Source organism: Tachypleus tridentatus, chromosome 13 (genome assembly GCF_004210375.1).
Source record: "Tachypleus tridentatus isolate NWPU-2018 chromosome 13, ASM421037v1, whole genome shotgun sequence".
In the NCBI taxonomy this organism is placed as follows: domain Eukaryota; kingdom Metazoa; phylum Arthropoda; class Merostomata; order Xiphosura; family Limulidae; genus Tachypleus; species Tachypleus tridentatus.
In genome coordinates this window covers 73,164,832-73,309,010 of record NC_134837.1, presented here as the reverse complement: position 1 = coordinate 73,309,010, position 144,179 = coordinate 73,164,832, and the positions used below count along the sequence as shown (strand labels likewise).

At 32.9% G+C, this 144,179-nt stretch overlaps 2 protein-coding genes and 2 long non-coding RNA genes across 12 annotated transcripts in view; 2 read left to right on the top strand and 2 right to left on the bottom strand.

Moving 5' to 3' along the window:
* The window catches only part of LOC143240972 (cytochrome P450 3A9-like), a 17,989-nt gene extending 7,642 nt beyond the window's left edge, over positions 1 to 10,347 (bottom strand). Inside the window, exons 1-6 of the mRNA XM_076484317.1 lie at positions 10,149 to 10,347; positions 5,046 to 5,142; positions 4,472 to 4,524; positions 3,101 to 3,197; positions 944 to 1,060; positions 490 to 578 (exon numbers count right to left, since the gene is read on the bottom strand). Coding sequence (XP_076340432.1) covers positions 490 to 578; positions 944 to 1,060; positions 3,101 to 3,197; positions 4,472 to 4,524; positions 5,046 to 5,142; positions 10,149 to 10,222 — 527 coding nt within the window. The 5' untranslated portion in view covers positions 10,223 to 10,347. The remainder of the gene's footprint in view (positions 1 to 489; positions 579 to 943; positions 1,061 to 3,100; positions 3,198 to 4,471; positions 4,525 to 5,045; positions 5,143 to 10,148) is intronic.
* A 13,173-nt stretch (positions 10,348 to 23,520) lies between these two features.
* LOC143240975 (uncharacterized) lies at positions 23,521 to 26,891 on the bottom strand. 2 transcript variants are annotated; one of them, XR_013022116.1, is made up of 6 exons: positions 26,334 to 26,891; positions 25,510 to 25,608; positions 24,764 to 24,790; positions 24,417 to 24,502; positions 23,869 to 23,920; positions 23,521 to 23,667 (listed from the first exon to the last, which is right to left on the bottom strand). It is a non-coding gene; the product is annotated as an uncharacterized LOC143240975 (long non-coding RNA). The 2 variants fall into 2 exon arrangements; XR_013022117.1 differs by having other exon boundaries at positions 23,525 to 23,920.
* Positions 26,892 to 38,960: 12,069 nt separating this feature from the next.
* On the top strand, positions 38,961 to 121,936 carry LOC143240973 (uncharacterized). Of its 8 annotated transcripts, XM_076484320.1 has the most exons (5): positions 38,961 to 39,419; positions 53,526 to 53,674; positions 68,717 to 68,852; positions 77,831 to 77,992; positions 111,881 to 112,456. In XM_076484320.1, exons 2-5 carry the CDS (start codon positions 53,573 to 53,575, stop codon positions 111,889 to 111,891), a joined length of 411 nt encoding a protein of 136 aa, XP_076340435.1. In that variant the 5' UTR covers positions 38,961 to 39,419; positions 53,526 to 53,572; the 3' UTR covers positions 111,892 to 112,456. The 8 variants fall into 8 exon arrangements, 5 of the variants coding, with proteins under 5 accessions (XP_076340435.1, XP_076340436.1, XP_076340437.1 ...); XM_076484319.1 differs by lacking the exons at positions 38,961 to 39,419; positions 53,526 to 53,674; positions 111,881 to 112,456 and adding exons at positions 67,043 to 67,173; positions 86,778 to 89,792; XM_076484318.1 differs by lacking the exons at positions 38,961 to 39,419; positions 53,526 to 53,674; positions 111,881 to 112,456 and adding exons at positions 67,325 to 67,471; positions 86,778 to 89,792.
* A 14,870-nt stretch (positions 121,937 to 136,806) lies between these two features.
* Positions 136,807 to 144,179, top strand: part of LOC143237915 (uncharacterized) — a 9,598-nt gene continuing 2,225 nt past the window's right edge. The window contains exons 1-4 of the long non-coding RNA XR_013020328.1: positions 136,807 to 137,009; positions 141,140 to 141,236; positions 141,770 to 141,939; positions 143,137 to 143,233. This is a non-coding gene — a long non-coding RNA (uncharacterized LOC143237915). The remainder of the gene's footprint in view (positions 137,010 to 141,139; positions 141,237 to 141,769; positions 141,940 to 143,136; positions 143,234 to 144,179) is intronic.

Here is a 144,179-nt window from a genome sequence, read left to right as displayed (position 1 = left end):
TCACCATGTCCCAATAATTAGATTCCATTTCTAGCACATATTAGATGTAATGACATCAGATTATGTAAACACCCCAGCAATGTGGACCAACCACATATTAACAAATAGAAATGTTTAACTTAAAACGTACTTTATTATTTGTATGTAATTCCTAGATAGAGAGTTCCAAAACCCAAGTTAATTTTACGATTCTACATGCCTATAGTAAGTTGTTTCAAAACGTGTCGTTATAAACATTACACACACACCTACATTGTTCATGTAGTTAAGTGATTTTCCATGACAGAAGTGGTGTTAAGTTTACTCTAGAAACCATCTGTGGCGAATTTTCATACGTGTTCGGTTTAAATATCTTTAGCATAATATGTAATATTTTCAAAGATGTGCTTATATTATTCCAAGTATATTTTTGTAGTTTAGGGACTAGCTGTACAGTACTTAGATGGCTAGATATACGTGTTGTACGGATAGCACAGTGTTCTGACGTACTTTTTGCAGTCAATAGGTTTCTTCTCGTCGGCAGCTTCCTCGAGGTTTCGAATTAAGCTTTTCACAGTGTCTTCAACGAGCCCAGTCATCTAGAAGTCCCAAATAACACCGATTATATCAGATGAAACATTTACAGAATATTAAAACAAATTAACGTAAACAAATCAACACCAGAGAAAAATAAAAGCTGTAATACACAAGGTTTCGCTTGATCACTTCACATCTATATGGTTAATTCGAATTATAGGGAATTGAAGAAAAGCAGTTACCAGAAACTTCGATGTATTCATAATTCTTCAATGTTCTATAATGCTTTTCGCTCACTTCCCATTCTTAATCCCATACAAAGGTTTATTTATTTATTTTCACCGACATATAGCAGGAAAGAAAATTAAAATTACAATATATTGAGTAAATAGACATTTTTACAATAACACATGACCAATAATGATACCTTTTTTATTTTACTGGTGCTGAAAGTTGGAGAAATGACACTTCTGGTTTGTTTCCATTCTTCCCCACGCTGGATTGATAAAAATTTGCTCAGAATTGGGTCATCAGCAGAGAATACCTGAATCAAAGTAAAACATAAGAAATTCTAGAGGTACAATGGCAATAATGCACTAAAAGACAAACATACGAAGGAAAGAAAGAAGTCTTAGTAATAACATCTTATTTGTTCAATTATGATCGACATATTACAGGAAATAAAAAACTTGTCGATCCTTTACAAGAGGAGTACAGCCATGTGCTGTAAAACTGGTAGGTTCCATTAAATACGGTTTATATGGTTTGAAACACAAATCATAATATTAGGTTCAACAGAAATAAACATTGATTTTGAACTGCGAAGATAAAAAGCATAAACCAGTGTTGTAAAACATGTTTACATGTAAACAAAGTAAGCACCATTTGCTTGAACACACTTTTGCCAACATGTAACGATGCTGCTTACGCCCTTGCTATAAAAATCAGTTTCTATGGTCAAAATTCCTTGAAAGTTTCTCTGCAGCTGGCTGGTTTCGAAACGTTTATTGGTTCAAAAATTGTCAAAGTGCTCGAAAAAATGAAAATAGGGAAAAGGTCTGGGTAATAAGATGGATGAGGAAGAACCTTGATTCCCAATTCATTCCGTTTTTGGAGCGTCATCCTTAACAGGTCTCATAACTCAGATTTTGTTGATCTTCAGTCAGCTCATACAGAACCCACTTATTCAACTGTTTCGTCTTTCCAATCACACTCAGGTGGTTGGCAATAGTTGATTTGCTTGTGCTTAGCTTTTCTGCAAGCTCACGTATTGTTGTGCGAGAGTTTATCTCAACTGCTTCCCTTACTGTGTTTTCATCTAAAGGATAGCTTCTTTCCACGACCTTTGTGGTCTTCAAGACTTTCACCTCCATGTCGAAACTTTTGGAACCAACGCTGAACTCTAGTTCAATAACACATATATGGCCAAATGCCCGATTGATGTTTCGTGTAGCTTCAGTAGCTTTTCGTCCAAATTTGAAGTCGAAGAGAAAAATCAGACGAAAATCATCTTTTGTCCATGCTGCCTTGGGGTTGCGAAACTTACTCTGTGTAGAGTTGAAACAGCAGACAATTAAGACACCTTGTAAGCGACAAACGTTGGATTAAACCAACCAACCAACGATAACTTACTCAATATTCAGCTTCTAAATGTCATCGTGAGAATTCCGACATTTATTTCTGGAGAACCTAATATTTCAAATAGAAGGATTTACATAAACCGGTACAGGTAATTTATTAGGTGTAGTGTGAAATCGCTTTGATTACCATTTGTAAAGTGTCAGCATTAGGCATGACTTGGGTGACAATTTTGGGTTGCAAACTGACATCAAACTCACACTTCTAGTATAAAACTAGTTACGCAGATCGTTTTAAAAAATCAGACTTGGAAATGGAGTTCTTATTTAAGTGAATAAATCTGTAAAGGAACCAATTAAACCTATTCCGCATATAAACTGTAAACTTATATTTATAAAAGCATGGATTAAAAACAAACCACTTTAGACATATGACGTACAATAAGTTAAAATTGTACTACGTAAAGGAAAGTGTCACGTAATTTATGAACAGATATGACTAAATTATACGAGTTGATGTTTTAAATAAAATGAGTTACGGATAAGTTTTCAACGAACGGATTAGAGCCGCTTTTATTAAACATTAATATCTGAAGACAAGTTTTAAAGTTCTGCCACTAGAGATGCAACCATTATTTGTTTAGGTTTGTTTGTTTTGGGATTTCGCACAAAGCTACTCGAGGGCTATCTGTGCTAGCCGTCCCTAATTTAGCAGTGTAAGACTAGAGGGAAGGCAGCTAGTCATCACCACCCACCGCCAACTCTTGGGCTTCTCTTTTACCAACGAATAGTGGGATTGACCGTCATATATAACACCCCCACGGCTGAAAGGGCGAGCATGTTTGGCGCGACTGGGATGCGAACCCGCGACCCTCGGATTACGAGTCGCACGCCTTAACACGCTATTTGTTTAGGAGAAAGGTAAGAAAACTGGTTGAGAAATCATATTTTAGATACTACAATAAATGGTTGTTTTTCTAAAGATGGCGAATAAAACATTTACTTACTCGGCGATCGATGAAAGCATGAAAATCCTTGACTGTAAGTAACTTTATAAGGTCTGGATCTCCCACCACTAACACTGGGTTTGTTCCTTCGAATTTCCTTGAACACATATTTTAAGACTGTTGACTATAATCACTTACATAATTAAACTAGTGAAAAAGTAATTCAGTTTTCTTATAAAATCTATTTTTGTTTGTCGAAACGTATGGGAAATTGCTGGCTCACATTTTAAAAGTTAAAATTGTAAACAAATTAATATAACAGTCGATATCTGTCAGTATTTATTAATGACCAAAATGAATGAACGAACTCCATTCAGTTTCTATCTTAACGAGTCTCGAATGAAACTTAAGTCAAATATATCAAATGAAAGATGTCACAACCTTATAAAACGTAAAAATCGTGTATATACAAAACGTAGATTAAGTTAAGGTTACATTGAGACGTCCCGTGACGATAACAAAATATGAAGTTTATTTTACAGGTGGTGCAACTGTCCATCGCTGCACTCTTGATTACCAAGTTACCATCAATTTTATGTTGTGTGTGTGTGTGTGTGTGTGAGATTTGAGGATTACTACAAATGAAGAAACATCAAGCACTTATTGAGAGTATGCGCAATAGATAAAAGCTTCACAAATTAAGCAGGTATACAAGATGGTTATTTTTCATATTTCTTAAAAAAACAGTTTGATACAAAACAGTGACAGAACTGGAATTATCTTTTATTTACTTTTTATGTGTATATATACCATTTTTGAATAAAATTGTGTTCAGTTGGGTTTTGTTGCTCAGCGTTATGTCTGAAGGTTATGATATAAAAACATGGTTTTAGTACCTGTTGCGAGCACAACACATCTAACACATTTTGTAGCTTTATGTTTAAATAAACATACAGTTAGATGGTTTATAATTTCATTATATAAGTTGCTTAAACATCGGAACTTCACATATAAAAATTGTTAAATTCAAATATAATTACTGCGCATGCTCAGTGTCACCATACGATCGGGGTAATAACACTTACTTGAGTAACTGGGCAACGGTATTTTTTTTGGAGAGGGTCTTGGGCGTATTAGAGTCAATAGCAACAAAATTATACAATTACGGAACTTGATTTGGTAATACATAATATTTGAAATATCTGTCGTACCAAACTTTCTATACAAACATATCTGATTACTATTAAAAGGGCTGCATTTGATATATTAACAAGTTTTATTTAGCTAATACGAGCATCTTTATTTAACACTAACCCGATACACTATCTAATGTAAGCATTCTTCTTTAAACACGATATATCGAAATAAAATATTAAAGTTCTGGAAAACACCATGTTTTACTGCTACAAAATGAATTAAACTGAACTATACCCATAAATATTTCCATATTTATTGTATCTTTCTTCCTCAACTTCATGAACAGGCTAGAGGGGAGAGAAATATTGATGCTGTTAAACACTTGAAGTTTGAGTTTTACGAAGAATGAAAACAAAAAATTAGCATGTAAAAATTGTTTAACTAAAATCAAATATACCTTTGTCCGTTAAATAATTCACTTGCCAGTTTGGTTGAATTTTATTTTATTTTTGGTTGTGTTGTTTACTTTTATTAATTTACAGTGTGTTCGGAAAGTCACTGTGCACTAATATATTTGTTAACAAACAAGTTTCAATACAGAATACAGGAGGTAAACATATATGACAATTATAAACAACGTTGAAAGTGATCCCCTTTGACATCAATACAGGCCTGGATCCTTCTTATTTTCTTTCTAATCACCGCTATTAGTTGCTGGCTTGAAGGAGACTGAATAAAATATGAATACAAATCTGCACAGTGACTTTCCGAACACCTTGTAGATAAAAGTTCAAGCATGGCTGAAGAAACGACAATTTTAAAAACTCACATTTTATCTTTGAACCAAATGATAATGTAATATGACTACCTTGCTTAAGTTATACAGAAGACTTTCGTATGGATATCTGTTTCCAATCTCTTTTATTCCCATTCTTTTCCAAAAGCCAGCATTCCTTGTGAAATACCTAGGAAGTTACAGTAGCAACGTTATTAAAGATGTCTCTCGTATCAAACGTATCCATTTACGGCACACAACGCAAGGATTTAAACAGTAACTAATGATACCTTATTCAATGTTATAATTTTGTATAATAAACTATTCATTTAAAAAAATATTAAAAGCTTTCTGTAAATATTGTTCAGTTCTAATAAATTTACGAAACCACACTAGAAACGTGTCACAAGGTTATCAAAAGGTTACAATCAAAATGGCGTTCGTTTCCTCTCGATGACCACAGTTTACACACAATGTGGAGTAAAAACAGAAATACGTTGAAACATCTCTAAACACAACTTTATCACAACAAATAATTAAAACTGAACATTTCGATGAATTTGTTACTTATTTTACGATTCGCACAAAGACATACAAGAGCTATTTTCGATAGTCTTCCATAAATAGAAAGTACACAACCAACAGCACCCAACGCTAACTCGTGGCAACACGTAATGGTTTTTCCATTATTCAAGAGAACCTATCTCTTGACCATAGTAGATAAACTTAACAAAAAGGTATAAAAACAACAAATACAATCATTTCTTTTATTCAAACGCAAATTAAACGGTATTTTGATATTGTAAGTTTTTTTTATTATTATTTAGTGGATGACCAAACAGAACTGATTACACGATAACAAGACTTCAGTACTAGTTGTGACTATTAGATCAGAAACAAGACCGAGCTAGAAATCAGGATGAATCTCAGAATCACAAAAACCACATTCACACTGAAGCTGACCAATCAGCAAATAGACACTGGAATGTGGACATGTTCGTTCTGTATGTTGATTGCAAAAGCTTACAAAAGGTCAAGCAAGGAACGCGAGAGGTTGACCACTCAAATAAACTGGTTCAGTAACCAAGCTCTACAACACCACACCTTGAAGTTTTCACACAAGATCATACGGAATTCAGATGTTTCAAACCAGATCTTGAAAAGATAAAAACTCACTGTCGCAGAACAAGGTATATACACGTAGTATTTACGCGTATTGTACGAGTATCAATTATAAAAACTAACGACAAATGACGTGTCCCACATTGTATCGGTGTTGCGACACAGTATGAAATAGAAACCAGTACGTTCCAGTTCTGAGAAAGAGAGAGAGAATAAAAGAAAAAAAACGACTTTCTGTTTATATATAACTAGTGCAGCTACCCATTCGACTTGTGCAAATACATTACACGTGCTGTTCGACCTACTTGATTAAACTATACTATTGCACCTTACTGTGGTACAAATAAATTAACCGAGTCAGTTACGAGTTGTGCAGGACTCAGGGTTAAGTTTGATTCTTTTAGAACTGTACATAAACAACTGGCTAGATAATCTTTAACGTCATAACTGAACGGAATAAATTAATGTAAACACTCATGAGAAGAGACTGGGACAGGAAAACACGTTTATTGAAAGAAACAATTTTTTCAGAATACCTTTTTATCATTATTAAAATAAAAATAACTCTTAATTATACGATTTGTTCAGCTGGAAGCTTCAGGGTTAATGACGCTAAAATTCTGGGTTCTTTCCTCCCCATTGGACAAGGTGCAGATAGCATATTATGTAGATTTGCTGTAAAACAATACCATTGGATATAAAAAATGACTTTTTTTCTATTCACTTTGTCTGAAAAAACTTACTTTTTTTCAATAAAGGTTTCTTCGAAATAAATGATAACGACATTACATACAAAACAGATGTGAAGGACAGCAATAGATATTAGAAATAAAATGTTCAACCACACGCACATATTGGATTCTTATGGAATAACAGTAGGTGCCATTTTTGTCTCTAATGATGTTTTATTAAAGTCCCACCATTTACTGCGTGTATTATATCCACTAAAAATAATTTGAGAAAGAAAATTTGAACGAACGTAATATAAAAAATAAAGCACGAAAACATTCAATTTTATTTTTCTCTTTCGTAAACGCTCGACAAATCTAATCTCGGCACTTCAGTTTCCAAATACAGGTTTATTTGTGAATATTTAAGATGTAATTACAGGTTATAACTTCTATTCTTTTCCGTGTTCAAACACCAGTTGTCACAAACACGTTAATGTTTTGTCAAAAGAAGATCACAAGTAATTCGTCAGTGTAGACGCACAGTAAATAAATTCCTACAGTTGAGTGCGAGTGGTTAGCCTCGTTGTTATCAGTGTCGGGAGTACTCAAATAAAAAATTAAGTCGGTACAATTACAGTTGTGTTCATAGATTTAATTTTCTTTGTAATGAACATTCTAGAGGAAATTGCTGCTATCAGACAGCGGTAAGTCTAGACTTAAAAGTTAAAATTCAGGGTTCGATCCCCTTCAGTGTACCCAGCAGATAGCTCGATGCGGAGTTGCTCTAAAAACAAAATCAATCAAAGAAATGATTTGCCATGTATTATTAATAATATGAAAGAAAAGCTTGAAGGTTTGGGGCTCAGGTACACTGGCAGCCAGTTACAGGTAACCCTACAAATGTGGTATTAAGTACACTGACAAGCTAGTTAAATATCTACCACTATCCACATTTTAGGAAATAAAGTACAGAGTAAAGTTTGAAATAGGGAGAGAAAACTCATGTAAACAAACATATGACATATTCATTCACCAAACTGCACTCACATATTACAAAATTGGCGAACTTTTCCTTCATTTGATTTTAACTGTGGGTGGAGAAGCTTTACAATAGTTGTTTTGAAACAGAAGAACAAAGGATTACGACATACGCATTTTAAAATCAGCTAGAGGATCTATACGTAAAATACCATAACTCAGAGCTACGTATTTCAACAAGTATTCCGAAACGTGTAGGGAGGAGAGCCCCTATCCAAAACTCGTACCAATTTACACAGCTAACTGTCCACTCTTTGAAATAGGTTTATTCAAACTGAGGTTTGATGTTCATGTTTGCAGAAACAAATGAGATTGTTTCATAAATATTAATAGAAACAAAACTTCTACAACAAGCTACATATCTCAACACATTATACAGGATTCTGAAGTAAGCAGTAATGTAAATAATGTTGGACTTATTTTCCAATCAGTAATAAATTTAATTTTAAATACACACATATTAGATAGATCTTATATTTCACTGACTTTCGAACTTCGGGCCCCCCGCTAGTACAGCGGTATGTCTCCGGATTTACAACGCTAAAATCAGGGGTTCGATTCCCCTCGGTGGGCTGAGCAGATAGCCCTTTGTGGCTTTGCTATACGAAAAAACACACAAACTCGAACTTCGGATTACGTGTTGGTGCTATGTCATATGAGAGGATCAGGCTTCAGGTTTGCAGCCCGTAGGGGCTCAGCGTTAAGTTTGGGGCTTATTATGCTAAGAACCAAGTTACTATACCAGGTTTGAGAAGATTATGGATAGCCTATTGTGTAGTTTTACGCTTAAAAACCTACAAGAAAGAAAAGCTTTGTGACAATACCTAATACTGGCTTCATCTGTATGTGAACAAGCAGACTATTAATTATAACTTATAATATCCTATTCGAGATTTATAAGAAATGTGTTTATAACACGTTTTTACACAGTTAATTACAACAAAGCATGTAGAAACCAATACGCCAAAAAATTATTTTAAATGTAATTGCTTTAAACTGTATCTCTAACAAAAGTAGCGTTTCTGACGGTAGCTCGCGTATACTTGAGGATACGATGTGGTCAACGAAAGGGAACATTAATTCTTTATATAGTGAGATATTTCTCCAAGGCCAACAACAGCCCAAAAGGTAAACAACGGGGAAATAAAAAAAAAATTCATCATCGTAGTTATGTTGTACAACTTTAGAAGTACTTTTACGCACCCGAATTTTGTGAACTATAGCTACTAAAGCGTTAATACTAATAGTTGACAGTTGTAGTAAAATAATAAACAGATACAAAACAAACGATTTTATAACTCACTGTGTGCGATTCTGACTGAAAAACACCGAACTAGACAGATGACAGTAACATGCATAATTGTAAAAGTAAATTAATAAGTTACCGTTATTCAACTTACACTAATATCAGTATCACATTTTACGTTACTCATGACGACCAGAATCCCACTTGAAGTATAGAGAAATTACATAGACGGTTGGTATGGTATTTAAAAATTTTCAATTTTTAATACAGTACAAAAATAACGTTTTAACCTGTAATTTAATTTAAAAAAAATATATAACATCTATATCAGTCGTCTCTGGAATGCATTTTACGTCAGCTTTTCTCAAACTGGTCTTTCGACACAAAAGGGGATCTCAAGGTTACCGAAGAGAGAAGGGACGGAAATAATATAAAATATTATGAAAAATTACGTCATAGAGTATGTACAGTTATCACTTAGTGGGTGTTAGGAAAGGGTCGTCACAACTCAAAATATTTATAGAGGGGGAAATGAAGCAGAAACGTTTGAGAACCCCGTTTTATTTAATAACCAAAGTACAAATTATTTCTTCTAGTACACAAGATAATTCAGTGATTTGATAATGTTGCAAACAGAAAATAGTCAATCCAAAGAATTAAATACGTTTCACCCAAACTTGCCAGAACATTTTATCTTATCTACAGTTAACCCTAACTCACAAAACATAACGTTAAGTATTGCACCAGTATATAGGGTAAGGTTCACCGGCAGAAACAAAGAATGGAATAATTATACGTTTTTATTTATTTATTTACTCTTTACTATGGAAATCAGCTTGGACGTTCTGATGAACTTCAGTCGTGTGGCTGGAGTGTAAGAGTGACCAGATGTACAGTCAATAACAATTTTAGGAGGTTTAAGCTTATTCAATAACACATAACATCCAGCTGTCGAACGTACAAGTTGCAGTTTATCGTTATTTGTTTAATGAGGTAAAGATTGACAGATATCCATAGCAGTAGTGTAACACAAATAATTTAATTCAGAACTTTGAAAGTTTATGTGTATACAAGAATCACATCAAGAAACATACTCAAGGTAACATGACAGTTACTCACAGATGTACAGCTAAGAGAGCTGCAATAATGTACACCAGCCAGTTGGGGACAAACAGAAACCCTAGTATCTCCATGTGTCAAGAATCTCCAATGTGTGGCTCTGTCTAAGCGAACTCGTTCTATACCTGTGAAACTATGCCCACACGTATATATAATACCACATATATCGCTTATACAAAGACTTAAATGATGAAACACCGAAAACACCGTCGTTTTATACACTGCACAGAAAGGAAATGGTACGAGTTCATGATGCGTTGAAGGGGTGTTTATGTATCTGAGGGGAAATAAAACAAATCGTGGTTTTGTACATTATTACAGGAAATAGTACAACAAAGAGAAAAAGTAGTTCACACAGAAATGGAAATAATTTATTTGTTTTGAATTTCTCTCCAAGCTACCTGAGGTCTATATGCGCTAGCCGTCCCTAATTTAGCAGTGTAAGACTAAAGGAAAGCAAATAGTCATCACCACACACCGCCAACTCTTGGGCTACTCTTTTACCAAAGAATAGTGGGATTGACCGTCACATTATAATGCCTCCATGCCTGAAAGGGCGAGCATGTTTGGTGTGACGGGGATTCAAACCCGCGACCTTCGTATTACGAATCAAGCGCTCTAACCATCACGTCATGACAGGCATTTTCAGTGATGAAACATCACAGAGTTATTACAATATATTATGTTTTCCCAGTTTTTTTTCTTTAAAGGACGAACACAAAATTTGAAGAACTGAGAAAAGAACTGTAACTGAATGTTGATCTCTTGATGACGAGAAACCTACTCGAAATAAAAATGTATCTCAGAACGACTGGTATGGGTATTAACACTTTCACTGAAAAGGAGAGGACAACATTTTTTAACCTGAAGGTGAACTAGGAAGGTCGAAACGTTGTTCTCCTTATCAGTAAAAGTGTTAATAACCCATACCAGCAGTACTGAGATACGTGAATGTTGAACTGATGTCGAAAAACCAAATAACGAAAAAAGACTAACAAGAATCCGCCTTCTGAATCCAGGGCTGCGGTTCTCCTTCCCGAGTTTCCCTGTTTTACACAACTACAATTCTTGGTTCGATTCTATTCGGTGGATTCAGCAAATGGTTTACTATGACTTTTCTATAAACCAAACAAATACGCCATCTTTCAAGTTCAGTCAAAACTTGCCAGAACATTTCATCAACAAAGCAGAACTTCAAGTAATGCACAGTATCACCCTACTGCTAGTAGGGTTAGGTCAACTAGCAGAAACAAAGAATACTGTTCTTAAAAATGACGTCATGATGCGCTTAATGTAAAGTGTTCACTCACTGACCCTAAAAACAACATTGTGATGTTATTAATGTAAAGTTTTCATTCACTGATCCTAAAAACAACATTATGATGTTATTAATGTAAAGTGTAATCTTATCCCATCTAAAACGACGTAATAATACCATGAACACAAATATTAACTCACTGAATCTAAAATTATTTCATAATGCAATTAATGTAAAAGTTGACTCGATGTATCTAAAAGCAACACGATAAATAATGTAAAGTGTTTGTTTGTTTTGAATTTCGCGCAAAGCTACGCGATTGCTATATAAGCTAACCGTCCCTGATTTAGCTGTGTAACACTATATCGATGGCAACGTTTCATCACCACCCACTGGGATACTCTTTTACCAAGGAATAGTGGGATTGACCATAACGTTATAACGACCTCACTGCTCTAAGAATGAACATATTACTAAAAATGATGTTATGATGCAATTAATGTTAAGTGATAACTCACTATTACTGAAAATGACATTATGATGCGATTAAAGTACTATAATAATTCAATATTCTTAGAAATGACGTTATAATACTATCAATGCAAAACCTTAATTAACTCTTATTAACAATTCAGTCGATGTTCACTATCTTAATACTGCATCTTAATTTGATAATTATATTTTACAGTATGTATATGCGTGTGTTTAGAAACAAAAACTCTGACTCATAATGAACACGAAGGAAACGGACTGTTTTAAAACAATTTGTAAAGTAATTGTTTCTACATCAAAAGCGGCCCGGCATGGCCAAGTGTGTTTATGCGTGCGACTCGTAATCCGAGGGTCGCGGGTTCGCATCACAGTCGCGCCAAACATGCTCGCCCTTTCAGCCGTGAGGGCGTTATAATATGACGGTCAATCCCACTATTCGTTAGTAAAAGAGTAGCCCGAGAGTTGGCGGTGGGTGGTGATGACTAGCTGCCTTCCCTCTAGTCTTACACTGCTAAATTTGGGACGGCTAGCGCAGATAGCCCTCGAGTAGCTTTATGCAAAATTCCAAAACAAACAATACATCAAAAGTCTTCGTTATTTGGAGGACAACTGCCAGTTTCAAACGTTTATTTATTTAATGTGTTTTGAATTTTTTAACTCTAGTGAGGGAAACAATCTCTTATTTTTAGTTTAAAGTTTCAGTATCCTGTTCAGTCAGAATTAGTACAAAATAACCAGAGTCATAATGAGATTATTGTGATTTAGAACTTTTCGGTAAGACCTGTTCAACAGGTCAAAAATATACGGTTCAGATTTCATCACCTTAAGCAATAAAGCACATGATCACACAGGGAATATTGACGTCGCGTTAATCGCTTACGTTAAATGGAAAACGTGTGCAACATTTTTGTTTTAGCGAAGTAATGTAGGTTTAGGCTACTTGGCTTTTATGCGTTAACTTTGTTATAATTATTAATATCTTGTAATAAAGTTAACAGTTTAAACACTATACATGTCAACACACTTTAGGTTTAGATACTTTTGTTTGATAATTCACATGATTATAGCAGTTTATTCTAAATTCTTCTTTTAATTTGTCAAATCTTATCTAATAATAATAATTTTGTGCTTCGAAAACAGTAAGAATAAACGGTAACTCAAAGTGCGAGAAATTTTATTATAATGTATTTTTGTGTCCTGTGAATGTTAAATGATAGATTAGAAATAAAAGAAAAACGATTACATACCATACACTTACACAAGTAGGTCAGATTTCTAAATTTCGATTACTCATCAGAAACTGACTAAACATCTTGTTACAGATAATTTGGACACCACGGACCGACCGAGTAAGATGCTGTAAATATAAAAATACATTACAAAAAAAATTTGTTTGATTCACTTTTAATGGACTTAAGGAAATGTAAATTAAAACTTTTTTTTCACAATCTGTAAGTCATGCATTTAACATTCTAATAGTTAGAATGTTTCATATTCTATGGTATTTAGTGATATATTATTTTTGTTCTAAAGTAATGTGCTACTTGTTTTATAGCATTGTATTTGTGTCAATTAACAATCAAGTTTTGATGTTGTTTACTTACACGTTGTCTCTGAATCCACATAACCAATCAATAAGTAGGCAAAAATAAATTATATGGTGAAAACTAAACTGAATATTTTACAGGCATTATTAATATCTGGCTGTGTTTATAATCAAATAAAATAATATCCCTCTTGTGTAATTATTTTGAACTACTGCTGTTACTGGTCCTACAACTAAAAGTAAATAACCTTTGTATAATTATTTTAAACTTCTGCTCAAAGTATCCCCAGAAAGGTTGAACTCACTGACCTTTTCTCTAGAAATATATAAAATAAGAAATAATATTTTCTTTACTAAAAGACGTAATTACATGTTAACTCCGTCCTTACTAGAAGTGAACTTTTACATACTTCATTCTAATCCAAAGTTATAATTTGTTTGATTGTACAAATGTTAATTCACTTTATTTACTGTATATTGATTACACTAAGTCATTTTCTGAAAAAACAGTCTAGAAAGTTCGTCTTTGCAATACAAAACCACGGCTTTCACCTAACCATTTTACAATTACCTTCTCACTCTGCTCGTTAAATAAATTAATTATCGGTGACTTTGTTTTATTGCCTTTATAATAAAATTACTGTTTTGAGAGAGTGACAGTTTATTATGTTGAAAATCACGCAGCCAACATTGTTTAAGTATGACTTTGCAACTCTACAGTCAATCTAGAACAAACAAAGAGAACGAACCCAATTCTAATTGACTAGCTGTATTATATTAATATTTTATACTTTAACAAACTGACTAATAAAACTAGTAGGGCAGGTGATTGATAATATTGTGTGTTATTTCATACTTGTAAAATTAGTCATATTTCTAATATAAATAAACCCTTCAGTATACCGCAATATCACCTAGCGGAAGAAACAATAAACAACATTTTGGAGAATCCCTCAACTTGAACCCAAACAAGAAACTAAGTAGTTGTTAGGTTAATAGACTTTTGGCTTATCCTATTGACATTTTATTTCTTTTTTTCACTTAAACCGTTAACTGTATTTTCAAATTAACATGCATAATATCAAAATAAACGTTGTAGTGAAAGTACCCTACTTAAATTTTGACAAATTCTGAAATCAGTATTTAATTTTGTAGATGACAATAGATGACGCCAAATTCTAAACACACTAGATGTGCCAAGTGAACGATCAAATTATTTTTAATCCATTATTTATATCTTATGTTAGACAAAGAAACCTGGTAATCAGTGATTTGGAGAAAACCTGGTGTTCTGATTATTGTGGCAAATAATAAAAAGTTATGTCACTGCTGCTTTGCTGACAAAATATTTTTTTTATGTTTTCGTACATATTTATGTTTCAATAATTTCAAATAAAATACAAAATTATTTCTTAAGTAATAAAAACATGTTTGTGTCATGTTCGGCATAAATATATTCAAATCCGTTGTGAAATAACAGCAACATTTTTCTACTAGTAATAATTCTGGTCTTTTTGCTATAACCTAAATATCGGTCATACAAAGTCAGTTTGGTGGTTTTTATTCTTATAAAGCAATGTTTGTATAGAAATGTTTAACCCTGAAGCTAACTTTACAATTTAAATTTAAATATATGTATATAATTTGAATGCATATAAGCTGTTTTTTGCTTAAAATTGCAATAACGATATAGCAAGTCCCTAGTCAGGTCTGGAAGTAGGGGTTTCTTTTATTGTACATCTGCCGGTGGGATAGCTGTAAGACTTAGGACTTCTAACTTAATTCAGTGGTTTGACTCCTCTAGGTGGACATAGAAGACAGTCAGAAACGGGTTTTCTATAACTAAACACACACATTTTTCTGTCCAAAGTGGAACTCCTTTCATGTGTAACTTAAGTACCCAGTGACGAAAAAAAGATTTTGAAATATGTAATGCTGCTACCACTACAAATAAACATAAAGTATGAAAATGTTATTTCCTAGTGTATTACACACTATTACATAAGTAATATTATAATGAGAGGCTATCATTAAATAATGGATGGAAATAAATGTTAATAGACGAGAGGTACCTTTATAGACCATTGTTCAGTTTGGTGACAGGACTGGAACCTGTGATCCACAGATTAGAGAAGATGAAGTAAATATCTTACCATTTTTGAACAACTGTTACCTTTGTAAGGGATTTACTATTATGCATTTTTTTAATACTGATATTTCTTTCAGTTAAATATATATTTAGAAATGCGTGTTTTCGGCCATTTGAACTCTTAATACGTAACACCTGTACTATGTAACGTAACTATAAACAAGTTATTTAAAATCTTCTTTTTGTAAAACAGTTATATTTACTCCCGCGTGCTGTTTAATTAGAAATTAAAAGTTTGATGGGTTTTGTTTGTGAATTTCTTTACTAAAATTTGTAACATTTTTAATAGGTGGCAGTGTTTTTATTTTAATTACATTCTACTTACTATCTTTGTGGAATGAAAGAAAATGTTATTGTATTTAACGACAGCCAATCAGCTCTGATTAAGTGTTTTATTTACTTTTAACTTGATAATCAGCCTTAGATAGTTTGTCTTTATTACCCAAGTACATTTTCAGGTTTAAAAATGATTCATACAAAAAAGCATAGGATGAAGATGTCCCCTGCTGGTACAGACTTTTAAGTCTAAAGGCAGGGTGTACTGACCAAGTGTAAGGTACCTTGAAACAATGTGTGATAAACATGATATAAGTTTGTTTACCAACTTCACTGGTAATTTACGATTCTCTCGGCAGAAGGATTGCGATATATTATTATCAGAATATATATTTTTCTATCGATATTAAATATCAGAATTGGATCTATACAGTTTAGTAATTAAGCTCACAATACACGGATAGTCTTTTTCGCTGATATATACATTGAATGTTATAGTCTTAGTGACAACAATATAATATTGAACACAAGTTTTGTTTGAGGTGTTGACAATTCACAATATATTTTTAGACGATATTTAAGATTTAAACTCAGGTGGAAACGTGGTAAGATTGGACACTGATCAACTTGGAGTTTGTACATGAAACAGATACAGGTAACTATGTTATAAATATTTTTTAAGAAAAAGAAAAAAGACATTAAAACTTAATAAAATCGAGTATCACTTAATATATTGAAACTTTCATTGCTTGATACAGAGACTAACGATTCCTTATTTTTAACTACGAAATAGTTAAGTGCTCAGCTCACTACACTTTTTCCTGGGTCGCATGGAATGATCCATTGAAATTTATAAATGATAATATGCCAAGTGTATAAATAAATATACCGGACTACAAACAGTCAAGTGTCACTTTAAATAATAAGAATGAGTTTTGTGATGATATTTTTATGTAAAGATCACAATGATTATTAAAATAATATGACTTTAGTCTGGTTTACCACCCATAATGTGATTCTTGCATGTGGTCACAGTATAATTTGTCTCTCAGAGAAAATCAGTTTAAAAACCACAAGAAACAATAAGATAAAATTATTCATTAAAGTTCCTGAATTTCCAAAAAACTTGTCTAAGACACGTGCCCGGCAACGGTCAGTCGCAAACTCTCTCTTTGTAAACCTGAAGATGACCTAGGAAGGTCGAAACGTTGGTCTCTAATTTTCAATAAAAATGTTAATACCCATACTAGTCGTTCTAAAATACATTTTTATTCAGAAGTTGCCAAGAACTGTATAACTTTATTATGATTAACATGCCAGCGTTCCATGTGAACAACTGTTTTTTACTTCTTTTTGAACAACGTTAAAATCACCTTGGACAACAGTAAGAATTTCAAACTGTGTGGTTAAGGTCTCTAACTGATCCAAAGTTTCATCACAAGTCGTAATTTCTTGCAAACTGTACTTTACTTCCAGCAATGTGTGATTTTGTGTTTCATCTAAAGTAACTTTTGTCATCATTTGTATATCATTCTGTAAATCCAGAGATAAGATAAAAGGGCTTATTGCTGTGTATCATTTGAAATTAGTGAAAAATAATGATTAATTATTAATAAATACTTGATATTACAAAATAAAGTATGACAGTCGGTTTAAATATTTTTGTTACATAGTTTGGATATATCCGAATAAACAATTATATCCACTGAGTGTGAAATCGGGATTTACCCTACGGGCACCACAGAAAAGTTCTCTTAAACTCCAACATGCGAGAATATCCTCTTCTCGAAATAATCGCTAATCTTGCGTAACTGCTGCCATCTATGTCCTATACTGTGATACAGGGATGATTTTTAAGCATCAGCTGACTGACCGACCATGTGGAACACGTGCTTTAACTTTCGTGTTTTGTAGCTGATTTTATTGATTTATGGGTGACTTAATTACTTACATGTTACATTTGTAATACTTATCATTGTCTCTCAGCAATTACAGTACATATCCTCTTACATGTGACAGTCTTTGAAATTCACCGATATAAGTCATTTCTACGTGGATAATTGATTATTTCTGGTGAATCAGCCTTGAAATTAATTACGCAGGAACTCTAATTAAAAAATAACATAAATAACAGCTTTAAATTATCTTAGATTAATTATATAAAAGCACGATTGTATTTAACTATCCGTCTGCCTGAAACGTTTCTCGCAAATTTTTAATCATATGTTATAAATCTCATATCGTTAGGAAGGCCTATGTTTGAGAAGTCCGGATTACATATAAGATTTTCCATTCAAAATCACTTTACCTGTTTTTTACTTAGTGAAACTTTTTAATGCAATGAAAGTGCTACACAATAGCGCTATGTTATTGTTATCACGTAATAGCTTGCTTCCATTTAAGCTTTAGTTGTTTTCTTTATTTGAAAAATACTTCACAGGTGCAACAGAAGAAATTCATTCGGATTTTATTCACGTGTTCAGATTATTTATATAATATGCATAACTCAAATCATACATATGTCATTTGCCACAAAATTTTATCAAAATTGTAAGCATGCTCTATGGAAAAAAAAAATGTAAAAAAAACAACTAAATATTGAATTCTTTAAACAGTTGGTAAACATTTTGTCTGAAATATTTTCGTTACAATAGTTCTTGATCAATCCCAAAATATATTTACATTTGTCAATTTTGGTTTGTTTTGAATTTCGCACAAAGCTACACAAGGGCTATTTGCGCTAGCCATTCTTAATTTAGCAGTGCAAGATTAGATGAAAGGCAACTAGTTATCACCACATACCGCCAACGTTTGGGTTACTCTTTATCAACGAATAGTGGAATTGACATTTCCGTTATAACGCTCACACGGATGAAAGGGTGAGCATGTTTGGTGTGACGAAGATTTGCACCCGCGAACTTTGAATTAGAGGTTGAGTGCCTTAACCACCTAGCTATGCCGGGCCATTTGTCAAATTTAAATACAACCATGTATTGAAAGTATAAAGTACTAAATTTATTGTATTTAATAATGTCTTTGTATCGTTGTATTGTTGTTTGAAATTTCGGTGTTTCTGGTATTAATGTTTATGACGTCCTCTGGTGAGACAGCGATACATTTTCAGATTTACATCGCTAAAACTAGAGTTTCGATTCCCCTCCTTAGACGCAGCAGATAGACCGATATTCATTATATTTTCATTACCTGAAAGAGAATACTTTTAATACATAACGAATATGTTTGTAACTACAAATGACCGACAGTCCATTCTATGGGTTGTAGATCAATTGGAAGGTCAGGACTTGACTTCACATTGCACGTGTATAACAGGAACATGATAATATTACTCATGTGCAGCAGTCACATTATACAACATGGAGACAGGAGCAAAGATGGCCAAAGGTAAGTCCTGTACTTTGTTCAACCAACAACAACAAAACCAATTGGCATTATTACATGATGCTGTTCTGAGCATTTCACTGCCAGGGTCACTGTTATTTCACTAATTTGTTCTTACATCCAATATGGCGGGACAAACAAAACTGGTCCAGGGCATGATCGACGTCACGTGCATAACATATGTTATAGTCTCGCAAACGTTACCTTGACACACCTAGTAGTCTTGCACAATCAACTAACACCCATAATAAAAACGGATTTAATACTATTTCCATATCTTTGTTTCAGTTTAACATATGTTTATAAATGATTTAATTGGAAAACTACAAATATTTGACCAGAAACGTTTATAGATTTCGCACATTTCAATCTCCAGTCGATACTATTTCTGCAAGAACATTAGGAGAAACCGTACGTCAACCAAGTATTCGTGTCAAGCAAAGTGTATGTATGTATGTAATATATCAAAATATATTTATGTTAAGAACATATCATAAATTTCACACATATCCAGATTTAGTTAAGTTCTAAATTAGGATTAAACTTTCCGACTATTAGAAATCGTAAAACGTAACATCTACTATCAACAATTTTGTACAATCTTCTTTTCGTAAGACAGTTTTGTTTACACCCGTGTGCTGTTAATTAGAAACAATACGTGTGATAGGTTCTGAGTATGAATTTTTCTAACTTCTGGTAAGTAAATATGTTTAATTTTCATTCTCATAATGTTTATCAGATTCAATTAAAATTGAAATTTGTAACATTTTCTATAGCTAGCAGTGTTTTGATTTTAATTATATTCTGTTTATTATCTTTGTTAAATGAAAGAAAGTCTTATTGTATTTAACGACGGCTAATCAACTCTGATTAAGTGTTTTATTTACTTTTAACATGTTAATCACCGTTACGTTACAGATAGGATGTGTTAATTATTCAAGTGAGTTTTCGGCTTTAAAAATGATTCAATGGATTGTTTCAATGCTTAAGTTAGAATGATTAACTCTTAAACTTCAACAACTATCACAATTTATTTTGACTAAATTTCTAGAGATTTCCTTAGTTCAGACTAATTAGTAATATATTTTTAAAGTCTGGACACATATTCAGGAGAATGCAGTCATGTTTGTAGAAGTTTTCAAGAACATGAGACATTTCTTTGAAGTTACCTTTATTTCTAATATGCAAATTAGCCATACCGCTAACGTTACACAACATGTGTCAGAACATGTATTTGTGTCTATTTCAATTTTTATACAAAAAGTATAGTAAAAATATGTTTGTTTGTTTTTCTGATATAAATGCCAAAGCCTAGCTGACACTATGTAAGGATATGTGCTACCTAATAGTTAGCTTGAAAGTGATGTTGTATTTAGGTATCTTTTGCAAAAGCTGTAAGCTGTCTTGAACAACGTGTGGTAAACAGAAGGATTTGTGAAATGTTAATGTAGAATGTATAATTTTTTATCAGTATTAAATATCAGTATTGGACCGTATAGAATTCAGTAATTAAGCCCACAATACAAAGATAGTTTTCTTCGGTTGTACAAACATGAACTTTTATTGTCACCACAAAAATAACATAATATTGAACAGGACAATATATATGTAAAAACGGCTGGTTTGGGTTGAGAAAAGTTTTATGTACAGGAGCGAACAACCTTTCGACCTTTTTTGGTCATCGTCAGGTTTGCTCCTCTACATAACAATTTTCTCAATCCAAACCAGTCGTTTTTACATATATATTTTTTCCTAGAAGTACGTTTTCTCGTCATCATTGATTAAGCAGAACAGTTTTATTTCTAGTATTGATAGTAATTCACAACAACTTTTAAGACCATATTTAATTTTTAATCTCAGATGGAAATGGTAAAATTAGAAGTATAAGACACTGATTTATGTCATAAATATTTTTAAAGCAGAAAAAAAACACATTAAAACTTAATAAACTCGAATATTACTTTACATTATGCTTTGAAATATTCCCTGTTTAACATAGCGACCGACGAATCGATACTTACAACCAGGAAATAGTTAGGTGCTCAGTGTATGCTTGCTCACTAAACATTTTCGTGCCGTTTAAAATGATCCGTCCAAATTATAGGTCATAATGTGCTCAATGTAGACATAAATATACCGGACTATAAACACCACGTGTCACTTCAAATAATAAGGTTGAGGTTTTGAAAATATTTTATTTATACATCCCAAGGATTATTACAATAATACGACTTTTGTTTCTTGTACATTAAAAGAGGTCCACCTACATGACCGACAACAATTTCCAAGTGTGTAGTTACAAACATTCTCACAGAATTCTTCACTAGAAACGCCATAAAAAGTGTTAATAGACACATATATTATGTGTAAATACTTCTATCAGGAACACGAATTGTAGTGGGCATAGTTACATACGTCTTCACAAAATCGTTTCACAAGGTACACTATGTAAAGATTGTTCGTATTGTCTGTTTTATGGAAAATATTTGTTAAACCTCAATTTGTTCCTAATTATTAACATCATTATATATGAGATACTGTTCGCTTTCATGAATTTGTCAAGTAGTGAGAACCTGAGGATTAAATAAACGTTTCTTTCTAATTGGTTTTACATGTTTTAAAATGTATGTGTAACGCTATACAAAGGGAACTCAGGTGTTCATAGTTTTGAAAGGATAGACAAAAGTGAAAGTAGCTAGACATCAGATGCTCATCTTCTGTTCTTGGGCCACTAATGTGTGACCAAATAGAGGGATTTGACTGTCATTCTTATAGCGCACCCACATTCCCCACAAAAAAGCATTTTTTATATCAACCACAAAAGCTCTAGGCCACATCCGAGCTCTGGTTACTGAAAATCGAGTTAATTTACGACCAAAGTGAACCATAAATTTAATAGTTCGAATTAAACCCTCGAGCGACCCAGCTGATATGCAGACAGACAAATAGAAACGAACATATACATACATAAAGAATTTTATGTATTTTATAAGCTGCACTGCGAGAAACATGGTTTCTATACTCGTGGTGGCCAGAGCTCATATAGCTATTTGTGCTTAATAACAACATAGACCGATTTATCATTCCAGTAATGTGGTAAGTCGCGCAGACGTATTTGTTACTCTATTTTACATGTTAATCAATAAAAACGTTACTCTAGTTTTGAAGCAGAAACATATGCGAGATTCTGAGTAACTAAATACAGATATAACGGATATTTTTTTCAAAACCGAACTTGTCCTGAATTGTTATTTCTTTTCAGTACGTGTTCCATTGTTAAGTACGAACAGCCATAGTGCAAAGAAAAGAAAACAAAGAAGCAATGTTACTTTTTTCTTTCACTTTTCACACCATCACTTGATTTAAACCATTTTGTTCGTAGCACAGATCGGGATAACATGCTCATGAAATGGATAACTGTAATCACGTAGATATTTAATATCTGGATACAACTTTCACCCCTTTAGGGTTTTATAATGGATACAGATTTTATTTTTACAGTTTACATGAGCGAGTTTCCATAATCCGTTTTCTGGAACACTTGACTTGTATCATGGATGCTGCAGATGTATTTAATAGGAATTGAATAACGAACGTACTATAACAACTCTTCAAACTGGATCCTGTTCTTAATATTAACTAAACAAATACGTTTAAAGAGATTTTTTTTTTTTTGAATAAGGAACAACCCAATAATGGTTTGATGTTGCTGATGTACAAACTTCATATTGAAGAACGCCCTCTTCCGGTTACTCAACATTTCAATACTAATATTGTTATAAGTTTTTTTATAATTTATTATTATTATTATTTGTACTATGAAATTTGACTAATAAGTACGAATTTAATTTTAAGTATTTTTAGGAAAGGCAGCGTAAAAATACAAAAATTCAGAGACTGTATCTCTATTCTTCTTTGTGACATAAAACAATGCACCAAATTCCACGAATATCAAGAAGTTCCATGTTTGTACTCTACCAGTTAAACAAGGGTAATTCGTGGGTCGCAGGTTTGAATCCCCATCACACCAAACATGAGTTGTCGGTGGTATGTGATGACTAGTTGCCTTTCCTGTAGTCTTACATTGCTAAGTTAGGGACTACTATCGCAGATAGTCTTCGTTTATCTTCGCGAGAAATTAAAAACAAACCAAACTAGTTAAACAAGGCACAAAGAAACTGAAGATGCTGAAATAATTTATTGGATAATAAAACAGATAAACAAAATGTGAGAAAAAAACAACATCGGATTAATAATATAGAAGAATAATATAAAAAGATTGTTCTTCCTTCTTTTATTTTTACTATAGAATAAAAGAAATTTAATGTTAACAAGAAAATTGGAAGTTTTTGGTTTTTATCCTAAAAGAATGACTGGGTTATTCATTTATTCCGCTAACCTGGAAATAAATATTGTGAAAAAAAGAACCCCAATTAGTCGCCGTCAAATGGTAGTTTAATTTAAATTAAACAAGTAAGTATTTGCACTTTGTTTGTGAAGAACATTTTAGGTTTTACGACAGTAAGCTACAAAACATTTCTTAAACATAGAATTAAGAACAATACGATTATTATATCTGTATTAAACAGTTGTTTCTTACCATCAGTCTTGAAGCTAGAGTAAGCGGTTCATAGATTCTGCTTTAAACAGTTCTTCATTGAAGAAATAGAAAATATAATATTGAGACGTTTGTTAAAACAAAGTTATTTGTAGAAACAAAAACAACAATCAAGAACACTTACATATACATTGTTATATAAAGTGTAGGCATTATCTTAAAACAACAACAAATGTATACATTTTATAAGTCAATTGATAAATTATTATAGAGATAAAATTACAAGACAAAACGAAATACAATTTATGACGTTTACTTTTGTATAAAAATCGTTCAAATAAAGTTGAGAAATTAGATAATTATAACCAGAACAAAAAATATAATGAAATATATTAACCATCGTTATTATATGATTTATTTTGACATGTTTATTACAGTTCAGAGTCAATAGTTAATAATAGCAGCGTTTATTTTTGTTTTTGGTCATAATAAACTAACATTTTGTTTTATTTTCCGTAATTCAAAGTATTAATATTCTCTCTATATAGATATATAATATATAATAAAATAATACAATAAAATAAACTTACCAAGAGGACAGTTATATCAATATTTCTACTTTCCTGTAAGCTCTAAGTCTGTTCAGGAAGGAAAATGGAGATTCTCTTTGCCGAATCTGTTGATTTAATGTTTAGAAATTATATTGATTTATATAATTTACTTGATACGAAAATACGTTTAACATATTACGGAAATAACAACACCTTTAAAACTGAGCACTGATATATAAAACTAAATTGGAAAACTTTTCAAATATAAACAGAATCAAATCATTAAACCATTCTATCATCCCATAGATTATGAAATATTATTATGAACTTTGTGTTAATACGTCTTTAATGCTTTATGCAACATAAAAATGATTTAAAACACTTACCGGTCCATTTCCTACACAAATTTCAAACTGAAATAAAAAAATCAAGAAGAAGGGTCAGTTTTTGTTTAAAATATCTCTCGTTTTCTTTTATTTAATCGGTTACATTAAACATCTTTATCATAAATTTATTTGTGTTAATATATACTTCTAAACGATTTTCAGTGACATTATAATCATTGTACGATCTACTTTCGTGAAACATAATTCTGAATTTACCTGTAACGTTGAATAACCTCCAATTTTCCTTGGGAATAAAAGGTTATGAAAGTGAGTGTGTTCGAATTTAAACTACACCAGCATGTTTTTCAAAATTAGAGATATATACAAACTTTCACTGACCGATACTTGCTATCATTCACCAAGCTTTATTGATCTATGTTACTCGAAACTAAAGTTCTGAGTTGCCTGGGGCATAAGATTGATTTATATAAGATAAAAAAAAAACGTTTATAGAACAATTTGCACCACTAGAAACACTAGCTACTGATACAAACTATAAACTAAATGAAAATATTCATAATAAGTTATTCACACAAAGTTACTACAATTGTTCCTGTTGAAATTTTTATCAACAGTGCTTGAAAATTTCTTGGTAAATAATAAACAAACAGCGTGTTATTAGAACGCTTATTCAGAGAAGAGAAAATTTTGAAATTATTTTGGAAAATACACTTAAAACAAAACTGGAAATGCTTAGATAAACACTGACTTGAAAATAATCTGTTAATTCGTATGTGTAGATTTACCTGGAATCTGGTAGTCACGTTGTTACAGATTATGTTCAGAAATTCTGCATTTGAAAAACTCGGAGCGGTCTGGTTCTGGCATAATTCTATAACGTTTCTCTAACGTATAAACAGAAATAAACAGTGTCATGAACAATAAAGGATGACTTATTTGTTATAGTTATGGCGCTGTAAGAGATTTGCAACAAATACGTAAAAAATATGTATGATATTTGATATTTTGCAAGATAAAATGTCATATAATCTGAGAAATAGACATGGATGTCTTTAATAAAACAATTCTGGAAATATTCTATTTTTCACACTTACATATTCAAATATATGTATATAAATTATGATACAAAATGAATTGTTTTATATTAAGTATAATTACCTGTATAGAATCGTGCTAAATAATGATTTCAGAAGAGAATTCAACAAATTTTATACAATAATACAATACGTGTATTCATTATGTATAATACCGCATTAATACAGTCTTTCTTGATCCGTGACAAAAATATATAAGAAACAAAATATAATACATTTATACAACAAGAGTATTCAATTATTCGTCACTTGGATAACAATACATTTGTATACCCACAATAAAAGCACTGAAGTACTGCTATAGTAACTATAAACATAATATAGTACAAATATCATCACTACATGCATGTTATAGTATAAATATAATCAGGACAGTCGTGTTGCAGTGTTTACTAGCTGCCTTACCTATAATCTGCAACTGCTATATTTAGTACGCACAGCGAAGGTAGCCTTCGTGTAGCTTTGCTCAAAATTCATAATAAACCAAACCCAAGAAATAGTAATATTATACTCACTTCAGTCGAATTGTTCAGAATACATTCGTAAAGCGCCATTCTTGTTTCTTCTGCAACATTCTGATCTGAAACATAGCAAATTTGTAATTGTACTTTTTTTACAAAATATTAGTGTTAAACCTATTATTTTTAAATTATTAAACATTGTATTCTTTATATAGTCCTTTATAAATGTTCGTGTATTAGAAGAATGAACGATGAAATTATTCCAAGCACACTTTCGCTGTATCCATTGCCGTTCACACCATAACAGTTGATGTTGTAAAATATGGTTTATGTAGGTAGAGTTCCATGTTTGAAATTTTCACTGCTTATTTATCATAAACGAGAATAATGGTGTTGGTTTGATGAATGTAGATTCCAAGAAAGCATTTGACAAAGTGTCATATTAAAGGTTTGGGAATAAACTTGACTCAATTATTGTGGGGGATAAACTATGTAATCGTATAGAAAAGTGGCTTAATGGAAGAAAGCAGGGGTTCTTATCAATGGAGTTCAGGTAATATGAGGGTTGGAGGTTCTAAACTCTGTCTCACTGACCATGCTCGCCCTTTTAGCAGTTTGGCATTTTAATGTGGCAACAAACATTACTATATTTGGTAAACGATTAGTACAAGAGTTGGCGGTGAGTACTGACAAACAGCTGCCTTGTTTCTAGTCTTACGCCCCTAAATTAGATAGCTCTTATGTAACTTTACACGAAATTCAAAAGAAATAAACAAACTGATATGAGTATTACTGTTATATGAGTATTTTATCTTGATCTCGCATACATTTGTCTTGTTGTTTTCTGTTGTATTAATTAATAACACATTACCCGAGAACAGTGGAAAAGACAGTTTTGACGATGAATTGATAGGATTAAATATTTAGGTTTAAAACGTTTGTGACAACAGTCTCACGTCAAGTACTCCAGTTCAAGAGCCTAATTCGATGAATTGGGTAAAACAAGCATTCTGGGATAAGTCCTGAAGGTTATTATATTAATGCTCATGTGTGTGTATAGTAAGAGCATAAGTTGGGTAAAGATAAAGTATTATTCTAGTTATGGATCGCTCTATCTGTTCTTGTTGTGTAATTAAGAAATATACTTTGTATTAATAAATGAACTGTTTAAGTAAATAGAAATCATGTAGCTTTCTTACAAGTAAATAGTTGTAATTTTAATACGTTTTGAAAGGTGTTCTTGACTGAAGGATAGCAACTACAAATAACCCTTGACAAGCAACTGTTGACTGGATAACTAGAAGATGGTTATGGTGGAGGTTAACTCGAAATTAACTTATTAGTAGTGTTTTATTAGAATAATCAATTACTTATAAGGAACTGACAAATCACTATGGATATTAACAACAGAACTGTAGACTGTGAAAGTAAGGTGGTTGTAATCGAGACTAAATCTGAATAAAATCGTCCATAACTTCTTATTAGACTAAGCAATAATTTATAAGTGACTGTGGAAGTATAGGTTATTAATAACAAGAACTGTATATTGTGAAACATCCATTAACAACAGAACTGTACACTGTGAAAACGACAATGGCAAAATCAACAGAACTGTCACCCTGTAAACATGGCAGTTATCAACAACAAGGAATTTACACCTTGAAAGTTCCATTGATACTAACAACAAGAACTGTAAACAGTGAAAGTGTCATTCTGTAATCATAATTTTAGCTGCAATAAGTTCTCGTTTATTTTTACGATAACTGTCTCTAAGAAAATATTCTGGGTACATTATTACATATAATAACAATGTATCTAATGCATAGATATAGATCCGCTTAATCAACAAAGACCATCATTAGAACTGCCCAAAGATGATTTGTACTTATCACAAAATATAAAATTGAAGAATGATCCACCGTAACAAATACAGCAGGACAAAAAAATAAAAGCAGCGAGAAGAGCTCTATTCTTCATTCTGTTGGTATTATGTTGATATTAACGACTGTCGCTTGTTATATAGTGTTGGTTGAAGAAAGAAAAGGAAATTTCATCATGCTATCGGATTTCTATTCAGACTGTGTTTCGAGTACTGTGGACATTACGAAAGAACTATGTAATACGTGCAGAAATATTAACCATGAACGGCATGTATTGTTAGGGATAAAGTTTTCTATATCACTGTTGTTATTGTGTTGTACCTATCATTAGAGGAATGTGTTTATGTGCGTGCATAAATTATGGCAATGAAAATGAAAATTAAAAAAAAACATCTTGTTATAAAAGAAACGTCTATTGTTTTGTGAAAGCGACCTTTTCACATACCATTACACTAAAATATTTTGCATGTGTTTTGCTGTTTGAAAGCTAATAACAATATCAGTAGAAGAACATTATTAAAGTTGTTGTTATACCAAATATCAAACTGAGTATTAATTTACTTACTACGCATGACATCCAGTTGATCATTAGCAGTTATTAGTTTCAATTATATCGTTGCTATGTGTTATTTTACGGGGTAGATGTGCCATTCAGTTACAGTATTTTATTAATATATTTTGTGTTACATAACTTAAATAATATTTATCAGTATTATACTGGTATAAATTGTTTTGCGCCGGGGTTATTTTCGCTTCAATATAGTTGTAAAGACAGTCTACAAGTTATTCTTCTAATATGATCCAACATTATACATCAACCCTATAATATTCTAGATTCTGAATATTAAGGAAAAAATGTTCAACTTTTGCATCTTACTATATTGAGACAAAACACCAATTCGATCTGGAAAAATGTACAAAATTCTACATTTATTAAATAATGGAAAAGCCCACAATAGTCCAGGAAATTTTAGGAATAAATAGAATTAAAGAAAACCAACAAATTCAGAAAAATATTATAAGACAACCAAACCCACTTATGCTCCGCCCCACTCGTATTAAGGTAGATGTCAATGTTACTTCCGGTTCTTTCGGAAACAAATATAAACCTGTATAGAAACCTATATCTTCGTCCTGTGTTGATCCAACTAGCTGTAAGTAGGTAACTAGCTGTCAACCAACCAATCAAGGAACGTCTATCAGTACGGGCCTTTCACACTCTCCCCTCGATGTAGTATGATTCACTTTCATTCTCAAATACAGTTATTGTTATATATCTCTATGTAACCCACATAAAACACGGTGTTACAAAGCAATTTCAAACTTCACGGCTCCTAACCTTCACAAACAAGCCGAACAGGGTGACAGTTCTCTGACCTCTCCAGAATACATTTTTTTTTTCCTAATATTCTAAATACCTACCAAGGAGGGAAGAAGAATTTTACATACATTACTACAAACAGGTTGCAGTAACAATATACTGGGCATATACGTGTTGTAGTACTACTAGAATTAGAGTAAAGGTGTTTCATTATTAGTATAATGAGTACAGAAATGTTGTAATAAAATTATAATCACTACAGAAATGTCAGAGTACGTTCATCGTAGACATGAACGTGTTCTCTAGTTGAAAGCCTCATGAAAACACTGAACTATCTCCGACACCTACCAAGTTATAGTATAAAAATTTCAAATCTAGTACTTGATTTGTAAATAGTCTGTATAATAGTTGTTATAGATATATTCTAAAACCAGAATAATCACCTTATATTGAACTTCCGTTATTCTTGATCTTTACTATGAAATGAATAAGCTCTAACAAGCGTCCCTAACTCATGACCTCACACCTCTGAGAAGACATTTCTTCATTATTACAGCACAGTTTTCTTAACATCAAAATCTAAGTTAGTAAAACGATTAATAGAAAATATTTACAAGTCTTTATTAATATTTTTGTTCTCTTTCTTTTTAAAATTTCTGTTTAAAAATCCGTTGTAGAAATAAGTCCGTGGGTTTTAAAATTATTTTGTTAATGTTAAAGTGTACATATTAATGACATAAGTCCGGGAAATATAAAATATTATTTTACTTTTAGTTCGCTCTATCTATTCTTGTCGTATAATTTATAAATATACTGATTTTGTAATAGTAAATGATTCTTGCCTCCTGCATTATATCAAATCACAATAAATAAATTGAAATACTGCAGTTTTATAATCAATTAAATAGGTTTAATTTTAATACGCCCGAGAGAATTCATCAGTAGTATTTTATTAGACTATCAAATTATTTATACCGAACTGAGAAAACACTGTGGTTATTAAAACGGAACTGTATATTTTGCAAACACTGTGTATATTAACAACAGAACTGTATATTTTGCAAACACTGTGTATATTAACAACAGAACTGTACACTGTCTAATCACTGTGGTTAATTTTTGTTGTTGTTCTTGTTTTTGAAACTGGACACAAAACTACACAATGGGTTGTCTGTGCTCTGCCTAAAACGGGTATAGGAACTAGGTTTCCAGCATTGTTCCGCATACAGATTTGAAATAGAAATTCAAAGTAAATCAAACCAGTTAACACTGTGTTACTGATATGGCTTATCCTGTAAGAGGTTTACTCTGCTTTCATTTCGATATAGTTTTGAGGAAATGGGTTTAGAGTTTAAACGATTCTAATAAAACTTTTTTTTTTAAGGAAACTCACACCAATAACAGTCACGCTGACATCCATATTTATCTCTCAGAAGTCATATTGACACCTAAAGAAATGACGTGACTGAAGCGGAACTATTTTTACTATCTACCTTTCTGTGCAAGCATGGCGATTTTCTGTGACGTTTGTTTTGTGCAAACAATTTTGTATTTACAGCTTTGACTGAAGATTTTCATGAACCATCGTTACAAGGTAAAATGTCAGCAATTTGGAACATCTATGATGAACCTGTACTCCATCCTTCTAACAGTGACCACAGACTTAGATGTCACTTCATTAGTCTTGTTGACAGAGACAGGGGTTATGGACATTTCTAACACGAAATACCCACATATTTTCAGTTACCTAGTTTTCAGTGTCTGATATTAACAGCATAAAACATTTAGATGGGTGCACAGTGTCGGAATCATTAGTTTTAAATTTCCAGTTGAAGTTAAACAACTGATACAAAAACTATTAAATTGGACTCAGATGATTTCTATATAATCACCTTTATTGCTTAATAGTACTCCATGTGTCCTTACAGTTTATATCGTTCTAAATTTAAAGAGAATCAACTTGTTTCTTAGATTATTTGCTAACGTTAAACAATTAGATCTAGATCAGAGGCCTCATACTGATAAATATGGTAAGTTTTTGATGCAAGAGTCTATCCAAGTATTCACAATATTCATAAAACAAGCACTACATACAGGATGATAAATGGACTTACAATTTCTAAGATAATATAATGTGTTGATGTTATATTTTCATATCTGTGAGCTACTGATCCTGTTAACAACATTAGGACTAAGACGGTTGTTAAATTACCAGTAATTCACACATTAATAAAAGTTTAAGTATTAATAGTATATTTCAGATACTAATCTATATACATTATCATAACTGTGGGCTTGGTTGGAGTATTGCTTTATGTATACTTGATTGTGTAACGTTAAACAGACCGAGATTCTTCCTGGTTCTGTTTAATTAATGCAGCGTCCATAACTTGCATAACTCTTTTACTGACCCTGGTAGCGTCAGCTCGTTACAGTCTATGTATACTTCACTGTATCGTGAGACATTTAAAATATCTAGCGATGCCTCAGTTGGGGTTTTATCAAGAAACGTTCAAGCCCATAGTTTGAAGTTTCTGTGTTTCTAGTATTAATATTTATGATGTACATTGGTGATACAGCAATAAGTCTTCAGATTTACATCTCTAAAACCACAGGTTCGATTATACTCAGTAGACACAGCAGATATTCTGAAATTCGTTACGTTTTCATTTTCTCTTTAAAAAGCAACTTTTTCATTTTTCTTTTCATTTTTATTTATCTATTCCAAATAAAAGTGAAGATGTTCAGATAAAACAAAAAGTGGTTTGTTTGTTTTGGAACTTTGCACAAAGCTACTCGAGGGCTATCTGTGCTAGCCGTCCCTAATTTACTAGTGTAAGACTAGAGGGAAGGCAGCTAGTCATCACCACCCACCGCCAACTCTTGGGCTACTCTTTTACCAACGAATAGTGGGATTGACCGTCACATTATACACCCCCACGGCTGGGAGGGCGAGCATGTTTAGCGCGACGCGGGCACGAACCCGCGACCTTCGGATTACGAGTCGCACGCCTTACCGCTTGGCCATGCCAGGCCTAACAAAAAGTGGACGATGACTGTTTTTAACAATGGCTTTACTAAAGTCGTACAATGAGGACATTTATTATGATTACAAAACTGTTTTATGAGAGAAAATGAATCATTTAAGTTCAGAAAATTGTAGACTTGTTGATTTCATTTTTATTGTTACAAACAATTAGATTGTTTTGTTTTTGAATTTTACGCAAATCTACTTGAGGGCTATCTGCACTAGCCCTACCTGATTTAGCAGTATAAGACTAAAAGGAAGGCAGCTAGTCATCACCACCCATCGTTAATTTTTTGGTTACTTGTTGCGAAAGAATAGTAGGGTTGTTTACAATATTATATCCCTATGGCTGAAAGAACAAGCAACGTTGGTTGGACAAGAATTCAAACCCGCAACTCACAGACTAAAAGTTCAACTTGCACTATCTAAGATCATAACACAAAAATATCAGAATGCATATTCGTTTTACATGAACGTTCTCCTCTTTTATTTATTTTTGTTAACAAACATAATAATAAAAAAATGGTAATTGTGGTAAACGAAATAATAATTTGATCTAAGGAACAGTTTCGTTTCTTCGTAATTCGTAAAAACATTCTTACGTGGCAGAGAAAATGGATATTATTTTCAAAATATATGAAGCTGAATTATGGGAAATCATGGCACCCAATATACTTCTGTTCTTGGAGAAATCTAACAAACACAATCTGTTAATTTTCGTGTCTGAGAATATTGCCAGCTTTCATAACCTGTGTCTTTCAACATAATTTAACATGTATACTGTGATATTTGGTTTTTGAGCCATTAATACTCTTGACTGTATATTTAGTTATCACTGTAATAAGTTGTAGTGTTTTCATTGATCTGCTACTTTCATGAAGGGATACTGTGTAAAAAATAATAAAAATATTTGTCTAACGAAAGTGCGTATTCTATATCAAATACGTTTTCTTAAATTAGTCTTTGTGTACAATATTGTGCAAAAGTGTTTGGACAAAAAACTATTTTGTTATTCTTTTCATTTTATGAGCTAATTCTTCAATGCTATTACTGATTGTAAATTTCAACACCATGGTAACGACTCACTGACAATTCTTAACAACTAAATAAGTCAGGGTGATAATACTTATCATTTTGTAGAGTTTCATATACTTGTACCAAGGGCATGTCATAAGAGTTCTGTTTGAACAAACATAGTGATCAAATTCAGGCTACAATGTCTTAACTATATGGAAAGAAGCTTGCATATAGTACCAGCTAGAAGGAATCAAATTAATAGCAATCGACAAATAAATCTTGATAAAAACAGTAATAGCATGTATATGACGACATCTCGTCATTCCACAGCCCAAAAAAAGGATAGAATTATCAGTAAAGCAGATATTTTGCATAAAAACTATATGTGATGCTACTTGAGCTCTCAATCAAATTGTTGCAGGCTTAAAATGTTCACCAAACACTGTCGAGTACACCCTGGATCATGAGACCAATACAAATAAATTTGAAAATAGGAAATAAAAAACAGAACACCTAGATTCAATGATACTTGTGTTTATGCAGCCTTCTGGAGAGGATGCCACTGATCTTAAGCATGAAATAAATGATTGTGTACCAAGTGACAGAAAAGTGTTCAGAATTACACTATTAAGAAGACTCAACGAAAATGGAGTATACTGTCGTGTAACATTTAAAAAGTTTACTTCTATCTTTAAATATAGACTGAAATTTGCTAAAACGTACAAAATTGGACTGTTAATGATTAGAAAATGGTGTTATAGATTAACGAGGCTCGTTTGAATTATTGAGTTCAAAGCGTAGGTTGTACGTCTGGATGAAGAAAGATGAAAATATTTACCTCACTGCATAGCACTTACCATAATGCATAGGAGAAACAGTGGGAGGGGAGTGTTTGTCTAGTGATGCGACAGGAGTTATTTGTAAAATATATGAAAAAATGGACCAGTGCAAGTACTATCATTTTCACAAAAAAAATCTTTAGTAGAAATATGTCATTGAAATATCTAATTGTTTGCATACAAAATACTGGTAATCTTTTTTAAAATTCTACCAAGATTTTGAAGATGCACATGCTGTATCAAAAGTTATAGTGCAAATACTTACCGTGTGCAAATGTGTAAACAAACTCGTGTAAATTATATAAGGTTAATTATATAAGTATGTTGATTGTTAAAAACAGCTATGAAGTGTTCTTCGTTTTTGTGTTTAAAGCCAAGGAAACATTTAATGTTATGGAGAGGAATATTATTCAGTATAATTCAAACATTATATTTGTTGGCTTTAAGGGTATCTATAAACATATGCAACGAACATCTCGCTGCAGCTGTTTTACCTCATCCCATGTATATTACATGTAGATTCGACGTAACAATATATGGAGATAAACTGTAAGTGCAGGGGTAATCTCATTTCAATTTCGTCTGACACATTTTTTTTTCAGTTGACTTGGCTTTCTGTCTGCTGCAAAATATAGTGTTTTAATTCACCAGTTTTAGAAAATACGATAATTTTTACATCAAACAAAAGTTCATGAGTATCATTGTTAATAACGTTTATTAAATACATTTTCAATCATCCTTTCTTGGCTGTTTCTATTGCTTGATGTTTTTAAAATCATGCAAAGCTACACGAAGGCTATCTGCGCTAGACGACCTTGATTTAGTAGTGTAAGACCACAGGGAAAGCAACTAGTCATCACCACCCACCGCCAACTCTTGGGCTACTTTTTTACCAATGAATAGTGGGACTGACAATAACATTATAACGCTCCCACAGCTGAAAGGGCGAGCATGTTTGGTGTGACGGGGATTCTAGCCCTCAACTTTCAGTTTGCGAATCTGCCGGTCTTTTCTTTTGCTTAAATAACTTTATTCTCATATCAATGCGATATATTTTATAAGATGGTTTTTAATGTTTTCCTCATATATCACATTTGAATTATTTTTTCCCTGGTTTAACAATTAAATTTTTATGAAACTTGTATTCTCTGGCAAACATTCATCGATAAGAAATCTTATTAAGTAGTTTTTCTATATTTAGGATATCCACTACAAACTTTTAGCAGATTCACTGATATTATAGTTTTAGAGTGAAGTGTTTGCTGCAATTAAGAGGGGAATTTTTATTAACATGATCCTATTTTTATATTTATTTTCCATAGTTCAAAGTCTTTAATTTACATTTTACTTTTTCACGTATTTTATTTCCTGTTTCACATTAATAATCGCTATCCTATTTTTTACATAAAATGCTATAACCAACATTATTATCTTTGTTATTATGTAACTACATTTTTATAGGCTTATTTAATGTTTCTCTAAATGTGTTTTAACGACTTGATTTCAACATTCGCGTTCAACTTTCATATTTAATAATCACTAACATTTTAAACACCACGACACAAGACGATATATTTAGTTTGATCATTTTTATTAAATTCGTTTTGCATTCCTTCATATATTAATAAAAAGTTTGTAATTAAATGGGTGCTTTCGATGAGTTTGAACAACTATTTGAGAATAATGACGAGGTATGTAAGTGCAAAGAATATGTTATTAAAACTTCAGTTCGTTTCCATATGTTATAAGAATTAAAACGTTTCACTATTTTAGCTTACAAAGTTCGATCGATCTTTTAACAATCTTAGCTTTAACTTTGTTTACAGTACAACCAATGAATATTTTGTTCATTAAATAATTTGTAGTTTAATTTTTAATGAATTCTGTTCTTTCATGAGTTGAATTATTTTTCAATTTCCTATCTTTAAAATTTCATTTAAATGTTTTTTATTATTTCTTCTCTAGTTTTAACTTTGTTTGAAATAGCCCTAGCACATTTATTGAAAATGTCCAAAACCATTCAAATGGAATTTGCATTATTACTGTAAGATTTAAATTATGTCATATGAATTAAATCTGTTTCCCATTGATTATTTGTGCGAACTATGAAAACTTTTCTTCGTTTAAATTTATGTCTAATTGTTTTAAATTCGCATCAATGATGTAAAAAATATGTTCATTTTTGAAGTGGTTGAATTATTCGTTTTAATTCCTGTATATCGCTAAACCCGCTTTCTAGGTCGGCTCCCCGCTAGTACAGCGGTATGTCTCCGGATTTATAACGCTAAAATTAGGGGTTTGATTCCACTCGGTTGGCTGAGCAGATTGCTCTCTGTGGCTTTGCTATAAGAAAAACACACATACTTTCTAGGTCGTAATATAAGTCTTTCCTTTTTTAAAATTGGATCTTGAACAGAATTTATATACTCTATCATCACTTAATTAGATATATATCTATTGGCTGTAACTTTTTCATTTCTCCACCCTGAATTTGTAAATGATGGAATAATTAAAGTTTTTTTTCTAATGTCAGTTGGAGTTGAATTATAAGTCCGTGGTAGGATGAAATTCAAAGAAACATTCATTAAAATATATTACAATACTCAACGCTGTATAACATAGAATTAAAATTTTATTTAAAATACCATTAACAGTCACTGTTTCAGCATTCTTCTCGTCATCCTCTTTTATATACTAAAATAAAACATTAACTGCATTTGCAGGAATTTGGACTTTCAATTTCTGCTGTAAAAATAATTCGAGGAAGTGATCACTGGGCTTTAGATGGGGGTGTCCGCCAATGAGAAGAACTTAGCCCAGTCCTGTTTGTCGTGTATGTCAGCAGTATGACTGTCAAAGGCCCAATTCGATTCAAAATTAAACTGAATACCTCACATTAACAGTATAAAAAAAACCATAAAATAAGAGAGTTACCTCAGGGGTCTAACTGATAACAACCAAAGAGTTTCACCAAAGAGACAAAACAAAACAAATTAGACAATATAAGGACATACATAATATTAGTCGTAGTATATGCGTGTACAACATGTATCAAAAACACATCAAGAAACAAGAGTGTGTTTTTCTGATAGCAAAGCCACATCGGGCTATCTGTTGAGCTCAGCGAGGGAAATCGAACCCCCTGATTTTAGCATTGTAAATCAGTAGACTTACCGCTGTACTAGCGGGGGACAGAAACAAGAGCAAATACATAACTATATTTTAAGGAAAGCATATAGAACCCCCGTGATCAACGAACTCAATATTTCTGCATAATTATTTAAACATATCAACTATATCAGACAGACTCCTAGGTAAATTGCTTCAATATTATAACAAAAAATTAATAAAATGAGCTGAAGAGCTAACGAAAGAATTACATAATACGTGATGAAACAAGCCCGAAATACTTCTACCTTCTAAGCATCATCAATAAGAAATTCAGAAACCAAACATTGCTACATAAAAACATAAGCCTGTTTTAAAAGGATTTTGTATGTATGATAAAAATAGAGTCATATATGTATATATATATGACTGCTAAGCATAACTGTATTTTGAACATGGACCAATGGTGTGATCACGTATAAGTGAAGCTAATGAAAATATATGAGTTAGTATATTAACCTACGAACTGTAATGACACGAAAATAGTACGTTAATTAAACTAGAGACAATAGACAAATTGTAATATACTGTGAGTAATGCAACATTATAACAATAGTTATTACTTAGGATTCAATAATAGTGCAAACAAAACAATAACTCTTGAGAAGTAGGGAGAGGTTAACGCCTGACCTCTCTGTTCCAAAACATGGACGAAATCCCAGTGAAGAAGTAAGAGTTCAATGTCCACGGTGGGTACACCACAGATAAATAGTTGGTTATATAACAAACTCTGGAACAGCAGGTGTTTTGTCTTGTGGTAGACGATCATCCTAAACATCATTAAAAAAAGAAGAAAGAAATAAATAAAAGAAAAAAGGACAACAATACTCAAGATAAAAAACATTGCTTGTTCATAACATCAAGATATACAGATAAACATTTCGAAATCCTAAAATTCCCATCTTCAGTATTTAAACGAAAATAAATGGATTGCATCATTCTTAAGTACGTAACTAAAATAATTGGTTATGATGTAAATATATTATTTTACTCCAGAGGCCATTCGTCTTGAAAGAGCCGCCAGTGACACAGAGGTATGTCTGCAGACTCACACTGCTAGAAACCCAGTTTGGATACAGTTTGGGTTGCTTTGTACTTGACTCCAAACAAACAAATCTTTTGGAAAAATCCTAAAGAATAAATTATAGAAATAAATAACTCACTTCATAAAAATTAATGAATTTAGATTACAAAAAACAACAACAAACATTCCCTTCTTATATAAAATATTTCTTACGCAAATATCTGAAGACAAATAGCTGTTATAAACAACCTATTTTAATTATTATGTAATGTGATTTCTGTGCCTCTTGAATGACAGCGAATTTAACAAATGGAAATTGTTGATAATAAAAAAACGTATTTTCAAACACCAACAAATAAGCCGAAATAAGTTTGTTTTTTTAATTTCACGCAAAGCTACACGAGGGCTATCTGCGCTAGCCATCCACAATTTAGGAGTGTAAGACAAGAGAGTTTGTTTGTTTTGGAATTTCGCACAAAGCTACTCCAGGGCTATCTGTGCAAGCCGTCCCTAATGTATCAGTGTAAGACTAGAGGGAAGGCAGCTAGTCATCACCACCCACCGCCAACTCTTGGGCTACTCTTTTACCAACGAATAGTGGGATTGTGATAATAAATGTGATCTCCTCATATTTTTTGCTCATGTGGACTGCAGTTGCTGACCTCTCAAAATATTATGTTCAAGATTTAAATTAACCAATTTTAAGCATGGTGCTCCCATCAGATGTTTCTGTCTGGATGGGCTGTACGTGACTCCATGACTTGACGAAGTGTTTCCCTCATATGTTTCTGCTTGAGCTGACTGCACTTGTTGATCACACAATCTGCTATGTACAATATATGAAACAAAAAATAATATGCAAGGTACTTCTATTTTTTTTTTTTTGCACAGATGGATTTCAGTTGACATAATCTGATGTATACCAAGGTGCTTCTTCTTAATATTAAATCCCAGAAGTTTCCCTGTATGTTTTTTGGCCTATTTGTATACATTTATGGTCCTTTAGCTTTAACTACATATTCTTATATCTGATTCCAGGCACCTTTTTGAAATCTGATTACAGTTGTCTTGTGTGCTCATGCTTGTTACATATGTGAATATCTGTTGTATGTAGATGGAATCTGTATTACAAGATATGGTGCCTGTCTCTGAAGTTTCACCCTATGTATTTTACTTTGTTTGTTATAAGATGAAGAATATACCTGTTCTAGAAGTAATGCTATACCACATAGATGTGACTTCTTTTATAATTGCAGCACACCTGTCCTTTTAAGATAGTTTTTTTCCACTTGTCAGATTTCTTTTGCACTTTCTTTAGTTTTTCCAGTGTGGAATTCTAATGTTGGATGAGTGGAGGTAGTGCTGTTTCAGAAGTTAACATTTTTCAATGGTGAAAATGTATTGGAAATAAATGTTCAATTCAAGGGTTAAGAAATGATTGTTAGTTTTTTATCTCCACTTCATCTTCATACTAAAGTCATTAAGCCTATCTTAGAAGTACATATCAGTCTTGAGGTCCCACAAACACAATACCAACAGCTTGTTAACAGTAGTTAAGCCTAATGTCAGATGATCAAATATATTGGTTTTATCACTATTTTATCTTCACATTAAAGTAATTAAGTTTATCTGTACTTTTATACAAGTAACAAATAACTAGTCTTTACTTTAGGTTATTTATGTAGTGATACAAGTTGCAGAATGTTTAGTCTGATGTATAACCTATTGTAAGCTGAATTTAATGAATGTAAAGTTAAGTCACCAGGTTTATTGTAAAGATGTGAAGTGATAACCAACTATACTTTAGATTGTATTTACTTAATAAAACAATATACTTAGCCCACTTTATTATTTACTAATAAGTTGAATTATAGCTAAACCTAAAGTACCATTGAACATCCCAAGTCCAATCTAATGTTAGTGCTTAGTTCTAACTTTAAGCTTTAATCATACCACTTTTATTTAACAATTTCTTAAATCAGGCTCTTTTTTTTTTGTTCATTAAATCAAATTGCAACATATAATATGTGATATTCAAATATCTTTAATTGTCAATAACTTAACTTCCTAATGTTTTTTTTTGCTACCATAGTATCTCTCTAAAGAGACATGTTCTAAATACATTGTGTGAATTTTGGTCATGATTTAGTAAAACAGAAGTAATATTTATTCTTATTATATACATTATTTGTACTTCTAGTTCCAGGAGAAGTTGATTCATTAGAAGAAAGTTCTCTGTGTACAGTTATGAAGTTTGATGTAACAAGAGAGGAGCAAGAAGAAAAGTGTGATGTAACATCAGATAAAAGCGAGATAATTAAACTTTTACATTCAGTTTCCTTAAATAAGAAAGTGGGTGTAGGATGTTTCTCGTAGAATAATTTCTTGTCTTAGTGTCTTGTGTGACAATCATAAATGTGGAACTACAAGTAACAGAAATGAAGCTGTTTTCCTCTGTTTTTATTGCTTACACAGTCAGACATGAGAAATGTTACAAGTGTTTAAATAGTTTTAGGACTGTATACATATTATGTTTGAAATGTTAGGTTTACTAATTATATGTTTAGAATTAGTGAACTGCATAAACTGTATGTAGTGATAACATTAGCTGTTACTTTTGTTAACTTTTTTCAAATATTGTTGATTTTAGAATGTATACGTTCAAGTGAAAATAGAATAACCTGCTGATCTTCTACAAGATGATGTTATTTCTAAGTTCAGTTACAGTGATGATGAGGACCAGGATGGTTCATATTATAATGTTATGAATGTGAAAAACAGAAACTGAATTTAAACGAGATATTGAATCAGGGTTAGAAAGAACATCTGATAAGCACTACCATCTCCTAAAACTAATTCTAATATGATACTGTACTTCCTTTCACATTGTAGGTTTTTCATCCAGTGTTGCCCTCTGTATGCATAATAGTTTGCTCACCACTAACCTTGATACTCTCACCTACTGCCATTCAGTATGGAAGTAAGCATCCAACAACCATCCCCCAATAGAAGTGCAACACATCTTCCATGTGCAGGTGACTCCCTCTGTACTGTAGAGTCCAGTCTTCATCTCTCAACCCTTTGAGGTGGATTCCTGTACATGGTGAGGAGATATCCCAGAGAAGGTTCTGTATTTTCAGTTTATCTCGTCTGGGATTTGAACATGTTTGCTGTACATGGTGGCCTGTGAAGAGTAGGAGAGGATCCTGGTGGTTGGGTGGTATCTTAAGCACTGTGACACATCCCTTTGGGCTTGAATTCCTGTGGGCGAGTAGCCTTGGGGTAGACCCTTGGGCTTGGGTTGACTGAATACCAGTATTGGGCATTGTTTGCAGGTGTTATGGGCATTATGTCTGATAGTATTGTTACTGTGTCCATGTTTGACATTTTAGTGTGTCCCCTAAAATGGTGGGTGGGATCAGTGGGTAATGAATCTTTTTCTTGTGGGTTTCCACATCCAGATAAAAATAAAACAGTAAAAATCAAAAATAAATTAATTGTTAAGCAACCAAGTATGGAGAACTATGTTCCACAGTCACTACCGAAGTCGATACTTGTATCCCCCTTTACTAATTTTACATTCCTTGCCTGAAGAATTCTTAGGGCAAAGGCCTTACTTTTTTTACTGAAAAGGGATTAATAGGGCTTGCTGGCTCTTCCAAGTTAGGTAAGAAGTTATGTTCTGGAAATATCTTGGTTGAAATGTCTATGCCATATCATAGTAAACTCCATTTGAAGTTGAAAACCCTTTGGGGATATCCCTATTGAGGTTACTCCTCTTGTTACTTTGAACTCCTCATGAAGGATATAAAAACATCCCTGAGTTTCAGATCCTTGCTGGTTTCTCCTGTCAAGAAGAATCTGCTGTGTGATGCATTACCACTGGCATGAACAGAATTATGCTGCCGACCAAATTTCTAATTTTGATGTTTACATCGCCATGTCCACTTGAATCTGTCAAGGCAGGTTGTCGTAAATGTAGGGTACATCCCTATATTCCTTACTCTTTCAGATGTTTCAGCTAAGCATTCTAAGATATCTTTTGGCATGTGTTCATTGTGGTTGGAAAGACCAGGACATCTACAAGTGGTAACTTGACCGTTATTGCATTGATTGTGTTGGTTCCCATTTCTCTTATTTTTTATTTTGCCCTTGGTGGAGGAGAAAGAAATACAACATTTACATTCTGGAAACAGCATTTATTATCCAGAGGGTCAGAAGTTATTTCCCATTCCATTTCAAATGTATGTTGCTACACTACATTCTACTGCTACAGTCAGAGTGCAGACAAATCTTTCCATGCCTTGAACAGAGTGTTTTTCACATTAAGTGATGAGTATTTTGCCATCTATAGATAAAACAGTGACAAAAATGTCCACACACTCCTGTCTCTGTCTCAACTGTTGCATCTTGTGTCTGTTTGGGTACATCTCCTTTGATCCCTGTTTTTGATGACTGCTCAAATTCATTTTCTGTGGCATCAGGAGGCAGAATGGATATTTGTTCATGTTATCAGTCACTGCATTCTGCTTCCCCTGACAAGATCTGTCAGATTGACCCATGGTAGGTCCATGGAAAATGACAGACCTTCTTTCTCTAAAGAAAGATGGCATGGTCACAAGCAGAAGGGTTCTGTGACCAGTTTTCCTTCACCTGAATAAAAAATAACCACTTTGATACAGTAGAATTTCTGATGGTTTTATTCTAATTTGGATGATGTTAAGGCTCAATTTGTATCATCCCAGGTGTCTCTCCTTACAGGAAACATTTGTGAAACCTGCCAATACTGGCATCTTTTGAGTCTTCTTTATACCAGAAAGATAGGTTGTGTGATGGACTATTTCATGAAAGAATGGCATTGCTGGTTGACTAGCATGTATCCACCTTATCTGTGTCACTTGATACGTCCTTAGAGGCTGTAGCCATTTGTATCTCCATGTGCCATACCATTACTGTTTGTTCTATTTACCTGTCTCCTGGAGAGGTTCACATTCAGTCAGACGTTGATGCTGTTATTGAATAGTTACTGTCTCCCTTTTCATCATGGATGACTTTAATGAACACGATTCCTTTTGGGGTGGTGCTGATATTGATGGGGGAGGGGTCATCCTGTGGAACACATTCTTTCAGATCACAACCTTTCTCTTTTCAGTAATGGTTCTTTTACCTATTTTCATGCACCTTGTCAGACTTTTATTGCTATTGATCTATCTTTTCCCCTTCACTTTTCTCTTATTCGTCTTGGAGGGATGATGGTGATTCATGGAGTAGTGCATTGGTGAAGTTGGACCAACCTGACTGACTTTCTTTCACCTCTCTCTGAATTCAATTCTGCTGTTGTTAGTTTTCCATCAGCTTGGAGACAATAACTGATTGTATCATTGAAATAGCTATTTGTTCTGTACCCAAAAGCTTGACATATTTCACACTGTTCCTTGTTCATGATGGTTTCCCACCTGCTAATTGGTATTAGAGGCTCAGAAATGAGTCTGAGATACTATTCCATTATCTTTTCTCATTTCAACATTGTGTTTTTCTTCACATTTAGGTGGGAATTTATTTTTGGTGTCTTGTTGATTACAGTGAGTGTTTCAGATACTTGCATTCACTTCCCTCATTCATGTTCATCCAGATGTTATTTTAATTTTTATCCACTCAAGTCAAGTTTCTCATTTGCACACTCTTTTGTTCAAGTTGGTCAAGGTTCATCCTTAGCATCTTCATTGCAGTGGTCTGGAGTTTCACCCTGAGATAAATAGCTGCTTGCTTTTTTGCTCGTCCCTAAATATCACTGAAGCTCAGGGTTACCAAATAATTATTTTCTCTCTCTCTCTTTACAAGCAAGGTTCTTTCTCTTTTGGGTACTTTGGCATGGGTTGTGAACACCTTGGAAGTCTTCTCTGATCTATGAATTCTCACCCAGTATCTGTTGGTCTCCTTTCGTCCTGTTTGGTTGTGTCTAGTGACTCACCAGAGACAACACCTAAGCTGGCATTCTTCTACCTTTTCTCTATCTCATGTTGTTCTTTTTCACGGATAATCTTCTTACAGGTTGAAAGTCATATATGAGTTATCACGAGGTCAAAGTTTATTGGGTGTCATGGATTCAACTTGATTCTGTACTTCCTTCTTTTGAAACTTCTTGTCATGTTTTTGCCATAGAATTTTTTTTACTCATCAGTACAGACCCATTTTTAACCATTAAAACAAATTGATATTTGTCTCAACCAGCAGTGGGTCACTTTTTCCTGCTTGCTGTATTGGATGTTGGATCTACTTTTCAGGGCCATGTTTTCAACACATGACATAAATTCATAACCTGAAAATGATCTAGGAAGGTCGAAATGTTGTTCTCTGCTTTAATAGTAAAAGTGTTAATACTCATACCAGCTGTTCTGAAATACATTTTATTTCAGGTGGATTTCTTGCCATCAAGGAATTCATAAAATAGTAAATAAAAGTTTTGAATGCAAGTTAATATTTAAAATTTTGAGGTTAATATCTAAATGTTTTGTTTATAGAGATTGAATAAAGTGTTACAGACTCTATATCAGTTTCTTTTTGTTCCAAAAGTAAAATTCTCTATTTAGTGGCTTGTGCTACACACACACAACTGTCTTCCTTGATTTTTAAATAAATTCTTTGTAATTTGTGAAATTTTGATACCAATGACTAACCCTTTCAAGCTAACCTGTTACAATGGTGTAGTTGACAGGACTTAAACCTATGTTGAAAATTACAATAGATTTCTCTCTCAATGAACTAATGATAAAGGACATTTTAAGGTCAGATTATGAGCAAATTTTGATCAGTAAAGTAACCAGGATGAATGTAAATGAAAGAATCATACCTGACATGACTTTACTGGATTTAAGTGAGGTTGGTATATGAGTAGAGCTGTGTGAAAAATAGATTTATAATCCTTAGCATTGTACCATTAATACAGTAAGTGTTAGCAGAAATGATAAAACAACCTGGAGAAATTAGCAGAACAGGCTTGACAGTTTATAATGTTTTAATTGTAGCAAGGTGGGACATGTGGTGAAAAAGTGTTATCAAAAAGAAATTACAGATAGCATATATTAAATGTGGACTGAAAGGCCACATGGCCAGAAACTTAAGACATCTACCAAAGCCAGGGAAGGGAAAAGCCCAAAATGCTGGAACGTTAGGAGGAAAGTTCTGAAGATATAAGAGAAGACCATAATTACTAGAGAATCAATACTCATAATTCCAGCTGGAATAACTGAAAAACAATTTAAAAGTGGTTCCAGCAGCTTGAAATTAAATTTTGAGCATTAACCCTATAACTATTGGGGTCATTTTAAAATTTTTCTCTGAGTGTAGTACTGTGACACATACAAAATTTAATTAAACCACTCTACTATCAGTATATATCATTGAAATTAATATTATCATATTTAATTCATCTGTTTCAAAGGAAACAATAAAAACAACAATTAAACTGCAGTTTTCATGTCACATGATTCATGTACCTAAAAACCTCAACATCAGCAGCAGTTCATTCTTAACCACATAAGCTGGCAATGTACATTAGTGTCTAGACTGTAATGTTACTTTAGTGTCTAGGCTGTAGTGTTGTTTCAGTGTTTAGGCTATTATGTACATGTGTTTCCACTGTTGTCACAAAGGTTAAAAGTCTGCTTCTGCCTTCTCTGGGAAGCATAAATTTTCTAATCCTTGACTTATGTTGTGCTCATCCTCTGTACTTTAAAGTGAAATCTACAATGTATGTCTAATTAGTTGACACAAGTGTATGTGGTCATTAGAAAGACCTTAGTGTATACTATACTTCACCAATGGTAATTTGAAATTGGCACTCAGTTTTCCTTATGGTGTATATGCAGTTGCTGTCAGTATTGTTTTTTTGCTTGATTGACTGTATTACTTATGGTGATTTCTCACCTAAGTATGTTACAGTTAGACAGTTAAGTTGTATGTTGGACTTACTTTTATATCTTAGGCAAAATGCTAGGAAAGTATAGGGTTCTGTTAAAAGTAGAATATTTAAGAATTAGAGCATTCAGTTTATGTAAATTAAATATCTATATAAACTATTGTGGTGGATTCAGTTGGTACATTACAGCAGAAAGATAACACTGTTATCTCTCACCATTGAAAACCTGCATATAGAAATGGAGATGTTAAGTTTTGAAAGAGTCATACCTTCAGACATAAGTGCAAGAGTTGAAACGAATTATACCTTTTCACTAACTATAGCAAATAATTAGGTGCCAAATTATAATATTAACAAGGTTAAAGACCAACAGTCAAAACCTTGGTTTGGTAAGAATATGAAGTGTTCAAAGACAGATTCAGTTAGATAAAATAAAATGCCCTAAGCCTGTACAAACCATCTGTATTACTTGCTTATTAAGGTGTAGATCCATTCTGTAACTGCTTTGTATGTAAGATATACACATTTGTATCCATTGAAATCATTCCTACAAATGGGATGTTTTTAGATTCATCTTATTTGTGTTATTTCTCATAATTTTTTATACTCTCTTGATTTCTTCACACAAGGATCAGCATCAACTTCTCTCTTCTGCCACATTTCATCTTCCATTGGTAGACATCATGCAGGATTATAGTGGACCACACCTCACATTTTCATTTTTTACAGTGGCTCATTTTACATGTTTGATCCTTTTCTGTTGTGAGTGGTGCTTTTTCAGCTATTCTAATTTATTGCACTGTTTCATTCTTGAGGATTATAATGGTAACTGCAGAGATCACAGAAGTATCCTTGATGTCTTTTGCTTCTTAAATAAAGTGCATCCCAGACTGTACCTGTTTAATGTGATATGATGAACAACATTAAAAAAAATGTTGACATTAATTTAGCCTCAAAATGAATGTGGAGAACAGTACATATACTCTTCAAAAAAAGAAATGCAAAAGGCAAAATTTGAGACATATTGTTAACAAGTTTATTCCGGGTAGTTCTGTATGACATGTGTGAAACTTTGCACATTCACTGCTGAACATCCAAAGTCTGCAAAGGCGAAGTCCACGCTCACTAGTTGAAGTTTAACGTCACTCAACGTCAATAAAGAGTATGCTTCCCGTGAGCATCAATAACTGCTTGGCATCTTCTGCCCATGGAAGCAATGAGATGACGAGTCAAATCCTGTGGAATGGCTGTCCACTCAGCCTGCAAAGCTGCTGGAAGCTGAGGTAGAGTCTGCGGTTGAGGTTGTCGCCGCCGCAGACATCGGTCCAACTCGTCCCAAAGATGTTCGATGGGGTTTAAATCTGGTGATCTGGAGGGCCAGGGAAGAACGTTGATGTTGTGGTGTCTCAAGAAGACAGTGGTGAGTTGGGCTGTGTGAGGACGGGCGTTGTCATGTTGAAAAAATCGTTGACGTTCACCATGATGGGTTGCACATGGGGCCTAAGAATCTCGTAGACGATTGTGTACGGTCTGATCGGAAATCCTACGCAGCCCTGGTATGTTTGAGGCAGTAGATGGCGCAGTGGTGGTCCTATCCCGAAGGTGACGAAGGGTGATCGTAACGGGCGATGTCAGCGAGGTCTTGATGACGGTTACAAGTTGATCCATGTTGTTGGTGACGATCTCATAGCCTTGTGATGGTGCTTGGGTGGATATTGACAGCTCTGCAACATCTGATCGAGATTCGCCTTCTTCCAATCGACCAATGGCATTGTTGCGTTGTGCTTCAGTCAGTCTTGGTGTAACTGTATTGCGTGTCGGTGGCTTAACACTGAGATATGGAAACCGAGAACCTGTCACTTTTATAGGGATTTTGCACATGTTGCACTTGCAGAACATGCAGATCTCTCAAACAAATTTATTGGACACGAATGCGTTTTGGCGAAAAAATCTGATGTTTTCCTCCGTTTTCAAAGTGCACAACTTTTATTGTCATTTTGGTCTGACAATCAGTGCCTTAACACGGGTAACATCACATACTCTGAGCTTGTAACGTTATTTCATATATTTATCTTTAAAATAACAAAAATATCCCTTTTGCGTTTTTTTTCTTGAAGAGTATATTTCTATAAAATAAAACTGTAAATGACCAGTGTTTGTTATTTTTGTAGTTCTACATGTTTTGTGAATGTACTCTTGTCATGTATTACCACATATATGGTTATCCTGAACACTACCAGTCTATAGAATCTGACACTTGATTGATCACAAATCTACAGTTTAACATGTTTGAGTCAGTAATGAAACAGTTTATAGTTACAGGAATGGTACCTGAACTTGATAAATAATATATAGATAAATATGTTAGTTTAGCCTAAAGAGTGATCTTTATAACTACATATGCAATACATACAGAACTTTTGAACAGTAATTATACAGTATTGATGTTAATTAACATGTTAAAAATAGACAAATCATTGGAAGACTTCTTGGTAATCAGCCATTTGAAATTAAAAACATCTCAAATATGTAATTCAGAAATATACTGGCTGAAAGTGATATTGGTTATTGTTAAACTGTACTATCATATCTCTACAGGAGAGATTTTAGAATTTATCTGATAAAAATGTCTCTTGAACATGGTATGTAACCAATTTGTTTTCAGTGATCTAGGTAGAAATGTTTTTATCAAGTGTTGAACTTAGTTTTAGTTTTAAGACTTTTACCATGACTTGGATGTATACATATCATCATGGTCATTCATAACTGCTGCTCGTGATGTATACAAGTAAAATGAACTGGAAAGTTTTTATTGACATCTCACCTGATGTTCATATGCGGTTTCCTTCAGTGTTTTCAACTCAGCCCTTCTGTAGCCAACAAGATACCCAAATGGAATGTATGTCAAATGCATGTCAATCACACCTACATCACTAGAGCAGCGAGTAGTAACCTAAATTATTATGTAAATATACTTGATATAGTTGACTCGGATAGTTTAGAAGATAGTGAACGTGAGTCATGCTCAAGTAGTAACCTTAATTACAACATAAATATTCATGATGTACTTAACTCAGTTTAGAAGATAATGAAAGTGAGTCTTGTTCAAATGTGTGAAAATGAAGAGGCAGTGAAACAAGAGGATGCTAGCTCTTCATCTAGTGAAGATGAAGCTGGACCAACCAAAGGAAGGTGAAAACAGTGTTAACAATAGGAAATGTTTATCTAAGATGTAGTGTGAGATCTTGGAAGTGCTTGAAAGTATACAGAGAATATATTAATATTTAGATATTGATATTGGAGTTGATTATATTAGAGCATTAAAATATATATGTAGAGGTTAAATACAGCATTGTATTATATATTTATTATTAACTAATTAGTGACATCATTTATATATCTATTTTAGATATAAAGACAAGTGTGTACATCTGTTACGGAAGTCAGGTTCCTGGTTATCATGTTATAAAACAAGAAGATCACATAACAGAAGACATAAAATCACCAAATTACAATATTAGTGGAGAAACAAAGTTAGGTATAAATAACCTAACAGAATTTAATATACATCAAAATTATGATACACCATACAGTTGTGGAAAAACATTTGATAAACTAAAACAACTAAAGAGGATACACTCTGGAGAGAAACTATATCATATTACAGTTTGTGGAAAACAGTTTGGAACAAATAGTTACATAATAGAACATTAAAGCCACCTACAGGGAAGAAAACTTACAGTTGTAGAGTGTGTGGAAAACAGTTTCAAACAAACATCTAAAAACAGATGAAAGGAGACACACCAGGGAGAAACTTTATATCTGTAGGGTGTGTGGAAAAGAGTTTGGAACAAAGGGTGAATCAAAAATACATGAAATATTACACACTGGAGAGAAACCTTACAACTGTACAGTGTGTAGAAAAAACTTTCTTACAAATGGTACCTTAAAAACACATCAGAGATTACACACTGGGGAGAAACCTTACAGTTGTACAGTCTGTGGAAAACAGTTTGGAACAAAGACTGACTTAAAAACACACAAAAAGAAAACACACTAGAGAGAAGCCATATTATAGTACAGTTTGTAAAAAACAATTTGTATCAAACAGTGCATTAAAAAGACATCAAAGGATACACACTGGTGAAAAACCTTACATTTGTAAAGTTTGTAGAAAACAGTTTGGTACAAATAGCAGCTTAAAAATATATCAGAGAATACACACTGGAGAGAAATCTTACAGTTGTGTACTATGTGATAAACAATTTATATTAAAGTGTAACTTAAAACAATATCAAAGAACACACACTGGTGAGAAACCATACAGTTGTACAGTGTGTCAAAAACACTTTGGTACAAGTAGTTGCTTGAAAGTACATGAAAGAAAATATATTGGTGAGAAACCATACATTTGTAAAGTGTGTGGAAAAAGTTTGGAACAATCAGTGAATTAAAAAGACATTAAAGAATACACACTGGGGAGAAACCATACAGTTGTACAGTGTGTGGAAGAAACTTTGGTACAAACAGTACCTTAAAAGCACATCAAAGAATACACACTGGAGAGAAACCTTACATTTGTACAGATTGTGGAAAACATTTTGGAAGAAATGGAGAATTAGAAATACATCAGAGAATACACACTGGATAAAAACCTTATATTTGTACAGTGTGTGGAAAACAGTTTGTGACAAACAGTATATTAAAAACTCATGAAAGAAGGCACACAAGTGAAACTATATAGTTTTACAGATTGTGGAAATTAGTTTTTAACAAATTAAGAACAGATTAATGAACATACAATAGTGAGAAATCTTGAAGTTGTACAGTATGTGGAAAAACTTATACAGATAGTACCTTATAAGTACATTAAAGAATACACTGGGGAGAAAAGTTATGTTTGTGTAAGCTCCCCTCACATAAGCAGCATTAAGTCTGGAGGCTTATAACACTAAAAATTGGATTTTGATCCCAGTGGGTTTTACGACACAGATAGTGTAATACATAGTTTTGTAATGCACCTTATAACATTAAAGACAACGAGGGACCATTTAGTCTATCTGGGCTGCCCTATTCACAAAATTAAACTAAACTTTCCAAAATTGAAAAAAATCTCAAAATACTTTGAAAATACTAGTAACAAAAAAATGTTATTCTAATATTGATGGGATGTAAGGATGGAAAACACATCAGAGACTGTTCTGAATGGGAATAAAATGGGAACTACTCATCACTCTCAGATAAAAGGTATACAAGATGGTGGAATAGAGGAATGGGTAATGCACATATTCCTCAAATCCTTTGTGCCATCTAGTTTCTGATATGTTTTCTATCCCATAAATTTTACAATAACATTTTTAGTTACACATTTCTGCACTATTTGTGAATCAAGTCTTGGCTTCCCGGGGGGAAGCATATCTTCTTAGGTGAAAGACATCATTTCATTCAGTTCATAATGTAATCTGTAGACTATTTTTTTTAAACAAGATATCTTGTGACCATAATATTAAAGTGAGTAGTGAAGAGTATACTGTGTATTATTACTTTCAATTAATGCACATGATTGGATACAGTGAATAGTACTGTTACCACCAAGTTCGTACATAGGGATTGCTACCATGTTCCCTGATTAATGTTTAATTATTTTAAATATCATACACTTAATACAGTCTGTCTTAATATCAATCACACTGGGGGTAATATTACAAGAGTCTGGTCATTTTTATGAAATTAAAAGTTCTGTATTTTAATAACACTTCACTGTAACTGGAATGTATATTTTTAGTGCCCTCACTCCCTGACACTGTAACTGGGACAGATGTTCCCCAATGCCAATCAAAATTGCCATGCTTGATTTATGTGAGTAAAAGAAGTTAGAATTGTTATTGGCATCTCACCTAATGTTGATATATGGTTTTCTTCAGTGTTTTCCACTCAGCTCTTCTGTAATCAACAAGACACCCAAGTGGAATGTACAGAAAATGCATGCCAATTACACCTACATCATTAGAACAGCAAGTAGTAACCTTAATTACAACGTAAATATGCTTAATATAGTTGACTTAGATAGTTTAGAAGATAGTGAAAGTAAGCCATGTTCAAGTAGTAACTTTAATTACTGTGTAAATATGCTTGATATACAGGGTATTTGGAAAGTCATTGTGCACCTTTATATTTTTGCATTTATATATTTATTAACAGAAATGTTTCAATATAGAATACGGGAGGTAAATATGAATGACAATTATAAACAATATTGAAAATGATCCTGGTTGGCATCAGTACAGGCCTGGATCCTTCTTATTTTGTTTCTAAACACTGCTATCAGTTGCTGGCTTGAAATAGACTGAATAAAATATGATTACAAAACTGCACAGTGACTTTCTGAACACCCTGTAGTTGACTCAGATAGTTTAGAAGAGAGTGAAAGTGAATCATGTTCAAATGTGTGATGATGAAGAAGCAGTGAAATAAGAGGATGCTCGCTCTTCATCTAGTGGTGATAGTCAAAATGATTAACCTGGACCTACTAGAGGAAGGTGAAAACAGTGTCAACAACAGGAAATGTTTATCTAAGATATAGTGTGGGGATATGAGAGCGTTGGAAAGTATACAGAGAATGGATTAATTAAATCCAAAGTTTCTTGTTTACTTTATAGTGTTTGGTGTTTTCAACAGAATTCTGTTTTGTTTTTGTTTGTTCTCCTTTGAACTAAAATATTTCTGTCATATTAAAAATGGTTTCATCTCAGTTTGTACTTGGATTATAAGCATGAGCAACATACCATGAAACTCAAGGATTTTTGTAGATCCAGAAGTGTATGGCACTATCAAGATTAACAGTACTAGTTAAACAAGAATTGTATTTTTATAGACATAGATCAATGTAAGATTTTAAGTGATTCTTTTTGTTATTCTAAGATGTAAATCACATCTTAAGAAACTATTCTCTGTTATTCTAACAGATGATGGTCTCAATTATATCTTAAGTGATGAGTGTTTGTAAAATGCAAACAACAGAATGATATATATGATGCACTTTTTTTTTCAGACACCAACAGAAATGTGTGCTGACAGATTGAACAAAGATATCTTCTTATGCTTGCTATTCATATTTTTTTAATGTTGAACTACCAAGAAGTTGATGAGATAACTTTCAACACAAGCAAAAATTTCTTGGCTGTCATAACTGATATAACGGTAAGTGCTTAATATAAACATACAACTTGTGTGTTTCATAAAGTTACAAAAGTTAAATCTAATAAAATTAGTATTACAGGTTCCCCCATCTATTGATTGTTAGGCCAAGGTGAGACAGGCCATTGTCCTTGTATAAATAATTATATATTCATAACTCTTGCAGTATGAAGACTGTGAAAATGTCTAGAGACGCAATTCTCTAAAGACATATTTTGAAATAGGAGTGGACTTCTATCTGATTAATGCAATGTATTAGTGTATGATCCTTTTTTTTTTAAATCAGTCAAAATGGAGGTTAACTGGGACACTATCATGGATGATCTGGACACACATAGGACCTAAATGGTAAATAGATATTTAGTTTAATGTTCATTTTATGCTTGGTGAGTACTTTAATGAAGGACACATTTCAGAAACCATTTGCCATTCATAAATAAGCATAACTAACAGTTTCACCTTGATCATAATAGATTTTTATTTCTGAACCTAGTGTGATATTCATGTTAAAAAAGAACTTTACTATTCACTCAGTTTGTTACTTTACATAACAGTTATAAAGAAATAAATTAACGCTATACTTTGATTTACTTTCTGTATGGATACTTGGGGAAATATTAGTAGCACTTGAAGAGTAAACATAGCCACAGAATATATATGTTGCTTTTCATCAGTGAACTTCTAAACATTAAATTGATTGCAAATACAGCACCACTTTTTGTGCATTTAGTTGTGTCCATGCACAGAAGTTCAGGCAGTATAACTTTGATCCTTTCTAATGAATAAAAAAACTTATGTGTGGCTTAGTAAATTTATTTTTCACTAATGAACTTTTTCTAAACAAATCTATTTTAGTATCCTCATTGCTGTCGGTTTCAACATCTCGCTCTTCCCTACATAATAAATGGGTCATTTCTTATTTTGCTGCACAAATGCTACTAGAAGTTAACTGCTCACATTATCACAGTTAACAACACAATGTTCTAGTGTAACTTCTGTCATTTTGTCACTGACATCTGGTGTGTTATCTTCATCATCAATGTTTGGAACCTCCTCATCATTTTATATGTCACACTCTTGAGGCAGAATAGTATAGTCTTCTTTGATAAGTCTGTTTCTAGTTTAGGATTCTTTTTAGTCTTAGTTCTTTTCTTAAGTCTATTACATTCTTCTGTTTTAACACAAGCAATAATTGCCTCTTGTTTTTCCTTGATTGGTTTTTTGTAACACCTAAAAATATATCGAATATTTCTGTTAACTCTCAAGTCCATTCATAATGGTTTTTCAATTGTTTTTAAAATTAGCAAAAGTCAAAGAAATTTATTATGTGAGTAAATTTTTTCTTACCTTTGGATAACCAAAAAGGCATTTAGGAGTTATAAAACCAGCCTGAGGGGAGGCAGGATCATTCATCTGTGTGCTCTTGTTTGATATATCTGTAGATGCCTCCAGTGATGCGGGTACCATTTTGGTACATTTGTAGAAGAGCTAGGTGTGTTGGTATTAGGCTCTTAGGAAGATGAGGGTTCCATACGTGGTTTTAGAATGGGACATTTTAGACACAGGTGATGGCATAAATGCATTTTTACCAAACATATTTTGGTCAAATGGAAATATTCCTGCTACTTTGAAACCAGCCAAAATGTTGCTTGGGGTGCCTGCCTTTATCCATGCCTCTCCAAGTAGTTGCCTACTCTCATAGATAGTGAGAGGTTTTACTTGATTTTTCATCTTTCACTTATTATCAACATTTTATTACCCTTTCATAGGACCAAATACTGTATGATCTAATGATTCAGTTTTATGGCTTGTGTGAGAGCAGAACCCTATTTTGTTTTCTCAAGATGCCTGGTATGGATATTAAAACTTGAATTAAAATAAAGTACAGATCAGCATTTCAACTTTATTAGGTCACCTTCAGGTTAACTTTGAGGTTAATGTTTGTTTAGTTGAGAATACATTTTTCTTTCACGTGGGTTTCTCATCATCATGGAACCCTATTTTCTTTAGCATATTCTAATGCAGGGATAGAAATATGGCTTCTGTGATTGTCCATTGGTAGACAATTTGTGTGTCTTTTGATGATTGTGAATGTTGCAGAAGTGATGCATAACTTTGAGAAAAAGTGTTGTTTGTCCAATCTAAAGCACTAGTGATCCTTCAGGTGAACTACTTAAAAAAGTGTCACAATAATTTGTTGTAAAAAAATACAAGTACAGAGTATTAATAGTACACTGCTGCTAGGGTTCAGCACACAGTCTACCTCACTCATGTGACATTATTTGATCATCTCATTTTATACTTTTGACACTAATTACTTTTGTTACTTTTTTCACTGTTGTAAATGCTTGCACCAATAATGTTTTTCTCTTTAATAATACTTTCAACACAGAAAACTTTGATACCATTGTAGGCATTTACTTGTGCAAATGAAGTTGACTCTGGAATTCTTACTGATAGTTGGGGATTTTGTTTTATGAATCCCTAAACCAGTTCTTTCCTACCATCTTGTTCGTTTTTCATTCTTTAGGAATTTTCATGTTGTTACACACAGTTATTTAATACACGAACTAACTTGCTCTTATTCGTGTTCAACCATGGAACATTTTAGACATGGAAAGTGTATATTGTGGGAGCACAAATTCTGGTTCAGTTGAAAACACTAGCAAATATTTGTAGTTGAATTTGAAGTTACATTTTGAATCTATTGACTTCAATATTCCTTTTTTGGTTGCAATGGACTTGCCCTCAGATGCAGCTTTTACTGCTTCGAGCATTCCTTTGTTTGGTGCTATGCCTTGATTTGTCTTTTTATATAGTCTCTGGGCATAATGTTAGTTTCTTGTAATCAAACAAAACCAAAATTAATAGCATTACTAGGCCTAGACCCAGTAAAGTATTTGAATTAGTCATTCATTTTCTGAATAAGGCCTTGGGTAGCATTGGGACACACTGTTCCACTTCATCCAAAGTTGAGGTATCAACAAAATTGTATCCATCCAGAGAACTCATAAAACTTCTCTGTCCCATAGAAAAAATAAGAAAAAGCTAATACCATCATAACAAGGTATCAAAGTTTGGACATGTAGTTAGACTATATGCTGAATAATGTGTCATTAAGAGAAACTCATTGGAAGTGACCAAAACTTTATATTTGTTGTAATTGCTTTCATTCCTCCTCTATAAATATAGATGAGCATGATCTATAATTATGTGTTATCTCTGATGTGATTGATTGAATAGATTCTGACCCAATTCTGCTGCTCCCCACTGTTGGGTAGTATTAAAAATATATATCATTGTACACATATTAGTTTGTTATAACTCAAAACAAGCTAAAACAATAGCAAATTAAACAAAAAATGCTGCATCAACTGAAAAGATCCGAGGGTACAAGCTACAATGTGGGATTATAAAATGTACCCTAGGTATTTGTGAGATACCTTACTATTGAATTAAGAATTCATTTGATAATACTGGTGAGATACCTTAATATTGTACACCAACTTAAAATGCATCATGGAATGCATACCAGTAATATGAAGACATATTGTTTACAGAAGAATTGAAATCAAAGATAAATTTAATTAAAGACAAGAAATGAAAATATACGATGAGATTACAACAATAAGATAGCTAAGAGTATAGAAGATATTTAATGATAAAATTAACTGAGCAAAAGCAAGGCAAAGAAGAGTATGTATAATTGAGGTAGAATAAAACATCAGTCTCAAAATAAAACACCTGAAACATCAATTCTCCAATACAAATAGGAAATCTTTCATGCCCTTCTTCTTCATTTTAAGACTTACAGCCAGGAATGTCTTTTGCTAGAAACTATGGAATAGAAGAACATATTTGGTCCAAACTTATTGTTACTACTTCTGTATCACCTGTTATTGAAGGATGTTTCTAAAGTAATCCAGCCAATCAACTACCAAATTCAGTTCCATAATTCAACTAACAATTCCACAATCTAACCTACTGTGGTGGGAAGTATCATGGGAGTGATATCAAACCTGTTTCATAATCATTTCCAGAGTAAATGGGTGTTAAAGTGAACAAGCCATTCAGCATACTACCCATCTAAAAGGGTCACTTTGACAACACTAAGAGACATTAGAAATGTAAAGCATTGGTAGCTGCCTTATCAAATAGGTATGGACAGTTGCAGCATAAAGATGTATCTAGAATAAAGTACCAGAAATGGTACAGAAGAAAGAAGACACTTTAGAAGGAACTTGGGAAAGATTTAAAATGATTAATTCAGATATTAATATTAAATGATAAATTTGTTGGCATGTGACCAAATTACACTGCACAACAATTTTTTTGAAAAGTTTTGCTTCCTGAAAAGTTTTTGCTGATTGTGACAGGTACCTGGTGGGTATGCACAAATATAGTTTTGGTTTTGCTTCATCACGTAGGAACTCTGAGAAATAGACAGTTAACTGTTTACTGGCAATAACGTATTTAACTGCATTTATGTTTCTAATATGCTATTAAGTTCAACATAATTAAAAGTGTTTTTCTCCTGATTTTCGTTTGTATTCAATATTCGGTGCAGTACGTTGCAGTATCCAACAGTAGTCAGCAAGCATTGACGGATTCAAGTTGCCCTGATATCGTTTATCCATTGTAGCAATGTCCTGGTGAAACCTTTCACCATGTTCATCACTGACAGCACTGAGCTTTGCTTTCTATAGTACTTTGTATGGCCAAGCTGCATTCCCAGTAACAAAGCAACAACCTTCAGATCTCCACAGATATTCCAGTTGTACTTGCTGTACTGGATGTGCTTCAGCAACATTTCCATATTCTCGTAGGTTTCTTTCATGTGTGCTGCATAGCCAACAGGTATTGAAAGGTGAACGTTGTCATTGTGTAACAGAACAGCTTTGAGGCTTAACATTGATGAATCAATAAAGAGATGCTACTCTTGTGGGTCATGGTCACAACCCAGAGCAGAGAACAATCCTTCGATGTTAACACAGAAACAGAGACTGTCAACTTGTGCAAAGAATTTGGTTATATCATCTTGGCGGCTTCAAAAAACAGAAATTTTCATACCTGGTGACAGGAAACACCATTTCTGCAGTCTTGAACCCAGTAATTTGGCTTTTGCTGTTGACAGACCCAAATCTCTGATAAGATCGTTTAATTCTGACTGTGTTATGAGATATGGATCACCTGAGGAGCATGGTTCAAAATCCATATCAATGTCACTGCCAGTTCCCTGCATTGCAGTTTCTTTATCTTGTTCGTTTAAGGCCCATTCCTCTGGTGGTTTCGGAATTGGAAGACTGTCGTCATGTGGCATGAGTCTCATTGCTGAAGGCAGATTAGGATATTCAATTGACATCTTGGTTTTGGCAGAGATACCAGACACATTAATCAAACAGAAGTAACAGTCCATCACATGGTCTTTCTGTTCTTGCCATATCATCGGGACAGCAAATGGCATTGTCTTTCGAGTGCCTCTAAGCCAAGCTCTCAGACAGACAGCATATGTTGCACAACAAATGTGAGGTGCCCCTTCCTGGTCTTGATCACCAATTTTACAGCCGAAATACAGATGATATGCTTTCTTCACAAGAGCAGTCATTGAGCATCTCTGATGAACAAGCATATACTCGCCATAAATATAGCAGAATGTATCGGGGCTGTTATGACATTGACAAGACATATTGACCAACTTCTGTTGTCCTGTAAAACGTCTATAACATCTAACTTGTTACAGTGCTATTGAGGCAATGCTATACTTTGAAACAATATGTACACACTATAAGGTGTATATTAATCCAATGAGCAGCATCTGTGTATGCAAGCCACTTTTGTAGCCTGCTGAGACAGTGTCAAGCTGGCTCCTACCTGCCCAGGCACCATACTTCCACAGAATAGCTTCCAACCTAGCCTGATTTCATGCCTGGATGTGCCCAGACTGCACAAAACATTGTTCATACGTCTCTTACAGAAATGAAAATTTTTGGACACAAATATAAGAAAAAGCATGACAAAACTGAAGATTTCGATGAAACAGTACGTGATGGGCAAATTTGGATGTGATTTTCGTGATCAGCAACCAAAAGTCTATAACGAACACCCAATAGTGTTCAAGAAGCAAAAACTTTGTTGTGCAGTGTTAGAGATGTCATAAAGGAAGGGGTATGAGAATCAAAATAGGTTTATATCTTTAAATGAAGCTCTGTAATTAGCAATGGAACTTCAATTCATCAAATTTGCAAGTAATCAACTTGTGGCATCATCTGAAAATTAAAGAAGTAATAAAACCAATGGTATTTTAACATTAGCTCTTCCTGTCGATAGTACTGAAGAACTGAAAATATTAGTGAGACAAGGTGGTAAACATAAAAGGAATGATGCTGCTCCTATAGCTTTAAGTTTTTCCTGATTTGTTAAAGAATGCTTTCAAATTGCTTCAAATGATGGAAACAAAAAATGGTGGACACAGTTCCTGCAAAAAGAAGGAAGTTACCATTGCAGTAGAAAACTTTACTTTGCTTAAATGATTTGTGTTTGTGTTATTGAAATAAAGGCAGAGTAACATTTGGAAACTGAGTTCACTCATGCTAGGTTAGGCAAACTTCAAATAGAACGAAAGTTTATGGCGAGAAACCTTCTTAGAACTACATGCTAATTTCTGTGAAGGAGGTTGAATTTTCAAAAAGAATGAGGATGGTGGTCATTGCATTATCAGGAAGTTTAATACTCATATCAGGAACTATTTTCAATATTTCCTTATCTAGTGACTGTATTTTAGTAGAACTGAATTCCATGTCATGTTCTAAGAATTGATTATTTCAAGAGCACTCTTGGGAATGAAGAATAAATATGTTATACTTAACTTTACCCAGGAAAACTTACATTTGGTTGTTGTAGAATTAAAGATAGCTACAATGTTAATGGTAATAAGACTGGATTCCAGAAAGGTGGCTGTACAATTCATGCCATAAGAAAAGTTAAATAACATGTTAGAGGATGATCCTCATGGTGTACTGAAAGAATTGGCAATGTGGTGTATCCTTTTAGGATATGTATTCTAACCCAAATGCTTTCCAATTTTATCATCTTTGGAAGTATGTTAAGAAAAGAACCATTTGGGGAATTTAACTTGCTTTAGAAGCCCGGAGTTTCTGTGAAAACTACTTCCAAAGGATGATAAAGCTTGTAGTAATGATTGGATTCATTTAGCCACCTCCCAGAAGAACTAACCCATCAACAGTATGGCTAGTGAAAATAAGAGATGAGGTACATGCATGCAGTCTGTCTATCATAGACCTTTGAATAAAAAACATTGTTTTATTTTTTCAATTACAATTTTTGTGAGAGTTCACAGGGGAGAGAAGAGATGCTATATTTGTTATGAACTGGAGCAAGTTACAAATGAATGCAAGTCTGTCATCAACAACCAAAATCAGAAACTTTAACATAAAGTAGCTAGAATTACTTACAAAAATGATTCTAGCAGGGAACAAGAAAAAATTAATAATTACCTTGTATGTTGTTGCCAGAGGAAAAAGAATAAAGAAAACCCATCAGATTCACCAAAAGAAGGAAGTGATATTTCTATTATTGAACAGTACACAACTGATGTTTAGTTCAAGTTACTACATGGATCAACATTGCCAGTAATGACTGGAACACCTGACAAACAGTGAGAAGTGCCAAAGAACCACAACATGCCAGTAGGTGAAAGACAAGATACCGAGTGCAGGAGTGAAAATCAGTCAAGCATATGATGGGCCAGATGTATCTGTGTGTGTGTGTGAACTGATGGAACATGAAAAAGTTCCAAGTAGCAAGAATAAAGGTTGACATTCCATACTACATGGGAAAGCTTGAGGCAATCTGTACAAAGGCACCCATTTTTGATTTAGTCATTGATAATACACCAGGCAATAGAGGTATGGAGGAACAAAATAAAAAGAAGACTGATGAGGCAGATGCAGTCATCAGTAGAGATATAGGGAAAAATGCAAGCATGACATTAAGTTTTGAAAGGTGACAACCCAAATGAGAATTGAGGGCTCAGTATGGCCAGGAAGTTAGGGCCTTTAACACACAATCTGAAGGTTGTGGGTTCAAATCCCTACTCCACCAAATATTTTGCACTTTCATCTGTGGTGGAATTATTATATAATGGTCAACCCTACTATTCATTGAAAAAAAGAGTAGCCCAAGTGTGGGCAATGGGTGGTAAGAACTAGCTGCCTTTTCTCTAGTCTTTCACTGCTAAACTATAAATAGCTAGTGCAGATCCCTCGTGTAGCTTTATGCAAAATCTAACAACAAACTACGAATTGAAGTAAGCACCAGAGAATGACTCTTCACTACAGAAACTTTAAAATTATGCCTAGAAAAAAGTTGAGCAAAAGATAAAGGACAATGAGACCTGCAGAGTAGAGGACCAGAGTGGACTGCTGTACTGGATCTATCAAGATGGTTTTACAGATTATGCAGGTTGTTTGACATGTGCCGAAGGACAGTGCCTAAAGTGAAAGTGGCACTTGGTGAGATGTCTTATGAAAATCATTCTACAGAGTTGCTATGAGTTTAATTAGACCACTTGCATGTGTATCTAGCAAGAACATGTGGACAGTAGTCAACTATTACACATTACCATAAGCCATAGCACTGCCACAAATACAGACTGAGAGAGTAGCAGTAGTTCTCCTGAAAGTGTTTTGCATAGTAGACTTTCCAAATTTACCTCACAACTGATGCAAGATATGTGCAAACTCACCACTACTAGACAGCTCTTTGCCACCCTGTATAGCCTTAAATGTAATTAACTTTGTAGTCACCCTGTAATGTGTGTGCTGAAAAAATGTACCAAAAGACACCACGTGACTGGTCATATACCTGTATGTACTGTGTATGTGCTAAAAATATACAGCCCTGGGTGTAATGGACTTCGTTGTTACCATATACAGCCCTGGATGTGATGAACTTTGTGAGTAAACAATCTGAAGAAGATGTACCAAAAGTCACCATGTACCTGTAAGTAAGCTGAGTGCTGAAAAAGATGTACCAAAAGACACCATGTGACTGGTACAGATACCTGTACATAGTGCATGTGTGATAAAGATGTACCAAAAGACATTGCCTGCAAGTAATGTGTGTTCTGAAGAAAATGTGCCTAAAGACACCACGTGACTGGGACAAGTACTTGTAAGTAATGTGTGTCCTAATGATGTACCAAAAGACACCATGTGACTGGGACAGGTATCTGTAAGTAATGAGTGTGCTGAAGATGTACCAAAAGAAACCACATGACTGATACAGATACCTGCATGTAGTATGAGTATGCTAAAGTGGTACCTATAGACACCACATGACTGGTACAGATACTTGAAAGAAATGTTTGCTTACCAAGAAGTTCTATAAATGAGTAAAGGATTTTCACCTTGTTTTGACAGGAGAATTATACAAGGCATGATGCAGATTGAAATAGATGTTTATAGGAAAAGAGTCACGAGTGAGTAATACCAGTATGTGTTAGACCTCAGAAACTGATGGGAAAAGAAGTGTTATCTAGGTTGGGAGAGTTCGTATGTGACTCAAAGCTGTCAGAAGTACTTTTATGACAAGAAGGCCAAGGATTGACATTTGAAGGTTGGACAGAATGTCTTAGTTCTGCTTATCTCAGACAACAAACTTACCCTGCAAAGGAAAAGATAATTGCAGTGCAGAAATTAGCCAATAGAATAGACTACAAGATGAAAGTGAAAAAGAAGACCAAGATCTATCATGCCAATTTGTTAAATCCTTACCAAATGTCTCATGTTATGAAAGACATTATCAAGCAAGAAGTCAGGCAAGAATAGAAGCTGGAGTCATTGAACCTTTGAATTCAGCTTTCTGTTCACCAATGGTAATCATGAAGAAGAGGGTTGGCTCAAGCTGCTTCTGCAGAGATTATCACAATCTGAACCATGTGACAAAATTTGATTTGGAATTTATAAGCAATCCAGAGGCTATCATGTGGAACTAAATGGGATAAAATTCTTTACCAAGATTGGCCTCAGTAAAGTTATTGACATACTCTGATGGAGACAGAATATAAAGAGAAGACAGCTTTTGTGACACTAGATGAGTGCTATCAGTTTACAATAATGTTAGGTTAGTCAATTCGATAGTGACATTCAACTGTATGATTAGGAAGATGTTTCACAAATCTAGCTAGATTTAGTGCTGTCATTCATCCTAACAGATGAGTTTCTGTTAAGTTGGGCAGCCACCAGATCGTCATGGAAGAGGAGGAGCTAATACTAATACAAGATGAACCAGTTCCAACATCTAAGCAACAAGTCAGTTCCTTATTGGGGTTAGCGAGGTATTTTAGGAAGTTCGTTCCAAACTACGTTAAAGTTGTACCACTAACCAACCTAACCGAGAAAGAGATCTGAACAAGATGAAATGGAAACAACCACAGCAGGTATGACTCCAAAACTTGAAAAACAAGTTAGTTAATTAGACAAACCTTATTAAAAAACTGTTCATTATTGAGTCTGATGCATCCCACATTGGAATTGGAGCAGTACTTTTGCAAACACATAAAAATCAATTGTTTCCTATAATGTACAACAATAAAAAGCTGTTGAGTAGTGAGGACTATTCTATGATTGATGAAGAGTGTCTGGCGATCCTATTCGTCCTTGGAAGTTACAGAAATATCGCAAACAAAATAGTTCATCATCCAGATGGACCATCTATTTCTTTCATACATTCAGAGATGCAAAATTGACAGTGAAAGGATAATGAGATGTGTGCTGCACCTCCAGAACCACTAGTTACTCATTAAGGTGATAAAGGGGGCTGCAAATGTTGGTGCAAATTGTATGAGTAGACATTAAGCATTAACATTAAATTGTTTAAGTTTAGCGTGAGCATTATGATTTAGAAGGTTTACATAGTGTGGGTGTATGCCACACACCTAAAGTATACCATACTTTGTTATGTTTAGAATAGATATTTTGTGGTTAATTTGTTTATGTAATGATTTAAGAATCATATATTGTGTGGTTCGTTCGTTATGAATTGATGATTGTTCACAATAATCAAATTATTGTATCATGTGGGTAGTACTTTCTTAATTTCTTGTTTATTTAATTGAGTATTTTGCTTCAAAGTATCTATTATTGTATGGTACATATTAGACCCCTGACAGATTATAAACACATTTTGAAGAATCGTAGTTTAATTTTTGTTATAGATTGTATTATCTAGAGTTTAGCAACAAACAGTGTATAGAGTTTAGCGATAAAGAGTGTATAATGGTCATTTTTTAGAGTGAAATTATCACAGATTGTATTATAATAATCAAGAAAATGTGATCCGTAGTTTAGTGATAAAGAGTGTATAATGGCGAATTTTGAAGTGAAATTATTACAGGTTTTATTGTAATAATAGACCAGAGAAAAAACGCATCTTGTTCTAAAGTAACTTAGCCACACTTGTATTCTCAAAATTGCTGGTATGGGTATTAGAACTTTGATTAAAATAAAGTACAGAACAATGTTTTGACCTTCTTAGGCCTTATTCAGGTCAACAAAGAAAGTTTGCAACTGTAGTGAGTTTCTCGCTATCACAAATTACTATCCAGACTTTGTAGACTTTGGTGAATAAGAGTAAATTATATAGTTCTGGATACAACTGTGGTAACCAACAGTAGAACAAACAATTATATACATGTTTAAGTTATTTTTACTATTTTCCATTTTAAAACAATCTGACTGTGCTCCTGTTTGTTTACAGTTAAGATTTATCACCAACAAGTTACAGACACCTATTGTAAAGGATTTGCCTGTACAAAACCTGACAATTACTCTTTTTGGAAAACCTAAAGATCCCCCCCTATTTTATTCCATTACTTTGCAGCATTGAGAAGAAACGCAGGGGATGTTTCTTTTTGATTTTTAAGTTCAGAAATGAATAATCAAAATAATATATTATGTAAATATCCACCAATTTCCTGAAAATTAATATAGGTAACAATGACAATTCTTTCGTAAAACAGCATTTTAAGGATTTTTCAGTAGTGGGGCAAACTTTCAATAAGGGTCTGAAACTTTTCTGGAGTCCATTATTTAAATCTACAAATTATAATAAATATCATTTGTAAGCAAAATGTCAATATATGAGGAGCTTTCTTACAGTTGCCCCCAGTGGTATAAGGTATGTCTGCATACTTACAACGGTAGAAACTGGGTTTCAATACCCGTGGTTAGCAGCACACAAATAGCCCTTTGTGTAACTTTGTGTTTAACTAGAAACAAACAAACAAATCTTACAGTCTGTATAAGAATTATGGTTAAGAGCCCATTGAATAAACGTTCTACAAGTTTATTCTACAAATGTTACATCAAAATATATTACCTCAGTCTCAAATTTTCCTTTGTTTGTCTTTTAGAATTTCGTGCAAAGCTACTTGAGGGCTATCTGTAATAGCTGTCCCTAATTTAGAAGTGTAAGACTGGAGGGAAGGCAACTAGTCATCACCACCCACTGCTAACTCTTGGGCTACTCTTTTTACCAACGAATAATGGGATTGACCGAAACATTATAATGCCCCCACGGCTGAAAGGGCGAGCATGTTTGGTGCAACGGGGATTTGAAACCGCGACCCTCAGATTACAAATCGAACGCCTTAATCCACCTAGCCATGCTGGGTCTAATTTTTCCTTTAGTTGTGGGGTAGAAATGAGAGCCCACTGGGGGATATGACCCGCTACTTGATCTGTCAAAAAACGCACTTCCTCATCTAATTTAGCAGTGATTGATTAGAGGAAAGAAAGGATAACAGAGATTTTAACATATCAAGCATGAAAATTCAATTATATGTGTTTTCTGATCATTTCTATTGTCTTATGTTCCCTTATAAATAAAGAGCAAATTTTTCGATTCATTCATTACTTTAGTATTTTGCTTAATTAAGTGGAATGGGTTCAAGCATTCCATATCATTAATTAAGTATAATGTTTTTCATCTTTGTCAGCAAAGTAGCATTTTTGCAAATGTCTATGGCCTGGCTTGGCCAAGCGTGTTAAGGCGTTCGACTTGTAATCCCAGGGTTGTGGGTTCAAATTTTGGTCGCACCAAACATGCTTGTCCTTTCAGCCATGGGGGGCATTATAATGTTACGGTCAATCCCACTGTTCGTTGGTAAAAGAGTAGCCCAAGAGTTGGCGGTGGGTAGTAATGACTAGCTGCTTTCCCTCTAGTCTTACACTGCTAAATTAGGGACGGCTAGCATAGATAGCCCTCGAGTAGCTGTGTGCAAATTTCAAAACAAATCAAATGTCTATAAAATAAAGGGATTAAGAGAAATGACTATTTATGAATGTTCATGGTTATTTTAAATTTAAAATTATAAATCTAAAATTTGTCAAAAATGAATAAGCAGACATGAAATATGTTAATTGAAACAACAATACTGTATCTATTAATTAGTGGGAGGAAAATGCACCGTAGATATTCGTGTAAGCACAAATTTAAAATCATAGGTATTTTATAAGGTATTTTAGGCTTAGTTTATCGCTGTCTTTTTAAAAAATTTAAACATTTAATATAGACTAAACTTTTTATCCAATATGAACTACGTAATTAGTAAAAAGAAATCTTCATATGTCTATGGGTTGTAAGTCTCTTTTACTTTACCATATAGTGACTAAATTAATTTTTGTATGTGAACAATATTATGACATTTATTCTGGTTTTCTACTTTCTATTCTACCCAAGTCGAATCCAATCATACAGATTATCCTTGCAACTTAACATGTAATTGTAATTACTGTTATTTATGCTAGTTAATCTTACTAGTATTTATCAGTTACATATATTTTGTAAGATATTGTAAGTAATATTAGTGTTAGTTATTGTTGTTATATCATTTTACTATTGCTTATTTTATTTTGTAAAAGCGATTTTATCCATGTACTTGCTTCAATCCTTAAATAACAGTTTCTGTTTTTCACTTTCTGTTGTGAGTTAGTAAAATATTATCACAAATTAATAGTATTATTACAATATTATTAGTTAACTACTAGTACTTCTTCAGGTTCAACTAGTAGTAGTAGTATCTTCTAAGTTCTATAATGTGTTCTGAAAGTCACTGTGCAGTTTTGTTAATAAATATATAAATGCAGAGTGACTTTCCAAACACCCCATAGTACTACCGTGTTTCTCCGATAATAAGACCTACTCATAAAATAAGACCTAGTGTGATTTTTGGGGATAGTTTTAATATAAGCCCTACCCTTAAAATAAGCCCTAGTTAAGAGTGGCAGGAAGAGGAAAGAAATAAAAAAAAATTAATTTATTAATTAGTTTAATAGTTAGTTAATTAGTTTGTTTAAGTATTAATCAGTTAGTTTAATAGTTTAATAATAGTTTATTTTAAATGGTTAGTTTAATAGTTTTACTTTGTAACTTCATTTTTTTAATATATCAAAATAAGACATCCCACGAAAATAAGCCCTAGTGTCATATTTTGGAGTGAAAATTAATATAAGCCCTGTCTTTTTTTCGGAGAAACACGGTAGATATTCTTAACACCGTTACAGTGTAAAACTGTGATGTTAATCTTTGCCACTTACCATGGTTTTCCATTTCAGCAATTTGTCACCACTGTAACTCAAACTACCCACATGGCAGGTATTAAATTTGAAAAAAAATAAAAAATGAAATAGAGTAAAACTAAAAGTAAAACAAAATGCTGCTATAATCAAGGTGGAACAAAGAAATTATTTTATTTCTAAAATAACTACAGAAATCCAAAACTAAACTTCCAAACAACTGAAATTCCAATTTTGTTATTTGCAAAGTAAAAAGAAATGTTATTAGACATGTTCCTAGCCTGGGCCTGATACAAATTTTAGTGAACTCTACCACATAAATATCCATATTAAATTAATATATACTTCAATAACTAAAGTGTAATATATTTGGAATATTTATGAAGGATGTAACTTCTATTTCTTAACTTATTTCTCAATAGTCTAAATGAAAACGTTTTTTGTACAGAACATAAAGGTGATGTTTCTATGTAACATGGAAGTGTTAAAGATAAAGATTGAATCCTTTTTTGATGAGAAGCAGGATGATTTATTGGATATCAAACTGATGAAAAAGGAAAATGAAACATTCACAATAACTAATAGTAAGTTATATATATATATATTTGGAATTTTAATGTTTTATGTACTTCACAGCATGATAGTTTGAATTTCATCTGTTTTAATTTAACAGTGTGCTTGAATTTTCTATCATTAATTGGAATTTTCTTTCTTTTTTACATGACTTTATTCCTGTTCCAGAGATTTATATCAGTAAGTAGAACTAGACTGCTTTTTCTTGGTTAGTTTGGTCCTTGTCAAAAACAGGAATTCATTGACACTTGTAAACTTAAACTATACCTCATTCATTTTTTATACAGAATTTATGGTTTTTAATGTTGCATAATCAGGCACAGTTGTAGGATGGGGATTGTGGACCTTAACAATGTTTTACAAATTTAGTGTTTGTTTTTTTAATGTTGTATAAGCAGACACAGATCTAGGATGGGCTGTAGACCTCTCAGTTTTTTGGAAATTAATACCTGTTTATTTGTGATGTATAATAAGGCATCGATATAGGAGAAGGTTTGTGGATCTTGACTGTGTTTTCAGGAATAAATATATTTTTTTATATAAGCAAGTGCATATCCTGGACCCTTCCGAGCTCCATTCACTTTCAAACATTAATTGCATTATTTAATATTCCATTAACAGACATGAACCTTCAGATTACATCCTATTCTTCTACCTATTCTGTTTTAGAAATAAAGCACCCTCCTTTTTTCAGAAATTAATAAGAAAACAGACAATCATTCTTACATTAATTATCATATAATATTAAAAAAAGATGTCTGTTTTTATTTGATTTGTATATTATTTACCACTAAAGATTTCTTTTCAGGTTGTTTAAAGTTCAGCATAACTAAATGCTACAGCAATCTGGTTGTGATCTCAGACAGTAACTGATTATTTCTAAGGAAATAAAACAGTGTTGTTATTATCAGAGACTTTTCCAGTTAACATAGCATAATATTTAGGGACATCAAAGGACCTGTTGATTTATCTCGGCTGTCTCACCCTCTAAACTAAACTGTTATAAATTTTATAAAAAAAATTTAATGCCAAATCTTATCATTCTTATAGTTATCAAGCATTTTCTTAACCTTTCAGCTATGGGCTGGGTGATATGTCTTGGCTTTTTGTTGTGGACTAGTATCTTATAAAATACAGTCACGTTTAAATTATTATACATTATATATGTTTAAAGATTATTACTGTTTAGAAAAAGTTCTTAAACATATTTTGCTTAAAAAATAGAACAGTAAGTAAAAAAGTACACTAATAAACATTTCTTCTTGTTATAACCTTCATACTCGGTTGTTAACCTTTAAGAAATTTTTTGCATGGAGAATGTGAAACAAAATAACTTTTTTAGGTTTTCATATGTACAGTTGAATAACCAAGAAATCATAAATAACTATATAAATAGCATAGAATTCCACTGTAATTTGTCAAGTTCAGTAACTTGTATTTGTGTCTAAGAAAATGAAATTTTGAGCAGACCAAAGACTCAACCTGCCTCCTCAAAGTTGTGTTTGGAAAGAACAAGTTGATGTACTAATACTTAAAAGGAGGTGAGAAGGCCATTATGAGCTTTTAATTGGTTATTTACATGTCATATATAGAGGTAAGTGCATATAAGGAAATATTCCCAACAATAGAAAGAGGTGCATGAGATTGAGTTTGATTCACTAAATATAGTGAATGCTCAGCAAACAGAAAAGGTAGGAGGTTTTTATTTTATATTCTAGCTTTTAAATATCGGTAATTTGAGTTCTTAATTCATACAAAACTATACTCTTTTTTATTTTGACATCACAAATATCTAATCTGAACCAGTTCTGTATTCAACATACCACACAACACAGAAAAATCAATGTTTAGGTGTATTTTTGTAATATATACTTTTCAATTAAGAAATTAAATAATGTATAATATAAAAATTTGAATTATAATTTAAAGTTTGTTACCAAACTTCATGACATACAATAGTAGTTCAGTAAAATTTTGAATATAAGTCTACCAGGCACAGTTGAGTGAATTGGATCAGCAATAGGGTGATATTTCTAAATGTGATCAACCCATTTTACTCTGGCTTGTTGTCATTACCACTTGTGACCTTTCTTTAAATCATCTAAGGAAGTGCAGAGTTCTTTTTTCTGAAAAACCTTTCAAAGCATACTTCTGTTGCCATGTTTATGGATGGTTTGAAATGAGATGCCTGTGTCTGCTCTGCCATAGTTTACTGTAGCAAGCAATTTCAGATATGTTTTCACTGTGGAATTATATGCCATTTCTTTTTCTATTGATTATATTGAAGCTAAGCAATAATTTGATATTGCAATCTTTAATGTGTTATACAGGTTACTTAACCTTTTTAGTCACAGCTGTCAAAAATCTTGGCAGCTGACCCTTGGTCTCATCATATTTTGTTCCAAAAATAAAACTAGTTGATTAAATTGTTTAAAGTTTGACAAAAATGTTCATAAATGTTTGTAGTTTTAGGAAAATAAAATATTTATTTTTTATTTGTTCAACCATTTCTAATAAAAGATGTTGTTTAATGTAGTTATTTGCACTTGGATTCTGAATAGTTTACCTGGAAGGATATTTTTATATGAAGTATAAAAGTACAATTCATTATCTTAAAATTTTCACATTTCATTTACATAATCTATGGAACCTCCTAAATGAATAACAAATGTTTTATGAAGTAAAAGTTTCTATCTTATTTTTTATTTCCTCTACCATATCACTAACTCTACTTATTATCATTAGTGTACACTGCAGTTAAATATTTAAAATTAACAAATGGACATATGTACATACCTTTTAGCTTTTCAGTGAAGTCTTTTGAAACTTGATTTTTTAATATGTTTGATTTTACATCTTTATCTTTGTGCTTGTATTTTATATTTAATTTTCCTTTCCAATTCTTTGCCTTTTTATTATTTTGCGAAACAAATCTCTGTACAGGTGTTGCCGTATAATTATAATAAATCGACACATTCAAAGCATCGGCTATCTTGTTTATACACTTGCATAATCCAGGCAATAACAAGTTAACTTTATAAAAAATCATTGAACCTTTTAAATTTGATTTTTAAAACACAAATAATACATAATTAAGTAAAATATAATAGGAAGACCTAAACATAATTTAACTGTCCCTCTAACTATAGTGTATTTAGGTAAGAAACCATATCAAGCTCATTACAATACCAAGTAGAGTTACATCTACTTTAATAGAAAAACTGTATCCTAATTGTGAAATAACCATCGGTGGGGTATAGTGTAAATTGAATCTAACAACTTGTATACATATACATATATACTTGTGTCTACTAATTATATGTACATTATAGATCTCAAGGCAAGGTATAGTTGGTGGGTGTGGCACCTGTCAAGGGTTGTAAAATTTATTGGTGATGAGAAACCCACTTGCAATAAAAATGTATCTCAGAAAAGCTGGTATGGGTATTAACACTTTTACTAATAAAGCAGAGAACAATGTTTCAACCTAGCAAGGTCAAAAGATTGTAAAATTTATTTTTGTTTCCCAGATAAACCTACTTTTGATATGATGTGCCAAGTGGGTCAAACACATCTACTTAGGATTTATATTGCCAGCTTCTATGACTAAAAGTTAACCACTTTCAAAGTGAGTATTTTTCACTTGGGCCACATTGGTGAGAAAACTGCAGTTTAAATACTTTTTTGATTGGTTTCCTTTGAAAAAAAAAAAGGAATTCTAACCTAGCTAGAATAAAAATTGAAATTATATACTCTAATTTCTATGTCTTGTACATGTATTAATAGTAAAATGGTTTAATTAAATTTTGAATGCAGTGTAATACCATACACAGAAAAGAAATTAAAAATGGCACCAAGACTATAGTGTAGAGTGTGAGATTTTATCCAGTTTTCTTGTATACTTCGAAAATGCTGACCCATTTTTCATTACAATACATCACTGTTTAGTTTTTCTGGATTTCTGGTTATTATCAGCATGATCTTACAACAATCATCTACTCTGGTGATGCCACAATTCTGTCTAATGTTTACTTCAGGTCTGTAATAAAGGCAAGGCTTCATGCCAGCTGGCAATTAATTTGGGGTGAAACATCACAACAAGCTTTTCCAGGTAAAGCCTTCTCTTGTTTAGCCATTGAATTTCCATAAGAATTGGAGGAAAAATATTCTCTTGTTGAGACTCCATATTGACAAGTTTTGTTAGTCACAAATTCTTTTTCAAGAAACTGATTTGCCAAAATGCAGCTTCAGTGATGTTAAGATGATAGTTCATCACATTATACTTTAGTTTTATCTATAAGAATACCAGAAAAGACACCATTTTAGAAGTACTTTTATCTCAGAATTTCCCGTGGTTATTATCAGCATGATTTTACAACAGTCATTTACTCTGGTGATGCCACAATACCTGAAAAAGCTTGTTGTGATGTTTCACCCCAAATTAATTGCCAGCTGGCATGAAGCCTTGCCTTTATTACAGACCTGAAGTAAACATTAGGCCAGTGACACTATCCAGATTGACCATGGCTTTTAGGATTTCCACCTGTTACTCTTCAGTTTAGTTTTTTTTTAAATGTGTCTTGATAAAAACAAAAAGATACTTTATGGTGTGTACCTACTTTTGTACAATTCTGTTTTATGTAGATAGTCTTGGTACTTTACTGAAGCAGGCAAATATTTCAATATTTTTACTTTAAATTTTGTTAAATAAGTTGTTATAGGTGCTTTCTGTAGAATAATGTCTTTTCTTTTTAAAGAAGAAAATAGTTATTGAGTGTTTCTTGTAGAATGGTTTCGTGTCTGTTTAAATAAGAAATTATTTGTTTTCACTGTAGGATAATTTATTGAATATTAAAATAAAAACCTAGTAAGTGGCTGTTTCCATAACAGCATTGGGTATACAGCCAATCAAAGAAAAAATTAGGCCTCTTCATCACAGATTCTCCTTTCAGTTTTGCATTCAATTAAATTTAAAGGAAAATCTGTAACATAGATATATGTAATCATTACCCACTTATAGTTGAACTGAGAAGTTCAAGACAGCAACAAGAGGCAAACAGTATCAAGTTGAGGATAAGATGGCCATGTGATGAAGATTATGGCTAATTAAACCTTTCACATTCCAGCCTCAGTGATCTCTTCCAGTGTATGACAGAAATGAGCAGGCAGGGACATGGTGAGAAGAGACCTGTAAAGACAATGGGAATTGAAAGTTCAGGAATAGTTAGCTAAAAAAATAAATTATCACATCCAATCTGTAAGTGCATTGAGAGGAAGAACAATTTTAAGGGATTAAGTCAGGAACAGGAAGCATGGAAGGAAGTCATGCATGCCACATAACATCTGAAAGCTTAAATAGGAAAAGGAAGGAAATTTGGATTTGAATGGGAGTACAAATGAGAAATTGAATGTATGGAACTCTTGTGTGAAAGCAAAACTATCTTTGCAAGCAGATGAAGTCTTGAGAGGGAAGAAACAATCAGAATAAAGTAAAATAGAAGTTGTATTGTGTAGAAAATGATATAAATCAAGGAAGAGCATGTCCAACCAATGACAACCACAAGCTAAAAGGAACAGAAAAATAGGTCTTCAAGGAATGATGGTATAGCAAAGTAGAAGGCAGAGGTAGAATAAGGATATACAAAACAACATTAAGATTCCAATCTAGTGAAGGTAGACAGAGGAGACACAAGGACTGAAATGAGAGAGAGAGAAGGAAGTGGAAACACACAGCAGGGGTGGAAAAGATGAAAGACCTATACCTTGTAATGGCTAATATAGAGAGACTAATATAAAGACCACCAACAAAAGATTTGATATTTCCTCTAATAAACCAACATGAATGAAATTAGAAAGACAGACTGGAAGAAAAGGCCATGTGTGAAGCTAAAATGTGGGAACATTTGGATGAAATACAGACAAATGAGGTTGGTGGAGGAAGAGATGATGGAAGTGGTGACTAAAGCAGTTTAAGTAAAGGAGCTAAGGCTGAACAGACCCAAATATGGTAATGAGAATTACCAAACATGGAGTGATTTGGATTATAAACAGATTTTGGGAAGGAGGTAGATAGGACGGTAGGTATAAAGGTAACACTTGGTCCAATCCTGACTGGAGGCATGAACCACCAAACCCAAAGGATGTGAAACTTGGGACCAAAACAGAGGCAGTTTGGTATTGAGGTGGGTGAAAAACACATCCAGGAAAGGAATAGCACACTGTGAATACAGCCATCAGAAGACCTGATGATCAATTGACAACTTCATGGTAAGAATCTTGTTAGGACAAGATAACCAATCATCAATAAGATTGAGAGCACCTGTTGATTACAGACCAATGAAAGAAGCTCTAACATTTAAAAACAAAGGGTACCATCAACAGGTCAGTCTATCATCAAATGATGCAATAGAGAACAGTTGAATTATCAGACTGGGTCATAACTGACTTGCCATGCAAAAATGAAAACAAGTTATCTAAAGCCAGACAAACTGGTAGGTGTTCCAGAAGTTTGATGTGAGATCCCTATTTGACCAGAGACCTCCTGAAAGTGTAAATATGTTCCAAAATGGTCAGAGAAACAAAGCTGTAGATCTGGTTGGGAAGTTGTAAGAGGAGCTCAAGTTGTGGTGTTGTTCCTGTCAAGCCACCAGGCAAAACTAAATAAAAGGGAGTGAGAAAGACTGATGAATTCCATATGTGGTTGACTGAAAAGGACTTAAAATCCACCCTAATGTTCTTTACGAATCACTATTACAAGAGTCCTAACTGTATTTCTTTGATTAACTAGCCCAACTCATGGTGGTGAACCTTCAATAGGTGAAACTGCAGTTCACAGCTGTGGGTATGGTAAAATAAAGAAAACTTTAGGCCTCTATGTCATGGATTCTTCTTTTAATTTTACCTTTGGTAAAAATAGAAAAAATTGGCAACATATATATATATGTAATCATTAAATATTTGGTCTTTTATATAAAGCATAATTATGATTTTGCTCTAACATTATGGAAATATCTAAATTATTTGAGGTTACTTTACTGATGATTGAAAAGAACTTAAAACCCCATTAATATGAGTGGGTAAGATTAACCTTTTCATTTTTTTACTTGTTGGTTCTCACTGTGTGGGAAGTGGTGCTCATCATGATGTACTTATCCCTACATCTACACTATGTGACCTTTAAGGTCTATAACATCCTCCATTAAGATAGGGTGTTTTGCAAGACCACTAGTATGTTTATCCTCATGGTATATTACATCATAAATATGCCTCTCCCAGACTGTACAAGTTTGTGGATTATCACGAGTAAAGGGAAGAAAAGGTTGTTGCCCATCCTTCTGTGCCTGGTTGAATACTTCAGGTTTGGCTTGCTCTTAAAAGTGGAGTTACATTGTTACCTGTTGCCCTTCCTCTGATGATACATTTCTCTGGACTCTCTATTCTTCACCTCTTCTAGTGCAGTGTGGGATTGCTCATTACTTAACAGCTACTGCCAATTGGTCCTCAGAGGCTTTCTCTTGAATATATTGAATTCCACTCAATTTAGTTGAGGGTGTTTGCTAGTGTAGGTGGTGTATACTCTCTAACCTTTGATCTGGTGAAGTGTTCCATATGCCATGTGATTATGGACTGGATGAAACCACCACATCCAGTTCAGTCCTTTGGCTAGGCACTCTCCATCATACTGCTACCAGGATGTCAATTCCTGAGTGTATTGGTACTGTTTGAAGCTGGATCAGCCAACACAAGTCCTCACATATGTTGTTGGGCATGGACTCTCTTTCTACCACAGATTGGATAATACATTCCTAGCATTTGAACTGCAGCTGACTCTCCATGTTGCATTTTACCTTCTTACCTTTGTTTGGATGTTGGGTTCTTGGGTGGCGAGTATTGATTGTGAACTAGGTCAGATTCATGGGTGAATATGGTTGAGGAGAGCTATTCCATTAATAACCTGGATGTTCCATTCCTAATGCTGATAGATTTTGGATTGTAGTTGATCCACCAATTATAGTCCGATATGCCCTAGTCATTCTGCATCATTTGTACATCCAGCTTCTTGGATGTGCTTCTTTCCACCTTTTTTTGTGACAGTTCTTCACTATGGGAGAAGAGTATACTTTATGAATGTTGTGTAGCCCTCTCAAATGAGGTTTCACACTTTATGGGCTCTTCTCAGATGTTTTCTGAAGATGCTTATCTAGGTAAATTTGCTATGTTAGTGTACATAAGGTATAATATTGAAAGTTAACATTTTTATACAGTGAAAATTTAGTTTGATAGATGATTGTTCCTGATCACCCTTCATATCAATTTTCCACATTTTGTGTTCTTCTTTTGTCTAATCTTAAAGTGAAGATTGGGTTTTACATTATAGAGGGAGCAATAAGAGGGTGTGTTGCATTCCTGTGGGTGGAGGTTGTTTCATGCTACAACACATCTGTGCCATGTGCAAACATGAGGAGGCAGATGGAAGTGGAAAATTAGTAGTAATCAAATTTTTTGTATATAGAAATTATTACTCATCAAGAAAAGCTATTTTGTAAGTTTGGCAAGTATCTATTAGAAAGACATTTTTGTGTATGAAAATGTTAAATTTCTTGCATGTACATTTTCAGTAAAATAATTTCTTGTCTGTTTAAATAGGAAAGTGGTTATTGGGCATTTCATGCATGATACCTTTTTGTGCATTTATATAAGAATGAAGTTATTGGGTGTTTCTTGTCTTAATGTCCTATCTGTGAATCCAGTATATGGAAGTGCAAACTAAGTATTTTCTTTTTGTTTTCTTTATCTATAGAATCAGACATTATAAATGTTATTTTCAACTAGTTTTAGCACTGTTTGCATGCATAAAGTTTCAAACATTAGGTTTATTAATTATCATGTTTTAAGCTAGTGAATTGTGAAGACAATACATAATGGTAACAATAGTTGTTTCAATAACCTTTTCACTGTGTTGTTTGATTTTTGAACACTTGTGTTCCAGTTAATACAGAACAACCCAGTGAACTGCTACAAGATGATGTTATTTCTATGTTCAGTTACAGTGATGATGAGGACCAGGATGGTTCACATTATAATGTTATGAATGTGAAAACAGAATTTGAATACCGAAGGGATATTGAATTTGAGTTAGAAAGAACACCTGGTAAGTACAGACACCACCTAAAAGTTAAGTTTCTATTTTCATATTTCCCATATAGACTGGATTGGTGTGACTAACCTTGTAACCGTAAAGTATGTATTTGCACACTTTAATTCTAATCTGCTTTGTATCTTTGTGAAAAATTGTAAGATTTCAATAGACATTGCACAAAATATCACATTTTAAGATAATACCTTTATTTTTCAGGCCATGAGGTTTTAGTGAGTTACATTTAAAATTCAATAACTTTTTCCACCTCAAGTACCCCTTGGACAGATGTGATTACAACTTGCTTGACAGTGAAGGTCATTGATGCAATAGAAATATGTTAAGTTCTTAAAAAACCTGGTAACCTTTTGTTAAAAGATTTTAAGCACCTTGTACATTATTTTAATTATGTCTTTCTAATGAAAATTTTATTTATCTTTTGTATTAACTAACACTCAAATTGTTAATAGTTTGATTGAAAAGTGATTTTTGTTTTAACTATAAAAATACTTTTCTTCATCTGCATAACTTCTAGAATCTTCAAAAAGATATCTAAAGTTTATTAAGGTAAATGGTTATATTTTTTCTCAGTTACTCTACCAATCACTTCTGATAACTGTTATCATCAGTGTACAATGAGATTATACAACTAAAATTAGGAAAGAGAATACCTTTTAATTTTTTCTATAATATCATTAGAGATATTCTTTTGGCTATATTCATATTATCAGGTTTTTGTTTTTTACTTTTGTGTAATTTTTTATATTCTATTTTCCTTCTTTGTTCTTCATCTGGGCACAAGACAGTGGTGCTTTTATGGCATATTATCATGTCACTGGCAGATATGTGCAACCCTTGGGAAAAATGTTTGTGCACCATTTAATATCAAAAGCCTTGTGAACTGATTCAAAATATGATGCATATTTAAAAAATGTTTAAATCTTTCAGTTATGCATTTTAAAATATACATAATTAACTAAAATATAAAAATAAGACCTAAAACACAGTTTAGACTGTATCTCTAAGTAGAATATATTTAGGTAAGAAACAACTTTAAGTGCTATAGTTGATCAAGCAGCCAACAGTACTACAGTCGGTTACATGAGATACATGATGACCAACGTGTACTAATTTGAAAATAAGTGTAAAATGAGTTCTTCTAATGATTACATATATACATGAGTATGTAACCCCAATAGAAAAATAACATTTTTAGTAAAATTGCTTAATCAGTGTTATTATTTGTGTACAAGATACATGTGATCTTTAATTATGAGATGGTATATTAAGAAACTTAAGTTACCATATACATTGTTGTACAACTAAAGTTTGAAATGTGTTTTTCTGCAAATTACATGAACCAATCATGATTGGTTAAAATACTTTATTATTATGATTAATGAATAAATATAACAAAGACATAGCTAATAACCCACAATTTAATAATATGTAAGTATTTAAGTTCTTGATTTTATAATTCAATAATTGTAAAATATCTTGAATTCCTCCTAGTATGAGAATTGACTGTTTTTTTCGCTATTCATCCCTTCTTCTCTAATTTATTTCCCATCCAGCTGAGAAGTAAATATGTTAATGTAAATTACTCATGATAACGTTGTCATTGCTCAGGCAAAGCATAATTTTCATAGCCTTCAGTCTTATATAAATACAGAGTAATAAAACAGAAAATCAGAGCTTGTTGCTATATCTTTCTGTCACATTCTCTTTTTCAGAAATTGCTAAGAAATCACACTGGTGTTTAATGTTATTTATAACCAGAGAAAAGCTAGAGTTTCAATGTATCAAATGACATATTATAGACATCTGCACAGAGATTTGTCTTCCAGCTTGTACTTTATTCCTACAGAAAATCCATCAGCAAACTTAGCTGAATTTCTAATGGCTCTTATTGCACACTTAGATAGCCTGAAAAATTCTAATAGTTACAGGACATTGTCTGCTTTTTGTCTATTATTTGTTCTTTGGTATATTATCTAATTAAATTAAACATTTTTAGATCAATGGTACCATTCTTATAAAAAAGTAGGGTTAAGTGTCATTGACAGTCGACAGCAAAAAATAAAACAAGAAGATCCAGGTAAGTACTTTATTTATTTATTGCTTGAAAAGTAAGTAAAATGTAAAAATTGGAAAACATTTAGGTTAAATTAGGTAAAATAGAAAGAAAATGTCAAAGAAGCACACTTACAAGTGGCTTGCTAGTATATTGTGAATTATGTAATTCATTAGGGTAACATAAGTTAGACATTCACTGAGTAATTTACAACTTTTAGGCATAAATATTTGTTAGGCATGGTTCAAAGAGAATAAAGCAGTTACATCTAAATATAAAAAATCTATAGTGTTATGAATTTAGAAATATTAGGATCAACAAATGTGATTTCATGCCCACAAAATTATGGAGTGAGACTGTTGAATGCTCCAAGTGCAAATTAAATTTCTTGTTAAAATTAAAATTACTTTATTCATTTGAAAATTCTCAAATTTCATTTGAGTAGTCTCTAAAATATTCTAAGTAAATATCCAATGTTTATTTTTTCATTAAATATTATATCTTAACTATGACTTACTCTACCCTAATTCTGTATTCAATCAGTATGTTTGACTGACTTTGATATCTTTTATAAAACATATCAAATAAATCTAAATTATCCTTTTTTTTCTTTTCTAAAATGACTGCAATGACAGTTAAAAATCATTCTAGAAAGAAAAGAAAATATAACAATGTTTACGGACAATAAGGGATCTATTAGTCTATCTCTGCTGTCCCTTCCTCTAAGCCAAACTAAAACTATTAAAAAAGAATTAAAGCCAGCCCTTATCATTCAGGCTTTCTTTTAAACTCACTCAAATATCCTGCCTCTACAACATCCGATGAGAACCCATTGCATAGGTCAACCACCCTGTTTAAAAAATAAAATTATCTTAGCAGAAGACAGCTTCTACCTTGCCTAAATTTGTATGTGTTCTCTATTTCTATAATTCTTGCATTAAGTGTGAAAAATGTTTATCCATGAATATTATCAATTCATTTTACAATCTTAACCAATTATATCCATCTCCTCTAACTTCTTTTTTCAAGAGAAAGCAATTTTTGGGATTTTAATTTTAATTTCTACTTTAATGATATTCCCTTCTTCTCGGGTAACATCATAGTAACCCTCCTATGAACCCTTTCTAACAATTCAGTGTCTTTTCTAAGATAAGGAGCCCAAGACTGAACACAATACTCCAAATGTGGCCTAACCAGTGTTATATATTAGGTTGTCCAGAAATATATGTCATTTTGAACTGCAAAATTTGAAAACGTATAAACCGGTGTTATAAAACATGCTCTAATCAAAGTAAGCACCATTTGCTTTGAAACGCTTTTGCCAACATGTAATGATGCTGTTTATACTACTGTTGTAGAAATTAAGAGTTTCTGTGGTCAAATAACTCTCTGAAAGCTTCTTCTGTAGCTGCCTGGTTTTTAAAGCATTTATTATTCAGAAAGTCATCAAAGTGCTTGAAAATCTATAGAGGAAAGGTCTGGGGAATAAGGTGGATGAGGCAGAACCTTGATTCCCAATTCATTCAATTTTAGGAGCATCATCCTTGACAGGTCTCATAACACCAATTTTGTTGATCTTCAGTCAGCTTATGCATAACCCAATTATCCAACTTTTTCTTCTTTCCACTTGTACTCGGTTGGTTGGAAGTGCTTGATTTGCTTATGCCTAGCTTTACTGCAAGCTCATGTACTGTTGTGCACGGATTTGTTTCAACTGTTTCCTTAATGTGTTTCCATCTAAAGGTGGCTTCCATCCACAACCTTGCTGGTCATCAAGACTTTCATCTCCATGTGGAAACCTTTGGAACCAATGTTGAACTTTACGTTCAGTAACAGATTCATGGCCAAATGCCTGGTTGATGTTCCATGTAGTTTTGGTAGCTTTTTGTCCAAGTTTGAAGATGTAGAGGAAAGTCCTTCTCGTCCATACTGCCTTGGAGGTTATGAAACTTACTGTGAGTAGAGTTGAAACAGCAAACAATTAAGACACCTTGTAAATGACAAACATTGGATTAAACCAATCAACCAACGATAAGTTACTCAATATTCAGCTTCTAAATGTACTTGTGAGAATTCCGATATTTATTTCTGGACAACCTAATACAAAGCAATTAGAACCTCTTTAGACTTGTATTCAGTTTTTCTACAGACACTATTTAAAATCCTATTTTTCCTGCCACTAGCAACAGCAAACTGCTTCAGTGGCTTAACACTCCTACGAAAAGACGTTTCTAGTCCTGATTTCTCCAAGCCCATTCCCCTGGCTGTGGTTTCGTTAGATAGTAGATAGGGACAGTGGGAATCTCGTTAATCCATTCATTAATGGATTTAAATGGCAATTTTATTTAAAAACAAAATTATTAGCCTAATATTAATAACCTTTCAAGTTGCTCTGGGGCCTATTAGGCCCCACTTTTCGTAGGAGTGTTAAGGGATTTATCAACCACTACATCAAGATCCTTTTCTTTCATGAGACTGTTAAGGTTATTTCCATCCAAATAATACTTAAATTCAAATTATGATAACCCACATGCAAAATCTTGCATTTATTGTAATTAAAACCCATCTGCCATTTATTTAATTTGCCCAACTCACTAAATGATTAAAATCCTTTTGTAAATCAGCAGCATCCTGCCAACAACACCCAATACCTTGATATCATCAAAAAATTTCAGTAATGTATTGAACATTCCTTCATCTATATCATTAACATAAATCAATAAGAGTAATGGTCCTAAGACTTATCCCTAAAGTACACCACTTGTGACATTAAACCAGTTTTACTTAACTCCATTTATAACAATCTTCTACTTTCTTCCATCAAGTCACTCTTCTATCCAATTAGTAAACTTATCTCCCATACCTACAGAGATAAGTTTCTTTACAAGCCTTTTATGTGGCACTTTATCAAATGCTTCCTGAAAATCCAGATACACCAAACCCGACACCCTTACCCTCATTTATATAAGCAGTAATATTTTCAAAGCATGTCAGAAGATTTGTTAAATGACATTGCAAAGTATCTTTTGTCAGATTTTCTAAAACTTTTCCCATAGCTTATAAGGCTAATAGTTCTATAATTACTGAGACAACTTCTATTACCTCCTTTGAAGATATGATTGAAATTAGCTAATTTTCAGTCTTTAGTACTTGTCACTATTTAAGGACTTGCAAAAAGTGCAACTTAAATTTGTTTCAAATTTATTTTTGATGGTTATGAGATTAGTCAAATTGACCAAACTTGTAGAGAGATATGGCAGGGAAAATAATATATATGAAATATTACATTTTAATGAGAAAAGTTTGAAATTAATTTAGGAGATTCTAGAGATTACACATAAGAAATTTGAGGCATTTCACATGAATAAAAATACTTTTACTCTTAACATGAAAATGACTTTGCACTTGGAACAGCCAGTGCTTTGACTCCATATACTCATGAAAAAATTTAATGAAAATACTTTGTTAGAAATTCAGATTTTTTTTTTGTCCACAAATGATTTAATGATTACTGAAACCTTACAAAATGTTCTGAAAATATACACAGCATATTAGAACTAGTAGCATGGAAACTGTAAAGGTCATCCTGAGGGTCATAAATTCAGCTGACTTGATGGAGATTGTAGCTTTCAATTAACATTACAAGTCTTTTGAACAAAAACAAAATTTAGTATTTTTAATTATGTATATTCACTGAACATGTGTTTAGGAATTTATAGTTTGTTCATCTTAATAGTTTAAAGCTCATAACATTATATATTTAGTTATACCTATTTTATTATTTTACTGCCCTTTCACCTATGTCTAATTAATCCCTTTTACATAGATCAAAGGACATATCATATCATTTGTTGACTCACATTAAAATTTTGGACATTAATAATTTTGACATCAACTTGTAAATTATTATTATAATTTTAGTATTACATAGTTGCTAGTTTCTTATTTTAAGAGTAGATATGATAAAACACATACCTAAATATAAATTTTTATATGTCATGTGGTATATTGAATGTAGCATTGGTTCAGATTAGATGTTTGTGATGTCCGAAGTATACAGAATTAGATACTCAAATTACTAATACTGAATGGCTCGAATATAAAATAGGAACCTCCTATATTTCCTGTTTTCTGAGGTATTGATATATATTTATAAAATCAACCAAGGTGGCACCACCACCCTCTTCAGTTTTTAACAACACATACATCTACTTTGCTCAATGATGTATGTATAACCACTCAAAACTTCAGAATGTTCCCATAGTGGCTTTTTCAATCACTTTAAAACTTGCTGTTTTCATGCTAAATTTTAGTGAGCTTGAAATTTTCAGACCCTAAATCAGCACAGTTACTTGGCCTGATAAATTATAGTAGAATTCTATGGTATTGATATAGTAATTTATGATTTTTTTTTTTTTCAAAGTATATATATTTATAAAACCTTTAAAAATTATTTCTTTCCATATTTTCAAATGTGAAATTTCTTAAGGCTTAGCCAGCTATGACATGCAGCTACCGAGGACATAGGTCATAATTACAAGAGATGATTGTTTTATTAGTTTATTTAATACCCTATGATTTAAGAAAAATAAATTTAAGAACTTGTTTGTAAAAAGTAATAATGTGTGTGTGTGTGTGTATATATATATATATATAAGGTATTGCAGCTGAAATGTGACTGTATTTTACAAAGGACTAGTTCACTAAAATACAATTAATGCAGGTCACTTTATAAAGACCAGTTCTTTATTCTTGGATATTGTAACATGAGTGCATGTGCGCTATGCCACTGTAACTTCTTTAATGTTAACCAGGAAGAACTGGAAGGTCAATATAATAAAAATAATAAATATATGCAATGCATAATTATATGAGTTTTAAGCTATTTAGACTAAATGTTTATGTTTTCATGTTATAACCTGTAGTTGTTTTATAACAGGAAAAGTATAAGTTATATTTAATATCCTGACCTCTCATGTAGTCTAATAAGCCTTCTTAAGATCAAAGTATATAGGAAAAAGATATATTTCTTAAGGAAGACTTATGTGATCAAGGTTTTGAGACAAATCAGGTGGTCCACAATGGAACTTTATCAATGAAAACTGCAGTGAGTGACTGAGAAGAGGTTGTTTTACTCGAAAAACCAAGCAAGATAAATATTAACCATCTTCTTCAAAACCTCATAGCCATTGGATAATAATTAGAAGGAATTTTGAGATCCTTTTCAGGTATTGAAAAAGAGAGAACATTAAATTTGCACTATTCATCTGGAACAACAAATACGGTTAAAAACAACTAGAAGAGCAAGAGAGACAGGAGAGAGATGGTGCAGCATCTCAAAGTGAACATCATCAGGTCCAATTAATGTACTGCCAAACCAGGGATAGCAACTAGTGTAAATGTGCAATTATATTCATAGGGATGATCAGCTCAAAAGGAAAGTAGTGATTTCTCAGCCCATGACTTAATGCCAAAAAAAGGCAAAGGAAAGGTGGAAAAAACATTCCTTAATGGTTTCGGCAATACCTTATAACTCCATGTGAGGAATTCAGTGTAGTATAATCTCAAGTGTACTTCAACTTCAGGAGGAATTCACTAAAATGTGGCATAGACAGGATTTGCATCAGTTTCAGTACTGACAATACTTGGCATCCAGTACAGCTACCAGGCTGTCAGTAATGGTGGTACAGATACTAGTTTATAGTACATCATATGCTGAGAAAATAGCTGTTATCACATGTCCCAATTTTGGAGATTTGATGGAATGCCTCCTTTGTATTTCAGCTTCACTTTTCACAGACTTATAAATGTTTGATGTGGTAGTTTTTTGAGTTTATACTTCAATCAATAAGGGAATCTCACTATGAAAATTGGTAATAGCATGAAATGTAGTAAACTGGTGACTTCCATGCTCTGGAAGAAAACAGGAATGTGTCTATGTGACTGACTGCATGTTAGGTTGGTACATGTGTGATTACCTCTTAGCATGCAGACAAGTCAAACTGCACGTTACAATGGTAAAGTGGGTTACATTCAAAATTTAATTAAACTACTTAATTATTAGAGTATATGAACAAATTTGACATACATCAAACTATAAATAATAAATCAAGTTTTAATATTATATACATTCTTAATTGTTTAAAGAAATATTTAAAAACAACTTCAAATTCCCTTAGTATGAGTATTTGGATATTTGTTCATGGGTTGTCTCTTCAGCTGGATAATTTTTCCATCCTATAGAAAACTATTAAATGTAACATAAACAAGAACACACTAGGTAGAATAGTTGAATTTCTAAGTCTTGTATCACATGATTAGAGGTTGTCAAGTATTGGTTCTGGCAACCTGGTACTGCTGGTACTATTGCGATCCCTAGTTTATCAGACATAGAATAAAAAATGGAGAAAAAAACTGTAAATGACCAGTGGTTGTTAACTTTGTGGTTTTTCATGTTCAGTGGATGTACTGTTGACATGCATTACCACAGATATGGTTATCGTGAACACTACCAGTCTATAGATTCTTGACACTTGACTGATTACAAATCTACAGTCTAACATGTTGGAGACAGTAATGATACCTGAAATTGATAAATAATGTATAGAAAAATATGTTAGTTTAGTCTAAATAATGATATTTATAAATACCTGTTTAACACGTAAATTAACATATTATATGTTTATTATTAACTAATTTGTCACATCATTTATGTATCTATTTTAGATATAAAGACCAGTGTGAACACCTGTTATGGAAGTCAGGTTCCTGGTTATCATGTTATAAAACAAGAAGATCACATTACAGAAGACATAAAATCACTAAATAACAATATTAGTGTAGAAACAAAATTAAGTGAAAATAACCTAACAGCATTTAATATACATCAAAATGATGATAAACTATACAGCTGTGGAAAAACATTTGATAAACTAAAACAACAAAAGAGGATACACTCTGGAGAGAAATTATATTATAAAATGTATATTGTAGTTTGTAAAAAACACTTTAATAGAACTAGTTACTTAAAACTATGTCAAAGATGACGACACATGGATGACAAACCTTATAGTTGTACAGTGTGTGGAAAACAGTTTGTAACAAATGGAGATTTAAAAATACATTGAAGAATACATACTGGGGAGAAACCTTACAGTTGTACAGTGTGTGGAAAACACTTCAAAACAAATAGTGAATTAAAATCACATAACAGAATACACACTGGTGAGAAACCTTACAGTTGTACCGTGTGTGAGAAACAATTTATATCAAGCAATAACTTTAAAACACATAAAAATATTCATTCTGAGGAGAAACCTTACAGTTGTACAGTTTGTGAAAAACACTTTGAAACAAATGGTGACTTAATTAAAGAAGCATCAGAGAATACACACTGGGGAAAAACCTTACAGTTGAACAGATTGTAAAAACAGTTCAGTAGAAATGGTGAACTAAAAAGACATAAGAGAAGACACATTGGTGAGAAACCTTATAGTTGTACAGATTGTGTAAAAAAATTTGGAACAAAGGGTGCATTAAAAATACATTGAAGAATACACACTGAGGAGAAACCTTACAGGTGTACAGTGTGTAAAAAAGCAGTTTATATCAAGCTATAACTTAAAAACTCATAAAAGAATACATACTGGTGAAAAACTTTACAATTGTATACTTTGTGAAAAACACTTCTGAACAAATGGTAACTTAAAAACCCACCAAAGAATACATAGTGGGTAGAAATATTACAGTTGTATAGTTTGGAACAAATGGTACATTAAAAATACATGAAAGAATACACCCTGGTGAGAAACATTACAGGTGTACAGTGAGTTGACACAATTTTCATTCAAATAGTATCTTAAAACCAATTAAAGAAACACTGGGGAGAAATCTTACAGTTGTTGAGTTTGTGGAAGAGAATTTGTTAAAAGTAGTTACTCAAAAGAATATAAAAGGTTACATACCAGGTAAAACCTTATGGTTGTGGAATACAATTTGTAAGTAACTGTAGCATAAAAATACCTCAGAGAACATACAGTTGGGAGAAGAAGAACCTTACAGCTGTAAAAGTTACCTTACATTAATAATACTTTTGAGGTCTGACTACGATAAAATCATTCTTTGGTACAGGTGTTTAGCACAATGCAAATGGTTTTGTAATGTGCTATACAACAGTAATGGTTGTCTTATTCATTACATGAAAAAAATTAAATCTAGTCTTTACGATTAAAATATTTATCAAGGTTTGACTTAAACTTCCTTAAATGAACAGATCTGAAGATAAATGTTTCAAAAGTCCAACCACACATTTAGTTGAAGATGACTCTTTATATTCATGTATGCTAGTCTAAATATTGAAAAAGATGAAGCATCAGTCTTATCAGTTCTTTTACCAATTTTGTACATTTTATAATCTGTGAAAAGTTAAGATAATATAAAAAGTACTGGTGAGAAACCTTACAGTTATTTAGTTTGTGGAAAACAGTTTGAAAAATTGTGTTTACTGTGGGGCAGAGATTGTGAAAGAAATAGCAAACTAAATAACTCTGAGAAGAACAAACCACCAAAAAACCTTTCAGCTGTCTACTATGTAGCAAGTATTTGGAACCTTAAAAACATCAGAGATAATACACTGGAGAAATCTTGTGTGTCTATACTGTGAATACAGTTGTAAGTTAAAGTACACAAGAAGGTATTACCTGGCCTCATATCTGAAATCTAGCTCTCGTAAATGGTTGGTAAAAAATTTTGTGGTATAATTTGGTACACAGTATAAGGTATAGGTCTTTCAATATTAGAAATGTTGAATCAAAAGAAAGTGTTCACTTTTGCTCAAATAGTAAAAAGAAAAACAGAACAAGTTGTATATTTATATGTGTTTAAGATAGAAAGATGATCTAACTTTCTTGTTCATTGTGATTGTCAATATTTTCAATGGAATTATGATAAGAAATAAAGGATTTCATATCCAACATAGATTTCTTATTCTCACCATCTACAAAGAATTAAATGTTTAATAATATGGTTATGATAAGGATATATGTGAAGTAGAGAGGAAGGTAGAATTTATTATTAACATTACTGTTCAGTTCTGTCTACCTTGACTAAACTAGTGAATATGGTTATAACAAGGATATTTGTGAAGTAGAGAGGAAGGTAGAATTGATTATTAACATTACTGTTCAGTTCTGTCTACCTTGACTAAACTAGTGAATATAGTTATAACAAGGATATTTGTGAAGTAGAGAGGAAGGTAGAATTTATTATTAACATTACTGTTCAGTTCTGTCTACCTTGACTAAACTAGTGAATATGGTTATAACAAGGATATATGTGAAGTAGAGAGGAAGATAAAATTTATTATTAACATTACTGTTCAGTTCTGTCTACCTTGACTAAACTAGTGAATATGGTTATAACAAGGATATTTGTGAAGTAGAGAAGAAGGTAGAATTTATAATTAACCTTACTGTTTAGTTCTGTCTGTCTGTCTTGGCTGAATTAGTTAATGTGGTTACTGTGAGGTCACCATTCCATTTTGATCTTGATTCAACTACTGAATGTGGTTAAACTGGTCTGATTTCAACTGGTATGTAGTGTATAGTTTATTTTCAGTGTTATTCTAGTCTTGGTAGAAGTGTGAAATTATGAAACTGTAACAGAAAAATTTTTCATTTTTGATATTTATTTCAATATATGTAAGGACAGTAAAATGTATTTATAATTTCATGAAATAAAGAAATGCATTATAAAATATTAACACTTTGTGATGTCATATACATAAAGACCAATGTGAATATCTGTTGTGGGAATTATATTATAAAAGTAATAAAATCCTTAAAGTGAGATAGCAATATATACTGATGAAATACCTTACAGTTTTGCACTAATGTAAGTGTGTAATATAATACATATTGGTGAAACATGATTGCATAGTTGCTGGAACTCAGTTACAGGTTAACTTTCAATTTAAAAAAAATTGTTAGAGTAAAGAATGGAGAAGACCTTACAGATTAGAAATATGTGGAGATAACTGGTTCCAATACTGATCTAAAAATTGAATAAAGTAGAATGACTTAAATAAATCTATGTAAATGTAATAGTACTATCTGTTGTATGTTCATGTATCTATCTTTTATGAATCTTCACAGTATTTGATATGGAGACTAATTGGGTCCATAGGAAGATGCACACAACTTTTCATATTTTCAGTTTGTACGAGCATTCTTTTACCACTAGTTCACCAAATTTGGCATGAAGGTTTCTTGGGTTCAAGCAGAGATACATGTATATTTACAGTTTCACATTTTATGTATGTATGTTTCATGGGCATATTTTACATTTACCTATAAGGGAAGCAAGTTTTCAAGTCCTCACCTTTCATTAATCATTAATCTACATAATGGGTTTCTTCAGCTAGTAGTTATTAATACATACTGGGGATAAAACAAATAAAGAACTGTCGTAAACCTGATATTGTTAATGTTACCACACGTTGAAATTTGTTATCCTGAATAAGTTCATGTTTGTTGAAGTTCACAAAAAATGACAGTAAAGAGTGTCAATTATCAATCTTGATGTTACAATTACACTGTAGGATAATAATAAGTTCCTTATTCTGAGTTTTGGTGCTTTGAAAAACACAACTATTTTGTGAAAATAATAGCCCTGTAAATAATATCCTTGTTATATTGAATACTGCTGAGTTAACATGGTAAGTAAAGGTCTTAATTGCTTCCTTGACCTACAAATATTCAAATACACCTACGAAGGTTTAACAAAACTTCCAAAACAACAAAATAGCATTATTTGTGATCTTACATATAAGCTATAGAATTATTACTAATCGTTCTTGAAATTTCTCGAAGTGTATGGACATTTCCAGAAAATTGGTTCATGTTTTATAAGCCCGTATGTAGCATAGTGTTGTATAGGAATGTTTTGTTTTCATAGCATAGTGTTGCATAGTAATGTTTTGTGTAGCATAGTGTTGAACAGCATTGTTGTGTTTTTTGTAGAATACTGTTGTATAGCAATGTTGTGTTTTTTGTAGCATATTTTTGTACAGCAATGATGTGTTTTTTGTAGCATACTGTTGTATAGCAATGATGTGATTTTTGTAGCATACTGTTTTATTGCAATGTTGTATTTTTTGTAGCAGTGTTGTTTTTTGTTGCATAATGTTGTATAGCAGTGTTGTTTTTTGTTGCATAATGTTGTATAGCAGTGTTGTTTTTTTGTAGCATAGTGTCATATAGCTATGCGGTGTTTTTATAGCATTGTGTTATATAGCTATGTGGTGTTTTTGTAGCATAGTGTTGTATACCAATGGTGTGTTTTTGTAGCATAGTGTCATATAGCTATGTGGTGTTTTTATAGCATTGTGTTATATAGCTATGTGGTGTTTTTGTAGCATAGTGTTGTATACCAATGGTGTGTTTTTGTAGCATAGTGCTGTATAGCAGTGCTGTGTTTTATGTAGCATAGTGTTGTATAGCAGTGTTGTGTATTTTTTGTAGCATAGTGTTGTATAGCAGTGCTCTGTTTTTTGTAGCATAGTGTTGTATAGCAATGCTGTGTTTTTTGTAGCATACTGTTGTATAAATAAAAAACTAAATACCTGCTTCCATATCATAAAGCCATCATGTAAAGTGCAGGCTCAAAAGCAATGGGGAAAAGGCCCAAATCATCACATGCTCAATGGAATAACTAACGAAAACAAATCAGAGGCAGCTCCTTTTTATCTCTTTTAATTCTTTAACTGCAACTTTCGGATACATTTGTCAATTAGGTTTGTTGGGCTATTTGCTATGTCCACTATAGGGAATGGAACTCCAAATTTCAGCATTTAATTTCTGTGAACTGACTACTACCCTATAGATGGACTTGAGAAGCCAACAGAATAAAAGAAAGCACAAGAAAAACCGAATCAGAGTTATTTCCAAAATGTTAAGAACTGCCATCAGTTCTAGCATCAAAGAACCATGGAGGAACACCATCTAATATGTGTATCCATCTCCAGATTGATGAACTGTATTTGGTACATCACACCAGCTCCATACCAGGCAGCATCAGGTACTGATTTCTGGTCCATGGTAAGAGAATGGTTCACACTTTTTACACTGTCAATACACCAACACTCTGTTCTCAACTGAGTGGGATAGAGCACATTCAGAAGGATGCATCCATGGTCCACTGTCCCAGCAGTTAAGGCCCGATATGTTTCAAGGACTCCCATTTTTCACTTGAAAGGAAAACACACACATATTATGGGGAATCTGGTCACACTAGAGAAAGTGCAATGGGTAACTACGAAACCTTGTTCTTAAAAGCACGACAGCCCCAAGTCATTCAACCAGGGTTGGAGACACTGCTTTACTCACAATAATCCACTAATTGGTATTGCCTGGCATGGAGTTTATTTTTGAAACAGAATGCTGTGAAGATACCTCATGGTTTTGTGAAACACACCATCTCAGTGGTGAATATTATAGACTTTAAGGATCAAACAGTATTTATACACAGAGCAGAATTTAACATGTAAAATGGGCCACTGTAATTGAAAGAAAAATGGCAAAAAAATGTACCCACTTAAAGTTGAACTAAGGTGTTTGAAAAATTTCAATAGGCTGAAACTAGTATCCAGAGGAGGAGATGGACACATGATATAAAAAATGAACAATTAAAGTATGAGGTATGGTCCACTGTAAGTCTGCATAACCTCCATCAATGGATGATTAAAATAGGCAAAAGGGATACAGTAATGATGATCCTGGTGTGAGAAAATCATGGAAGTACAACTTGAATGAAGAAATAAGCCAAATAAGTTGATAAAAAGATGAAAATAGAAACATGGAAGGAAATTGTGCAAGCAACATAAAACTGGAGGGAATGAACTGGATAGATAAGACAATCGAGATCAGAGTGTAAATACAAATGGGAAGTGGAAATTAAGAAAAAATGGTGAGAATATGCTGCTGCAAACAGGTGGAAAAGAAGCATGCTCAAGAAATAAATGGAAAAGCATGATGTCACTGAAAAGCCAAGGCATCACACTGTAGTCGAAAACAAGCAGTTTCAGATATTCATGATGTGACAGAAGGTAAAAAGTAGGTCTCCAAGATATATATTTCAAGTCAATGGATTAGAAGGGATATTGAGGCCTTATGCCAAGTTACTAGAACAGGCAATCAAGGAATGGTAGGATATGAAAATTGGTATAAGGAATAGGCAGTTAAATGTTTCAGGGTTCATACAGAATTAAGAAGAGAACTTGAAGAACACTGTCATTTTTCAAGAACCATTCATGTTATCATGAAATCAGAACTCACAATATCAATAAGTTAACCATTTTTAACAGTATGATTATAATTATATTGTATATTGACAACTAGTTATCATTTTGATGATTCACTAAACATTTAATATATGAACGTATGAATGAAGTATAAAAAATACATAATAAATTCACATTATATATTACTTTTAACCCTAAGTTTGGAATAATTTTCATTGCCGTAAAGACTGTTCTATGCTTGTACTTCAATCTGAGTCATTTCAATTTCACACAAGTGCAAAATAATTATCACTGACATAAATGTTCTATGCTTATGAAGATCAATAAGAAAGTTTGAGTCACACTTTTTACTATTTTTTCATCTACATTTTTGAGCTGATCTAATCTGGCTTGTTTTCCCTTAATGCCATTTCTCAATAGATTAAGTTTCACCAATATTCTCTGATAATGAAGATTTCTGCCTTTTCAACTATATCATCACTTGAAACATTCTTCCTTGGTGTGATTTAGACTTGTAGCACACATCATGCTTAATAGTGTCATAAGCTAATCTTTGTGATGTTTATGTCATTTATTTCTTCACTTCAAGTTCTTTGTTTTGATACTATATTGTTTAGGTTTTTTTCCCAAAAACAATGGTTAATGCTATATTTCTTACGACTACAATTGATTAATGTTTTTAATTCAATATAAGATAGAAAATAATAATAAAATAAAGAATTATGTAACAAAATTAAGGGTTTTTCACACTTTCTGAAATATATCCTTACTTTTGAATTGTTAGCCTGGTTGCCATCTATAAGGGAACCATCTTTAATTTTGTGCTAATGACATCACATATCCAAATTCTGATCAATGTGTAAACATCTAGATATATGTTTAATGCTGCTTTATTGGGTTCATTATAAATGATAATTACTTGTTCTCCAAGATAAAGATGCACTCTAGTGTTTATCTAGCAGGTTGAGTACTTTTGATTAAAAGATAAATCTTCTTTCAGCCACATTTATGAACGGTTTCAGTCTAATGGCTCAGTTTTATTGAATAAAGAATCAATCCATATCCTTTCAGATCTACTCTGAGACTAGAACCATCATCAACTAAGTACTCAGCCATTGTTCACTATATTTTCATTGAACACTACTCTAGAAGGTTTGATATTATTAATTAAAAGAATAATTGTTCACTCAGATCTATGGACAGACTTGTTATAGTTGTTTCAATGTCATTAATTAAATATTCTTATCTAGATCTGTGGAATTTGGCTATCTGCTATGTCCACAGAGGGAAATTGAACCCCTTATGGTAGTATTGTAAATCGAAAGACTTATCACTGTTGCAGCAGAGGAACTTTGTTTTGGTAAAGATATTTTGAAAGGTCCTTTCTCTCTAAAATAGAGTAGACCCATGCAGTTTACAATGTATTAGGAGATATTTGTATGGAAATATTATTTTCCAATTACTACAACATAATAAAATATTCTCTAAATTATTATTTTAATTTAAACAAACTCATGATGCTTGTTAATCATCCCAACTACTTAATATTTCATTTAATTTAGTTTCATTGCTGTATTAAACATTATATAATTATTGTTTATTGTGATGTACTGACTATGAAGTTACTCACTCAATCTAAGTTTAATATTTTTATATTCTTCAGTGTTTCTAAATGATGGTGATACTTTTGATATTACCCTTTTTGTAACATGTTGCTTCATGTAATTTACAATTAATGAAAATAACCTGGAGTCATTAATAAATAACCACACACACACTAGGAGTTTTCATCTGGAACCAAGTTTATACATTTATCATTAAATATCAAGGTATTATTTTTGATATCTATTTACTTCAATTTTTAGTTATCATAATTCCTTTTAAGGGCTTTGTTTCAGGACCTTTATCTTAGATGGAGATATTAAGAGGCCAGATACTTACCCTTGGATTTACTTATGAATATTATAATTGACGAATACAAGTAAATAGCTTTCATAATCATCACAACATAAAGGTTTTATCTGATAGTATTCAATTTAATTTTCCTTGTTTTTTTCAAATTTATGCAATTTAATTTTATTTAACACTAGTAAATAATTTATATGTTTACTTTTATAGAAGATTATTAAATGATAAAATATATATCTTACTGGTAGTATCTTTACTCTCCTATTAAAGTATATCATTCTATATTATACTACAGGATAAAGTTTCTTGCTTATGTTCTAGCAACAACCACACATATATAACTGAAAACTAACCATCACTGACATATACAACTGAGCCTTGAGGCCAGTTGATATTCTTTAAGTTACCAAGTCTCATCATTATTCTCATACAGTTATTCAGACACATCAAACACACCAATTAGAAATTTTTTACTAATAATGGAAGAAATTCAAAACCTGTAAAGTTTAAAAACCATTTCAAGAAACTTAATAAAAGTAAATAAACCAATTGTCATCTTATCTCTTGGCATAAAAAAGTGTGTTACTTATTATTACCATGTAATTAAAAATAAAAATGTCACATGTGAATGTAGAAATCAATTATTAAAAAACATTTAGCAAAACAAAGTTTTCTTCATAGAAAGAAATAAAATTATATGTAAGGAAGATAAACCACTTGAAGATTTTTTATAAAAACAAATATTGTTGGTTATAACTTATGTAAAAAGTGTTTTACTGATTATTATAAAAACTAAAATATATGGAAAAAGTAGAATGTCAATCAAAAATTACTAAACAATATATTAAAGAACACTAAACAAGTTATGCAAAACAAAAATTTCAGATTATATTAATATCAAACCTTGTGGTTTATTTTAGAATTATGCTACACAATAGTCTATCTGTGCTCTGCCCACCATGGGTATCAAAACCCAGTTTTGCAGTTTGAGTTTGAAGACATACTGCTGTGCCACTGGGGGGGCTAATAAGCAAAACAAACAGATCACTCAAACTATAATACCACTGAAAGTTTGCAACATCAAAATGATATAGTGGATATTTTAAATCTAGAAAAATGTGATTTGATAAAAATTTCTTATCAGTAACATTCACAGAGAAATAATTGCAAAGTAAATACAAGTTTCATACAGATTTAATTGTGAAATAAATTATAATGGAAAAAACATTACAAACAATTTTATAAGAAATACCATATCGAATGTAAAAAGCATTATATAAAAATAGTTATTCAAGGACAAGAAAACCAACCAGAGACAATTGTAAACTTATTAAATAAACAATATTAATAATTATACTCATGAATATTTGTTTAATTTAAGCTGAGTTCTTACTTTTCACACCCAATTAAATAATTATTAGATGAAATGGAAAGATTATCTAAGCACTTACAGTCTGTTATCCTTGTATAGAATGACCAGATCTACCTGTATTTTACATGGACTGAATCAATGATAGCTGTAATAAGACACACTTAACCAGTAGTTAAAATCAACAAATAAACTATGATGACTCATATCCATCCCTGTAGCACTATATATTTAATTGGTTTTAACCATAGAGACCAAAAAACCCTACATTCAGTCATGTGAAAAAATTAGGACATCCTATGAAAACCTGTGTATTTTTGTAATATTTTTGGATATATAGATATTTAATCTCAATTTTAACAATACTGAAAAATTATAGGAATATAACTCAACAATTAAAACTGAAGAAAAGACTTTTCAAGATCTTCTGTAAATGTAATTCTTCAAAAATGCATATTAGAACTGGGGAAAAAGTTAGGACACCCTACCCCTAATAGCTAGTGTTACCCCCCTTTGGCTGAAGTAACTGCAGTGACATGCTTTTTGTAGCCATCCACCAGTTTCTGACATCAGTCTGAAGAAAGTTTGCCCCACTCCTCAATGCAGAATTCTTTCAGCTGTGAGATGTTTGCATGTACAGCCCATTTCAAGTCACCCCACAGCATCTCAATGGGATTAAGATCTGGGCTTTGACTCAGCCATTCCAGGACTCTCCATTTCTTAGTTTTCATCCAGTCCTTGGTGTATTTACTGGTATGTTTTGGTTTATTGTCGTGTTGCAGGGTCCAGTTCTGCTTCAGCTCTAATTTTCATACAGATGGTTTCACATGATCCTCAAGCACCCTCTGATACACAGTAGAATTCATGGTGGATTCTATGATTGTGGGCTTTCCAGGTCCTGCTGCAGCAAAGCAGCCCCAAACCATGACACTTCCACCTCCATACTTCACAGCTGGTATGAGGTTCTTTTCCTAGAATGCTGTATTTGGTTTATGCCAAACATATCCTCTGTTCTGGTGTCCAAATAATTCAATTTTGGACTCATCTGTCCAAAGAACATTATTCCAGAAGTCCTGGTCTTTGTCTACATTCTCTCTGTCAAACTTCAGTCTGGCCTTGATGTTTTAGAGAGCAAATGTTTCCTCCTTGCACACCTCCCATGCAAGTTAAACTTGTGCAGTCTCTTTCTGATTGTAGAGGCATGCACTTTCACATCAACAGTAGCCAGAGCCTGCTGTAGGTCCCGTGATGACATTTTGGGGTTTTTGGAGACCTCTTTTAGCATTTTGCGGTCTGCTCTCGGAGTGAAATTGCTTGGACGACCAGACCTGGGCATGTTGGCAGTTGTTTTGAAAGCCCTCCACTTGTTGACTATTTTTTGGACAGTGGAATGGCTAATTTCAAAATCTTTTGGGATCTTTTTTAAATTCCTTACCAGACTCATAAGCTGCTACAATTTTCTTTCTGAAGGCCTCAAACAGCTCTTCTGCTCCCACCATGGTGCTCACTCTCACTTCAACAGTCAGGAGCACACCAAACTAAATGTCTGAGGTTTAAATAGGGCAAGCCTCATTCACAATGCTGAGTAACAATCTTCTAATCACATGCAACTGGTGTGATACACCTGTGTGCGAGTTGAACGATTTTATGTGGGTATAAATGTCACGGTGTTCTAACTTTTCCTCAGTTGAAATATGCATTGTTGTAGAATTACATTTTACAGAAGATCTTGAAAAGTCTTTTCTTCAGTTTTAATTGTTTAGTTATATTACTTTAATCTCTCAGTATTGTTACAATCGAGATTACATATCCATTTATCCAAAATTGTTACATATATACACAGGCTTTCATAGGGTGTCCTAATTTTTTCACATGGCTGTAGCTGTTTCTAACAATAAACACACTTACCTAGAACTAACAGAAGATATATTAAAGTGTATAGATGGACCCATCAAAGCTTGTGACCCTGATTCTGGAATTTATTTAGCACTTGCCTAAATTCGTAAATATGCAAATTTTGGAGGTATAAAAACTTAAATAACAAAATTGTTTGAGAAAAAAAAAGTATCCCTAAATTCTTTTACTTCTTTAAGACAAGAAACCCAGGGACTTGGGTGTTTAATGTGATAAATGAACTGATCCTATCAACAGTTTGCCTGAAACCTGAAGTATCCCATGATGACGAGAAAACCCACTTGTAGAGAAAATTATATATTTAAAAACGGCTGGTATGGGTTGAGAAAGCACTAGTAGTGCTTTTATGATGTATCCCACTTTGATTATTGGGCTAAAAACTCTCCTGTCAAGAGCAGAAACTGCTCAGCACATAGTCAAGGGATATATAACTGCCTTCCACTTTCACAATGACATAAGTTAACCTAAAGTTACCTGACTGGCAAAAACTAATAGAAGAAAAATCATAATTATTCAGAGGAGTAAAATAAGATTTGGGTAATAAAGCACTCTGTGAAATATTCTAGAACAAACTCAGCATTTGCTTCTTAAACATTCAGGGTTAACTATTAAAGAATTCCAGCAGCAGGTAGAGCACTCAAGAGCTACAGCAAGGAAACACAAAGTAGGTAAATGGAATCTATAAAATACTGTGTGTTACATAGAGCTCGAGATAAACCAGCACCTATAAGGATGCTTAAGTTAAACTAGCTCGCAAAGTCCACATAGAAAAAAATAATCAGGGCAAGACAGCAGAAAAATGTCATACTCTGAAGCTAAGTAAGTAATTGAACTGAATGACTGTGAATCATCAAATTTAAATTATAATATAGACAGGTCATGCAGATTGGTGTAAAAATTATGTAGACAAATAACAATCATCGAGATTAGTAGACTGTAAATGAATAATTAGAAAATTACTAAATTACTATGGTTAGCATAAGTATTTGTGAGATGATAACCTGTGTGAATGAGTGGAACAGAATAATTTGAAATCAAGATGAAGATTGAAGTTGTGAACTGTGTTTAACTAGTAGTTACAGACAGACATGAAATGGTTTGAAGCCAACCGACTAGGTGTTTAATGTTTCAGACAGTGGTGAAGAAAATGTGAACTGAAAGTGTTATTATGAGATACTGTTGATGTTAACATTACATAACACATTAACCTGTGTGTGTTGCAACTTACATACTTCTCAAAAAAGATTAACAATTGTGGAAATGGAAGATATTAAGGTAGCAGACATATACAAAGTTAAGCACTTAGCCATGAAAACCTGTTATACTGAGATGACTGATAGTTAAAGCTTCCAAGCACCCTTCTCCACAAATTTGTTGAATGAGTAAGAAAGTAAACATGTACACTGGTGCACGTGCTATCTGAAATTGATTAGTATAGTTTGATTTCCACTTTTTGTTTTTTAATAGGCATTTGCCACAGGTTCAAAGGTGGTTTCATTAAGTCATATATAAACGGTCGCTCTTGCCACCCATATCACAGGACCACCCTGTGTCAATATCAAGGTATTTGGATCCACAACTTAACATAGAATTACTGCATTTGATGCCAGCAAAATACCCCACAAATACTACATGGAGCCTGATGAACACTATACACAATCTAAATCTGGATACATGGTTGATGTATTTTCCAAACTCTTAGGACAGCCTTTAATGTTATACACTATATTACAAATTTACACAATAGGTTACCTAAGTTGTATCTGACTTTTAGCATTATAAGACCTCGGATTTAGTGGTGATGTACTGGAAGTGGGGGACGAGCTTACACAAATGTAAGATTCCTCCCAGCTGTGTATTTTTCAAGGTACTTTTAAGCTATAGTTACATACATATATTTTCCACAATTTAAGGTTTGTACCCAGTGTGTAGTTTAAATTCACTAGTTTTTACAAAATGTTTTCACTTATTTGACTCAAGTGTGTTCTAGCTGATATTTTTGTAAATTACAGATTGATACAAACTGTTCTGCACACGACGTACAACTGTAAGGTTTCTCTTCACTGTGTATTCTTTGATGTATTTTTAAGGTACTATTTTTACAAAAGGTTTTTCCACACACTGTACAACTGTAAGATTTTTCCCCAGTCTGTATTCTTTGATGTCTTTTCAGGCAACTACTTGTATGAAAGTATTTTCCACACACTGTACAACAGTAAGGTTTCTCACCAGTATGTATTCTTTGGTGCATTTTAAATTTACCACTTGTTCTAAATTGTTTACCACAAACTACACAAGTGTACAATTTCTCACCAATTTGTATTCTTTGATGTGATTTTAATCTATTTTTTGTACTAAAATATTTTCCACATACTGCACAACTATAAGGTTTCTCTGCACTACGTATTTTGTAATGTATTTTTAAATCACTTTTTGTTCCAAACTGTTTCTCACACACTGTACAAGTGTATGATTTCTCCCCAGTATGTTTTCTCTGATGTATTTTTAAATCACTATTTGTTACAAACTGCTTTTCACAAACTGTACAACTCTCAGGTTTCTCTCCAGTGTGTATTCTATGATGTTTTTTTAAGTTACAGCTTGATATAAACTGTTTAGCACACAATATACACTTGTAAGGTTTCTCACCAGTATGAGCTCTTCAATGTACTTTTAATGCACTGTTTGTTCTGAACTGTTTTACACAAACTTCACATGTGTAAGATTTCTCCTCAGTGTGTATACTTTGATGTGTTTTCAAGGAACTACTTGTACGAAAGTGTTTTCCACACACTGTACAACAGTAAGGTTTCTCACCAGTATGTATTCTTTGATGTGTTTTAAATTCACTACTTGTTCTAAATTGTTTACTACAAATTCCACAAGTGTACGATTTCTCACCAGTGTGTATTTTTTGATGTGATTTTAATCTATTTTTTGTACTAAAGTATTTTCCACATACTGCACAATTGTAAGGTTTCTCCCCAGTATGTATTTTGTAATGTATTTTTAAATTACTTTTTGTTCCAACTTGTTTTCCACACACTGTATAAGTGTATGGTTTTTCACCAGTGTGTCTTCTTTGGTGTATATTTAAGTGACTATTTCTATCAAACTGTTTTCCACAAACTGTACAATGATATGGTTTCTCTCCAGAATGTATCTTCTTTTGTTGTGTTAGGCTATTTCCACTTAAATTTGTTTCTCCATTAATTCTGTCATTTGGTGACTTTATGTCTTCTGTAATGTGATCTTCTTGTTTTATAACATGATAACCAGGAACCTAACTTCCACAACAGGTGTCCACACTGGTTTTTATATCTAAAATAGATTTATAAATGGTGTGACAAACTAGTTCATAACAAACATATATAATACAATACTTTATTTAATGTCTAAATATGTTTTAATGTTCTAATATAATCAACATAAATACCAATATAAAAATATTAAAACAAAAATTAGTTTGACATGCTTCATTAAAACTTTTCCACCTAGATAAGAATAGTATTGAAAATGAATTGTTGGTAATGTACCACATTCAAGAGATGTTTTTAGTGGATAAGGTCTAAAAATCATTTTCTATATGATAACGTAGTATAGCACCGAACAATGTTACTTTCAGCCTGTATATTTCTAACAAGAAATGGTTGATTATCGTGAAACGTTCTAATGATTTGTCTACTTAAATAATTAACATCAATAGTTTATAATTCCTGTTCATAAGTTCAGTGTGTGTTAAATAAATAATTATTTATTAATGTCAAGATTTAGAAGAAACTTAAAATGTTTATCAACATACTATTTAATAAGTGGCTAGAAAACTGACCACATAAATTTAAACCTGTCCATGACAAACACTACAGTTACGTACACTTTCTTGATGTTTTGACAATTGAGCCATATATCTGAGTTCATTTCTTACCTTAATTTCCAACACCCAAATATCAAGTTCACATCCTAACTTGGAAAAAATGATTTTTTACTGTTCCTAGATGTCAGTATTAGTAAAAAAGGTTAAGATTTTTCTACCTCTGTTTACCATACAAGAACTTTTACTGGTTTCTACACCAGTTTTCAAGAGTTTTATCTCCAACGTAATCTGACTATATCACTATTAGAGATTTTTAAACCTTTGTTCTAATTATTTTATTTACACAAAAACAGTACTCTTCTAAATAAACACACATTAAATTATGGTGAACCAACATATTTTCTTATGAAGATTACACAATTGCCCAAACAAAATAATTTCCAGCCACCAGCCAATGAACACACCATCCCTAAATTTCCCCTCATTATCATTGGCTTTCTTTTATGAGTTTGCAATACCTACCAATTGAAAAAGTACATAAACTTCTATGTTCATGGCTTGTGTATAAATATAGGTGTAGTGCCTGTAGAGTTACATACATTCGTAAAACAAAACACCACTTAAAAACTAGAGTCTGTGAACATTAGAAGTATCTAACAGTACCAACCTTCCACTACTTAAACCCAGCAACTCATTCATTCATTCATACACATTCTAAAACCACAGATCACAATATCTGATTTAATGACTTATCTATCACTCCCACAGAATCTTCAGACTTGAACTCTACATTAAAGATAAAAGAAAGTCTTCTCATAGCTGAAGACTGCCCAATCCTTAATGATTGACACAGGTCTTTAAACCTAAAACTGTTCTACATTTTTACATGTAACTCAGCCACAGTGTAATATATATGTATAAACATTGTTTCATCCATCCACTTCAGCTTTTTTTAATAATTAAGTAAATTAATGATTTACCCTCTCACAATGGGTAGGCCAAAGTGCATGTCACACTGTTTTAGATAGTTACATTAACAATTCAGCATTAAGACACAATTAATGAATCAAACTGTAATATTATGTAACTTAAGTTTTTAATTTTGTAATTAACTACTTTTAAAAAGTGAGATTAGATTAAGCAAGATAATTACAAGTAATAACAACAACTCTTCATGAGGTATACTCATGAACAGCTCATAGGTTATGTAATGAGTACAATAACTTAAGCTACACTTGAACCAGTGGCAGCACCAGGATATTTTCGTTGGGGGGGCTGAAGTAAACTGTGGAGGGGCTTCCCAAAATGCCATCAATATGAAGTGTAGATGGTAAATTATAATAATGTAAATACCAAGGTACATTTCAGAAAGGTGTGCTATTTTGAACTGCGTTTTCAATGCAGTTTTCATTGGAAACTGATACTCTGATTAACAATTCATTATTACAAATTAGAAATAATCTGTTTATGAAAATATGCATATATGTAAAAGAGGAAGCTCACCTAAATTCCACCCAAGGTAATACGTAATAATAAAGAGAATCAAGATTAGCTTAGATTGAACATTTAATATACCATTAAGAGTAAAGCTACAAATCAAAAGAAATATAACATGAAGACATAGTTTACATAGCATAAATGAATTATCCCATGTGAATTTAATGCACTCTGAGGAAAAGTAAGGTCACTATCAGGCTAACTATCTTTCATCATGTTGTGTTTATAGTCAGTATTACTTCAAAACAATGCACCTGTTCTGATGATTGGCAGCAAATTTTGGATGGCTGATACACAATGCAAAATGATCTCACAGAGGTCACAAATCTGGCTAAATGCTTCATAGTTTTGACCTATACACAATACACTTATACATGCATGCTATGTTTTACTTTTCAATAAAAGATAAATGAAATTAATGGGTGAATACATGTGAAATCTTTGGTTTATCAAGTAAAATCCCTGATGATCTGTTGTAACTTGAAATCAACGTGGTTGTCTAATCTTCATCAAAGTTCAAAAGCTCAAGATAGAATGGCATTACACAGGGAGTGGCAATACAGCTCATGAGTTTCAGTGCATTCAGTACGTTGCTATGGGACGCATGACACATACTTCTGTATTAATGAAGACGTTGAGTTCCACATATCTATGCCTCTTTGATGTTAATTGTTAAGCAACGACAATTGTGTTTTCCATATTTTATGAATATATGTAGGTAACAATATTGGGGGGGGGGGCTGAGGGGGACTTGGCTCATTTTAGGGGGGGCTCAAGCCACCCCATGCCCCTCCCCCTTGGGACTGCCACTGAGACAGTGTATCCCCACTGCTATGCAGGTCCTACAGTAGCAGTCACTTCCAAAACCTAGGGTACATTTTATAATTCCACATTGTAGCTTGTACCCTGGATTCTTTTTAGTTGATGCAGCAATTTTTGTTTAATTTGTTTTTCTTTCAGCTTGTTTTTGAGTCAAAATAACAAATTATATACACATATGTATACATATAAGGAGTTTTGACACCTGGAGTCTAATTGTTTATTATTTACGTTAGAGACTAAAAGTACATCAAATGATTCATACTGGGGGAGAAAAAATTGTCAGAAAGAATTATTTATACATCATGTATACATTAGAAATTAACCTCACTGTAGTGATGTGTGTGGAAAACATTTTGCAATGAAAAGTGAATTTTAAACAGCATCCAAGAGTTCACACTGGCAGAAGATGTAAATTTGAGAAATTTGTTGAAAATCACTTATCCAAATTAATCACTTGACATACCACAATGCATTGCATAAGTAAAATAATCTCCATCGTTGTGGCGTATGTGGGAAAAACATGAAGAAACATACACTGGGAGAAGTTGTTACAAATAGGAAAACAACATTTATAATAAACAAAAATGTTGTTTATTTCATGAAAATAAAAGGATTAAGAGGAATATTTGGAAGAAAGAAACAGTAACGGAAAACACAAAGAAAAGAACAGGTTCGTTATATATTTGTTGTTGTCTGTTTTATGTAAATATATATTACTTTGTTATAACCAAAAACAAGCCGAAAGAAAGTAAAAAAACACTGCACTAATTGACAGGATCTGTGGGTACAAGCTGTAATGTCAGATATAAAATATACCCTAGATTTTACAGGTGACGCAAGAAGTAGGACCCAAATTATGGTGAGGAAACACTGTCTACCAGTCTGAACGACCATTTGTCAGTTTCACATAAAGAAATAATATAAAGTAAAGGGATAGCAATAAAAATTAACATTAAAATAATAGATATAGAAATTAGGAGAGCGAGATGTGGGTGCTCAAGCCCACCATGTCCTATATCCATAGCACCCACCCTTCACTGACTGCAGTGGCCACATGTCGCTCCCCTGATTTCTATTTCTGTATTTATTAATTTAGTTTTAATTTCTATTAATATTCCTTTATTTTTGTTACTGAAATAACACGTGGACTGACAAAAGACGATTGTATACAGCCCATCAGACACTCATATTGCATATATGATCTCATCTAAGATATTGTGTTAAATCCACATTTTATTTTAATTCAACACTATGTTTATGACAATTTTACCGCTCAATTGTTTCAAAGGGAATCTACTGGGACTGATGAGTTTCAGACTTCTGAAATTAACTGTCATGATACCTTTGATAAAATATTTATCTAAGTACTAAATTCATGTTTTACTGGGGATGGTATGTACTGATAGATGGCATTAGCAAGCATTCACTTTGTGAAATAATAATGATCAGGTTTTTGAAATTTATTAAGTTTGTATTTTAGTAAAAAGGCTACACAATGAGCTATCTGAACTAAATTTAAAATGGGTATCAAAACCTGATTTCTAGCATTATAATGTGTAGACTTATCACTATGCTACTTGGGGGACATTTCTGAAGTTATCTATTGTGATAACTGTGATTGTATCTGCTAATACCAGATTCACTACGTGAGTTGTCCCACAAACAATAAAAAATGAAATACAGTTATCCTAAGAGCATACTCCAGTGGAACAAGATACTGTGTAATGTTTCAGAGCTGCTTAAGCTAAGCCCTATACAACATCTGTTTGGAGTTTACAATAGATAATTTCTCACAGAAATCAACAAGGATTTTATACAAAACAGACAACTATCATAAAAAGAAGAATCATCGAAAGTGCTTAATCAAAAATCTGATTAATTTCAACACCTCCCGAGGTCACTTAAAACTTAACAATATTCTATGTCTGTAAGGGAATTCTAATATCAGGGGTCACGTAGGCATTTTATGACCAGTTTTTTGTTCCTACCAATAGAAAAGTAAGACTGAAGAGAACACACCAATGTGTTGAAACTTGTTTCTGTGACATCAGACTTATGACAGCTTGTTTCGTATATTGTGGTTTTGCACTAAAACAAAACATCATTTTGGATTATACAAATTCCTAAAAGGGCTTGCTTGTCCAAAAATGTGGAGTGTTTGGGGTACAATACAGTTGCACCCATCAGAACACTGCACGCATCAGAGGAGAAACTTCTATTCAGCTCAATGAGCATCCTGTCTATGATGGCATAGAAGGTGTGTCTTCTGGCATATGGTGTTGGTTCATCTCTTTGGCGAGTACTAGATGTGATTATGAATTCGTACAGGTGTCTGGGGGCAGATCGCTGTCCACCTTGATGCACCGTCTTAGTGCGTATTCCCACTTTCTTACATATATCCTCAGCAGACTCTTCCAAGTCTTTTCATGCTGCTTCAGTTCTCATTTCTGAGAGACCAGAGATGACAGATTATACTACATCCTCTGCAGAGGCCAGCAGCAGGTCAGGTGACTGTTAATTGTTAAGCAACAATGATGATTGTGTTTTCCATATTTTATGAATATATCTAGGTAACAATATTGGAGGACTGGGGGGGGGGCTTGGCTCATTTTTTGGGGGGGGGCACTTACTTCAACTAATTAATAACTATTGCAGGATTATTAATTACACATGGGTGAAAAGGCATTAAAACAATAAAATTAGGTATGAATACATATAAATTTAAAACTGCTGACAGCATATGAGATAAATAAATTATAGTTTTATATCACAATCTCTAGTCATTCTAGAAAGAAAAATTGTAATTTCAATTCATGTCTTATTCTTCTATGGTTGTTAAAAGTTTGGTTGAGTTGACTTATTGAATGTAGAGCTAGGGTAAAACAACAGATAAACTATAATTGACTGATAAAATACATTTTATATTTATTTGAAATATTTTAGAGGTTATTCAAATAACATCTAACAATTTTAAGATGAAGAAATTATTTCTAATTCCAAAAAAATCGCTTTGTACAAGGATTAGTTAAACTTCTGTCTCTAGATATTGATGGATAAATTTTCAGTTTAAATACATAATTAAGAAATCTGGTTGTTTGTACACGAAAGACTATTAATGTTTACTGAATTTCATGAAGATACAAAAACATATTAAAAGTTACACTAAGTTACATTCTTATGTTTACTTTAGGGTTACAGGTCAGTCATACTGACCAAGTTAATATGTTAATTGTTGAGCCAGTGTCAACAAACTTGGGTTTGAGATGATATTTGTACTTACCAGATGTTCTTTCTAACCCTGATTCAATATCTTTTTGATATTCAGTTTCTGTTTTCACATTCATAACATTATAACATGAATCACCCTGGTCCTCATCATCACTGTAACTGAACTTAGAAATAACATCATCTTGTAGCAGATCAGCTGGTTTCTCTGTTTTCACATGAACAGACATATTCTAGAATCAATCAATATTTGAAAGGGTTAACAGAAATAGCAACCACTGTTATCATTACATAGTTCATACAGTTCATTTAAGAAATTATTATATAATTAATAAACCTAATGTTTTAAATTTGGTTATGTACATAAATAGTCCTAAAACTGTGTGTTCACAAAATATTTTTTGGCTACTTCTATAAAGAGGCAGACAAAGCAATGCCATATAACCTTCAAGTTTAGCATAAAACAAAAATATTATGTTGCTGAAAGTACACTTTCAGTGATATACATAATTATCATGCTGCTATACAAGATCCAATCTCTGAAGAAGAATACCAGTTGACATTTCCAGCCTTTTTTCTCCTTCCAACTCCATTGGGCATTCTATTTCACTGTCCCAGCCACAAAAGTGAGTTTTCTTGGGGCATTCTCATTTCCCATTAATTGAAAGCATTTCAGATCTGATGAGAACGGATTCCTTGTATTTCTGTCCAAAAAACTGTGAAATATTATTTTCATTTTGATGCAAGCCTTGACAAATTCTTGGTACCCACTCACCACAGCAACTAAAAATTTTACTGTGGTATCTAGTTATTTGCTCCCATTTATTTGTGTACAGGGTTGTGATAAACAAAGCTCAAATTTAAAAGTTCTGGACTCTTGAAAATCAAATCATTTACATATTCTTAACCTGTTGCTAAGATTTTAATGGCAGATTCAGCACTTCATGTCCTTTCAAGAATGAAGCATTGTGGTTACACAATATTACTAATTCCATGCCATTTTGTTTTTTCTTTCTTTAAATTCAACCAATAAGTGCATGTGTTTAGACTCAAATGGGACTACAGGCAGTTAGTTAACTCTCTCAGCATGGGTTCAGTCAACTTGACCAACCACTACCTCTTTGTGCTCATTTAAAGCCTTTATAGATTTAATACTTCTAACTTTTAATATAGTGTGTATAACTTTAAAAAAAATATTTTTAGTTAAATATTTTTAATAAACTATAATCAAGATTTGTCCATAAATATATAGAGTATTTGTTTTGAACAGTTTGTGTGCAAAGTAATTTTAATATTAAGATTAAAAATAATTTTCCTAAATACATTTCAAATGTTTCTTTTACTGTCAGTAAAACTATATTTTATGACTTTTCTCTATCCTAACCCAAAGCAGGAGCAGTTAATTTGCCCAACCTTATAATTACACATACAAATTTAAATTATCCTTTTTTCTTTCTAGAATGACTTCAAATTGTAGCATGAAACTACATCTGTTTACGTCAGTAACAGTATATCTATCTATCTATAATTAAATTTATTTTACTGCCCTTTGAAACACATTTAACTACTATTTATGTCATTATAAGTTGTTACTCAGGGCATGTACAAACCCACAACAGAAACTGTAAACTACATTTTTCTTTCCCCATGTATCTTTCAGAAGTTCCTCCCCAATTACATACAATATTCCTGCAATCACAGTGTTCTTACCAATATTATACACCCTAGCACTAGTTACAGGCACTACAAATGAAACACAATCTCCCCAACACTTGTTTGTCATGGTGTATGAAAATCTTGTCAACCAATCTTTTATGATAAACACTCGATTTTAAAATCTTCCCAAGATCTCTCTCCATTAGATCATCCTGGTTTTTACAAATATGTGAAAGGCTTCTTAACTAGCTAAAAATGTTAGCTTCATAGTCTGTGTTTAATGAAATATAAAATACAGAAACAGCAGAATTATGAGGAATTTTTGTGAATGATACTAACTATTTTCAGAGATACCAACTATTTCAAATGACTGAGCGTAATGATTGTAGACAGAGCCCTTTCACAGTTTTAGTCCTTTTAGATTTGCCAGAAACAAGACAATCTGGTGAACGAGGCCTCTTTTTTTCCATCTTGTGAATGATCACATTGGTGTTTCTATGCCGCTTAGAAAGCAAGAAATACCCATCTACGCGAGCACATATTAGCTAACAAGCACTGATGACGTAACTATGGATTCCCCCACGTACCCAGTGTGGAGAAGCAATGTACTCAAACTATTGGTAGATGTTGGAGATACAAATATTTTTTATTATTTCAAGCACAAACATGATTATCACAAGTAGCCATTTGGACTATGTCTATTATTTATTATTAAAATTTATTTGTATCTCACTAGAAATTTTCTTTTCACCCATTTCAAGTCCTGTGGGAACAATTTATCACTTTATTGTATAGGCCTATATAATATATAATAATTTGGGAGTTGCAACAAGTCGTAATATTTGTCTGTATGAGTGTATAGTCATAATGTATACACAAAAATCGTAATGATTGGCATCTCTGCATTCTGCCATCTAATACAGTCGTAAAGTGTCTAGAAATTGTATGTATTCACCAGATAGAGAATATTAAAAAATAAACTTGATATAATTGTTAAGAACTGATGCAGCACAATCAAGCAGGTATTATTACCTACTGCAGGATTTTCACTGAGTACCGACTGTTTCTCTTTATAAAACATCTTTACATTCTTCTAGACCAACAATATTACTGCTGTTAGAAGAACTGTAATGAGTTTATTCACAGTAACGCAGCAAACTTGTAGTGAATTTCTTCCCCTATAACTAGAAACATGTCATCACTATTTAGGTGCCAAAAAAAATACAGTTACATCTACATATTTTATTTAATTACCTCACTTTTATCTGATGTTACATCACACTTTTCTTCTTGCTCCCCTTTTGTTTTATCAAATTTCAAACTTGTATGCAAAGAAATTTCTTCCAAGGAATCAACTGCTTCTAGAAGGAGAAGTACACATAATGGTTGGTTTATCTATAAAAAGATTCAATATAACTTATACTTCAACAAATCAAAAACAAAATGGACACAATGTATTTAGAAGTACAGGTCTTCTATAGTTTCTACAGTGAGCATCATATTCTATTAGAATACCAACAGAGTACCAATTATAGAAAAAAACATTTCTTATGTAGATGGGCCAACTGTTTAAACAGTCTCATGTTACAAGAAAATGTGCAGATTGTATGTCCCAAGCAATGCAAGGGATCTTAACTGTTAGGGATTCAGCATGGCTTGAAGAAATTAGAAATAACTGGGAGTTTGAAGTTGTTAAATTTAGCCATAAAAGTATAATTATGTACAATAGTACTAAATTAAAAACAAGTAAAATTCATACTATTATGTTTGTAAGAAGACAAAACATTAATATTTTAAATATATATACTTACTACGAGTTATTGTGAAAATTCCACCTTTGTTTTTCATGAGTTTGATATCCAATAAATCATCCAGCTTCTCATCAGAAAGTGGTTCAACCTTTATCTTTAATACTTCCATGGTTACATAGAAGCTTCACCTTTATGTTCTGTAAGAAAGACTGTAGTTAAACTATAGAGAAATAAATTACAAAACAGATGTCACACCCTTCATAAATCTTAAAAAATTAATAAAATACTATTCTCAAAATTTACGTTATATTGATAACTTACATATCAAATTATGAGCTTTAATCTTTTTCACACCTTTACAGTGTGTGCCAAATTATTAAGCAAATTTTTTTTATGAATATTTCAAAATGAATGTTTCATTTAGATACAATTTATATAGATTAACTATTATATTATCATACACAAGCTGTGCAATTGTCATTCAAATCCATTAACAAATAAGAAAGTTATAAAGGTTTCCTAAAATGTCATGAATTGTACAGTGCTAAATTATTAAGAAAGTTTTGTTTGTTGCAGAATTTGATTGAAACTATGAGCAAGAGAAAGGGTTTAACACAAGAGAAGAAAAATTGTAAACAGTCTTGCTAATGAAAAAAAAAAAAATTGCAAAAGAAGTTTATTGAGGCCACATAACTATTACGAAGTACCAAATCGATTTGGTATGGGTGATTTCAAGATGCTAACTTTCCTGCATTAAGCAAATGTGAAGAAACCTTTTTCATCAAGTAGTGTGTGTGTGTGTGTACGTGCATTTCTTATAGCAAAGCCACATATGACTATCTGCTGAGTCCACTGAGGGGAACTGAATCCCTGATTTTAGCTTTGTAAATCTGCTGTAGACTTACAAAATGAAGATGTAGTTCCTCCAGGACATTGCAAAATGTTTTAAGCCTGCAATTCAACCAGCATGGTGGTTAAGGACCAGTCAAAATCCAGTGACTTCCAGTGCGTGGATTCGCCAGTATCTAAAATGCAATTTAAGAAGTTTTGTTTACAGATGAATCTCTTGCAACTCTTAATTACCTGGGTGCATGGACCAGAGGATGGTTGCAAAAGGTACTACTGCCCTATCCAGAATGACATATCAGCAAAATGGAGGAGGAGTAAAGTTTTGGGCAGGGATCATTGGTAATGGACTTGCAGATTTAGAGTACTTGATGGTGTAAAATCACTTCTGAATCTTGTATTACATTTCATAAGGACAACTTAGAAACTTGGTATAAGAGCAAGAATGATTTCTGGAATGTTGTACTATCATCTACATTTTAAAACTGATCAACTCCATTGAGGATGGGCTCAAAGTAATGTCCAAAAATGGTGGTTATATCAATAAATTATTTTCTGATTCTTTGTTTTGTTTATATATTAAAATTAATTGTATTAAAAATTTATTTATATTTCCTCTAACGGCTGCTATTTTTGGGCTTTAGACTCATATGTCAGGAATTTGCTTAATAATTTGGAACTGTGCAAGTCATATCACTTTAGAAAACCTCTTATAAGACTTTCTTATTTATTGGTGAATATTAATGACAACTGTAAAACTTGTGTATGATGGTAATTAATCTATATAAATTTCATCTACATCAGATACATACTTTTTGAGGTATTCAGATAAAAGCAAAACTTGCATAATAATTTGGCATGCACTGTATATTAAAGCAGTATATTAAACATGTAATGACTGGGGATTATATTTTACTCCATTGGCTAAATATACCTCACATACAAAGATAAACAAAAGCATGAAGAACTAGAACTACTGAAATAACTTTAAACCATTCAGGAATTGATCTACTGATAGTTTCACTCTAATTCACAATGGATTTTATACATAGTGGCTACCAACAAAGTACTTCTGGTTCCAAGTTCTGTATTTTCTATATTTACATGAATCTGTAATTGCCTTTCTTCACTTCTATTATGGCCTAGCGAGTTAAGGCGTGCGCATCGTAATCTGAGGGTCGCGGGTTCGCGCCCGAGTCGCGCCAAACATGCTCGCCCTACCAGCCGTGGGGGCGTTATAATGTGACAGTCAATCCCACTATTCGTTAGTAAAGGAGTAGCTCAAGAGTTGGCGGTGGGTGGTGATGACTAGCTGCCTTCCCTCTAGTCTTACATTACTAAATTAGGGACGGCTAGCGCAGATAGCCCTCGAGTAGCTTTGCGCTAAATTCCAAAACAAATAAACAAACAACAGTAATATTTGTTTTCTATCTATATAACAATAAGTTTGAATGTACTTTATGTCTTTAGACTCTCATCTTCATGCAGCTTTAAATATGTGTCTTGTCCCATCCAGTTTCTCAGTATATTTAAAATACAGTTCATGCAGCTAAAGAAATACTGAACTACAGCAGTCAAAACTGGCACCACCATCAGGTATTTAGTTTGATTTCAATGAGTAAAGCACATTTTAACCTTGAACTTTTTGCTTCCGTACGACATACTTGGATGAGATAGTCAGCCAACGCGGCAGCAATATCCCATTCATCAAAGAAGCTACAGCTTATCTTAACATAATCATGTGTAAAGTTTCACATTAACGTATGGAAGGAAACCATACGTTGCTGAAGGTGTGAGATTTTTTTTTGTTATAGTAAAGCCACCCTGAATATCTAATGTGTTCGTGATTTTGATATTGTAAATCTAAATACTTATTACTGTCTATCTGGGGCTGATTAAGGAGAGTGCTTGATCATTAAATCGAGATCTTATTTGGTCAATCATAGCGTCAACAATTTTGTTAATGTCTTTGAAACTATGACTTCATGTCTAATTTTTCAAAATCCAGCCGCACACTAAAAATCTTAGTGTGAGATCTACAACAGCTATAGTAGTAGATTTTTATTTATTTAAGTGGGCACCTTGAGTTCTTGTATCTCTCAAATGTGCTATTGGCGGTGCCACAAGCTGAGGAATTGAATTTTCTGAGATTAGATATTACATATAAAGCCTCATCGAAAAGTGTCAGGGTAAAAAAAACATGTTTTTCCATTTCCAACAATATACCTCCTGCTAATGATGCTGAATCTCACAGGCCATCACAACTGAGCAGTAACAAGTTAAGTGGATATGAACAGGTGTGTAATTAATGAGTCTATGCGCTTTGCAAGATGTTGGAATTTTTAGTTCGGGTTCTTCCAATGATTCCTGAACCTCATACAAAATGCGTTCATGATTTGATGAATCGTGGAATAGTAAATACAAATCTTTGATGACACAAAAAGCTTTCTTCAGAGACGCAATTTTATGATAGTGCTGGTGAGGCTGTAGATAAAAAGATGAGCCCTACAATATGCTTAAGGTTTGGTTTGGTTTGTTTTGCATTTTGCGCAAAACTACGAAACACTGAATAGCTCTAATTTCAAACGAAAGGGAAAATAAGAACATTTCTCACAATGAATGCTCACTATTGTAAATACTGGTAACCAAGAACTTTAATAAACTGGAAAGATGCTTTAAAATGTTTTCATGGGGACATTTTATTGATTATCTTATATTACACAACTTTCAGCAGAAGCTCTACAACTGCTTATAAATATATACATTGGATCACTTTATTTACTGTACTTGCATTAACACATTTCCCCAAAGAAGCTGAAGGACTAACTGCAAGCGTTTCACCTCTTCAAGTTATTTAATTTATAGCCGATAACAACTAGATGAAGTTAAGAGTACTAATAACAAGTGTTTATAGGAGTTCAGTACATTATATGAAAACAACTTTGGATTTGCTAATTATCAAGTCACGTGAATAGTGTGGCATGGCCAGGTGATTAAGGCACTCGACTCGTAATCCGAGGTTTGCGAGTTCAAATCCTCGTCGCACGAAACATGCTTGTCCTTTCAGCCGTGGGGGCATTATAATGTGACGGTCAATCCCACTATTCGTTGGTAAAAAAGTAGCCCAAGAGTTGGGAGTGGATGGTGATGATTAGCTGCCTTCTCTCTAGTCTTACACTGCTAAATTAGGGACGGCGAGCACATATAGCCCTCGTGTAGCTTTGTGCGAAATTCAAAAACAAAGAAACAAAGTTACGTGAAAACCTCTATCTGTATAAAGTCTCCATTGAATGCATTGTTGACATTAATCGTTGATACGTAGGAAGTGTGATGTTACTAAAAATTGATCTTTTGGGAAAGGCATGTAACAACCCCTTTCGGCACAGTATATTCATAGACTTAGAACATAAAGATACATTCAGCTAGAAAAAAGATGTAGAATGTCCAAGACAGAGATATCCCTTATACGTAATGGTAGCGGGAAACAAAGGAATACGAATCAATTTGAGATGAAGGGATCATCCAGAAAGAGATTTACAACAAGTCGTATTCAAGCCGTAGTAGTCAAAATGTGACAGATGAGAACCCAAGAACACAGAGATCACTAGCAAAAGTCATACATGTGTCTCAAACATCAGTGTGGAACATAATCAAGACGTATCGCTGTCGAGAAAAGCGACACAAGTCACTTGTGCATAAATTGCTTCCAGAACGTAACCTTTCTATAACCTCAGTAAGAAGGAGAAGAAAATGGGTATTTATGCTGCACCTATGGGTTTTTGCGCGATCGGACTTTTAAAGTGGACGCTGGGGAACCGTCGTTCTCCTACACTAGATCTAAAGCAGGTAGGAAGGACTTGATATCTCTACGACGGAGCCTTTTGTGATGGAAACCTCTACAGAGCTGCTGTTGAGAAGCATGGTCGTCAGATACAGCATTACCAAACATGACGACGTTGGTGGGGGCTACAAAAACTGTTTTAATACAACTTACTCAATCTCTGTTTTAGTTTATTTGAATTAAAACTTTTGTGTCTGTAGGTTTCAGGGTTTATGTAGCAAATAATGAAAACTTCATTCAAGAAATTTCAAAGAAATCGCCATACCATTGTCTTTATGTTAGAATAAAACAGAGAAATGCGTATGTGAATTATTCTAGAATTTTATTAATCGCTTCACTGTAAAAACAAAATGAAGACATCAATTGAGATGTTTGAGGTTTTAGTTTGTATTGTTTATCTAATTTGGTGATACCCCTTTGCCATTGTTTCAACTTAAAGCTTGAGGTCTTATAACGTTAAAATTCGGTGTTCGCCCTTGTGATGGGTACAAGACAAACAACCCATTGCACAGGTTTGCACTTACTATATGGATAGTGTGTAATAACATCGTACTGATTAAAACGCACTTACTGTATAGATAGTGAGTAATAACATCGTACTGACGAAAACGTACTTACTATATGGATAGTGTGTAATAACATCGTACTGACGAAATCGTGAACGTTCATACATATTGATTTTTTCTGTCTGTTTCTCAACATCACTCATTAAAACTACACGTTTCATTTTGTTTATTTCACATTAAACAGGTTTTTAATAAAACTACGTTTCTTTCTACACAACGAAACATGCGAGTTCGCTGTTTAATTGTCAGTTATTTCGACGTTTTACCTGTTAACTGTACACCCCTCTCTTACCCCAAGTGAACGTATTTAATATTTTAAATTTCTGATTGTAAATGTTACTTGTAATATTATTTGAAAAAAAATCTTAAGATACCATCTTAGTGAAATGTTTATTTTAGAATGCATGTTTCAGTCGAATAAAATGAAGTCAAAATAATAAAAGAACAAAAGTTCAACATTTTAAGTTTCCTTATTCAATTATAATAACAGTAATTAAAACAAAACTATTATATTTTATGGTGTAAACAAAGTTCGAGTTATTAATTGTTGTGTAAGTGTGACTAATTACAATGTTAATGACATTTTTCTCTATTGGTTCAAAACAGGTTTATAATACGATGTATGTGTATCAACATTTGTACTACGCTGTCTGTTAAACACACCACAGCCGACGAGAAATTTTCTCTTCAACAAAAAAAGAGTAATAGAAACGCCGTTTCAATTTCTTCTAACTGAAAACTTATAATCACCCAGTAAATAATAATATGATTGAAACTGTTGTCAGTCTTATTATGACATAATTTTAGTAATAGAGGTTGAACAACACATGACGTTTATATTCTTGTTAAAAATACATAAGTTTGTTTGTTTGGAAATTTCGCACAAAGCTACTCGAGGGCTATCTGTGCTAGCCGTCCCTAATTTAGCAGTGTAAGACTAGAGGGAAGGCAGCTAGTCATCACCACCCACCGCCAACTCTTGGGCTACTCCTTTACCAACGAATAGTGGGATTGACCGTCACATTATACACCCCCACGGCTGGGAGGGCGAGCATGTTTAGCGCGACGCGGGCGCGAACCTCGGATTACGAGTCGCACGCCTTACGCGCTAGGCCATGCCGGGCCAAAAATACATAAGAACACTAAGATGTTATAATTTTACTAATAACTTTATTTACTTATCTATACCAGATATTGTAGCAGATAAATGCAAAAATTTACAGATACATATAATAAAATAAGTAGGATATTTTGTGTGCTGGACAAACTTTGTTATATTTTACGTTTGTTTCCGAGACATTATATAATTTTCTGTTCAACTCGATAACTATCCTTCATATGATGTTGGCCTGGCATGGCCAAGCGCGTAAGGCGTGCGACTCGTAATCCGAGAGTCGCGGGTTCGCGCCCCCGTCGCGCTAAACATGCTCGCCCTCCCAGCCGTGGGGGTGTATAATGTGACGGTCAATCCCACTATTCGTTGGTAAAAGAGTAGCCCAAGAGTTGGCGGTGGGTGGTGATGACTAGCTGCCTTCCCTCTAGTCTTACACTGCTAAATTAGGGACGGCTAGCACAGATAGCCCTCGAGTAGCTTTGTGCGAAATTCCAAAAACAAACAAACAAAACATATGATGTTTTGCCAACCTGACAACCAGTAAATCGTTATGCTGAACAGGTAACGCTTCGTCATACTGAACTGGTAAATCGTTTCGCTGAACAAACGTATTTCAGATTTTGGTCCGAGATCTAATATCTGTCATTCCTTTCAAAAAGTTCAGTGGAGATCAAACATCGATTAACAGATGTTTATTAAATAAAATTATACATTCTTGATACAAAAATTTTACAAATGTACAAATGTGTCTAAATATGTATTTTTAGCTTAATCTCACCTAGCGTTTACCATAAAACAAAGACAATTCAATGGAAACAACTTTCTTAATTACAACATCATTAGAAAAGAGTATAGAATTTGTTTCATACCGTACTGATTTCACCCAAAATGCAAGTGCAAACAAACCTTCCCACGGCGTACTGCAAATGAAGAATTTGTGACAACAGCATTAAACAGGGTGTTTACCGAACGTTGAGCCTTCTTGTTCTGAGAACTTTTTTGAGAGTCTTAAAAAAAACAGAGGTATTACATGCTCTGAATTCTAGCTTTCTGTATATTGACATCAATATCCAATAACTGTAAATTTATTTCTCAATGAAAATAGCACACTGTTATGGATTACGTTTTAATATTTTAAAGCAGAGATTTGCTAAAAAGAATCACGTTGCGATCTTGCATTATTTGTATTTTCTTATAGCAAAGCCACGTCGGGCTATCTGCTGAGCCCACCGAAGGGAATCGAACCCCTGATTTTGCGTTGTAAGTCCGAAGACATACCGCTGTACTAGCGGTGGGTGCGATCTTGTCACACCTTGGGATTTCTTGAGGGTGTAAATTTGAAGAGCCGTGATGAACATGTAGCGTCTCGAAATTTCTTAAGGATTTTGGCAGAAGTAGTATATTTTATATCCTACATTATAGCTTGTACCATGGGATATTTTCAATAAGTGCAGCATTTTTTTGTTTACTATTGTCCCACGCCAGTACAGCGGTAAGTCTACGGATTTACAACGCTAACCTGATTGGGTTCGATTCCCCTCGGTGGGCTCAATAGATAGCTAGATGTAACTTTGCTAAAAGAAAACACACACACAAATACTTGTTCACTATTATTTAATATTTTCCGCTTGTTTTCAGGTTATGACAAACTAATATAATTAATCAGAGATTTGAATTTGCTGCTTTTAACGCAGTCCTTCCTTGTGATTTTGTTTACTTAACTTTATTAGTATTAATTTTCTATAATATACATAAATAAACAGAGCTTCAGTTAGTGTGCTAAAGCGTTTTCGATCAATTACTGAATTACTCGTATCGTACGTGTTAGTTCGCCAGTTTTGAGTTTTTGATGTAGATAAGAGAGAAAATTTGATAAATTAGTGATTTTAGTTTTATCTGTGAGTGGAAAGTACCTACCTAGACTTACACTTTCACATATACTGAACTGGTGGGGAAAGTTTCTCTTGTAGCTCTTCCTCCTCCCAAAAACTTTAAGGTTGAAAACAGTCCCTTAGTTTACAAAATTATAATAACAAGTTTGCAGAAGAAACTAATATCGCTGAATAAAAATGAAAGTGTTTTACTTCTGCTATCAGTTCTACAACCTCACTGATCGATAGGCTTAGCTCACAAATAAAACTAAACACTTGTTAAATTTATTCTTGTATCTACGGCACAAAACCAAAATTGTCTAGCCAACCTGCTAATCCAGAATCCGACCAATAAGACAACCCTGAACCAAACAAACAAACTGTCTGAATAATATATTGTTTTATAATATCATTGCTGTGCACTTTCCAAACTTTCTATGAAAATATGAGACACCAAAGTTCTCATCACGTCTCGTCTATCTATGTAGACAGGATACTTTTAGGAGGCACACGCAATTCAATGTAGTGCGAACCTGAAACGTCTCAGTTAAAATATTAAAACACAGTTTACCAAAGTACTTTTTATTTTGATAGCATAGCATACTCTTAAGGTATCTCTCATTAAGTTTAGAGATCGCTAACAACAAAGCATGATTTAGTCAATCACTTCGACGTATTAAGATAATATTTAACTCAGTAACGTCACCTACTTAATCAGATTATCAAGTAAAAAGAAATGTTGTTAAATAAATATATTTTAGAATGAGTTGTACATTCAGACTGAACAATCTAATTTGAAGCGTTCATGTTCTTTTATGAATCAATATTTTTATTATATTTTTATGTTGAACAACAATTTAGGTTGAGCGTTAGGTTTCCTACAATTCTTTGACACACAAATTTTTCCCAAGACTTTTGCGCCATCTGCAGAAGAATAATTACATCTTGATTCTTTACGCATACTCAAACTGCAATAGGCACATCACTTGGGCTTTTCTTCTGTACCCAAGGAAAAGAAATACTAGATGTAATATTAAGAATACATGTTGTTTTGATGGGTTTTAATGGTTCGTTTCCGACAAAGAACATGTATTATCAGCTCCAACACCATATTTTCACTCTTTTTTAGTACAATTATTGTTCTCTAATCATGTTTTACTTACAAATATATGTTTATGTCAGGATAAAACTGGAAACAATGAAAGATTTCAAACAGGTCTCTAAAATAAACAGTCCTTTAGTGGTAACGTCTAAGTTCTGTCGTTCTTGTCAACACATTTCTTGCTTTTCCTATCCTTCTCATAAATAATACCAGAAATCGACATTAAATATTGTGAATGCACAATATATACAATTCTATGGTTTGTTTTCATGTTTCAAATAGTGTTTTATAACATTTAAAAGAATTCTAAATTACATTTAGAATGTAATTCTAAGTAGAAAACTAAGTATATTAATGAACATTCCTAATACTTCCACGGTGTCATTAGTTAAGTATACGAAAAAAACACTTTATCCTCTCGTTTTAAGAAAAATTATATGTGATGTTACTGTAGTAAGAATAATTCTGAAATACAATAATGGGAAGTGTATTAGTAAGACTACAAGTGTTTTTGTTATTATTAAATGTTTGGTATAATAAACCGAAACGCACAGTGACGTGTGTAAACTATACTCCAGTTTTCGAACTTTATTTCATGTCAGCCACTTCTTGGAAGTTTCCGACACTGCCTTCTCAACAATGTTGTTAAAAAATACAAAGTAAGATGTCATGAATTACGAGACTAGAATGTTGTTTTGTAGTTTAATGTCAGTTTTTGAATTTTAAAGCTATGTTTTCCCCCTCCCCCCTCCGCGAAACAAAAACATATTTTTTTTTTAATTTTCATTTTATGACCACGGTTCAAATGTGCCATGTTATTTTATTTTTAGGCCTGTCTAAACTACAGAAGACTAGTTTGTGTTTGTTTGTTTGTTTTCTTATAACAAAGTCACATTGGGCTATCTGCTGAGTCCACCAAAGGACAGATGACCAAGTCTTCTGGAAATGTAAGCACGAAATTATATAAATAAAAATGTACGTTCATTGTTGTCGGGTGACCGTTAGATTCAAGTTAATTGTTTTATTTATCTTAATTTTACTTTAGATTGAGTGTGTGTATTAATAATATTATTAATAACCCTAGATAAGTTATATTTCTGATGTTTGATAATTGTTGTCTCTGTTTTTTTTTAGTGCTTAGTAATTAAGGACATCCTTCTTACTTTAAGAATATCCGAATAAGCCGGTTCTGCTATATTGTTTGACGAATAAAAAAACACATTTTAAATATAAGTAAAGATCTTCAGTGTCTTGACATTACTAAATATATCAGATATGAAATCAAGAGTGTGAACCTTGTCGATTGTATTTGTAACATATATGTGTATATATATGTACTTGAAATAAAAGGTTGAATATTATTTTGTTCGTTGTCTGAAATAATACATTTCTAAAAATAAATGTTTAGCCTAATCCACCATTCGACTCACTGCCTGTCACCGATTTATATCTGTTTTTAGGAATTCTACCGTTTCGTGTGATAAAAATGACAAATAAAACCATACTACATGCAGCCCAACACTACAAGAACCATAGTCCTGTTTTTCTTTTCCGATTTGCTCTTCATTAGGGTTACAGATGAGGGATGGAATTTCCTGAAACTGATATAACCCAGTGATAAGAGATGAACTGAAAGATAGATTGGAATTCATATTTATTTTAAGTATAGTATAAAGTTTGTCTGCTGAACAGTTTAGAACAAATTATTAGCATTGTGGTGAGGAAAAAGCAACTCAAAAACACGTATTTAGCAATTGTTTCGCCCTCTTCCCACTGGCCAAGCGTAATTTCTCCGGACTTAGAACGTTAGAATCCGTGTTTCGATACCCGTGGTGGGTAGAGCACAGATAAGACATCGTATAGTTTATTTTTCTTTGTTGTTATTATTTAACTTGTTAATACAAGAAATATATAATTCCAGTACCCTAAATTCGTGTCCATGAAAAAATATTAAGAGAAAGACTAGGGTGAAGGATATTTCTCAGCTTGTAAAATTTTGATTTCTGATATACAGATTATGTCGTTTTTAAGTAGCAAGTAATTTTATGAGTTAAAACGATCATTGCACAATATATTTTTTCTTATATAGCATCAGAAATGGATATAGTAAAAATAAAAAATAGTACTTACTGAAACATTTATTCGATGTAAAGATTACAATTTCTAAATCAATATATATTGATTATGCAGAAATAAATTACTGAATAACAAGACAAACATCTCGATCAAATAGCCATGTAAATCTATGGAGTTTGAAAATGACTTAAAAACTTAGTTTAAAGATAAATATAAAACTACTTGTTAATGATCTACATCGATGCTATATTATATTCAATTGTTTTTTGTTTGTTTGTTTTTAAATTTCGCACAAAGCTACTCGAGGGCTATCTGTGCTAGCCGTCCCTAATTTAGCAGTGTAAGACTAGAGGAAAGGCAGCTAGCTAGTCATCACCACCCACCGCCAATTCTTGGGCTACTCTTTTACCAACGAATAATGGGATTGACCGTCACATTATAACGCCCCCACGGCTGGGAGGGCGAGCATGTTTGGCGCGACGAGGATGCGAACTCGCGACCCTCAGATTACGAGTCGCACGCCTTAACACGCTTGGCCATGCCGGGCCATTATATTCAATTCAGAAAATTTTCAAACAGTGCAAAACACTCACTTTTACCTTTAAATTCACATTTGATTTGATATTGAAATTTCACCAGGTACATTCAAAGTCAATTATAATTTTTTGTGTATCATTATTATTATCACGAAGCAGCTGTTGTTTTAATTACTCAGAATACGTTTCCTTTAATTTTTTTCAAATTTGAAAACTTCTTTATCGTTAACTTGAAACTTCAGTTTATTCTACTTGATTCACAGTGATAATTTTTTTTAAATTACATTTTATTATCATGTTTTAACTGCAACTAAGGGGAGCAGGTATACGATAAAATTATCAAAACTGTGTTCAATAATTATGTATTTATATCAAATGTAAATATATTACAAACGACAGTATTCTCAAAATTCAAAAAGAGAGTTAAATTTAAGTTAACAATTAGATAACTGATTTTAGAGTGTTGACTAGACGGAGAGTGAATTTTATTATACTTTCTCATCACTATACTTCTGTCTCCTTTTTTGTAGAACTAACAATTGTATTAACAGAACCAATGTGTTTAAAGAAAAGTAGTAGTCAAACAACAAATATCCTTGAAAACAAAACAAACAGTTGATGAAATCACTAAGAATGATTATGTGATAAATATCTCAAAGTCCCAGAATCTAAAACCTTGGAAAAAATGTATATCCAAACTGGAAAACATATGACAAATACCATATACATATTTTTTCCCAAGTGCATGAATCATCCAAGTGACAAAAAAAAAGAAGAGAGTCATATCCCTTGATTCCCCACTAAAACACATCACTGGCTTTATTAACACAGCTCATGCTACAGTAATTTATTGTAAAATAAAAACATTTGATGACTGTGGTGCTCAGACTGTCCCATGAATAAACAAAAGGGGAATTTATCAGATCCCTAAAACACTTTGAAAAACTATGTAGCAGCTGAAAAAGTAGAGAAACACACTTCTTCCTTTTATTTCCAGATCGGTCCATCTGTTTCTAACTTTAGGTCTTAAAACCATTCTAAATTTAAATCCTAGAAAGCATTTATCATACAATACAAATGAATATTGTAAGAAAAGAAACCGTTCAGAATAAAGCTACTATAAAAGATCATAAAATAAACGAAACATAAAAAACTTTGAAAGTTAATCAAGGACTTGTTAAAGTTAAACCCTTTAGCTGGGAATGAAAATGACAAGCAATACCCTTTAATAAAGATCAAAGATAATACAACAAAATTAAAATATAGAGCAAAAAAGCCTTTGCACAAAAAATAAGAACTTTTTACCAATAAACTGATCATACTGAAAATGGAACAACATAAAGCAAATCGTTAATGTTAAGTAACATCTAAACAGTCAACAAATGAAACCCTGTAAATAAGTCACTTGCAAAATATATGAAATTAAAATTCAAGACAAAACACAACCATTCATAGACAATAAGACAAAAGGTACATATATATATATATTTTTTTTTTGCACGATATGTTACTGTGAAGTATGAACATACTTACATAAGATGAATTAACTCAAAAGAAAATGAAATAAATACATTTAGTGTACAATACACAAACACATATACATATATATATAATAAAATTCCCTGTTGAAAGAGGATGAAGTAGACAATGTGTCCCTTCAACTATGGATGTTCCAGCAACAGGAATTTTCTGGTTAGGTTTTCGAACCAATTGACAGGTATGATAAGTTTTATAAAACTGAGAAAAAATTTCCTAATTTTTGGCCAAATGAATACCTCATAATTTTGTCACGCCTTTTTGATACCCAGATGATGAGTTTGGAGGACTACTAACGTTACTTCTACTTTTAAAGGGGTTAATAAATATTGCCTTGGAATTTTCAGATGAATAGCAATTCCCTTTTTTCTTGTATTAAATATACAAATATAGATGATACCACAAAAGTGCACTTGACCTTATTTGTATTGTTCTGACACTAAAGGCAGCTGGAGATGGTGTACATGTGTGAGAAATATTCTTGTAGCAAAAGATAATTCGGTTGATTTAATTAGTTGAAAAACGAACATCCAGAGTATTATTGATTAGTTACCACTCACATTTTCATATTTCCACAATGGTGGATAAAGATTCTTTTAAAGCCAAGTTGTAGTCAGGATGCCCAACTGATTATTCAGTATATTGTGATCGTTACAGGTTTTATTATTCTGATTTATTGATTTATGGCATTAAGTATATCTAGTTAATTCTTCTTACAAAATTATCATGAGTTATTTTTAAATATATTTTAATTTCATATATACAGTTTGAATAATATTTATCACAGAGAAAAACGACTGAATTTTGTGCAACGGTTGTTCACGTTAAGAAATGTATTTCGTGTACGTATTTTCTATATTACCATATAGTACGTTTGTGAAATTAAGTGACATATTACTTTACATATAATAGTCATAAAATTTAAATTATTTCTTTTAGGGGTTTTATACATTGTTGACATTGACCAACAATTCATTTCTTAATCTTGTACACTTAGGATTTAAAAAAAAAAAAAAACTTTTGTTTATATGTACTTAAGGACAAAGCTCACAATGAGATATCTGTCCATCACGGGTGTCGAAACCAGGAGTTTAGCGTTACAAGCCTTTAGACTAGTTGCTATACCAGTAAGGGGAGGCTTTTTAAGAATAAAAGGTTGCGGAGTTAAACTGAAAATTTGATTCGACTGAACTGAAAAAAAAAAATTGAACACAATTTAAAAGAAAGTTTCTATTTGCGACGTCATATCTCTGCGAAGCTGGGTTTCGGCGGTTGCCGTGATAAAAGCAAGTACCGCATGAAAATCAATATGTAACAGGAAATGAGGTGGTGGTGTCCAATCGTATTCCAAGGTATGAGGAACTGTGTAGTGCCTAACAGGCGCACACATCCCATTATTAATTGTTGTTGTTTAAAAATGAAATAAAAATATCGTTTTTACTTTCAGTTTACGTGTATTATTCTTTCAAACGGCTACTAAGTTGTTTGGACCTAACTGCTTAATAAACGGCTGTTAGGTTTTTATTTCACCCAGGGGCGCCATGAACCGAGAAAGTTTGTGATACGCTCACCTAACATTTAACTACAACGCCCTCAACAATTCCGCACTCGTTTATATTTTCTTTCCTAAGACATGTGCCCGGCTATAGTCAGTTGCAAACTCTCTCTTTGTTAATTTGAAGATGACTTAAGAAGGCCGAAACGTTGTTCTCTGCTTATCAGTAAAAGTGTTAATACCCATGTCAGCCTTTCTGAGAAACATTTTTATTTCAAGTGGGTTTCTCGTCATCAAGCATTGGTTCTTCTGCATAACAAATATGGGAAATATTCCTTCTATAATTTTAGTAGGCCAAAGGTTTTTGAGAACACAGCTAAAGCTACAGGAATCAATTTGAGACTGTTAATGATCCTGATCTTGAGGTATTACACTTTCACCAACACCTCTGGCTTAAGGTATTACACCTCCACCAACACCTCTGGTTTAAGGTATTACACCTCCACCAACACCTGTAGCTTAAGGTATTATACCTCCACCAACACCTTTGGCTTAGTTCCTTAGTGGATCAAGTAATTCAAATACAATACCCAGCAAACACCTTCACGATGTGGGCGATTGTACTCCTTGTAATATTGTCATATTCTTCTGTCCCCGCCCCCCTCCCAGTGGTAAAGCGGGATGTCTGCGGACTTATAACGCTAGAAAGCGGTTTTTGATACACGTGGTGAAGCAGATCACAGATAGTTCATTGTGTAGTTTTTGAGCTTAACTTTATACCCTTTATAAATTCTTGTTTGTCACCAAAAGCATAAACTACTCAGTAATGAATTTCATATATTCTTTCTTTATTAGTCTCAACATCATATGTTTGTGAAAGATCTTTAACATCCCTAAACTGGAGAAAATAGAAATGATTTGGTCCTACGAAGATAAATTTTACAGCTTTCGTAATTAATTTTTCCACACCAAATATTCTGTGAAAAACTTTGTTGGTTTTTTTAAGATTTTGAAACAATATCTGTATTGGTAAAACCTGTTATAAACTGATAGAGTTTGATTTTTTATCTATAATTTATGCCCATTGTAACCGTCTGCCGATATGCAAAATCTATTGAAATCTGTGAAGTCTGTCGACTGACCTTTTATAGGAATGTTAGAGTAATATACAATATAATTGATACAGCAATGATGATCACTTAATTATGCAATTTCTTTGTTACAATCCGAGCAATACATATGAGATGAACAAGTAACATAAAGATGGTTAGACTGATATTCATCAGAATGTAAACATATGACCCTCAGGATATCCAAATTAAAATAAAATAACATTTATCGTAAAAAATCTGCAAAAAGTTAAAAATAATTTCATTACTTGAAAATAATCGTTCCTTCTTCGCACTACATAATCAAATAGCTTGTTATCGTCTCTTTCTTTAATTTGTAAGTTTCCTTATATGTTAGTTGCCAAGAGTGAAAGCAGTGAAATCTAAACTGTTAACAAGCCTGTCTCTCTGGCTTCTCCATTTGACTGAGACTAATGGATAGTGAGTCTAATCCCTATACAAAAATAACAACTATACATATATATTAATTCAAGCTTCATAAAACATAAAAATATTAATAAAGAGTAAATATATTTACAAAGTCAAAATGACTTTTGCGTCCCATTGCAGGATTAGATCATGTTTGTTGCATAATCTTCCTAAACGTTGCAAAAGCAATTGACCAATATGTGAAACATTTATACACATAGACTTGACCTTCAAGCTTTAGTTATGTATTTATAGTATAGAAATCTGAGAACAGATATGAATATGTGAATAGATATATTCATCTACCATCGCTTAAAAACAGTCAAATATAACTGTACAGTATTACCTGGCTCAGCGATAACACTAAGGGTTAATAACGCAACAAATCGGGTTTTAATACTTGCAGTAAGAAGAGCACATATCTGTTGTGTAGTTTCCTGCTTGACAACAATACAACACTTTATTGCATTACGCTTGGTACTACATTCGCAGAGTTTGAACATTTTTCGAGAAGATGTAAATAAGACGCTATCTCTCCTGGTGTGTCACTTTGTGGAACTATACGCCTCCTACCTACATCATCCGCGAACTTGAGCGAAAAGTGTGGTTTGAATCTTTGAGAAGCTTGTCTGTCGCTGTTATGTTCCACATCAACAGGCACTTACTAATATTAACTCTTGGTACCAGTTTATGAAACCACGACTCACGTGACCTCCTAGCTCCCCTCTCCACCCTAATGCCAAAGTCTACATGACCACATTACTTAGTTTGTGACCAGTTTCGATAGAGACAAAACACCATTACAAAAAAATTCATATCTCTCTATGTTTATATATATATATACATATATTTGAACATTACATAAAGATAGACACAGGAAGTTTATATATCTCTTCTTAAAATTTAAGGACAGGAAATGTAAAACTAAATTTCAACATAGCAAATCTGTAGCAGGCGAAGGCAGAAATAAATTGATTTTTTATCCTTAAATAAAACAGACATTACATCATTTTTACAGGTAGTAAAGAAAAGTTACAAATTACACTTTAACCTTCGAGATGATCTCATGAGATTTATAAGAGTTGTTTGTTAGTTTGTAGTTAAACAGAAAGCTACAGTGATGACGAGAAAACCCACTTGTAGAGAAAAATATATATGTAAAAACAGCTGATTTGGATTGAGAATATTTTTTGTAGAGGAACGAACAACATTGTGACCTTTATCGGTCATAGTCAGGATCACAAAGACAGAAAGAGGTAACTGACCGATAGCTGACCACATGTTTGGTCGTAAAAAGGAATAGTGTTAAAACAAAGTCTGATTTTTGAATTAAAAACTTAAATAGCGTTAAATTCAATTTTTAAATCTAGTTTACAGAGATACTGTATTATAGCAATGTAAGGGAAATTTGAAAAAGAGCACAATAATTCGAATAGTGAAAAAAGTTTAAAACCTCAAAAGTGTTAGCACAAGAAATTTCGATATTAAATTAAGTGGAAGTAAACACAATACAAACAAAATTATTTGTGTTTTACAAAATTCTCTAGAAGGAATTAGCAGGTAAAAATAAACCTCAGATTTTAAAAGTTAGCAGTTGCTGGCTTGGGTTCAAGTAAAAAGGCCTAAAACAATTAACTTTGTTTGTTTGTTCTGAATTTTGCGCAAAGCTGCACGAGGACTATCTGCGCTAGCCGTCCCTAATTTATCAGTGTAAGACAAGAGGGAAGGCAGCTAGTCATCACCACCTACCGCCAACTTTTGAGCTGCTATTTTACCAACGAATAGTGGGATTGACCGTCCCATTATAACACCCCCACGGCTGACATGGTGAGCATGTTTGGTATGACGGGAATTCGAACCCGCGACACTCGAATTACGAGTCGAGAACGTTAGGGAGGCCATACATTATACAAGATCGTGGTCCATTGGTTGAACGCGGTGTCTGTAATGGGTTTTGTTTTGATGTTATTCTTTTGTTTTCAAGCCATTTTGGAAGCGTTAAAATTAGAGATTAACATCAGTAAACTTTTCTTGTTAGTAACTTTACACAGTTTCATAATATTCGTGTATTGTAAATGCTCATGACGAGCAATCTTCAGTTCTTACATCTAAAAATTAAACATACTAAATGTACAAAGTTTAACCAGGTCACAATTTTCTTTAAATTAGTCTTTCTCCTGTTAAACTTTGCCGTGAAATGACTTTAATGTCGATGTATCTACTCGAGTCCTTCCAGTAAGCGTTTTTGACATTGATTGTAGGCTGTAATATTACAGTTTAAAATTAAGAGACTTGGTATAAAAGTTTTAGTTTTACAAGTGGATAACAGACATATCTACATCCACGTTCTGTAATTTGAGGTCAGATTTCTTTAGTGAACGGAAAGATAATAGTCTGTGAATCAATATACCACCCACACATTTTCTGGTGGAAAAACGTACACATTTTCATTTACATAAGGTCTGAATAAAACAACATATGAATCAAGATTTACGTGTATTTATACCAAAGTTATACAAAAATGAACAAAAATATTTAGAAGCGAGTAGTTTATCGAGATGTCTGCTTTCTCTCTGGCGGACTGGGTACAGGGAGCTCAGGACAGTGTGACACTGGAGCAAAGGATTATGGAAGGTCCAGATACATGATATGATATTCATTATTTCCAGCCCGATGTTTGGAAGGGTCCACCATGCAAGAGTAGCAATTGCTTGCGTGGTTAGTGGGTTTACGCCAAATTCTTGGAATAGCAAATCTTCATGGGTCTCTTTTCCCATGTACCATCCTGCAAAAGAGCAAAATAAAATTATTATGAAGAATAAATTTTTTTTCATCCACAACTAATGTATAAGAGGTTCATGCAAAATATTTTGTATGTGATATGTTTCTATACTATTAGGAATTCGGGCCTGGCATGGCCTAGCGCATTAAGGCGTGCGCTTCGTAATCTGAGGGTCGCGGGTTTGCGCCCGAGTCGCGCCAAACATGCTCGCCCTCCCATCCGTGGGGGCGTTATAATGTGACGGTCAATCCCACTATTCGTTGGTAAAAGAGTAGCCCAAGAGTTGGCGGTGGGTGGTGATGACTAGCTGCCTTCCCTCTAGTCTTACACTGCTAAATTAGGGACGGCTAGCACAGATAGCCCTCGAGTTGCTTTGTGCGAAATTCCAAAACAAACAAACAAACAAAACAAATTTCTGATAAAATCAGGTCTATGTGTTCACTTAGGCCAAGTGGTGAGTGGTAAGCCCCTGTATATGGAAAGTTCTAAAACATTCTTGAAAATTATCGTAAGTTCTACAACATTTTAGAAAGTTCTTGAAAATTCTTGAATCTATTGTAGTCGTTAACATGCCACACACAAATACTATATATGTGTTGGGATATATCCAGAGATAAATAAATCTAATTCACATAAAGAGAGACAGCACAAAAATAAATATCACGCAGTAATATGATATTCCCTATATTTATTTGGGAAATATAATATATATTTGCACAAATATAATCGACTATTAATACAATGTAGAATGAAAAAACATTAGGAAAATCAGCCATTTATATCCTTTACCTTGCGACATTTCTGAGATACAATCGCCGAGAATTACGTTTCGGAAAATGGTGCTGCTATATATAGTATATTTTTTCGTTTCACTATTTCCTCTGAATTATTTATAGTAGTTTCGTCGAATTCATGGCTGAACAGTGCTACTTGGGAAAGCAACCTAAAAAAGGATAATTGACCCATTATAGTGCTATAACGATTATATTTATATTTTAGATATATTTTCTTTTGAAATATAAGTTTAGTAGTCTGTGTGTGTTTTATTATAGCACAGCCACATAAGTCTATCAGTTGAGTCCATCGTGGGGAATTGAATCTCTGGTGTTAGCGTTGTAAATCCGTAGAATTAGCGCTGTACCAGCGGGAAATGGTAGTGTATGACATAAGTAGAAATGCAGAAGTGTTACACTTCATATCGCGTTACTCATCTGAAATACGTAAAGATTTACACAAAAATGAAGGTATTTAATGTCACAATACTCATTTTAAATACTCGAAAAGTTACAAAATGATTCATGTAATACCACGACATTCACATTAAATTCACGAATATTTATAAAAAGTGTATATAATAATGCGATACTTACCCTAAACTCGTGAAGACTTATAGATATATTAATACACATAACATCGCTATGTGCATCCTAATTAACACAAAAAAAAATCCTATGCCTAATACCATATTACTTAATTTAAGACAGTGAAGATTTAGTAAATTAGTACATCATATATTGTGATTTTTGCTCAATTTTATAAGAAAGCTTACAGAAATAGTACGCTTTATATATGCATTAGCAATTAGTGCGCCGAAATATTGAAAAAGGGAAAAATTTTTCTTTGATTTTTCATTTTTTGGTTTTACATAAAAAAGTAAAGGAAAAATTACCTTTAATTCAGTACGTAATTTGTGTATAAAAGTTACCTTCCTACAATATACGGGTTTGAGCGTTAAAGAATTTAATAACATAAATCTAGTTATGAATTACAATTGAATACATATTTTAAATTCCTGCAATTCAAGTTTATTTATGATATATTTACCACTAAATGGGGCTGCAATCATGATCGAGTTCTCATCGTGTCACACACTGCTGATAATTTAATTGTCTTCGTTAATGTAATATTACGGTTCAATATAAATTTTACAAATAACCTTGTTAAATGTTACCCTACCTGAACAATAGCTTTCAGAACGTTAGAAAAAAACACTATTAGACCTCAAAATAGCGAATTTAATTCTGATGAACCTATTTTACTGTAAAGGGTTTAGCAACAGATTTCAGCATGTGTATCGGGTAGTTTGTGAATTTAGGAAGAAAAGAATGAAATTATGATGTTACACTAGAACAGGGGTTACCAAACGTTTTTCACAGGGGCCAGATTACTTGGGGAATGAGAAGCGCCGGCCGTATGACATTATGTTCAATACTCATAAGCTAGAAAGACAGCTCTCTGTAAAAGACTTAACACTAAGTTTAGGATGCCACATTAGCCATGTGGGAGTAGCATGCAATACACACATATAATAAAAAACAAACAGAAATACAACCAACATTTTTATTTACCAAAAGATTATCAAAGAAGGTGACATTAATAAAAACAATTGTCACATCGCACATAGTGAGTACATATTTGAATTTCACTGAGCCACAAAAAAGTTAGTGAGATTTATGAAACTGGCGTTTGGCTTTCAAAATACCTTCAATGTTCGGTTTTGAATTGCTGCATCCAATAATTAGAATTGCTTTCAAATGTTCATCAGTCAACCTTGATCGATGTACCGACTTCACATACTTCATTTTTTAAAATTCTTGTTCACAGATATAAGTTGTTCCAAACACTGATGCCATACCAGATGCGAACTGCTTCAGCTTTGGAAAATTATCTTCAAGTATGCAGCTGTAAAATTCAATAAGTTGCCCCTCTCTGTGTTTTGCTTTCAACAAGTCATTTCCTTGCAAATCGATGACCTCCAGTTGAAGTTCCATTGGCACGTCATCAATAACACAATGAAAAGGATTCTGAAAAAGGAGAATGTCACTTTCGATTCTGTCGAGATCCGAAAATCTCTAAAAATGTTTATTTAAATCACCAATAATCTTTTTCTGAAACTCCAGGTTGACATCTTCTGTGATTCCAGCATGAAACTCATTGAAACGCTGAAAATGAGAGAGGTTTCCTCCTTCCAAATGTGCTTCAAACAATGACAGCTTTCTGCAAAATCCTTTAATGATTCTATAGAGATCACAGACAAGGTTATTCTTCCCTTGAAGTTTCAAGTTCAATTCATTCATGTGGGATGTGATGTCAACCAAAAATGACAACTTTGACAACCAGATTGGATCAAACAGAAGTGGATCGGCTCTATATTTCTTGATAAGAAATATATTTTATCTTCTCAGCTAAAAAAAAACGAGACAAGACTTTACTACAGTTAAGCCACCTCACCGCCGTGTGATAAGGTAAGTCACAGAAATCCGAATCAATTTCTTCAAGAAACGCCTTGAACTGGCGATGATTAAGTGCATGACCCCGAATGAAGTTCACTGCAGAAATGATTGGTTTCAGTACGCAAGAAATATCTAAGTCTTTTCCACAGAGTGCTTGCTGATGAACTACCTATCTGTTACAAGATGTTTGGTCAGTTTCTGATGACTAATCGACATTTAGAAATCTGACCTACTTGTGTAACTGAATGATATGTAATCGTTTTTCTTTTAATTCTAATCTATCATGTTAATATTCACATGACACAAAAATACATTATTGTAATAAAATATATCACACTTTGAGATATTGTTTATTCTTACTGTTTTTCGAAGCACAAAATTATTATTATTAGATAAGATTTGACAAATTAAAAGAAGAATTTGGAATAAACTGCTATAATCATGTGAATTATCAAACAAAAGCATCTAAACCTAAAGTATGTTGACATGTGTAGTGTTTAAACTGTCAACTTTATTACAAGATAGTAATAATTATAACAAGGTTAACCATAACAGCCAAGTAGCCTAAGCTTACATTACTTCGCTTAGACTAAGGCGGTGCACACATCTTCCATTTAACGCAAGCAATACAATGACGATTAACGTGACGTCAATATTCCCAGTGTAGTCATGTGCTTTGTTGCTTTAGGTAATGAAATCTTAACCGTGTATTTTTAATCAGTGATGTCGAGATAATCCACTTGTAGAGAAATATATATGTAAAACGGCTCGTTTGGGTTGAGAAAATATTTTACGTAGAGGAGCGAACAACGTTTCGACCTTCTTCGGTCATCGTCAGGTTTACAAAGAAAGAGGTCAGCTTCCGGTAAGTTACCGGTCAGTAAAAAGGACGAAACGTTGTTCGCTCCTCTACGTAAAATATTTTCTCAACCCAAACGAGCCGTTTTTACATATATATACCCGTGTATTTTTAACCTGTTGAATAGGTATTACTGAGAATTTCTAAATCACAATGATCTCATTATGACTGGTTATTTTGTACTAATTCTGACTGAACAGGATACTGAAACTTTAAACTAAAAATAAGAGATTGTTTCCCTCACTAGAGTTCAAAAATTCAAAACATTAAATATATGAACGTTTGAAACTGGCAGCTGTCCTCCAAATAACGAACACTTTTGATGTAGAAACAATTACTTTACAAATTGTTTTAAAACAGTCCGTTTTCTCCGTGTTCATCATGAGGCGAAGTTTTTGTTTCTAAAAAAACGCATATGTAAAATATAATTATGAAATTAAGATGCAGTCTTGAGATAGTGAATTAACACTTAACATCGACTGAATTGTTTATAACAGTGAGATAAGATTTTGCATTGGTTGCATCATAACATCATTTCTAAGAATATTGAATTATTATAGTACTTTAATTGCATCATAATGTCATTTTTAGTAATAGTGAGTTAACACTTTACATTAATTGCATCATAACATCATTTTTAGAAATATGTTCATGCTTTCAGCTGTGAGGGCGTTATAACGTGATGGTCAATTCCACTATTCATTGGTAAAAGAGTATCCCAGTGGGTGGTGATAACAAGCTGCCTTCGATATAGTGTTACACTGCTACATTAGGGACGACTAGCTTATATATCAATCGTGTAGCTTTTCGCGAAATTCAAAACAAACAAACATTTTACATTATTTGTGTCATGTTGCTTTTAGATACATCGAGTCAACTTTTTACATTAATTGCATTATGAAATAATTTTTAGGTTCAGTGAGTTAATATTTGTGTTCATGGTATTATTACGTCGTTTTAGATGGAATAAGTTAACACTTTACATTAATAACATCATAATGTTGTTTTTAGGATCAGTGAGTGAACACTTTACATTGAGCGCATCATGACATCATTTTTACGAACAGTGTTTTTTGTTTCTGCTAGTGAGCCTAACCCTATAAGACTGCATTACCTGAAGTTCTGCTTTGTGAGTTAGGGTTAACTGTAAATAAGATGAAATGTTCTGGCAAGTTTTGACTGAACTTGAAAGATGGCGTATTTGCTTGGTTTACAGAAAAGTCATATTAAACCATTTGCTGAATCCACCGAATAGAATCGAACCAAGAATTGTAGTGGTGTAAAACAGGGAAACTCGGGAAGGAGAACCGCAGCCCTGGATTCAGAAGGCGGATTCTTGTTAGTCTTTCTTTGTTATTTGGTTTTTCGACATCAGTTCAACATTCATGTATCACAGTACTGCTGGTATGGGTATTAACACTTTTACTGATAAGGAGAACAACGTTTCGACCTTCTTAGTTCACCTCCAGGTTAAGAAATGTCCTCTCCTTATCAGTGAAAGTGTTAATACCCACACCAGTTGTTCTGAGATACATTTTTATTTCGAGTAGGTTTCTCGTCATCAAGAGATCAACATTCAGTTACAGCTCTTTTCTCGGTTCTTTAAATTTTGTGTTCGTCCTTTAAAGAAAAAAAACTGGGGGAAACATAATATATTGTAATAACTCTTCGATGTTTCATCACTGAAAATGCCTGTCATGACATGATGGTTAGGGCGCTTGATTCGTAATACGAAGGTCGCGGGTTTGAATCCCCGACACATCAAACATGCTCGCCCTTTCAGGCATGGAGGCATTATAATGTGACGGTCAATCCCACTATTCTTTGGTAAAAGAGTAGCCCAAGAGTTGGCGGTGTGTGGTGATTACTATCTTGCTTTCCTTTAGTCTTACATTGCTAATTTAGGGACGGCTAGCGCATACAGCCCTCGGGTAGCTTGGAGAGAAATTCAAAACAAATAAATTATTTCCATTTCTGTCTGAACTACTTTTTCTCTTTGTGGTACTATTTCCTGTAACAATGTACAAAACCACGATTTGTTTTATTTCCCATCAGATACATAAACATTTCCTTCCTGCGCAGTGTATAAAACGACGTGTATGTCGTTTCATGTATGTCATCAATTGAGTTTTCTTATAAACAATTTTTTTTTGGTATTATATATACATGTAGGTATAGTTTCACAGGTATAGAACGAGTCAGTTAGACAGAACTACACATTGGAGATTCTTGAGGCATGGAGATACAAGGGATTCTGTTTGTCTCCAACTGGCTGGTGAACATTATTGCAGCTCTCTAAGCTGTACATCTGTGAGTAACTGTCATGTTACCTTGAGTATGTTTCTTATTGTGATTCTTATATACACACAAACTTTCAGAGGTTTTAATTAAATTATTTGTGTTACACTATTGTTACTATGGATATCTATTAATCTATGCCTCATTAAACAAATAACGATCAACAGCGACTGATACGTTCGACAGCTGGATGTTATGTGCTATTTAATAAGATTAAACTTCCTTGAAGTTGTTCTTGACTGTGTGCACCTCCTCACTTCTACACACCAGCCAGACGATTGAAGTTCATCAAAACGTCCAAGCTGATTTCCATAGTAAAGAGTAAATAAATAAAAACGTAAAATTATTCCATTCTTGTTTATGCAGGTAAGCCTAACCCTATATACTGGTGCAATACTTATTATTTATAGTCTGTATGTGAACATACAGATTAAGACAGTATTAGGTATTGTGACAAAGCTTTTATTTCTTATGGGTTTTTAAGTGTAAAACTACACAATAGGCTATCCATAATCTTCTCAAACCTGGTATAATAACTTCATTTTTAACATAATAAGCCCCAAATCTAACGCTGAGCCACTACGGGCTGCAAACCTGAAGCCTGATCCTCTCATATGACAGAGTACCAACACGTGATCTAAAGTTCGAAAGTCAGTAAAATATAAGATCTATCTAATATGTGAATATGTGTGTATTTAAAATGTAAATTTATTACTGATTGGAAAATAAGTCCAACATTATTTACATTACTGCTTACTTAAGAATCCTGTATAATGTGTCGAGATATGTAGCTTGTTGTATAAGTTTTGTTTCTATTAATATTTATAAAACAATTTCATTAGTTTCTGGAAACATGAACATCAAACCTCAGTTTGAATAAACCCATTTTAAAGAGTGGGACAGTTAGCTTTGTAAATTGGTACGAGTTTTAGATAGGGGCTCTCCTCCCTACACGTTTCGGAATACTTGTTGAAATACGTAGCTTTGAGTTATGGTATTCTACGTCAAGACCCTCCAGCTGATTTTAAAATGTGTATGTCGTGATCCTTTGTTCTGCTGTTTCAAAACAACTACTGTAAATCTTCTCCATCCAGAGTTAAAATCAACTGAAAGAAAAGTTCGCCAATTTCGTAATATGTGAGTGCAGTTTGGTGAATGAAGATGTCACATGTTTGTTTACATGAGTTTTCTCTCTCTATTTCAAACTTTACTCTGTACTTTATTTTCTCAATGTGAATACTGGTTTATACTTAACTAATTGTCAGTGTACTTAGTACCACATTTGTAGGGTTACCTATAACTGGCTGCCAGTGTACCTGAGCCCCAAACCTTCAAGCTTTTCTTTCATATTATTAATAATACATGGCAAATCATTTCTTTGATAAATTTTGTTTTTAGAGCAACTCTGCATCGAGCTATCAGCTGGGTACACTGAAGGGGATCGAACCCTGAATTTTAAATTTAAGTCCTGACTTACCGCTGTCCAACCGGTGACACAATTCTAATAGTATCAATTGCCTCTAGAATGTTCATACCAAAGAAAATTAAATCCATGAACGCAACTGTAATTGTACCGACTTAATTTTTTATTTGAGTACTCCCGACACTGATAACAACGGGGCTAACCACTCGCACTCGACGATAGGAATTTATTTATTGTGCGTCTACACTGACGAAGAACTTGTGATCTTGTTTGACAAAACATTACCGAGTTTGAGACAACTGGTGTCTGAACACGAGAAACAGTAGAAATTATAACTTTTAATTACATCTTAAATATTCACAAATAAGCCTGTAGATGGAAACTAAAGTGCTGAGATTAGATTTGTCGAGCGTTTACGAAAGAGAGAGATAAAAATTGAATGCTTTCGTGCTTTATTTTTTATATTACGTTCGTTCGGATTTTCTTTCTCAAATTGTTTTTAGTGGATATAATACACGCAGTAAACGATGGGAGTTTAATAAAACATCATTAGAGAGAAAAATGACACCTACTGTTATTCCGTAAGAAACCAATATGTGCGTGTGGTTGAACATTTTATTTCTAATCTCTATTGCTGTCCTTCACATCTGTTTTGTATATAATGTCGTTATTATTTTTTTCGGAGAAACCTTTATTGAAAAAACAGTAAGTTTTTTCAGACAAAGTGAATAGAAAAAAGTCATTTTTTATTTCCAATGGTATTGTTTTACAGCAAATCTACATAATATGCTATCTGCACTTTGTCCAATGGGGAGGAAAGAACCCAGAATTTTAGCGTCATTAACCCTTAAGCTTCCAGCTGAACAAATCATTTTATTAAGAGTTATTTTTATTTTTAATAATGATAAAAAGGTATTCTGAAAAATTTTGTTTCTTTTAATAAACGTGTTCTCCTGTTCCAGTCTCTGCTCATAACTGTTTACATTGATTTATTCCGTTCAGTTATGACGTTAAAGATTATCTAGCCAGTTTTTTATGTACAATTTTAAACGAACCAAATTTAACCCTAAGTCCTGCACAAGCTCGTCGCTAACTCGGTTAATTTGTTTAATACCGTGTTTCTCCGAAAATAAGACAGGGCTTATATTAATTTTCACTCCAAAATATGACACTAGGGCTTATTTTCGGGAGATGTCTTATTTTGATATATTAAAAAAATGAAGTTACAAAGTAAAACTATTAAACTAACCATTTAAAATAAACTATTATTAAAGTATGAAACTAACTGATTAATACTTAAACAAACTAATTAACTAATTATTAAACTAATTAATAAATTATTTTTTTTTATATTTCTTTCCTCTTCCTGCCACTCTTAACTAGGGCTTATTTTAAGGGTAGGGCTTATATTAAAACTATCCCCAAAAATCACACTAGGTCTTATTTTATGGGTAGTTCTTATTATCGGAGAAACACGGAAGTATGGTTTAATCAAGTAGGTCGAACACACGTGTTATGTATTTGCATAAGTTGAGTGGGCAGCCGCGCATAGTTATGCGGAAACAGAAAGTCGTTTTTTTCTTTTATTTTCCCTCTCTCTCTCAAGTAAAACGTACTGGTTTATATTTCATACTGTGTCGCAACACCGATACAATGTGGGACACTCCATTTATCGTTAGTTCTTACAATTAATACTCGTAAAAAAATACTACACGTATATACCTTGTTCTAGGACAGTGAGTTTTTATCTTTTCAAGATCTGATTTAAAACATCCGAATTCCGCATGAACTCGTGTGAAAACTTCAAGGTGTGGTGTTGTAGAGCTTGGTTACTGAACCAGTTTATTTGAGTGGTCAACTTCTCGCGTTCCTTGATTGACCTTTTGTAAGCTTTTGCAATCAACATACAGAACGGAGTTGTCCACATTTCAGTGTCTACTTTCTGATTGGTTAGCTTCAGTGTGAATGTGGTTTTTGTAACTCTGAGATTCTTCCTGATTTCTAGCTCGGTCTTGTTACTGATCTAATAGTCACAATTGGTACTGTAGTCATGTTATCGTGTAATCTGATCTGTTTGGTCATGCACTAAATGATAAGAAAAAAAAAACTTACAATATCAAAATACCGTTTAATTTGCGTTTGAATAAAATAACTGATTTTATTTGTTGTTTTTATACCTTTTTGTTAGATTCATCTACTATGGTCAAGAGATAGGTTCTCTTGAATAATGGAAAAACCATTACGTGTTGCCACGAGTTGGCGTAGTGTGCTGTTGGCTGTGCACGTTCTATTTATGAAAAACTTTCGTAAATAGCTCTTGTATGTCTTTGTGCGAATCGTAAAAATAAGTAACAAATTCATCGAAATGATCAGTTGTTTTAATAATTATTTGTTGTGATAAAGTTGTGTTTAGAGATGTTTACAACGTATTTTTGTTTTTACTCCACAATGTGTGTAAACTCTGATCATCGAAAGGAAACGAACGCCATTTGATTGTAACCTTGTGACACGTTTCTAGTGTGGGTTCGTAAATTTATTACAACTGAACACTATTTACACAAAGCTTCTAATATTTTTTAAATAAATAATTTATTATAGAACATTATAACATTGTACAAGGTATCATTAGTTACTGTTTAAATCCTTGCGTTGTGTGCAGCAAATGGATACGTTTGATACGAGAGGCATCCTTAATAACGTTGCTAATGTAACTCCCTAGGTATTTCACAAGGAATGTTGGCCTTTGGAAAAGAATGGAAACAAAAGAGATCGAAAACAGATATCCATACGAAAGTCTTCTGTATAACTTAAGCAAGGTAGTCATATTACATTATCATTTGGTATAAAGATAAAATGTGAGTTTTTACAATTGTCGTTTCTTCAGCCATACTTGAACTTTTATCTACAAGGTGTTCGGAAAGTCACTGTGCAGATTTGTATTCATATTTTATTCAGTCTCCTTCAAGTCAGCAACTAATAGCGGTGATTAGAAAGAAAATAAGAAGGATCCAGGCCTGTATTGATGTCAACGGGGATCACTTTCAACGTTGTTTATGTTTATAATTGTCATATATGTTTACCTCCTGTATTCTATATTGAAACATGTTTGTTATTAAATATGTTAGTGCACAGTGACTTTCCGAACACCCTGTATCAGAGCTTAATAAAAGTAAACAACACAACCAAAAATAAAATAAAATTCAACCAAACTGGCAAGTTAATTATTTGACGGATAAACGTATATTTGATTTTAGTTAAGCAGTTGTTACATGCTAATTTTTTTGTTTTCATTCTTCGAAAAACTCAAACTTCAAGTGTTTAACAACATGAATATTTTTCTCCCCTCTAGCCTGTTCATGAAGTAGAGGAAGAAAGATACAATAAATATGGAAATATTTATGGGTATAGTTCAGTTTAATTCATTTGGTAGCAGTGAAACATGGTGTTTTACAGAACGTGAATATTTTATTCCAATATTTCGTGTTTAAAGAAGAATGCCTACATTAGTTACTGTGTCAGGTTAGTGTTAAATAAAGATGCTCGTATTAGTTAATAAAACTTGTTTATATATCAAATGCAGTCCTTTTAATTGTAATCAGGTATATGTGTATAAAAAGTTTGGTACGGCAGATATTTCAATTGTCAATATGCATTATAAAATCAAGTTCCGTAATTGTATAATTTTGTTGCTATTGGCTCCAATACGCCCAAGACCCTTTCCAAAAAAAAAAAAAAAGATCGTTGCCCATTGTACTCAAGTGAGTGTTATTACACCCATTGTGTAGCGACACTGATCATGCGCAGTAATTATATTTTCAATTTAACAATTTATATGTGACGTTCCGGTGTTTTAAACAACTTGTATAATAAAATTATAAACCATCTAACTGTATGTTTGTTTAAGCATAAAGTTACAAAACGTGTTAGATGTGCTGTGCTCACAACAGGTACTGAAACCCTGTTTTTTATATAATGATCTTCAGACGTAACGCTGAGCAACAGAACCCAACTGAACACAGTTTTATTTCAAAAACGTATATATATGTATACACGAAAAGTGAAAAAAAAGATAATAATTCCAGTTCTGTCAGTGTTTTGTATCAAATTGTTTTTTTAAGAAATATGAAAAATAACCATCTTGTATACCTGCTTAATTTGTGAAGCTTGTATTTACTTTGCATACTCTCAATAAGTGCTTGATGTTTCTTCATCTGTACTAACCCTTAAATTACACATACACACACACAACATAAAATTGATGGTAATAACTTATTAATCAAGAGTGCAGCGATGGACAGTTGCACCACCTGTAAAAATAAACTTTATATTTCGTGATCGTCACAGGACGTCTCCAATGTAACCTTAACTTAAAAATCGTGTATACACAAAACGTAGATTAAATTGAAGTAAGATTGTGACATCTTTTATTTGATATATTTGACTTAAGTTTCATTCGAGACTCGTGATAAGGCAGAAGGTTAATTGAGTTCGTTCATTCATTTTGGTCATTAATAAATACTGACAGATATAGACTGTTATATTAATTTGTTTACAAATAAGTAACGTATTTTAACTTTTAAAATATGAGCCGAACATCTGAAATTTTCCATACGTTTCGACAAACAAAAATAGATTTTATAAGAAAACTGAATTACTTTTTCACTAGTTTTATTATGTAAGTGATTATAATCAACAGTCTTGAAATATGTGTTCAAGGAAATTCGAAGGAACAAACCCAGTGTTAGTGATGAGAGATCCAGACCTTATAAAGTTGATTATGATCAAGGATTTTCATGCTTTCATCGATCGCCGAGTAAGTAAATATTTTATTTCCCATCTTTACAAAAAAACAACCATTTATTGTAGCACCTAAAATATGATTTCTCAACCAGTTACCTGGCTCCTCTGTTTTCTTACCTTTCTCCTTATGGTAGCACCTCTAGTGGCAGAACTTAAACTTGTCTTCAGATATTAATGTTAAATAAAAGCGGCTCTAATCCGGTCGTTGAAAACTTAACCGTAACTCGTTTCATTTAAAACATCAACTCGTGAAATTTAGTCATATCTGTTCATAAATTACGTGACACTTTCCTTTACGTAGTAAAATTTTAACTTATTTTACGTCATATGTCTAAAGTGGTTTGTTTTTAATCCATGCTTTTTTTAACATAAGTTTACAGTTTATATGCAGAATAGATTTAATAATTGATTTCTTTACAGATTTATTCACTTAAATAAAAATTCCATTTCTAAGACTTTGATTTTTAAAACGATCTGCGTAACTAGTTTTTACTAGATGTGTGAGTTTGATGTCAGTTTGTAACCCAAAAAGTGTCACCCAAGTCATGCCTAATGCTGACACTAAACAAATCGTAATCAAAGCGATTTCACACAACACCTAATAAATTTTGTACCTACTTATGTAAATTCTTCTATTTGAAATATTAGGTTGTCCAGAAATAAATGTCGGAATTCTCACGATGACATTTAGAAGCTGAATATTGAGTAACTAATCGTTGGTTGGTTGGTTTAATCCAACGTTTGTCGCTTACAAGGTGTCTTAATTATCTGCTGTTTTAACTCTACACAGAGTAAGTTTCGCAACCCCAAGGCAACATGGACAGAAATGAATTTCGTCTGATTTTTCTTTACGAATTCAAACTGGGACGAAAAGCTACTGAAGCTAGACGGAATATCAATCAGGCATTTAGCCATATTTGTGTTATTGAACGTACAGTTCAGCGTTGGTTCCAAAAGTT

Coding starts and splice junctions, on each gene's coding strand:
- LOC143240973 (XM_076484319.1), top strand. CDS start 68,729: ATGTTTCTATGTAACATGGAAGTGTTAAAGATAAAGATTGAATCCTTT. Junction 68,853..77,830: donor AACATTCACAATAACTAATA/GTAAGTTATATA, acceptor CTTGTGTTCCAG/TTAATACAGAACAACCCAGT. Junction 77,993..86,777: donor TGAGTTAGAAAGAACACCTG/GTAAGTACAGAC, acceptor TATCTATTTTAG/ATATAAAGACCAGTGTGAAC.